This window comes from Pelophylax lessonae, assembly GCF_965119305.1.
Source record: "Pelophylax lessonae genome assembly, chromosome: 7".
NCBI lineage: Eukaryota > Metazoa > Chordata > Amphibia > Anura > Ranidae > Pelophylax > Pelophylax lessonae.
This window is the reverse complement of record NC_138774.1, coordinates 91,143,471-91,287,649: the sequence shown is the minus strand read 5'-3', so window position 1 is coordinate 91,287,649 and position 144,179 is coordinate 91,143,471. Positions and strand designations below refer to the sequence as shown.

The following is a 144,179-nucleotide window of genomic DNA, read 5'->3' as shown; positions in this document are numbered from 1 at the left end:
ATATACTTACAATACTACAAAAAAAGCCAATGACGAATACCACCAGACCTGCACCAATTGCAACGAAGATGCAGATAATGACCACTTTCCAATATGCTATACCGTTTAATTCAGGTTGTGGCTTAGGTTGTGTATCTGCTTGTGGCCCTGCCCCTGTGTGAAACATAAAAAAATTAGAAGTCTGCTTTTATTAAGGAAAAACACGTTTTTATAGTTACTGCTTGGCCTTTCAGCTGAGCTTCCTGTGTCATCCCCCATTGTAAATTCTCCATATATTTCAAGAGTCTCATTCAGGGTAAAATGACAGGTTCTCTTGTTCTTTTAAAAGAACAACCCCCACCCCACCCTGCTGATTCCCCACACTCCCCATTCCTTCCACTATGTTGGGTTTACACACATTAACCTATTCCTTCTCATCAGTGGTGGTTCTACATTAAATTGCTCCCTGAGCAAGACTCCCTCCCGGCACCCCCCCCCCTCCCAAAAAAAAAAAAAAATAACATGACAAAACTTCACATCTTGTACACACCACACATTTTATTGTACTAATACTATGTCATTCCATAACAGTCCAATTTTTGCAAACTGATCCCTGTGTCCTGTCGACACCCTATGCCCAGCCTTAAAACTGATGCCTGTGCCCTGAAGACATCCTGGGCCCAACCTTAATGCTGATCCCGGTGCCCTGTACACATCCTAGGCCAAAGCTGCAAAGTGATCCCTGTGCCCTGTACACATCCTAGACCAAACCTTCAAAGTGATCCCTGTGCCCTGTAGACATCCTAATCCCAGCCTTTAAATTGATCCCTGTTTTCCAGTAGAAATTCTAGGCCCAGAATGTACATGGCATTTATTTCCAGATCAAGTTCAAGTCCCTTTCCCTCCTGATGTTTTACCACCATTTTTCATTCACATGTCAAATGGCAAATATTTTACTGTCCACATCATTTCTGGCATTTGCAGCAAAGTGACAAGACTTAATCTTGAGTTCAGCAGCAGTTAAGGCTCTGTGTACAATCCCTGCCTGGAATCTAAGGCAGGTAGTTTCAGCCCTTTTGTTACCTTAGAAATTTTTTAGCTGGGTTAGGTGACCTTTACTTTAACGGTTACACTTACAGTAAAGCCTCACTTACAAAAACATAAATAAGGATATAAAGCAAAATATTTTATGGTAACAAGAATATATACTTTTCATGATAGTGATCTAAAGACTTCTGAAAGGGGTTCTCAGTTTCTAGCAGCATGACAAATGATTCCGACCTACCCTAACCCTGCTGCTGTGCTGTGCAGGTGCGAACATAGAGGAGAGAGTGAGAGCAACTTACCTGCAAGTATGTGTAGTGTAGTGACTACAGTAGTATACACTACCCTCCTCGGCTCCTCCTCCTCGCCTTCCCCCCTGCTAGTTCTGAGCGCGCCGCCGCCGCTGCATAACCTGTGTGTGTGTAGTGTACTCCTCGGCTCCTCCTCCTCACCTTCCCAGCTTCCCCCCGCTAGTTCTGAGCGCGCCGCCGCTGCTTAACCTTTGTGAGTGTGTGTGTAGTGTACTCTCCTCGGCTCCTCCTCCTCGCCTCCCCCCCCCCCGCTAGTTCTGAGCATGGCTGCATTATGCATAACAATCCCCGCTCCAGGCAAACTTTACCAGCTCTTCTGATCCACAGACAGGTGATCCATCCATGATCCAGCTGCCGGCTCCTTCAGCAGCAGGGGCGGCAGCGGCACCGCAGCAAAGATGATTTTCTTTTTCTCCACGACCACCAGGTTCGTGCCGAGTGCCGCCCCCCACGTGAACCGCCCTGGGCGGCTGCCCCGTTCGCCCGTGCCCGAAACCGCCACTGCTTCTCATCATGTGACAAATTCTCATCTTGGGAGAAGGCCACATGTTTTTCCATAACCAGGAGAACTAGATGTTTACTGAGGACTCTGATGGATCAACAGAGTAGTGGGGGAATTTGGCAAAGGTGGCCACAGATCAAAGGACTGTCCCTGATTTGGAACAAAGTCCCTCTGTCCCTCTTTGTCCCTCACATTGGTCAGATCTTTATAGTTGTATATAAAATGCACTATTTTTCATTCACAAAGTGTTTCCCAGTGCTAAACCTTTCATCCAATTTCTAAAGTGCTGCATTTGTAAATTTCAAAAGCCAATATAAAGGAATAGTACTGGTTAAAAAAAAGCACTCGTAGGTTTACCTAATAATTTTTTTGTATAATTCACCTTTAAGGGGCATGGAAGGAGGGGGAGTGTCCTATGCCTACATACTTTTTCTAATGGGTGTCCCTCATTCCCTTTTTAAATGGTTGGGAGGTATGGTGTTTTAAGCCTCTGGCCTTCCCTGTTCGACAGAAGTCGATCTTTAGAATGGACAAGTTGGAACACTTTTGTCAATCAGCAGCTGCAGCCACGAATAAGTGTATTCTGACAGTGGAGAGTTCCAAAGAGGAAATTATCTCATCTATATCCACCAAAACCCTGTTATACACCAATTTTGGAAGGAGTAACTTACAACATGTGTTATTGCGTACTGTGTGTGCTGTTTTTACTAAGTAATGTGCTGTTTTTTACTTCCTGCTTTGCAGAATCTTACCTCAATAAATTGTGTGAAGATTCACTTCAGTTATCAAATCGTGAAAAAGCAACTGTTTATTTAATCTACATATGAATGGGCATTTGAATTGAACACAGCTACAATTTATTAAGTAAAGATTTTCAACTCTTTTAGTAAACCAACCCCATTATAAGGGTACATTTTTAAAATTATATTTATTAACCTGTTGTTGCAGTTTCTGTGAAATAATTGCATTAAAAAAAATGTGTTAATATTAGTTTTCTAAAAACTTTATACACACGCACGTAAAGGAAAAGGGAAAGTTCAGAATATTAAATTGGCCATTTTTAAACATGATGAATGATTTACTTGTTATCCAGGTATACAATAACCTGTTATATTCGCTGTAGTTCCTGTGGAATAATTCAGTAAAAAAATCAATTAATTTATGAAAAAGTACACTGAAGAGCTTTACACCACACCTCACAGCTTGCCTACCTTGGGCATATTACTTTTGTATGCAAAAATTCTTCAAAGTATTTAGGGCATACACAGAATTCTCTCTCCCCTGCTGCTGACCCCACCATTCGTGTTGGCAATTCCCAGCTGTCAAAATGACAGCCAGTACATGCTGAGTATTACAGCAGCAGTTGCAGCAGCTGCTGCGAGGGATGGAGCTTTTAAATAGTGTTTGTAAACACAAACACGCATTCACACACTTAGGCGTGCACATGGGGTGTGCCAGTTGTGCCTGGGCACACCCTTATCATCCCGTGCACAATAGCATACAGTACTTCCCAACAGAAAGCTGCCCGTGTTGGCTTTGTCCCAGCCTTTGCCCCAATTTTCCAGCATGGGAACAGCTGCACAATCCCTGCCCTTGACATTTAATGTGTACTGTCAGAACCTGAAACCTCTCCCCCCACCTCTGTCTCCCCTGCACCAGTCAGCAGTGTTCTGCAATGCCAGATCCCGACCTTCCCCCTATGTGAATGAGTAGGGGGTACCTCTACTCATTCACTAAAAAGTGTAAAAAGCAAATAAAAACACAAAAGTTTTTGACAAGTCCTTTATTAAAAACAAAAACAAATGTCCCCCAAAGTAGATCCAACGTCAAGCATGATGCCCGCCACTACCGCTGACCTCAAAAAGAAAAAGTTCTGCACCCGACGAAAGCTCCCCCGTTTCACAGCTCCACTGTCTGACAGTTCCTAAATAACTAAGGGGCAGGGCCACCCGACAATGTCACTGGGTATCCCCTGCCTCTTGTGACATCATTAACCCAGCATGCCCCTGTCACAAGAACTGTCAGACGGTGGGGGCCTTTGTCAGGTAGAGACTCTTTTTTTTTTTTTTCTGGGTTGGCGGTAGTGGCAGGCATCATGATTGCATTAAATCTACTTTGGGGGACATTTTTTATGTTTTGAATAAAGGACTTGTCAAAAACTGTTGTTGTGTTGGTATTTCCTTTTTACACTTTTTTGGTTATTGAGTAGGGGTACTATCCCATGCTCATTCACATAGGGGAACGGGATCTGGGGGCTTCAAGACTACAATAAATCACCACCCACAAGCACCAGGCCAGGGTTGTGGGGAAGAGGAAGATAGGGACAAGGTGCTTTGGAGGGCAGAGCCCCAAAGCACCCCCCATGTTGAGGACATGTGGCCTGGTATGGTTTAGAGGGGAGGCGATCACTTCTCCTTCCCCTCTTTCCTGGCCTGCCAGGCTGCTGCTCAGATAAGGGTCTGGTATGGATTTTGGGGGAGACCCCCACACCATTTTTTTTTTAATAAATTGGCCTGGTAAAATGTGTTTTTTTTTCTGCATTTTCATTGGCGGTATTCTTTTTTTTACATTTCAGCTGTCAGCGAGGAAGCCAGCTGACAGCTGATGAGTCATTGGTTGTTCAGGAAACAGTCAACAGTCAATCAAATTTGAATCGTTCTGAAAATTTTGAATTTGTTAGAAAACTAATATACAAAACGAATTCCAACAAAATTCGTTACTATTTCTTTCAGAGTTTCGGATACAACCGAATTACCAAACATTTGTCAAAATTTAAATTGGGACCGAAACAAATTGCACATCTCTATTTACAGTATTGCTTGTTTGCGACGGGAGGGGAAACAGCAGAAATACCATAGAGATGTGGAGGGATAATAAAATCTAGAATGCTAAATCAGTTATATATATATATATTGGTCATCAATCCAGACTATAAATATCAAAAGCAAAGAAAAAGAAAAAAAAAAAAAACGGGTGTTCAATGATGACCAGGCGGTATTTATACTATGTAACACACCAAAATAATAAAAAGTACTTTGTTTCATTACAAAAATCATTTAAAAGTATTCCACAATGATTTTTCCTGAACTAGGAAAGAACATTTGTATTGAATGTATTGTAGATAATTCTATTGGTAAAAATGTATATATTCAAACCCTTACATATTAATCATGCACATAAAATCCCTTGTATCCACCTATGCAGTATATGTATGCTTATGTTATTGATTTGTAGATTACAATGTAGGCGTTTTGGGGTGTTTTTGGGGCGTTTTTCTGCTCTAGGATCAGCTCAAAAAACGCCCAACAAGACAAATCCTATTCATTTCAATGGCCCCTGTTCACATCTGGGCGTTTTGATATTTTAAGCAAAATGCCCAACGCTCAAAAAAGTACATGAGCTTCTTTTTGGGCAGATTACAGGCATTTTTATTTTTTTCCATTGGTCATTTGTCAACCTAAAAAAGCGTGCACAAAAACTCCTGTAAAAACGCCCATAAAAACGCCTAAAAAAACACCTAAAAAACGCCTATAAATAGCAACGCCAAGATGTGAACGTAGCCTAAAGGTACAGTATATATAACAAGTAGGGTTGAGCGAACACGGACTGTATTATTCGTGTTCGTACCGAATAATTGGATTTTTGTTACCTGAACACAGACCCGAAAACTTTACTGTATATTCGGGTAAAAATCCGTGTTCGGTCGTTTTATTTCCGGGTTTTGTATGCATTGGCGCGCTTTTCATGGCGGGCTTTCAACAGCCAATCAACAAGCGTTTAACTGGTGTGCCTTAAGCCATCCCATCCATGCCTACAAATGTATTAGTAGCTGTGATTGGCCATCTGAAGCATGTGACCAAGTCTTTATAAGTTCGAGCCAGCGCCGCTGCGTCATTCTGCTGTGTTAGTTCAGGGACAGATCACACATCAAACGTGCTGGCTGCTGATTAGGGACAGACAGGCAAAACTCATTTGTGTCCGCATAGAATTGAGGGACAGGTCAGAGTGTGTTAGGCAGGGCGAGTTGTAGGGCATTTTAGGGAGAGGCTGCTGATTTTTAGGGTCAGTTTTCTACAATCGATTTTGCAGTGACCGATCTTATCAATCCTTTTAGGGAGAGGCTGCTGATTTTTAGGGTCAGACAGTGTGTTCTACAATCGATATTGCTGTGTGGGGTGGGGTTTGCAGTGACCGATCTTATCAATCCTTTTAGGGAGAGGCTGCTGATTTTTAGGGTCAGACAATGTGTTCTACAATCGATATTGCTGTGTGGGGGGGGGGGTTTGCAGTGACCGATCTTATCAATCCTTTTAGGGAGAGGCTGCTGATTTTTAGGGTCAGACAGTGTGTTCTACAATCGATATTGCTGTGTGGGGGGGAGGGGGGGTTTGCAGTGACAGATCTTATCAATCCTTCTAGGGAGAGGCTGCTGATTTTTAGGGTCGGACAGTGTGTTCTACAATCGATATTGCTGTGTGGGGAGGGTTTGCAGTGACCGATCTTATCAATCCTTTTAGGGAGAGGCTGCTGATTTTTAGGGTCAGACAGTGTGTTCTACAATCGATATTGCTGTGTGGGGGGGGGGGGGGTTTGCAGTGACCGATCTTATCAATCCTTTTAGGGAGAGGCTGCTGATTTTTAGGGTCAGACAGTGTGTTCTACAATCGATATTGCTGTGTGGGGGGGGGGGGGGGTTGCAGTGACAGATCTTATCAATCCTTCTAAGGAGAGGCTGCTGATATTTAGGGTCGGACAGTGTGTTCTACAATCGATATTGCTGTGTGGGGAGGGTTTGCAGTGACCGATCTTATCAATCCTTTTAGGGAGAGGCTGCTGATTTTTAGGGTCAGACAGTGTGTTCTACAATCGATATTGCTGTGTGGGGGGGGGGGGGTTTGCAGTGACCGATCTTATCAATCCTTTTAGGGAGAGGCTGGAGATAGGCAGGTGTCAGTGGTCCACATCGATTTTGCTGTGTGTGGGGTGCAGTGAACACAATCTTTTTTGCCCACTGAGGAGGAGGGAGAAAAGTCTTTTTCTATCAGTCACTGTGTGCAGCGTTTTTCCTTCAGCTGTGCTGTGCTGACTCTGATCATACACTGCTGTGTTCAGTGTTCACATGTGCTATTATTGAGTGGTTTCAAAAATCATACACTTTTTTCTATTCCACTATTCAATATACAGCCTTGGGTTAAAAAAATTAAATTGTGGCCTGCAGCAGAGCTGAATGATATAAGACACTGCTGTTCACATGTGCTATTGATAAATCACACCAATTTTATATCATATTTTCTATTCCGCTATTCAATAAAAACCCTTGGGTATAAACAATTAAATTGCGGGATAGTCTGTGTTGGTACGTGTGAGATACACCTTTCCAATTTATGGGGTTCATCTCATACTTCTGAAGATTTGAGGGTGCTGCCTGTTCCAAACTCCTCCTACTCCTCATCCTGCCTTTTAGGGGTACAAAAAATAGTAATTGGGGCCTAGTGTGGTTGTGTACGTGTGAGATACATACACTTTTTTTGATCATATTTTCTATTCCGCTATTCAATAAAAACCTTTGGGTATAAACAATTAAATTGCGGGATAGTCTGTGTTGGTACGTGTGAGATACACCTTTCCAATTTTTGAGGTTCATCTCATACTTCTGAAGATTTGAGGGTGCTGCCTGTTCCAAACTCCTCCTACTCCTCATCCTGCCTTTTAGGGGTACAAAAAATAGTAATTGGGGCCTAGTGTGGTTGTGTACGTGTGAGATACATACACTTTTTTGATCATATTTTCTTTTTTTTTCCCATAAACAAATTTTTATTTATTTTTTTTTAAAGGCAGATTGTAACAAGAATTGTATACAATACAGTATAAAGGGAGATAAAGATCCCACATAATAACAGGATAACAAGATACATAATAGCTTGTGAAAAACTTATGAAAATATTTGGTTACAGACACAAAACGACATAATCAAAAACGTATATAAAATGGGAGCACTCTTTTGAGAGAGGGATGAGGCCGTGAATGGTGTTTAGGCAAAGAGTTGTGTTGAGTTGTCTAAGTTGTGATGAGTAAATTTTACTACAGGCAGAGAGATTGCCAAACCGATTTATGAGTGCGTTCCCTTCATGTGTCTGAAACGAGGGAGCTAGCTTCTTGGTAACCATCTGTGGGAGTGCCGAAAAATAGCTTGTAAGAGAGATAAAGAAAGATATACGGAGAAAGATTGATGAAAGGAAGGTAGAGAAGAAGATGGGGAAGAGGGAGAGGTGGGAGAGAGAGAAAAAAAAAATTAATTTAAAAAGAAAGTAAGAGGGGACGGGGGAGTTTTACAAACATGAGGATCAAGGGGGGATATCCATAAGCAGTGTAGTTAATGAAAGAGATGAGCTCAGCTTCCCTGCCCATATTCTCCCAGGGAAACCGGCTCCAAAGAAGTAATAAAGTCTACTGAATCGCATTATGGCGGGCTGATGATGGATTTATAATCGTCTGATTCCTTGTATCTGATCCAGTCCGTCCATTCTGCCGTGAACTTGGAAATTTCTTCCCTTGAAATAGCTATCAGTTCTTCTAATTCTTCGGTTCTATTTAGTCTGCGGAACCATTCTTTGAGTGAGGGTATGTCAGATGTGCGCCAGTGACATGGCACACAAAGTTTGGCAGCGTTCAACATGTGCCGTGCCAGTGTAGTTTGATAGAAGTTAGGGGTTCTAGGTGAATAGTTAAGAAGGAATTTCTCTGGGGTGAAGGGGATTTCACTAGATGTGACTGTTTTAACGGTTCTTTGTACCTTTTCCCAGAAGGGTTGCAGTATTGGGCATGTCCACCATATGTGTAGCATGGTACCTGGAGAGTCGTTGCATCTCCAGCAGGTATTGTCGACTGTTGGGGCGAATCTGTGGATTTTGTCGGGCGTCCTATACCAGCGGGTAAGGATTTTGTATCCATTTTCTTGTGCAGTGACATTAATCGAGGAGCGATGGGGTGAGCGGCAGATTGTTTCCCAGTCTTTTTCAGAAAGGGATAGTTGTAAGTCTTTCGACCAAGCAAGAGTAAAAGTAGCAGAGGATGCAGAAGGAGCATCAAGGATGTGATTATAAAGTTCTGAGATTATGTATCTTTGAGGATGGGAGCATTCACAAATGCTTTCCAAAGGTGTCCTGGGTCTCGACCACAAAGCCGGGGTGCCCTTGGAAGAGAGAAAGTGGCGTATTTGAAAAAATGTCCACAATGGTAAGCCTGGGGGGTGCAATGAGGAGTTTAGTTTTTCCCACGAGATGGGTGCTCCATCTTTGTAAAAGTGTTTGGCAAGGATGTCCTGGTGAGGCCAAAGGGAGCGCAGAAAGTCAGTAGACATGCCTGGTGGGAAGGCTGGGTTTAACCTTAGAGAAGTTAATGGACCACAGCGGGGATCAATCTTCATCTTCTTGCGCCATGCATCATGGATGCGTAGCGGAGGCCCAATGAAGGGGTGTACTTTAAGAGATTGAGGTATGTCTGACAAAGGAAGCCACGGTAGAAGATGTAGTGGAGTAGATGTCCAGACATTTTCCATCCTTACCACCTCTTTATGTTCTGCGTGTAGGGTCCAATCAACTATTCTGCCGATAAGGCATGCCTTGTAATAACTGATCACATCAGGTAGATTAAGACCTCCTCTGTGTTTAGGGGCTGTAAGACGAGAAAACTTAATTCTTGGTGGTTTATCTTGCCAGATGAAGGTCCGCCATGAAGTGCGTAGGGAAGAAAAAAAGACTGCGGGTATATGTATGGGGATTGTTTGAAAAAGGTACAACAGCTTGGGGAGAATAGACATTTTAAGGATGGCGGCCCTTCCAAACCATGACACCTGGATGTTCCTCCATGACTTTAAATCTGTATTGATTGATGTCAGGAGGGGTTGATAATTGGAAGCATAGAGATGTGACAGGTCACGGGGAATATGTATACCTAAGTATGGGAGTGAAGTGTTTGCCCAGAGAAAGGGGAAATTAGATTGACAACGATTCACCTCAGAAGTAGGCAGGGAGACGTTGAGGGCCATTGATTTTGAATGGTTAACTTTGAGGTTGGACAAAGAACCATAGTATTCTAGGTCCTTCAATAAGTTCGGAATAGATATATGCGGTTGCGACAAAAAAAGAAGCATGTCGTCCGCAAACGCAGCCACTTTATGGGCGGTATTACCGATCTGTACTCCATGGACGTTTGGGTTTTGGCGAAGCATGTTTAGGAAAGGTTCAAGGGATAAAACAAAAAGGATAGGGGAAAGTGGGCATCCCTGTCTTGTGCCGTTGGATAGGCGGAAGGCGTCCGACAGGTGGCCATTGACCCTGACTCTCGCAGTTTGATCTGTATAAAGTGCCTGGATGTTAGAGAGCATCCTAGCGCGGAAACCAATGGACTCCAGGGTCTTCATTAGGTAGTCCCAGGCCACTCTGTCGAACGCCTTCTCTGCATCCAAAGAGAGAAAGAACCCAGGGGTTTGCTGTGTTGTCAACCAATGGTGAATGTTGAGGGCTTTAGTGGTATTATCTCTCGCCTCCCTGCCGGGAACAAAGCCCACTTGGTCCAGGGAAACGAGAGATGGCAGAAAAGGGAGTATTCTGTTGGCCAAAATTTTTGCATACAGCTTGGCATCTACATTCAAGAGGGAGATTGGTCTATAACTGGTGACTAGGGAGGGATCCTTTCCTGATTTCGGAATAACCGAAATGTGTGCCTCCAGGAGGGAAGATGGGTGGTTAGGGGATGTGGCTAAGCTCCCAAATGCACGGAGAAAATGTGGAGTGAGAGTATCAGCAAAAGAACGATAGTACTGAAGTGAGAGCCCATCAGGACTCGGGCATTTCCCAGGTTTCATTTCTTTGAGGGCGCGGTGTAATTCTTCTCCAGTTATGGGGGCCTCCAGGGAGATCGCATCGGATTCGGAAATGGGATTCATACCGTGATCATGGAAAAACTTGTCCAGTTGAGCTTTCCTGGCTTCTGGAGAGGGTTTAGTGGCAATTGAGTCCGAAAGATTATATAGTTTCCTATAATAACACTCAAATTGTTTTGCAATGTCAGGGTTGGAGTGGTGGTCCTTGCCTAAAGCATCTTTTACAAGATGTACTGGGGAGGACGCATGCTGTGGGCGTATGGAACGTGCCAAAAGGCGACCACTTTTACTCCCCTGTTCGTAGAATAATTTGCGGGAGAGGACAAGTCTGCGGTGGGCTTGTAAGCCCAGCTTATCTCGCAGTTCCGTTCGTATCGCTGTCAATTCTGATAGAGTGGATTGTGCCTGTGAGCGTTTGAAGGATTTTTCAAGTGTTTCAAGTTTAGAGTATAGATCCGTAAGATCTTTCTGTCGTACTCGTTTAAGTGTTGCCGATAGTGCAAGAAATTCTCCTCTGATCACGCACTTATGCGCCTCCCATTGGGTCAGAACTGTAGTATCTGGAGTATCATTCAGACTGAAATAATCTTTCAGGGTGTTTTGGATCCTTGCAGTTACCATTGTGTCTTTTAAGAGTGACGCATTAAGTCTCCAAGTCTTACATCTTGTTTCCACTTCTGGAAACTGCAAGGATAGAGTGATAGGATTGTGGTCTGATAGCACACTAGTTTCTATTGAGGAGGAAGAGAGGTAAGGAAGGTCTGGTTGGGATAGGAAAAGGTAGTCAATTCTAGAGAATTTTTGATGAGGCGAGGAAAAAAAGGTGTAGTCTCTGGTGTCTGGATGGGTCAATCTCCAGGCGTCGTGGAGACGGAGGGATTGGAGTTGTGTAGTGATCTGTCGCAAAGCCTTGAAGGGAAGGACCGAAGTGCCTGTGGAAGAATCAAGTAAGGGGTTCAGAGGGGCATTGAAATCACCCCCAAGAATAAGAAGCCCATTTGTAAAGTCCTGAAGTTCTTGTAAGGTTGAACGAAAAAAGGCCACCTGCTTGGTGTTAGGGGCGTATACATTTGCGATTGTAATTGGGCGAGAGGCAAGAAGTCCCTTTATAAAAAGGAACCTGCCGTTAGGATCTTTTTTGATGTCGACTAGTTTAAAGTCTAGTTGACGTGCAAGTAGAATCGAGACTCCTCGAGATTTGGTGCCTTCTGTTGTGGAGTGGAATCCCGTGGGGTATCGCTTGTTAGAAAGATAGATTGGGTCACCGGTTCGAAAATGGGTTTCCTGCAATAGAATAATTTGTGCCCGTAGTCTATGGGCTTCTGATAGTGTCTGTGAACGTTTTTCTGGCACATTTAGGCCATGTGCATTCAGTGAGAGGATTTTGATTCTGTTTTGTATTTGTACCAACTTGGGGTTGGTCATGGTGGAAGGTGATTAGGGAGAAATACGCAAATTAGGGAGAGAGAAAGACAAAAAAAAAAAGAAGAGGAGGGGGGGGGAAGGGAGAAGGTGGGGGGAAGTTTAAGGGTTTAGGAAGGAAAGAAGAAGAGAAAAGTAGAGGTATGAGGGAAGAAAAAATTTATTTAGAGCAACAGAGAAAAGATATAGTAGGAAACGCCCCCAGAAAGCTTACCAAGATTTCCAGGAAAACTTTATTCTGAGGGGCGAGGAAAAGCGCACTTGGTGCTATGTTCAACGGGAGCCCTGTGAAAAGCTCAGGCACCCGTTGTGGTGCGGGGAGGGGTCTTAGAACAAAAACCAGATAACCGTGGGACTGCACGGCACTGGGGGATAGCAGGGAACTGTAGGGAAACGAAAATTTATCTTGGTGTCTCAAAAAGTAAATAAAGTTTGACTTGTGTAATGACAAAAACCGATAATGGTCTTAAGGAGCCATGGCCATCAGGGGCTCTTCTAGGAGCTTGTATGGGGTGTCAAAAGGATATACTTATCTCCTAGAGGCCTAGAGATAAGTGTAGTATAAGGTTAAGGACGCCCCTGTGTTTTTATTGGGTTCAGGTCTGGTGGAACTGTGAACAGCTCAATATGGATACAAATCAGTGAAAGGTAGATAATGCAGAGTAATAAATCCAAAGGATGGAGGTAACATCATTTAAAAACAAAAATTGCATAACAGCCGAGGTAATTAGATCAACCTAACAGTGGATAACAAAAGTACATGAACATTCAATCAATTATGTTAGACTTAGCAAAGAAGGTTTGAAGTTTTGATTAGCCTGGATGCCGAGGTGTGATTGACTGTGGGGTCTGGTAATGTTGAGTGGGTGGGAAATAGAGGGTAGGGGCAGTGAAGGGGACATGAGAGTGAGATTGGGATGGAGGGGACTTAGGGGAAGGAGGCGAGAGAGAGAGAAGGGGGATAGGGGGAAGGGGGGGGGGAGAGAGGGGAAGGGAGGGGGGGGGGTGAAGGGGGGAGAGAAGGAGAGGGGAGAGGGAAGGGGAGGAAGGGATTCATGTTGGGGGGAGGGGAGAAGGGGGTGAGGGAAGGGAGGGTGGGGGGGATGAGAGGGGAGAAAGGGTGGGAAGGGGCAGGGATGGGGGGAGGGGAAATAACCCATGGAGTCAATGTTCATTAACTCCAAACCGTATCATGGCCTCATGCCAATTAAATATTTCGGTATTGGGACTTATTGATAGTGATCCTTAGTTAAATTGGGGCATCAGGCAAATATCATATTAACGTTTATAGTACATTTTTTTCTTTTTCTTTATTCTTTTTTACCTTTTTTTTAAACCTGGAGATAGTTAGTATCAGTGTGCGTATGTTTTACAAAATACCTCTGATTTAACAATATAGTTCTGTAGAGTCTATACATATAGTTGCATATCAATGAGAAAGTAAGCGAGATTTAAACAAGAAAAAATCAAGGTCTTTTCATCTAGGGGATTATAGAGGACTACAGAAATCTCATAGACTATATGTATAATCCCCAGCTTAAGTTGTAACTTACTGCAATATAATATTACTTTCTACCGTATAGCATGATAAAGTATACATCTTCAGCCCAATAGATTATGGGAATAGGAGTTGGACAAGAAGGGGAGGATAGAATGAGAAGAAGATGGGGGGAGAAAAAAAGGGGGTGAATAGGAGAGGTAGGGACATGAGGACAGGGGGGGTAGGAGAGGGGGAGGGGGGAGGGGAAGGGATGAAGGGGAAGGAAGGGGGGCAGGACAAGGGGAGAGGAGGCGGAGAGAAAGATGGAGTGGTCGGATTAGAAAGATAGAGAAGCAACATCCGACAGTTATCTGATGAGACATATAGGATAATATTTTCTGTAGTTGGATGTTTACTCATCGTACTCCCCTCACATCTATCACCCCCCTCCCCCATCCCCGCCACATCCAGGCCACCACCCACCAACCGAACTACAGTTGAGAGGTGATTAAATCCGGCTATGTGAGCTCGCATAACCTTCTCAAGTCATACATTACATCAGATCCCGTTGTGGGAACAGCAACCTCAATCAGCGTGAGTGCAGGGGACCAGGTTCAGTTGTCTCACCGATCTATCTATGGTTGCAGATTTGGTAATCTGATCTGGAAAGATTTCTGAACATCTTCTCTGGAGTCAGACAGTTCTTGCAATAAATTCAGTTCAGCTTGGGTTGGGTCATTGACATCGGTGTTCCAGTATGTCAGGGATAATGTGTTTCGTTAAGGTGCATTAAGGTGATGACTTGCGTACAGAGAAATAAGCAGTAGGCTAGTGTACTAGTACTGTAATAGTCTCACAGTCAGATCAATGGGGGGGGGAGAGGGCTGCAAGCGAGCAGAACAAAAATTTGCTTGCAATTTCTGTTCAAGGTATTCAGGCTTCGTGATCAAGCAGGAGGGCATGGGGGTAATGTGTTCAGGAACTATAGAAAGCATGGAGTGGTTAGGAAGTCTATGAGTCAGGGTAAGGGGCTTCTTAGGAGAGAGCAGGGAAAAAGGAAAAACTTACATTAGTTGGCATCCAGGCTGAGTGAGAAAGTGAGTTTAGTGATCCATATGTTCCCTCTGCTGGGCAGGAGAGCGGCGAGGACTGTTCCGGTGGTCATCTCTTCCACGGTTGGGTGTTGAGCCAGGGTGTGATTGGCGACGTCTGTGTCGATGGCGTTGAGATTTCGGTGTGGATGAGGATGTCACAGATATCCAGGGCTCCGGAGTATAGAAAGTGCTGTACCAGTCAGGTAGGTCTATTATAGGGATTTCCATGGCTTCACAGAAGGCAGGTAGATCCTCTGGAACTCTGAGAGCCGCTGATCTGCCCCGGAAAGATGCAGATAGGCAGAAAGGAAAGCGCCATCTGTAAGTAATGCCTTTAGTACGCAGGGTTTCTAGCAGAGGGCGAAGAGCCCGTCGGTTTTGCAGGGTTATGGTGGATAAATCCTGAAAGAGCTTTACCTCAGATCCTTCGTATGAGATGTGTTCCTGGGCTCTCGCTTTTTTCAGGATAGCCTCCTTGACTTGATAGCTGACCAGACATGCCACTACATCTCTCGGGGGGTCATTGTCTGCTCCTCTCGGACGAAGGTATGACCTTTCAAATTCTACTGGAGTGTCTGCTGGGTGCTCGAGTAGGTCATTAAAGATGGCGGTCAGTGCATGCATCAGAGCGGGGGGTTCCACCGATTCAGGGAGTCCTCTCAGGCGAATATTGTGCCTCCGACCCCGATTATCGAGATCTTCCAGGTGTCTGTTGATCTCGATAAGGTGTGTTGTTTGGGCATCAGTTGATCGCTGGAGCTGTTTAATGGCGGACGCCTGGGTGACCGAGGACTTCTCTGTCTCTGTAAGGCGGGCTGTTACAGAACGCAGCTCAACTGAAAGCTCCGTAATAGCTGATCCCAGGGTATGTTTTATATTGGCAGCAACAGATTGTAGGTCCGCCAGGCTAGGCAGTGGAGTTGCCATGTTCGTCCCCAATTGGAGAGGTGAGGAGGAGACAGGCTGTACTTCTGGAGAGCGAGGTGCTGGAGCTGGTGAGGCCGCTCGTAAGCCTTCCCGCTGAGCTCTAAGGATCGCTGGAGTGTTTCCAAAGTTCTGGATCGTCTGGTTGGGTGGTACTCGGCTTGCTGAAGCGCTGCGGCTCGGTCTGACCATTTTGGGGTGATAGATGAGACACCAAGAAGCTGATTTTAATCCCCCAGTGCAGAGAGCTCCTCTACCATGCGGCCATTCAGGTCCGGTGCCAAGCCACGCCCCCTTGATCATATTTTCTATTCCGCTATTCAATAAAAACCTTTGGGTATAAACAATTAAATTGCGGGATAGTCTGTGTTGGTACGTGTGAGATACACCTTTCCAATTTTTGGGGTTCATCTCATACTTCTGAAGATTTGAGGGTGCTGCCTGTTCCAAACTCCTCCTACTCCTCATCCTGCCTTTTAGGGGTACAAAAAATAGTAATTGGGGCCTAGTGTGGTTCTGTACGTGTGAGATACATACACTTTTTTGATCATATTTTCTATTCCGCTATTTAATAAAAACCTTTGGGTATAAACAATTAAATTGCGGGATAGTCTGTGTTGGTACATGTGAGATACACCTTTCCAATTTTTGGGGTTCATCTCATACTTCTGAAGATTTGAAGGTGCTGCCTGTTCCAAACTCCTCCTACTCCTCATCCTGCCTTTTAGGGGTACAAAAAATAGTAATTGGGGCCTAGTGTGGTTGTGTACGTGTGAGATACATACACTTTTTTTGATCATATTTTCTATTCCGCTATTCAATAAAAACCTTTGGGTATAAACAATTAAATTGCGGGATAGTCTGTGTTGGTACATGTGAGATACACCTTTCCAATTTTTGGGGTTCATCTCATACTTCTGAGGATTTGAAGGTGCTGCCTGTTCCAAACTCCTCCTACTCCTCATCCGGCCTTTTAGGGGTACAAAAAATAGTAATTGGGGCCTAGTGTGGTTGTGTACGTGTGAGATACATACACTTTTTTTGATCATATTTTCTATTCCGCTATTCAATAAAAACCTTTGGGTATAAACAATTAAATTGCGGGATAGTCTGTGTTGGTACGTGTGAGATACACCTTTCCAATTTTTGGGGTTCATCTCATACTTCTGAAGATTTGAGGGTGCTGCCTGTTCCAAACTCCTCCTACTCCTCATCCTGCCTTTTAGGGGTACAAAAAATAATAATTGGGGCCTAGTGTGGTTCTGTACGTGTGAGATACATACACTTTTTTTGATCATATTTTCTATTCCGCTATTCAATAAAAACCTTTGGGTATAAACAATTAAATTGCGGGATAGTCTGTGTTGGTACATGTGAGATACACCTTTACAATTATTGGGGTTCATCTCATACGTCTGAAGATTTGAGGGTGCTGCCTGTTCCAAACTCCTCCTACTCCTCATCCTGCCTTTTAGGGGTACAAAAAATAGTAATTGGGGCCTAGTGTGGTTCTGTACGTGTGAGATACATACACTTTTTTTGATCATATTTTCTATTCCGCTATTCAATAAAAACCTTTGGGTATAAACAATTAAATTGCGAGATAGTCTGTGTTGGTACGTGTGAAATACACCTTTCCAATTTTTGGGGTTCATCTCATACTTCTGAAGATTTGAGGGTGCTGCCTGTTCCAAACTCCTCCTACTCCTCATCCTGCCTTTTAGGGGTACAAAAAATAGTAATTGGGGCCTAGTGTGGTTCTGTACGTGTGAGATACATACACTTTTTTTGATCATATTTTCTATTCCGCTATTCAATAAAAACCTTTGGGTATAAACAATTAAATTGCGGGATAGTCTGTGTTGGTACGTGTGAGATACACCTTTCCAATTTTTGGGGTTCATCTCATACTTCTGAAGATTTGAGGGTGCTGCCTGTTCCAAACTCCTCCTACTCCTCATCCTGCCTTTAGGGGTACAAAAAATAGTAATTGTGGCCTAGTCAGGTTCTGTACGTGTGAGATACATACACCTTTTTTTGATAATATTTTCTATTCCGCTATTTAATCTACACCTTTGGGTAAAAAAAATGTAATTGCGGGATAGTCGGTACGTGTGAGATACATACACCTTTTGATATCATATTTTCTATTCCGCTATTTAATCAAAACCTTTGGGTATAAACAATTAAATTGCGGGATAGTCTGTGTCGGTACGTGTGAGATGCACCTTTCCAATTTTTGGGGCGCATCTCATACTGCCGAGGATTTGAGGGTGCTTCAGTCTGCCTCCTGCCTGTTCCGAACTCCTCCTACTCCTCATCCAGCCTTTAGGGTACAAAAAATTGTAATCGGGGCCTAGTTTGTGTTTGTACGTGTGAGATACACCGTTTTGTAAAATTTGTCCTATTCCACTATTCAATATACACCCTGTTTGAGTGTAAAAAATTAAATTGCGGGATAGTCTGTATCGGTACATGTGAGATACACCTTTTTAAATTTGTTTGGCGCATCTCCTTCTACCGCCGAGGATTGCAGGGCGCTTCAGTTTTCCTCCTGTTCCCAACTCCTCCTACTCCTCTTCCTCATCCTGCCTTTAGGGTACAAAAAATTGTAATCGGGGCCTAGTCTGTGTTTGTACGTGTGAGATACACAGTATTATAAAATTTTTCCTATTCCGCTATTCAATATACACCCTTTTGGAGTGTAAAAAATTGAATTACGGCATAGTCTGTATCGGTACGTGTGAGATACACCTTTTAAATTGGTTTGGCGCATCTCCTTCCACCGCCAAGGATTGCAGGGCGCTTCAGTTTGCCTCCTGTTCCCAACTCTTCCTACTCCTCTTCCTCATCCTGCCTTTAGGGTACAAAAAAATTGTAATCGGGGCCTAGTCTGTGTTTGTACGTGTGAGATCCACCGTATTATAAAATTTTTCCTATTCCGCTATTCAATATACACCCTTTTGGAGTGTAAAAAATTAAATTACGGCATAGTCTGTATCGGTACGTGTGAGATACACCTTTTAAATTGGTTTGGCGCAGCTCCTTCCACCGCCAAGGATTGCAGGGCGCTTCAGTTTGCCTCCTGTTCCCAACTCCTCCTACTCCTCTTCCTCATCCTCCCTTTAGGGTACAAAAAATTTTAATCGGGACCTATTCTGTGTTTGTACGTGTGAGATACACCATTTTTTATCCTATTCCGCTATTCAATATACACCCTTTTGGGGTAAAAAACATTAAATTGCGGCATAGTTTGCATATTTGACTGTGAGATACACCCGTGCGATACTGTTGTTGTTTTGTTCCGCTATTCAATAAACACCTTTCTAGGGCAAGATCTTAAATTACAGGAATATGAGGAGACCATCAAATAGGGGCCGTGGCCTGGGTCGTGGTGCTGCTGGTAGAGCTCCTGTTGCAAGGAGAGGACGTGGTCGATCTGTGCCAGCTACACGCACAAGTGAAACACCTTCCTCAAGTGTTAGTAGGCGACAGAACCTGCATCAGTATTTGGTAGGGCATCATACGCCTCTAGAAGTGATGATGCCAGAACACGTAGAGGCGATAGTAGATTGGTTTGTTGCTGACAGTGCCTCCAGTTCCTTCACATTGTCTCCCACCCAGTCTACTACAGACAGGTCAGAGTTGGCACCTGCAGCCGATGTCCAACTGTCTTTCACCTCACCCCCTTGCAAATCAGGCAAGCAGTCTGAGCCCCAAGCCATACAGCAGTCTCTTTTTCTTTTTGATGACTCTGTCAGCAGGGTTTCCCAGGGCCATCCACCTAGCCCTGCCCCAGAAGTGGAAGAGATTGAGTGCAGCGATGCCCAACCACTTATTTCTCAAGATGAGTACATGCAAGGACCATCGCAGCACGTCTCCGATGATGACGAAACGCAGGTGCCAACTGCTGCGGCACTCAGAATTGTGGAGACCGACAAGGGGGGCAGGGGTGAAGACTGGGTGTAAGATGATGTGGAGGACGATGAGGTCCTCGACCCCACATGGAATGAAGGTCATGCAGGTGACCTGAGTAGTTTGGAGGAAGAGGCGGTGGTCGCACAGAGCCAACAGCACAGCAGAAGAGGGAGCAGGGTGCAGAAGCAGAGCGGCCGTGCCCTAGACACTACGCCTGCTACTGCCCAACGCAGCAAGGGAACGAGCGCACCAAAGCCAGCTCAAAGGAGTTCTCTAGCGTGGAAGTTCTTTAGAAAATGTGCTGATGACAGGATACGAGTGGTTTGCACCCTGTGCAATCAGAGCCTGAAGCGAGGCATAAACCTTCTCAACCTGAGCACAACCTGCATGATCAGGCATCTAAGTGCAAAGCACGAGCTGCAGTGGAGTAGACACCTTCAAAACCAAGAAACGTCTCTGGCTCATCCTGCTTCCTCTTCTGCTGCAGTCTCGGCCGCTCCAGCCACATCTGTAGTGATACCGGCACCTGCCACCCCGCAAACAGACGATCTGTCAGCAACACCACCACCTGGGTCACCAACCATCTCCACAATGTCCCGTGGAAGCGTTCAGCTTTCCATCTCCCAAACACTTGAGAGGAAGAGGAAGTACCCCCCTACCCACCCGCGATCCCTGGCCCTGAATGCCAGCATTTCAAAATTCTTGGCCTTTGAAATGCTGTCATTCCGTCTGGTGGAGACGCACAGTTTTAAAAACCTTATGTCGGTGGCTGTCCCACAGTACGTCGTGCCCAGCCGCCACTACTTTTCCAGGCAAGCCATCCCTTCCCTGCACAACCAAGTGGGGGAAAAAATCAGGTGTGCACTGCACAACGCCATCTGTGCCAAGGTCCACCTAACTACCGATACGTGGACCAGTAAGCACGGTCAGGGGCGTTATATCTCCCTAATGGCACACTGGGTAAATGCAGTGGCGGATGGGCCTGAGGCGGATAGCAATTTGGCGCATGTCCTTCCACCACCGAAGATTGCAGGGCGCTTCAGTTTGCCTCCTGTTCCTAACTCCTCCTACTCCGCTTCCTCATCCTCTACCGCCTCCTCATCCGGACAGCGTAACACCTTCACCACCAACTTCAGCACGGCCAGGGGTAAACGACAGCAGGCAGTTTTAAAACTTGCCTGTTTGGGGGAAAAACCACACACCGCTCAGGAGTTGTGGAGGAGCATGGAACAGCAGACAAATGAGTGGTTGCTGCCAGCGAGCCTCAAGCCCGGCCTGGTGGTATGCGATAACGGGCGAAATCTCATAGCAGCTCTGGGCCTAGCCGGTTTGACGCACATCCCTTGCCTGGCGCATGTGCTGAATTTGGTGGTGCAGAGGTTCCTTAAAAACTACCCCGATATGTCAGAGCTGCCTGTCTGTCTGTGCGCACTTTCGGCGTTCTCACCCTGCTGCTGCTCGCCTGTCAGCGCTGCAGCGTAACTTCGGCCTTCCCGCTCACCGCCTCATATGTGACGTGCCCACAAGGTGGAACTCCACCTTGCACATGCTGGAAAGGCCATAGTGGAGCTTCAGCTGCAGCACACACGCGTGAGTCGCTCTGCGGAACAGCACCACTTCACCACCAATAACTGGGCCTCCATGCGAGACCTGTGTGCCTTGTTGCGCTGTTTTGAGTACTCCACCAACATGGCCAGTGCCGATGACGCCGTTGTCAGCTTAACTATCCCACTTCTATGCCTCCTTGAAAAAACAATTCAGGCGATGATGGAAGAGGATGTGGCACAGAATGAGGAGGAGGAGGAGGATGAAGAGGTAACATTTCCAAGGCTTTCAGGGCAGTCATTCACAAGGGGCTCCGAGGGTGGGTTCCTGCACACACAAACGCCAGGGACACAATTGTCCAGCAGGGGCACAGTTCTGGAGGATGAGGAGGAGGAGATGGAACCATGTTCACAGCAGGGTGGCACCCAGGCCAGCTCATGGCCATCACTGGTGCGTGGCTGGGGGGATACAGAGGACACGGACGATACACCTCCCACAGAGGACAGCCTTTCGTTGCCTCTGGGCAGCCTGGCACACATGAGCGATTACATGCTGCAGTGTCTCCACAACAACCGCCGAGTTGCCCACACTCTAACTTGTGCTGATTACTGGGTGGCCACGCTGCTGGATCCCCGTTACAAGGACAACGTACCGTCCTTAATTCACTCACTGGAGCGTGATCGCAAGATGCGCGAGTACAAGTGCACGCTGGTAGACGCGATGCTGCTGGCATTCCCACCTGACAGCGGGGTCACAGTGGAAGCACAAGGCAGAGGAGGAGGAAGAGGTCGCCAACGCAACCAGGGCACCGCCAGCACCTCAGAAGGCAGGGTTAGCATGGCCGAATTGTGGAAAAGCTTTGTCAGCACGCCACAACAAACAGCAGCACCAGCAGCTCATATGGAACGTCTTAGCAGGAGGCAGCATTTCACCAACATGGTGGAGCAGTATATGTGCACACGCCTAGACGTACTGAATGACGGGTCTGCCCCCTTCAACTTCTGGGTCTCCAAGTTGGGCACATGGCCTGAGCTTGCCCTTTACGCCTTGGAGGTGCTGGCGTGCCCTGCAGCCAGTGTATTATCTGAACGGGTATTTAGCACGGCTGGGGGCGTTATCACAGACAAGCGCAGCCGCCTGTCCAGAGCCAATGTGGACAAGCTCACGTTCATTAAAATGAACCAGGCATGGATCCCACGGGACTTTTCCGTACCTTGTGCAGAATAGCGATGGATACCGACCTTACCCAGCCATTGTTCTATTTTTGCTCTTTCTCACTCTTTTGGGGTGTACCCTCATTTAAAATTTCTGAAAAAAAGCAGTGTTGGCTACCTCGTCCTCCTCAGGGCCAGATTAACGTAGGGGCTATTGGAGCTGCAGCTCCAGACCCCTACCTTGATATAGGCCCCGGGTTGGCCATATTCACTGTTACTGCTCTTCTGTCACTTGTAAACACAGAAGTCTGGCTTCTATGTTCGCTTCCCCAGGCAGCTCCCTCAAAACCTCCCCACACAGCACGAAGGCCGGACAAGGAGGGACAGTTGCCGATGCATGGATGTGTTTATGGGCTTCAGAGACAGCATCCCATGTTGAATTAGGCATGCATGGCTGCACCCTTCCTCCTCTGGGTGCATGCCAAGGCACGGCCCTTAAGGCCCTTCAAAATCCTCAGCACCAAGCCCATGATGCTCTTAATCCGGCCCTGGTCCTCCTCCACCGCCGCTTCCACCTACACCGCCCATAGGTGTGCGCAGCCTATTGCATTAGGGTGTGCACCCCAAAGTTTAAATACACATGCATGTGTTTGCCTACATGTACATGGCCCCAATACATTACTCTCCCTGCTGGCAAAGTGAAATAGAGCAGAGCAGGTCCGAGGGAGATCTTTCCCATCTCCTCACTGGCAAACAGAGCGATAATGCTAATGTGCACTAGGTGATTAGGGTGTGCCCAGGTACACCCGGCACACCCTGTGCGCACGCCTATGACACCACATCCACCACCGCCTCAACCTCCCTCCTACTCCATATGGGCCTCGTCCTTCAGAGATGAAGAACATTGTTTTATTTTTCTGGTTTTTTTTGTTGTTTTAAGTTATTTCCCTATCCACATTTGTTTGCAGAGCACTTGCCATGCTCTTAACTACGTTTTGCTGCCATTTGCAGCACTCTAGCCCTTTCCATTGGTGTTTTAGAGCCATTTTAGTGCCTGAAAGTTCGGGTCCCCATTGACTTCAATGGGGTTCTGTGTCCGGGAAAAGTTCGGCAAAAGTCCGGGACACGGACCCGGACTTTTTTTTAAAGTTCGGCCGAACCCGCCGAACACGGACATCCAGGTGTCCGCTCAACTCTAATAACAAGGCATTTTTCACTCAGAAATGTGAAGTCCTGAAAAAGCAGCAGTCGCTGCAAACAGTTTGGACATTAACAGTTTGAGTTATGAAAACTGTCATTGAAGTTTTATAGATATGTATTATCTTTGTATGGTGATATCACTTTGGGGTCATCCCCCTTGTAGATACTTTTAAATGATTTTTGTAAAACTGAGTACTGAGTTTTTTTTTTTGTATGTTGTATTACTTAGTATAAATACTGTCTGGTCATCTTTGAATGGCATTTTTTTCCTTTTTTTTCTTTCCTTTTAAATAAAGGGGAAACACTTCTGGGACTCCAGTCATTATATTACATCGGTAAAGATGATGATTCAACTAAATTCGAAGATTATAATGTCACAAATGTCACCGGATTTCACGGACAGGATCGGATGCGGATGGCAGCGGGTGTCAGCGGACATCCGCTGCTCCATAGGGCTGAATGGGGCATCCGATCAGATCCGCCTAAAAAACTGACAGGCGGATCTGATCGGACCGCCCGTGTGAAAGAGCCCTAAGTCTACACACAAAGTTAAATATACTGTAACAAAAAAGGCTAAGATATTATATGAGTACATTTTGAAACAAGAGTTAAGATTTACTAACTTGTTACATTCATTGTAGTTGTGGAAGAATATTTGAATGAACAAAAAAAAAAATTCACTAAGTACTACCACCATACATAAAGCAGAGTTCCACCCAAAAGTGGAAATTCCACTCATTTGCTCCCCCCCCCGGTCACACATTTGCCACCTTTCAGGGGGGTACAGGTACCTGTTTTTGACAGGTATCCTTCCCCACTTTCGGGAGACAGCGCCGCGGCACTGTCCACCGGAAGTTCCGTCCTCCTTCTCCTTCCCCTGCCACCTTGCCTATGAGAATGCCTTAGAAAGAATGGCGGCGGCAGCACCTGGCAGCCGATCTGACATTGCAGGCTCCCCGGACAGGTGTGTTTATATATTAAAAGTCAGCATCTACAGTATTTGTAGCTGCTGATTTATATTTTATTTTTTTCTCCATGCGGAACTCCTCTTTAATATAATACAAAAATTTACCATACTACATGCAGTTTCCCTCTCAGCAGCATAAGTTGTTCGGGGATGAGAAACTGAGCAGTGGGGGCATGTCAGCACAAGCTGGATCATTGGAGGTGAGCAGGCTGAGTTTACAGCATAGCTAGAGAACTGATGATGCTGTGTTCTCATGCCTAATGAGGTCAGTTTTCAATTGGAAAGCAGAGGGACTGGCAGGTACACCAGGAATTTTACACAAAGGAAGCAATACAAAGACAGCAGGATACTTTTTCAAACAAGTACATGGTACAGCAGGCACATATCAGGAATATGAAATGTTAGGTTTACATATTCTTTAAATTCCATCTCCGAGGTAAGGGTATAGAGTTTAGTAAGACTTTTCATGTCTTGTGGGATTTGTCTTAGCATAATATGGCTCTGATTAGGTTTTATACAGTGCATCTGGAAAGTATTCACATCGTTTCACTTTTTCCACATTTTGCTACAGCCTTATTACAATATGGATTAAATTCATTTACAATACCCCCTAATGATAACATGAAAGAAGATTGTTTGAAATTTTTGCACATTTATTAAAAATAGAAAACAAAAAAAATCCCATGTACATAAGTATTCACAGCCTTTGCTTAATATTTTGTTGAAGCACCTTTGGCACCAATTACAGCCTCAACTTTTTTTGAGTATGATGCTACAAGCTTGGCACACCTAATTTTGGGCAGTTTCTCTCATTCTTCTTTGCAGGACCTCTCAAGTGCCATCAGGATGGATGGGGAGCGTCAGTGCACAGCCATTTTCAGATCTCTCCAGAGATGTTCAATCAGGTTCAAGACCGGGCTCTGACTGGGCCACTCAAGGACATTCACAGAGTTTTCCTGTAGCCAATCTTTGCTATCTTGGCTGTGTGCTTAGGGTCATCACCCGGTGGAAGATGAACCTTCGTCCCCGTCTGAGATCTAGAGCGCTCTGCAGCAGGATTTCATCAAGGATGTCTCTGTACATTGCTGCATTCATCTTTCCCTTGATCCTGACTAGTCTCCCAGCTCCCGCTGCTGAAAAACATCCCTATAGCATGATGCTGCCACCACCAAGCTTCACTGTAGGGATGGTATTGGCCAGGTGATAAGCGGTGCCTGGTTTGATCCAGACATGACACTTGCCATTCAGGCCAAAGAATTCCATTTTTGTTTCATCAGACCAGAGAATTTTGTTTCTCACGGTCTGAAAATCCTTCAGGTGCCTTTTGACAAACTCCAGGAGGGCTGTCATGTGTCTTTTACTGAGAAGGGGCTTCCATTTGGCCACTCTACCATACAGGCCTGATTGGTGGAGTGCTGCAGAGATGGTTGTTCTTCTGGAAGGTTCTTCTCTCTCCACAGAGAAACTCCAGAGTCCCTTCAGAGTGACCATCAAGTTCTTGGTCACCTCCCTGACTAAGGCCCTTCTCCCCTGATCGCTCAGTTTAGCCAGACAGATCTAGGAAGAGTCCTGGTGGTTCCAAACTGCTTCCATTTATGGATGATGGAGGCCTCTGTGCTCATTGGGACCTTCAATGCTGCAGAAATGTTTTTGTAACTTTCCCCAGATCAGTGTCTCAATACAATCCTGTCTCAGAGGTCTACAGACAATTCCTTGGACTTCATGGCTTGGTTTGTGCTCTGACATGCACTGTTAACTGTGGGACCTTTCCAAATAATGTGCAATAAACTGAATTTACCACAGGTGGACTCCAATCAAGTTGTAGAAATATCTCAAGGATGACCAAAGGAAACAGGATGCACCTGTTCTCAATTTTGAGTGTCATGGCAAAAGCTGTGAATACTTATGTTCATGTGATTTTTCGTTTTTTTATTTTCATTTTTAATACATTTGCAAAGATTTCAAGCAAGCTTCTTTCACAATGTCAGTTGGGGTATTGTTTGTAGAATTTTGAGTAGATACTTGAGAATTGTGAATACTTTCCGGATGCACTGTACTCAAATCCAGAGTCTTTGTGCCATGGGACACTGCTACCATCTATGGTAGAGAGTTTCCTGCATTCATCTAATAAAAGGGAGTATTGAACGCCTATGACCTCTGAGCTGTGCAAACAGCAGAGATCAAGTCAAGAGTTAAAATAGAATACTAGGATCATACTTTTTCCAGACGTTTTTTTTTTGTATCTATTTGCGTGTATTCATGCGTATTCGTGTGTATTTGCGGGCATTGAGGCTTAAATTACTGACCAAAAATGCAGATTTTTCAATTTTGTTTTTACTGAAGAATGCACAGCGCTTGTTTACGTGGCTGTGTGCACAGGCACATTACAATTAATGGGCTGTATTTTAGCTCAGAAAAAAAAAAAGCTGTACTGAGCTTTTTCAAGCTGCGAGATGCTCAAACAGGAGTATCATGTGCAAGAGGCCAAATGAGTGCAGGGTTAAACTCAAAATAACCCCCAAATGAAAACATTTCTAGAATTTAGATAATATATTATGTGCACACATAAATAAATAGTTGAAAAGGTGCAAAAACTATACTATAAATATCACTTAATGCATATGAATTTATATATACACACTATGATGAATCAAATAAAGTAAAATTGTCAATAGGCAATTTATAAATAAACTATACTATAGATGGCACTTAGATGCATGTAAATAAATATATGTACACCTTGATGGGATTAATAAATACAATAAAAATGCCACTAGGGCCCAATAAATACGTGCAATAACCACAGAGTACTTGCAAAGGGTTAAAAAAATATAAAAAATATATTAGATGAAAATGTCCAATAACGTATAATAGTCCAAGACTTAGTGATTCAATAAGAAGAAAAGGGTGATGTGGGTCCCAGAAGAAATCCTGGACACTGAATCATGCAGGGAGTGCCATCTATAGTATAGTTTATTTATAAATTGCCTATTGACAATTTTACTTTATTTGATTCATCATAGTGTATACCGGTATATATATAATTTCATATGCATTGAGTGATATTTATAGTATAGTTTTTGCACCTTTTCAACTATTTATTTATGTGTGCACATAATATATTATCCACATTCTAGACATTTTTTCATTTGGGGGTTATTTTGAGTTTAACACTGCACTCATTCTTGTGTTTAACCACTTAAGTCCCGGAAGATTTTACCCCCTTCCTGACCAGGGCCTATTTTGCAATTCGGCACTGCGTGATTTTAATGGACAATTGCGCGGACGTGCGACGCTGTACCTAAACAAATTTGACGTCCTTTTTTTCCCACAAACAGAGCTTTCTTTTGGTGGTATTTGATCACCTGTGCGATTTTTTGATCATGCGCCATAAACAAAAAAAGAGCTTCAATTTTGCAAAAATAACAATATTTTTCACATTTTTTTATATGAAATTCCCCCCCAAAAAAATGTAAAAATCAAATTTTTTTTTACCATTTTCAGCCAATTTGTTTTATGCTACATATGTTTGGTAAAAAAATATCGCAAAAAGCGTATTTTGATTGGTTTGCGCAAAAGTTATCGCGTTTACTAACAGGGAAAGATTTTTGTCATTTTTGTTGTTTTTTTTTAACGCGTAATGGCGGCAATCTGCGATTTATTTTGCGGGACTAAGACATTGCAGCATACAGATTGGACCCTTGACTGACATTTTTGACACTTTAGGGGTTACCAGTGACATTACTACAGTAATCAGTGCTATAAATATGCACTGTTACTGTAAAATTACACTGGCAGGGAAGGGGTTAACTTTTTTTGAGAGGGAGGGTTTATGTGTGTCCCTAGGGGCGTGATTCTAACTGTGATTGGCTGTGGCTTGAGGTGTAGGAACAGTGATCAAAGGTCCTACATAGTAGAACCGTATGATCACTATTCCTACACAGGGGAGAATGACAGGCGGCTTGTTTACATTAGCCGCCTGCCTTTCTCCCTCTCCACCCGACGATCGCGAGTGACCGTTGGACCCCACCACGTGGGAGTGACCCTCCGGCGGCGCGCGCTCACTCCCTAGACCCTCACAGGCTAGGGACGTAGTACTACGTCGCTTGGCCTGTGAGGGACTGACCGCCGCAGTAAATAGTCATGCGGTGGTTGGCAAGCGGTTAAACACTTTTTTGTCTACTTTCAGCAAGCGCTGTGTTGCGGGAGTAGGTGTGCTCATTTTCTTCCCATTTTCTGTACATATTTTTTGCAGTAGCAGGTGGGGGCCGCAGCAGCTGCTTATATTCATATTTGTTTTAGAATCACATTCAAATTATTCCAATTACTTTTTATATATCACAAGATTTCATTTTTAGGATTCTATATATTTATTTGCTTCCTGGTGCGGGTGATTATGTATCTTCTTTACAATCAAAGAACAGCTGTACAAGGTCCCCACCCCTCAACTCGTCCCTCAGATGTACACAATGTAACTCCCTAAACTGGTACACTAGGGGAATGTCAACATCATAAAAATTACAATACGCTGCCGTAAGCTTTCTTCCACCTCACCCGGTGAGAAGTGGACCTGCTGTCCTCGAAGATTCCCAGAAACACTGCTACCAGTAAGGCTAACTGAGGATTTACTCCTATCATCTTACAGGACAACACACCAGAGAGGAAAATCAAGTAACACAGGCCTACCTTAGGGTGGGACCACCGCCTGCAGAACTGTTCTGCTGAAGGCCAGATCTTGTTTGTCTCTACTCGGTAATGCCTCGTGAAGGTGACTTGACTGGACCAAGTGGCTGCGCTATGAATCTGTTCCCAAGAGGCCCCAACCCTTTCAGCCCAGGATACCGCCAGGACTCTAGCTGAATGTGCCTTTAGGTTGGCTGGTGTAGGAGTTCCTGAATTTTCATATGCTAATGCAATGGCTTGCCTGATCTAGATACAGAAACCTTTGATGCCTGAAGTCCTTTCCTTAGTCTTTAATACAATATTAACAAGTGGTTTGGCCGCCTGAAACATCCTAACATCTAGACAGTGACATTTTTTTCTTTCTCATTTTTAAAAAGACGGCAAAGTTATTTCTAGCGATCCATGAAGAGGAGAGGCTACGTTCAGTAAATATAACGGCTTTGGCCTCGAGGTGACCCATCTGGTAACACCTCTCTCTTTTTTTTCTAAGACAAAATGAAAAGCAACTGGAGATCCTTTGAGTGGAGCTGAGCCCACATTATAACTGGAATGCTCGCAGACATTAGTCCCAACACCCTTATAACCTCTTGCTTGGAGCGAGAGGGCGCCTCAGCCAGATTGCCCACAGAGGCCACTGTTTTCTCCACCTTGTCCTCTGGAAGAAAGATCTCCTGGACTCTTGTTTCTAGCCGATAACCTAGAAAGGGCTTGACCTGCATGGGTTCTAGCGATTACTTTTCAATGTTCTCCATCCATCCTAGAGCCTCTAGAGTGGCTATCACCTTCTCAGTGCCTGCTTTCACCTGATTGGCTTGAGGATCAGATCAAATCAGAAGGTTATCTAGTGGCGCTTTTCCACTGCATGGAACCGAACGGTTTGGCTCGCTTTTGTGCTTTTCCACTGCTGGTACCGCATGGTATAGTGTAGGAACGGTTCGGTACGGTACGGTACTGCGGCGCTTTTCCACTGCATGGAACTGAACGGTACGGCTCTCAAAAACAGTACCTACTCGATTGTGGTTCCAACGGGTACCATACCCGGTACCATATCCCACAATCCTTTGCATGCAGTCACTACTAGCCACTGATTGGTCAGAGAATCCCACCCGCCCCGTTTTTATCCCACCCACTTAACTTTGGTATTACTTTAGTGGAAAAGCAAACCATACCATACCGTACCGAACCGTTCCAACACCGTACCATGCGGTACCAGCAGTGGAAAAGCAAACCGGGCCAAGCAGGGCCGAGTAGAGCTGAGCCGGTACTTGCAGTGGAAAAGTGCCATAGGTAAGGGATAAGGGCAATGTGAATGTGAAGGCAAGCTACCACTTCAAATAGGACCTTCATAAAGATCTGTGGGCTGTGGGCTTGGGCCTAAGGGAAGCGTCCTGAAGTGATGAACCCCTTCCTTGGTCACCACCGCAAACCTCAAGAATGCCTGATGTTTGGGGTGAATTAGAACTTGTAAGTATGCATCCTTGAAATCCAGTATTGCCTTAAAGACACCTTTCAGAAGGTTTTTGAGTATACATTTTCCATGGAAAATCTTTTGTTCTCTAGGAACTTGTTTAAAGTGTTTCTAAACCCACAACAGTAAAATCAGTCTGTATATGCAGTAAAGAATGCTTGTTATACTCTTAATCCTAAAGTGTTAATAATCTGCATTGTGTAAAAAGGCTGTTTAATCCTGTCTTCTCTGATCCTCTCCTTCTTCCACAGTCCCCAAACCATCTCCCGATGGGGGCAAGGTGCAAATGATCAGGTTGGTGTGTGACAATCAGGGGAGAATGAAACTCCTCCTACAACCTTTAACCAGTGCTCCACTGGACACTGATAGAAGTCACAAGACTGCTATAACCGCTGATGAGAAAAGGTATTTAGCAGTTTATATTTACTAAAACTATTGCATTTCCATGTTCTGTGTACTGTGGGAGACCAGATATAGTTGTAGCACCCTCTAGTGTGTGCTACTAGAATTAGAGTAGGCAAACTATAGTTTAGCCCAGGGAGTCACTGAATCTGGGTCAGGTTTATTAGAGGCCAGGGCTGTATGACTCATCCTGGCAGCTCTCTGGTGCCTCCCCCTGTTTCTAGAATGTTGAAGAACATTCTAGAAGATATTGGGCAGAAGCTAGGAGGGATTGCCTTGAATATTTAGGGGCCCATAGCCAAACCCCATGAAATGAGCCTGGCAGGAAACTAAGGAGCCATGAGCCATGCCAGAAGGAGAGTTGGGTGGAAGATGGAGAAGCAGTGCCAAGGGAGTCTGTCGGTGGCCCTTGAGGGACCCCTGCCAGGGAGGTGTTTTACCTTGGGCTGGAGCTCTGGACGCTGACCTAGAAGGATCCTACCACATGAGGCAGTTGGAGGGACTTTAACTGGAGAGGCAGCAGAGAGAGCAAGGAGAGACAGTGAGTAGATCAGCACGGTGCAGGGACAGATAAGGGGAGAGACTGCCAGCTGTAGCAGGTCTCACTTGAAAACAGTGGTGTGCCAAGTCTTCATCCAACCTTGCCCTGGGAATCCGTGTATATGTTAGTCAGGAGGACTGGGAAGAGAAAGCAGCCAGGTGGGCTTGTGCCAGCCATGTGGGCTAGCATTTCTGCAAGCAGTAGGGCTGGGACACGTGTCTACGGGGGAGAAGAAGGTGGTGCAAGATGCAGTTCACTCCACACGTGTTAGTTCTCAAGGGAGTAAACTCAGCAGAAGCTGTGCAAAGGAACCAAGTTTGTGCAGGAAGAAGGAAGAAAAGGAATCTGTAAAGAGGGAGAAAATTGTCCCTGGTTCTGTTTAATGGACATTTGCAAGTTGAGCATCCCATAATCCCTTACCCTATCCAAATTATCATCCCCTAATAAAATCAACAAAAACAAGCCAAAGGATGAATTTCTGTGTCTGATGCAAGAAGGAAATGCTGTGTGACTGGCTGTGTAGCAGTGGGGAACCCTGACGTCAACAACTCCTACGGGGGTAGAGCTACATAGTGAATGCGGGATTCTAGGTTTAGTACTACTTTATGATGAGTTGATATTTTCCTGAGGCTTTGCAGACCACAAACTCGTGGGAGTAAAACCCCTGTTACTGAAGATCTTTTGGTACTGACAACACTACCTGCTGCTCTTCCAGTTCCTGAATACCTTCCAAGAGGGCTCTCTTTCTTAATTCGACCTTTGGAGGATTTGTGATCCCCATCAGTGGGGGCCTTGATGAGAATTCTAGGTGGTAACCTTCTCCTATAACTTGATGAGTGTAGGGACTGTTTGAAATATTTTGCCACTGGGACAGACCCACTGGTAGGCCCTTTTAATACCAATGTTCATGTTTAAAAGAGCTAACTCCCTCAGAGAAAGACTTACATCAAGTAAATTCAAGGGAGGAAATAGGAAAGATCCATGCTGCATGTTGGGTACATTTACCTATGGTGGCTGCCATTATTGCAGATATATGCATACAACTCAGGTTACCCATTTAACAGGTGGCATCAAATTCACGCCAAAACATTTTGCCAATTGTCAGACAAGAGGAGTGGTTTACCTCCTTTTGTGTGACTGTTCATGTTGGAAAGACCAAAGTGGAATTTTGGCATAAGGCTTATCGCCACATAGCCAGCATGAGATCACGTGACCCAGAACTCCCATTGGGAAGACATGTTGCTCTCGTACACGATGGCCAATTTCCAAAAATTTCCTTCCTCATTTTGGATCGTATCCATCCTGGTATGCGCAGCAGAGATTGGAACAAAATTCTCCCGCAACGTGAGCAGAAATGGATATTTAGACTTGATGCCACCTCACCCCTGGTTTAAATGAGTCCATCTCCTTTAAACCTTTGTTAGAAGGTTTTTTTTTATCAGGGGGATATGAGTTGGAGTAGGATTTTTTATTTTTTTTTTAAACGTAAAAAATTATTTTTTCTGTCTTTCCCTTTCCTTTTTTTATCCATATTCATGCACTCACATACCAGCATCTAATACTATTGCATTGTACTACTTATATGTAATTGTCATTTTTGCATTTTTGTATTTACATAAGATTGTTGTTTGGGAATTTTGTATATCCTTGTCTGTAACTGCGGTTGCCTTCTTGTTGCTGTCCACTGGGGGGGGGGGGGGGGGGGACACGGTCAAATTCTTCTTTTCCACCCAGCGCAGGTGGGGGGGGGGAGACACACTGTCCCCTTTGGCTGACTGGACTAGGTTCCTGTTCCCGGTTTTTGCCCTCGGGGCAAGTGGCTCCTTGATGCCTGGTGCCGCCCCATAGGCAGTGGGTGGGGCACATTGGAGCGCTCTGCGGAAGGTATACCGCGTTGGTGCTCTCAGTGGCGTCGGCCCTTGGGACTCTCCTCTCCCCCAGTGATATCACTGGGGCGGCGCTGGGCACCGCTGGGCCAGGGGGGCATTATGGGACATCCATCAGCTGTCCATCAAGGGGAGGGAGCTTTCTGATTGGATAAAGCTCCCCCCTTGTTTGTAATAAAAGGTAAATTCTTTCCCCTAGCTCACTCAGCTGCTGACAATTCTATCATTTCTCACTGAGAGGTATGTTCCTTCACCTTATCTGGGCAGCAATCCTTTCTCCCTTTGTACATGTTCTTTATATATATATATAGATAATTATTTTATTTCTGGGACAAAGCACTAACCTTTTTTGTGGGCAGTAATGATAAAGTACTAAAATCTATACATACAGTATATGCTGACTTTTCTTGCAAATAGCTACTATACAATACTATTTGATTATACCTATACACATACAGCGATCCATTAAACTTTTTTCTCTGAAGCATGTGCAGTATTTGTTAACCCCACCTACTCAGTGGTAATATTCAATGGAACCATCTGTATGTATGTTCCTACAATACATAGAGGTAGATACATTGAATTACTTATATGTTTTGTAGAATAAAGCCATCTTATATCTCCATTCAAGCACAACAGATTTTTCTCTTCCTCTCCGTTTGGGAATTCCCCACTTCGTGAGTCTTTGATGGGATTGATCGTTTGACGTGTGCTATCAAGTGAGTCTCCAAGTGGCCCTCATAAACCCCAGATATATATTTTTTATTATATGGGACTTCCTTGTATCTATGCTTTTTTACCCCCCCCCCTTTTTTTTCCCCGTTGATACTTAAATATGAATTCCGGTAAGGCTGTTCCTCCATTTACCCCAGTGGTCTAGGAGTGGATGTCCAAACGCCCTCTTATTGGTGGATTACTATTAGTTGGCAATTGCGGTGCTTTTTTGTTTTTAAAAACATGCACTCCACTATATAGTATATAGTACGGTCATGATCCTTGGGTAATGCTATGTATTGTTCATACTGTTTTTTTATGTGCTGAGTACTTAATGATATTTCTCTTTGTTTTTGAAATATATACTCTACCAACCACATATATACCTCTTGAAGAAGATTGTAGCAAAAACTAGAGTAGCCAAAAAACTGGAGTAGCCTATCATCTCTCAGGTGTGCCGTCCAGGAAGATGATAGATAGACAGACAGACAGACAGACAGACAGACATTGCAGCTGAAAAGTTTTATAGATTACTGTGTTTACTGACCTGCTGTTGTAGAAGTATTTGTAGCTACGGAATAATAAGTTTAATAGAGATATCATTAATAGAACATAAAAATGTTAAGAAGATGCAGGATAGATAGATAGATAGATAGATAGATAGATAGATAGATAGATAGATAGATAGATAGATAGATAGATAGATAGATAGATAGATAGATAGATAGATAGATAGATAGATAGATAGATAGATAGATCAGTATGTGTACTTACAAGTAGTTGGGCTTGTTCTACCTATGTGATAATAAATCAGATATTAACCACTTGCCGACCAGCCGTTGTAGTTTTACTGCGGCAGGTCGTCTCTGTTACGCGAAACGACGTACCAGGAAAAGCACTGATTGGCCATAAGGGGAGCCAATCAGCAGTTCTGGTGAGTGCAATGTTCACCGGGCACCCGTGATAGCTCCCCATGGAGACAGAATGTCAGTCTGCTAATGTAAACACGGCATACCGCTGTTCTGTCTGAGATGAACACAAGGGATCCTGTGTTCCTCCTATTTAGGAACACAGGTCTCTGTGTTCATCCAGTGAGTACAACCCCCACACAGTTATAAAGCACTCCCTAGGAGCACACTTAACCCTTTGATCGCCCCTGGTGTTAACCCCTTCCCTGCCAGTGTCATTAGTTCAGTAACAGTGCATATTTTTTGCACTGATTACTGTAGTAATGTCACTGGTTCTCTCAAAAGTGTTAAAAGTGTCAGCTAGGTGTCCGATCTTTACACCGAAATGTCGCAGTCTGCTAGAAATTGCTGATCGCCGCCGCCGCCATTACTAATAAAAAATAAATAAATAAATCAAAATGACATAAATCTATTCCCTAGTTTGTAGATGCGATAACATTTGCCCAAACCAATCAATATACACTTAATGGGATTTTGTCTTACAAAAATATGTGGCAGAATACATATTGGCCTAAATTGATGATAAAAATAGATTTTTTCATTTTTTTTTTTATTGGGAAAGTTTTAACGCAGAAAGTAAAAAATATTGTTGTTTTTTTTTTTCAGAATTGTTGATCTTTTTGGTTTATAGCGCAAAAAATAAAAATCACAGAGGGGATCAAATACCACCAAAAGAAAGTTTTTTTTGCGGGAAATAAAGGACAATCATTTTATTTAGATACAGTGTTGCACGACTGCGCAATTGCCAGTTAATGCAATGCCGTAGCTCAAAAAATGGCCTGGTCATTAAGGGGGTAAAACCTTCCAGGCCTTAAGTGCTTAAAGTGGTTGTTAACCCACACTGCTAACTTTATATAAGGCTCTGTGTCTTGTTCTGCTAGGTTCCCATGTCTCTATGTTTTATAAAAAAAAATGCAGTTTCTACCAGTTTTCAGAGCGCCGATCGGCCGTCACGTGACCCTCTGCCTCTCCCCCCCTGACAGCTGCAGCTGGGCTGAGATTCCCCCTCTGACGTCAGTCGGGAGGGGAAGAGGAGAGAGCCGGCCGGTCATGTGACGGCTGAGCGACGCTCTGAGATCGGGTATAGCCAGCAATTTTTTTTATAAAACAGTGACAGGAACACCTAGCATTAGAAAAAAAAGAGGATTATATAAGATAATAAAAGGTTTTTCAGCAGCAGGAGGGGAGGGGACGGGCACCTGACACAGGAGCAGAAAGCAATCAGGGGAGGGGGGGAGGAGGACAGGAGAGCTGCAGATGATGGAGGCAGGTAAACTGATCACGGTGTCAGGGCTCAGCAGCCGTGATAAACCATGGTCAGTTTACAAGGGGGAGGGTAGAAACTGGCAGGATTAGCCAGTTTTTTTGTAGGTGATAAAGGGGGACAAATTACACAGCACAGGCACTGTGCTGTATACCATGCTTGAAAGGAACAGGATCTTTATTTTTATTTTTCTGGGGGTAACAAACGCTTTAAGGTTAGTGATATTGCATAATAGATTCTAAAATATGCAGAATATAGATATCTCTTGTTTCAGAAGATAGATAGATAGATAGATAGATAGATAGATAGATAGATAGATAGATAGATAGATAGATAGATAGATAGATAGATAGATAGATAGATAGATAGATAGATAGATAGATAGATAGATAGATAGATAGATAGATAGATAGATAGATAGATAGATAGATAGATAGATAGATAGATAGATAGATAGATGGATAGATAGATAGATAGATAGATAGATAGATAGATAGATAGATAGATAGATAGATAGATAGATAGATAGATAGATAGAGTATGTCTACAAGTAGTTGGGATTGTTGTACCTTTAGGATAACAAATCAGATATTGAGGTTAGTGATATTGTACAATAGATTCTAAAAGATGCAGAATATAAATTTAACAATGCTCATTGTAACTAAAATGTGCAGGTTTACTAATGCATTATCATAGGTAATCTTTATGGCAAGAAGTTCTTTTTTTCTGCCACAAGATGGAGCTTTATGAACTTGGATTATTCATCAGTTAAGAGGATTGTATTTTGGGAGTTGTGGTTCCAGACAGAAAGAACTCCAATGTTAAACCAACCCAAAAGGACTTCAAAGACCAGCCTGCTACATAGTTACATAGTTTGTAAGGTTGAAAAAAGACATCAGTCCATCCAGTTCAACCTATGATGTGTGTGTTTGCTGTTAACCGTACATTGAATACCCCTGTATGTTGTGGTCTTTAAGGTGCCCATCCAATAGTCTTTTGAAACTATCGATGCTCCCTGCTGATACGACTGCTTGTGGAAGAGAATTCCACATCCTTACTGCTCTGACAGTGAAGAACCCCCTACGTATTTTAAGGCCTGCTGTTGTATGGGAGGTGTGATATAAACTAGAAAACCAGGGAATCCAGAGGGGAGTCTGGGAAAAAAGACTGGTGTGGGAGGAAATGCAGGCCCTGTCAGGGAGGGAGACAGTGAGAAAGATCAAGGAGAAGACTTTGCTTTACAGTAGAGACAGGGCCTGTCAGTTCAGGAGAATGAATGAATCTGCTGCCATCTGCTAAGACAAGTCTGCATCCATCTCACTGTGTGCGGGAGCCAGCGATCATCCTGAGGCCTAGTGCTGGAGACCCAGATCTGCTGATTTCTGCTGTGATGCTGCTGAGTCTATGTAAATACTGTTGCTGCATCGCAGAGGTACTGTGGCCTGAATACTTCAGAGGTACACCTGAAATTGTTTCTTCTTAAAGGGGGCCCCCGGTCATCACCGGAGGAGACCTGCTTCTACAAATACTGTGCTGTACCAACTATCCTTTGATGTTCTGCAACAATCCTGCTGTTTAGAATTTTAACCCTGAACATCCGAGATACATCTCATAATATACTCCTGAAAATTAACCCCTTGCTATACACTTTGCCACCCAGTGCCCTTGGGAACTCAGTGTTCTGCAACCATTTCTTTATTACAGAAAATATTTTCTTTATTTCTAAAACTTCTTCAGGAGCTCCAACCTGGCTGGCTGAAGGTTTACTTTAAAGACTGCATTAGAGTGCTTGTTACCCTATTTAGTCAAGAGTTTATAGTTATTTTACTGTCATTGCATTGTAGCCTAGGCCCAGGCCTCCTCACTGGAAGTGACTCTAGGCGACTAAGTCCTTTTTCTATTGATACCAAATTCACTATCACCTTATGTTGTTCATTTCCAGTGGAGAAAGCTACAGTTTATGCAGTTTTATCAAAACCTAAGGAGGCACTCCTACTGCATTGATTGATATTTGAAACTGTATATGCCAAAACGTGTACTGCATTGTGATTTCCTTTTATTTTTTATATTCATATTCCTAATATAACTTGTTATCATACTCCAAGGTCTTGAGTCTCATTTCAGGGTGACCCTGAGGCATTTACCAAACATTGTCAATTTGTGTCTGTTGACGGGTATACCCAAGGTGTCAGAGTTACAGATGTCTTTGTAGAGGTCAAGGTAAAAACAGAGGACCCAATTCAACCAGCAGGTCCTGCGGGGGTAGTGCTACATAGATATATAGATCACTTTAAGGGCCAGAAAAACAGACAGACAGACAGACAGACAGACAGACAGACAGATAGACAGATAGACAGATAGACAGATAGATAGATAGATAGATAGATAGATAGATAGATAGATAGATAGATAGATAGATAGATAGATAGATAGATAGATAGATAGATAGATAGATAGATAGATAGATAGATAGATAGATAGATAGATAGATAGATAGATACCGTATATACTTGAGTATAAGCCAAGTTTTTCAGCATGTTTTTTCTTGCTGAAAATGCCCCCCTTGGCTTATACTCGAGTCACTGGCTTCAATGTCTTTTTAAAAATGGCGCCACTCGGCGCCGACGTGTCACTGCGCATGTGCTGCATGCCCGGGAATAGCCGAACGTGTTCGGGCTTTCCCAAGCATCGGCGGCGCATTTGCGGTGACATATTGGCGCCGGACGGTGCGATTTTTAAATCGAAGGTGCCTCACGGACAGGTAAGTGAGACTCCTCCGCAGCCCCTGCATTTCCTCATGCAGTGCTGTGGGCACGGTACAGGACATTCTCCTGTACCATGCCCACAGCACTGCATCTCCTGTGCCATGCCTGTACATACTGTGCCATGCCTGTACTTACTGTGCCATGCCTATACCTACTGTGCCATGCCTATACATACTGTGCCATGCCTGTACTTACTGTGCTATGCCTATACCATCACCTGTGCCATGCCTATACCATCTCCTGTACCATGACCTGTGCCATGCCTGTACCATGACCTGTGCCATGCCTGTACCATGACCTGTGACATGCCTGTACCATGACTTGTGCCATGCCTGTACCATCACCTGTGCCATGCCTGTACCATCACCTGTGCCATGCCTGTACCATCACCTGTGCCCTGACCTGTGCCATGCCTTTACCATGACCTGTGCAATGCCTATACTATGACCTGGTCATCTCCTGTATCATGCCCGCAGCCCCTGTTTTGTGTCTCGTGGTGGTCCAGTTGGGTCCAGTAGCTGCTGCATTTCCCACCCTAGGCTTATACTCGAATCAAAAGGTTTTCCTCGAGTATATATGGTAGATAGATAGATAGATAGATAGATAGATAGATAGATAGATAGATAGATAGATAGATAGATAGATAGATAGATAGATAGATAGATAGATAGATATTGCAGCTGAAAAGTTTTATAGATTACCATGCTTACTGACCTGTTGTCATAGAAGTATTTGTAGCTATGGAATAACAAATTTAATAGAGGTATCATTAATACAGCATAAAAATATTAAGAAGATGCAAAACAAATAGATAGATAGATAGATAGATAGATGATAAATAGATAGATAGATAGATAGATAGATAGATAGATAGATAGATAGATAGATAGATAGATAGATAGATAGATAGATAGATAGATAGATAGATAGATAGATAGATAGATAGATAGATAGATAGATAGATAGATAGATAGATAGATAGATAGATAGATAGATAGATAGATAGATAGATAGATAGATATGTGTACTTACAAGTAGTTTGGATTGTTGTACCTTTGGGATAACAAATCAGATATTGAGGTTAGTGATATTGTACAATAGATTCTAAAAGATGCAGAATATAGATTTAACAATGCTCATTGTAATTAAAATGGGCAGGTTTACAAAGCATTATCATAGTTAATCTTTATGGCAAGAAGTTTTTTTTTTCTGCCACAAGATGGAGCTCTATGAACTTGGATTATTCATCAGTTAAAAGGATTGTATTTTGGGAGTTGTGGTTCCAGACAGAAAGAACTCCAATGTTAAACCAACCCAAAAGGACTTCATAGACCAGCCTGCTGTTGTATGGGAGGTGTGATATAAACTAGAAAACCCGGGAATCCAGAGGGGAGTCTGGGAAAAAAGACTGGTGTGGGAGGAAATGCAGGCCCTGTCTGGGAGGGGGCAGTGAGAAAGATCAAGGAGAAGACTGTGCTTTACAGTAGAGACAGGGACTGTCAGTTCTGGAGAATGAATGAATCTGCTGCCATCTACTAAGACAAGTCTGCATCCATCTCACTGTGTGCGGGAGCCAGCGATCATCCTGAGGCCTAGTGCTGGAGACCCAGATCTGCTGATTTCTGCTGTGATGCTGCTGAGTCTATGTAAATGCTGTTGCTGCACCGCAGAGGTACTGTGGCCTGAATACTTCAGAGGTACACCTGAAATTGTTTCTTCTTAAAGGGGCCCCCATTCATCACCGAAGGAGACCTGATTCTACAAATATTGTGCTGTACCAACTATCCTTTGATGTTCTGCAACAATCCTGCTGTTTAGAATTTTAACCCTGAACATCCGAGATACATCTCATAATATAGTAAGTTTGAAATATAAAACTTTTAATATTTAAAAGGCAGATTCAACACTCACATTTTGCAAATGATAAACAGGCATCAATGAAAAAGTCCTCCAGGGGTCCTCCAGGGTTGCATTCAGGCAGATTGTGTGAATGCAGCAGCCAACAGCATCGATCCTTGAAAGGGAGACGCTGAGGAGATGTGTATAGTGCAAGCGATACTGGTCCCCTACCGGTTTCATTATACAATGACGTCTTCAGGTGTACCTCTGAAGTATTCAGGCCACAGTACCTCGGCCACGCCCCCTGATGACGTCAGTGTATGACAAAACCGGTAGGGGACCAGTATCGCTTGCACTATACACATCTCCCCAGCGTCTCCCTTTCAAGGATCGATGCTGTTGGCTGCTGCATCCACACAATCTGCCTGAATGCACCCCCGGAGGACCCCTGGAGGACTTTGTTCATTGATGCCTGTTTATCATTTGCAAAATGTGAGTGTTGAATCTGCCTTTTAAATATTAAAAGTTTTATGTTTCAAACTTACTACACTATGAGGATTTCTCCTTTCTTTGCACCCATGGCATTTCTGTGCTATTATCTATGAGGGTCTGTTGTCCTTGAGGTCATTGAGATCTGATCAGCAAGAGGGACCATCAAATCTGAAGAGAGTCCATAAATAAAAATGGGGGTTTGGTCCCACCATATGGCCATATCGTGCTCAAGCCCACTACTGCGTCAAAGTACCCCATTATCAGTGGGTCCTACACTATCCATGAAAAAGAGATGAATCCAGCCCTTCTAACCCTTGGAGATAACACTCCTTGCTGGGAAAAATGTGCAAATGCACTACAGGGGACTCCTCCTATATCCACTTGATGGTGGACACTGATTGAGTACAGGTGTATGTGGGGGGTGGGGAAGGCTGCTCAACCCCGATAGTCTGGTCAGACCGAATACATAATAAACAGCCAAAAAATTTGGGGGAGCATACCCATGTATTTCCAAAGCTGCTGCAGCTATGAACCAAAAGACATGTATATTAAAAAAGAATAGCGCGCAAATGCAAAAGAAATTACTACCAAATCTGAAGAGAGTCCATAAATAAAAATGGGGGTTTGGTCCCACCATATGGCCATATCGTGCTCAAGCCCACTACTGCGTCAAAGTACCCCATTATCAGTGGGTCCTACACTATCCATGAAAAAGAGATGAATCCAGCCCTTCTAACCCTTGGAGATAACACTCCTTGCTGGGAAAAATGTGCAAATGCACTACAGGGGACTCCTCCTATATCCACTTGATGGTGGACACTGATTGAGTACAGGTGTATGTGGGGGGTGGGGAAGGCTGCTCAACCTCGATAGTCTGGTCAGACCGAATACATAATAAACAGGCAAAAAATTTGGGGGAGCATACCCATGTATTTCCAAAGCTGCTGCAGCTATGAACCAAAAGACATGTATATTAAAAAAGAATAGCGCGCAAATGCAAAAGAAATTACTACCAAATCTGAAGAGAGTCCATAAATAAAAATGGGGGTTTGGTCCCACCATATGGCCATATCGTGCTCAAGCCAACTACTGCGTCAAAGTACCCCATTATCAGTGGGTCCTACACTATCCATGAAAAAGAGATGAATCCAGCCCTTCTAACCCTTGGAGATAACACTCCTTGCTGGGAAAAATGTGCAAATGCACTACAGGGGACTCCTCCTATATCCACTTGATGGTGGACACTGATTGAGTACAGGTGTATGTGGGGGGTGGGGAAGGCTGCTCAACCTCGATAGTCTGGTCAGACCGAATACATAATAAACAGGCAAAAAATTTTTGGGGGAGCATACCCATGTATTTCCAAAGCTGCTGCAGCTATGAACCAAAAGACATGTATATTAAAAAAGAATAGCGCGCAAATGCAAAAGAAATTACTACCAAATCTGAAGAGAGTCCATAAATAAAAATGGGGGTTTGGTCCCACCATATGGCCATATCGTGCTCAAGCCCACTACTGCGTCAAAGTACCCCATTATCAGTGGGTCCTACACTATCCATGAAAAAGAGATGAATCCAGCCCTTCTAACCCTTGGAGATAACACTCCTTGCTGGGAAAAATGTGCAAATGCACTACAGGGTACTTTGACGCAGTAGTGGGCTTGAGCACGATATGGCCATATGGTGGGACCATCCCCCATTTTTATTTATGGACTCTCTTCAGATTTGGTAGTAATTTCTTTTGCATTTGCGCGCTATTCTTTTTTAATATACATGTCTTTTGGTTCTTAGCTGCAGCAGCTTTGGAAATACATGGGTATGCTCCCCCAAATTTTTTGCCTGTTTATTATGTATTCGGTCTGACCAGACTATCGAGGTTGAGCAGCCTTCCCCACCCCCCACATACACCTGTACTCAATCAGTGTCCACCATCAAGTGGATATAGGAGGAGTCCCCTGTAGTGCATTTGCACATTTTTCCCAGCAAGGAGTGTTATCTCCAAGGGTTAGAAGGGCTGGATTCATCTCTTTTTCATGGATAGTGTAGGACCCACTGATAATGGGGTACTTTGACGCAGTAGTGGGCTTGAGCACGATATGGCCATATGGTGGGACCAAACCCCCATTTTTATTTATGGACTCTCTTCAGATTTGGTAGTAATTTCTTTTGCATTTGCGCGCTATTCTTTTTTAATATACATGTCTTTTGGTTCATAGCTGCAGCAGCTTTGGAAATACATGGGTATGCTCCCCCAAATTTTTTGCCTGTTTATTATGTATTCAGTCTGACCAGACTATCGAGGTTGAGCAGCCTTCCCCACCCCCCACATACACCTGTACTCAATCAGTGTCCACCATCAAGTGGATATAGGAGGAGTCCCCTGTAGTGCATTTGCACATTTTTCCCAGCAAGGAGTGTTATCTCCAAGGGTTAGAAGGGCTGGATTCATCTCTTTTTCATGGATAGTGTAGGACCCACTGATAATGGGGTACTTTGACGCAGTAGTGGGCTTGAGCACGATATGGCCATATGGTGGGACCAAACCCCCATTTTTATTTATGGACTCTCTTCAGATTTGGTAGTAATTTCTTTTGCATTTGCTCGCTATTCTTTTTTAATAAGAGGGACCATCCATCCACCTATCTGCAGTAGTGAGGATTACCTATAAGAAGCATTTGTGGATCCTTGTACTGGGGATCAACTTCAGCTGGTAAGAGGCCACTGTAATATTTGGTGTATGGGATGGTTTCAGAGGCCCCTCTGTCTTCGGACTTATATAATTTTAAACACATGACGCCATCTTTGTATGGAATGATTATTATCATTATTTAATTTCTGTGATTGTTTGTATCAAGTGCTACATATCCTGTTTCCCATTTTTGTTTCGGTTGAGGTTCCACAACTGTTTTCATGCTTGCTGCTGATACACTACTCTTTTAGTCATATTGATCTAGCACAGTGTAATATTGTTTTTATCTCATAATATTCTCCTGTAAATTAACCCCTTGCTATACACTTTGTCACCCAGTGCTCTTGGGAACTCAGTGTTCTGCAACCATTTCTTTATTACAGAAAACATTTTCTTTATTTCTTAAACTTCTTCAGGAGCTCCAACGTGGCTGGCTGAAGGTTTACTTTAAAGACTGCATTAGAGTGCTTGTTACCCTATTTAGTCAAGAGTTTATAGTTATTTTACTGTCATTGCATTGTAGCCTAGGACCAGGCCTCCTCACTGGAAGTGACTCTAGGCGACTAAGTCATTTTTCTATTGATACCAAATTCACTGTCCCCTTATGTTGTTCATTTCCAGTGGAGAAAGCTACAGTTTATGCAGTTTTATCCAAACCTAAGAAGGCACTTCTACTGCATTGATTGATATTTGAAACTGTATATGCCAAAACATGTACTGCATTGTGATTTCCTTTTATTTTTGATATTCATATTCCTAATATAACTTGTTATTATACTCCAAGGTCTTGAGTCTCATTTCAGGGTGACCCTGAGGCATTTACCAAACATTGTCAATTTGTGTCTGTTGACGGGTATACCCAAGGTGTCAGAGGTACAGAGGTCTTTGTAGAAGTCAAGGTAAAAACAGAGGACCCAATTCAACCAGTGGCTCCTGCGGGGGTAGTGCTACATAGATATATAGATCACTTTAAGGGCCAGACAGATAGATAGATAGATAGATAGATAGATAGATAGATAGATAGATAGATAGATAGATAGATAGATAGATAGATAGATAGATAGATAGATAGATAGATAGATAGATAGATAGATAGATAGATAGATAGATAGATAGATAGATAGATAGATAGATAGATAGATAGATAGATAGATAGATAGATAGATAAGTATGTGTACTTACAAGTAGTTGGGCTTGTTGTACCTTTGGAATAACAAATCAGATATTGAGGTTAGTGATATTGTACAATAGATTCTAAAAGATGCAGAATATAGATTTAACAATGCTCATTGTAACTAAAATGTGCAGGTTTACTAATGCATTATCATAGGTAATCTTTATGGCAAGAAGTTCTTTTTTTCTGCCACAAGATGGAGCTTTATGAACTTGGATTATTCATCAGTTAAGAGGATTGTATTTTGGGAGTTGTGGTTCCAGACAGAAAGAACTCCAATGTTAAACCAACCCAAAAGGACATCAAAGACCAGCCTGCTACATAGTTACATAGTTTGTGAGGTTGAAAAAAGACATCAGTCCATCCAGTTCAACCTATGATGTGTGTGTTTGCTGTTAACCGTACATTGAATACCCCTGTATGTTGTGGTCTTTAAGGTGCCCATCCAATAATCTTTTGAAACTATCGATTCTCCCTGCTGATACGACTGCTTGTGGAAGAGAATTCCACATCCTTACTGCTCTGACAGTGAAGAACCCCCTACGTATTTTAAGGCCTGCTGTTGTATGGGAGGTGTGATATAAACTAGAAAACCCGGGAATCCAGAGGGGAGTCTGGGAAAAAAGACTGGCGTAGGAGGAAATGCAGGCCCTGTCTGGGAGGGAGACAGTGAGAAAGATCAAGGAGAAGACTGTGCTTTACAGTAGAGACAGGGCCGGTAAGTTCAGGAGAATGAATGAATCTGCTGCCATCTTCTAAGACAAGTCTGCATCCATCTCACTGTGTGTGGGAGCCAGCGATCATCCTGAGGCCTAGTGCTGGAGACCCAGATCTGCTGATTGTTGCTGTAATGCTGCTGAGTCTGTATAAATGCTGTTGCTGCATCGCAGAGGTACTGTGGCCTGAATACTTCAGAGGTACACCTGAAATTGTTTCTTCTTAAATGGGGCCCCCGGTCATCACCGAAGGAGACCTGATTCTACAAATATTGTGCTGTACCAAATATCCTTTGATGTTCTGCAACAATCCTGCTGTTTAGAATTTTAACCCTGAACATCCGAGATACATCTCATAATATACTCCTGAAAATTAACCCCTTGCTATACACTTTGCCACCCAGTGCCCTTTGGGAACTCAGTGTTCTGCAACCATTTCTTTATTACAGAAAATATTTTCTTTATTTCTTAAACTTCTTCAGGAGCTCCAACCTGGCTGGCTGAAGATTTACTTTAAAGACTGCATTAGAGTGCTTGTTACCCTATTCAGTCAAGAGTTTATAGTTATTTTACTGTCATTGCATTGTAGTCTAGGACCAGACCTCCTCACTGGAAGTGACTCTAGGTGACTAAGTCCTTTTTCTATTGATACCAAATTCACTGTCGCCTTATGTTGTTCATTTCCAGTGGAGAAAGCTACAGTTTATGCAGTTTTATCAAAACCTAAGGAGGCACTCCTACTGCATTGATTGATATTTGAAACTGTATATGCCAAAACGTGTACTGCATTGTGATTTCCTTTTATTTTTTAGATTCATGTTCCTAATATAACTTGCTATCATACTCCAAGGTCTTAAGTCTCATTTCAGGGTGACCCTGAGGCATTTACCAAACATTGTCAATTTGTGTCTGTTGACGGGTATACCCAAGGTGTCAGAGTTACAGATGCCTTTGTAGAGGTCAAGGTAAAAACAGAGGACCCAATTCAACCAGCAGGTCCTGCGGGGGTAGTGCTACATAGATATATAGATCACTTTAAGGGCCAGAAAAACAGACAGACAGACAGACAGACAGACAGACAGACAGACAGACAGACAGACAGACAGACAGACAGATAGATAGATAGATAGATAGATAGATAGATAGATAGATAGATAGATAGATAGATAGATAGATAGATAGATAGATAGATAGATAGATAGATAGATAGCACAATATCTGGGAAAGAAGACTGGTGTGGGAGGAAATGCAGGCCCTGTCTGGGAGGGAGACAGTGAGAAAGATCAAGGAGAAGACTGTGCATTACAGTAGAGACAGGGACTGTCAGTTCAGGAGAATGAATTAATCTGCTGCCATCTGCTAAGACAAGTCTGCATCCATCTCACTGTGTGCGGGAGCCAGCGATCATCCTGAGGCCTAGTGCTGGAGACCCAGATCTGCTGATTTCTGCTGTGATGCTGCTGAGTCTATATAAATGCTTTTGCTGCATCGCAGAGGTACTGTGGCCTGAATACTTCAGAGGTACACCTGAAATTGTTTCATCTTAAAGGGGGCCCCCATTCATCACCGAAGAAGACCTGATTCTACAAATATTGTGCTATACCAACTATCCTTTGATGTTCTGCAACAATTCTGCTGTTTAGAATGTTAACCCTGAACATCCGAGATACATCTCATAATATACTCCTGAAAATTAACCCCTTGCTATACACTTTATCACTCAGTGCCCTTGGGAACTCAGTGTTCTGCAACCATTTCTTTATTACAGAAAACATTTTCTTTATTTCTTAAACTTCTTCAGGAGCTCCAACGTGGCTGGCTCAAGATTTACTTTAAAGACTGCATTAGAGTGCTTGTTACCCTATTTAGTCAAGAGTTTATAGTTATTTTACTGTCATTGCATTCTAGCCTAGGCCCAGGCCTCCTCACTGGAAGTGACTCTAGGGGACTAAGTGCCGATTTCCACTAGTGCGACTTGCTGTGCGACTTGACACATGTCAAGTCGCACAGCAAGTCAAAAGCCATTGATTTCAATTCGGCCCGTTTCCACTGCCGCGACTACAGTTGCGGCGACTTTAAAAGTAGTTCGTGCAATACTTTTGAGCCGGCATGTAAAACATGTACTGCATTGTGATTTCCTTTTATTTTTGATATTCATATTCCTAATATAACTTGTTATCATACTCCAAGGTCTTGAGTCTCATTTCAGGGTGACCCTGAGGCATTTACCAAACATTGTCAATTTGTGTCTGTTGACGGGTATACCCAAGGTGTCAGAGGTACAGAGGTCTTTGTAGAGGTCAAGGTAAAAACAGAGGACCCAATTCAACCAGCGGCTCCTGTGGGGGTAGTGCTACATAGATATATAGATCACTTTAAGGGCCAGACAGACAGACAGACAGACAGAGAGACAGACAGACAGATAGACAGATAGATAGATATTGCAGCTGAAAAGTTTTATAGATTACCATGTTACTGACCTGTTGTCATAGAAGTATTTGTAGCTACGGAATAACAAATTTAATAGAGATATCATTAATACAGCATAAAAATGTTAAGAAGATACAAAACAAACAGATTTAGATAGATAGATAGATAGATAGATAGATAGATAGATAGATAGATAGATAGATAGATAGATAGATAGATAGATAGATAGATAGATAGATAGATAGATAGATAGATAGATAGATAGATAGATAGATAGATAGATAGATAGATAGATAGATAGATAGATAGATAGATATGTGTACTTACAAGTAGTTGGGATTGTTGTACCTTTGGAATAACAAATCAGATATTGAGGTTAGTGATATTGTACAATAGATTCTAAAAGATGCAGAATATAGATTTAACAATGTTCATTGTAACTAAAATGTGCAGGTTTACTAATGCATTATCATTAGGGTTGAGCGGACACCTAGATGTCCGTGTTCGACGGGTTCGGCCGAACTTTAAAAAAAAGTCCGGGTCCGTGTCCCGGACTTTTACCGAACTTTTCCCGGACACCGAACCCCATTGAAGTCAATGGGGACCCGAACTTTAAGGCACTAAAATGGCTCTAAAACACCAAAGGAAAGGGCTAGAGTGCTGCAAATGGCAGCAAAACGTAATTAAGAGCATGGCAAGTGCTCTGCAAACAAATGTGGATAGGGAAATAACTTAAAACAACAAAAAAAAACAGAAAAATAAAACAATGTTCTTCTTCATCTCTGAAGGACGAGGCCCATATGGAGTAGGAGGGAGGTTGAGGTGGTGGTGGATGTGGCGGTGACATAGGCGTGTGCACAGGGTGTGCTGGGTGTGCCTGGGCACACCCTAATCACCTAGGGCACATAGCATTGCCAGTGAGGAGATGGGAAAGATCTCCCTGGGACCTGCTCTGCTCTATTTCTCCTTGCCTACAGGTACATGGCCCCGATACATTACTCTCCCTGCTGGCAAACACATGCATGTGTATTTCAACTTTGGGGTGCACACCTTAATGCAATAGGCTGCGCACACCTATGGGCGGTGTAGGTGGAAGCGGCGGTGGAGGAGGACCAGGGCCGGATTAACAGCATCATGGGCTTGGTGCTGAGGATTTTGAAGGGCCTTAGGGCCGTGCCTTGCCATGCACCCAGAGGAGGAAGGGTGCAGCCATGCATGCCTAATTCAACATGGGATGCTGTCTCTGAAGCCCATAAACACATCCATGCATCGCCAACTGTCCCTCCTTGTCCGGCCTTCACGCTGTGTGGGGAGGTTCTGAGGGTGCTGCCTGGGGAAGCGAGCATAGAAGCCAGACTTCTGTGTTTACAAGTGACAGAAGAGCGGTAACAGTGAATATGGCCAACCCGGGGCCTATATAAAAGGTAGGGGCCTGGAGCTGCAGCTCCAATAGACCCTACATTAATCTGGCCCTGAGGAGGAGGACGAGGTAGCCAACACTGCTTCTTTTCACAAATTTTAAATGAGGGTACACCCCAAAAGAGTGAGAAAGAGCAAAAATGGAACAATGGGTGGGTAAGGTCGGTATCCATTGCTATTCTGCATAAGGTACGGAAAAGTCCCGTGGGATCCATGCCTGGTTCATTTTAATGAACGTGAGCTTGTCCACATTGTCTCTGGACAGGCGGCTGCGCTTGTCTGTTATAACGCCCCCAGCCGTGCTAAATACCCGTTCAGATAATACACTGGCTGCAGGGCACGCCAGCACCTCCAAGGCGTAAAGGGCAAGCTCAGGCCATGTGCCCAATTTGGAGACCCAGAAGTTGAAGGGGGCAGACCCGTCATTCACTACATGTAGGCGTGTGCACACATACTGCTCCACCATGTTGGTAAAATGCTGCCTCCTGCTAAGACGTTCCATCTGAGCTGCTGGTGCTGCTGTTTGTTGTGGCGTGCTGACAAAGCTTTTCCACATTTCGGCCATGCTAACCCTGCCTTCTGAGGTGCTGGCGGTGCCCTGGTTGCGTTGGCGACCTCCTCCTCCTCCTCCTCTGCCTTGTGCTTCCACTGTGGCCCCGCTGTCAGATGGGAATGCCAGCAGCATGGCGTCTACCAGCGTGCGCTTGTACTCGCGCATCTTGCGATCGCGCTCCAGTGAGTGAATTAAGGACGGTACGTTGTCCTTGTAACGGGGATCCAGCAGCGTGGCCACCCAGTAATCAGCACAAGTTAGAATGTGGGCAACTCAGCGGTCGTTGTGGAGACACTGCAGCATGTAATCGCTCATGTGTGCCAGGCTGCCCAGAGGCAACGAAAGGCTGTCCTCTGTGGGAGGTGTATGGTCCGTGTCCTCTGTATCCCCCCAGCCACGCACCAGTGATGGCCATGAGCTGGCCTGGGTGCCACCCTGCTGTGAACATGGTTCCATCTCCTCCTCCAGCTCCTCATCCTCCTCATCCTCCAGAACTGTGCCCCTGCTGGACAATTGCGTCCCTGGCGTTTGCGTGTGCAGGAACCCACCCTCGGAGCCCCTTGCGAATGACTGCCCTGAAAGCCTTGGAAATGTTACCTCTTCATCCTCCTCCTCCTCCTCATCCTGTGCCACATCCTCTTCCATCATCGCCCGAATTGTTTTTTCAAGGAGGCATAGAAGTGGGATAGTTAAGCTGAGAACGGCGTCATTGCCACTGGCCATGTTGGTGGAGTACTCAAAACAGCGCAACAAGGCACACAGGTCTCGCATGGAGGCCCAGTTATTGGTGGTGAAGTGGTGCTGTTCCGCAGAGCGACTCACGCGTGCGTGCTGCAGCTGAAACTCCACTATGGCCTGCTGCTGCTCGCACAGTCTTTCCAGCATGTGCAAGGTGGAGTTCCACCTTGTGGGCACGTCACATATGAGGCGGTGAGCGGGAAGGCCGAAGTTACGCTGCAGCGCTGCCAGGCGAGCAGCAGCAGGGTGAGAACGCCGAAAGTGCGCACAAACGGCCCGCACTTTCTGCAGCAGCTCTGACATATCGGGGTAGTTTTTAAGGAACCTCTGCACCACCAAATTCAGCACATGCGCCAGGCAAGGGATGTGCGTCAAACCGGCTAGGCCCAGAGCTGCTATGAGATTTCGCCCGTTATCGCACACCACCAGGCCGGGCTTGAGGCTCGCTGGCAGCAACCACTCATTTGTCTGCTGTTCCATGCTCCTCCACAACTCCTGCGCGGTGTGTGGTTTGTCCCCCAAACAGGCAAGTTGTAAAACTGCCTGCTGTCGTTTACCCCTGGCCGTGCTGAAGTTGGTGGTGAAGGTGTTACGCTGTCCGGATGAGGAGGCGGTAGAGGATGAGGAAGCGGAGTAGGAGGAGTTAGGAACAGGAGGCAAACTGAAGCGCCCTGCAATCCTCGGTGGTGGAAGGACATGCGCCAAATTGCTATCCGCCTCAGGCCCATCCGCCACTGCATTTACCCAGTGTGCCGTTAGGGAGATATAACGCCCCTGACCGTGCTTACTGGTCCACGTATCCGTAGTTAGGTGGACCTTGGCACAGATGGCGTTGCGCAGTGCACACCTGATTTTTTCCCCCACTTGGTTGTGCAGGGAAGGGATGGCTTGCCTGGAAAAGTAGTGGCGGCTGGGCACGACGTACTGTGGGACAGCCACCGACATAAGGTTTTTAAAACTGTGCGTCTCCACCAGACGGAATGACAGCATTTCAAAGGCCAATAATTTTGAAATGCTGGCATTCAGGGCCAGGGATCGCGGGTGGGTAGGGGGGTACTTCCTCTTCCTCTCAAGTGTTTGGGAGATGGAAAGCTGAACGCTTCCACGGGACATTGTGGAGATGGTTGTTGGTGACCCAGGTGGTGGTGTTGCTGACAGATCGTCTGTTTGCGGGGTGGCAGGTGCCGGTATCACTACAGATGTGGCTGGAGCGGCCGAGACTGCAGCAGAAGAGGAAGCAGGATGAGCCAGAGACGTTTCTTGGTTTTGAAGGTGTGTACTCCACTGCAGCTCGTGCTTTGCACTTAGATGCCTGATCATGCAGGTTGTGCTCAGGTTGAGAAGGTTCATGCCTCGCTTCAAGCTCTGATTGCACAGGGTGCAAACCACTCGTGTCCTGTCATCAGCACATTTTCTAAAGAACTTCCACGCTAGAGAACTCCTTTGAGCTGACTTTGGTGCGCTCGTTCCCTTGCTGCGTTGGGCAGTAGCGGGCGTAGTGTCTAGGGCACGGCCGCTCCGCTTCTGCACCCTGCTCCCTCTTCTGCTGTGCTGGTGGCTCTGTGCGACCACCGCCTCTTCCTCCAAACTACTCAGTTCACCTGCATGACGTTCATTCCATGTGGGGTCGAGGACCTCATCGTCCTCCACATCATCTTCCACCCAGTCTTCACCCCTGCCCTCCTTGTCGGTCTCCACAATGCTGAACGCCGCAGCAGTTGGCACCTGCGTTTCGTCATCATCGGAGACGTGCTGCGATGATCCTTGCATGTACTCATCTTGAGGAATAAGTGGTTGGGCATCGCTGCACTCAATCTCTTCCACTTCTGGGGCAGGGCTAGGTGGATGGCCCTGGGAAACCCTGCTGACAGAGTCCTCAAAAAGAATAAGAGACTGCTGTATGGCTTGGGGCTCAGACTGCTGGCCTGATTTGCAAGGGGGTGAGGTGAAAGACGGTTGGACATTGGCTGCAGGTGCCAACTCTGACCTTTCTGCAGTAGACTGGGTGGGAGACAATGTGAAGGAACTGGAGGCACTGTCAGCAGCAAACCAATCTACTATCGCCTCAACTTGTTCTGGCCTCATCACTTCTAGGGGCGTTTGATGCCCTACCAAATACTGATGCAGGTTCTGTCGCCTACTCACACTTGAGGAAGGTGTTTCACTTGTGCGTGTAGCTGGCACAGATCGACCATGTCCTCTCCTTGCAACAGGAGCTCTACCAGCAGCACCACGACCCAGGCCACGGCCCTTATTTGACGGTCTCCTCATATTTCTGTAATTTAAGATCTTGCCCTAGAAAGGTTTTTATTGAATAGCGGAATAGAAAATATGATCCAAAAAAAGTGTATGTATATCACACGTACACAACCACACTAGGCCCCAATTACTATTGTTTGTACCCCTAAAAGGCTAGATGAGGAGTAGGGGGAGTATGGAACAGGCAGCACCCTCAAACCTTCAGAAGTATGAGATGAACCCCAACAACTTGGAAAGGTGGATCTCTCTCACACGTACCGACACAGACTATCCCGCAATTCAATTGATCCTCAAAGGTTTTTATTGAATAGCGGAATAGGAAATATGATCAAAAAAAGTGTATGTATCTCGCACGTACACAACCACACTAGGCCCCAATTACTATTGTTTGTACCCCTAAAAGGCTAGATGAGGAGTAGGGGGGGTATGGAACAGGCAGCACCCTCAAACCTTCAGAAGTATGAGATGAACCCCAACAACTTGGAAAGGTGGATCTCTCTCACACGTACCGACACAGACTATCCCGCAATTCAATTGATCCTCAAAGGTTTTTATTGAATAGCGGAATAGGAAATATGATCAAAAAAAGTGTATGTATCTCGCACGTACACAACCACACTAGGCCCCAATTACTATTGTTTGTACCCCTAAAAGGCTAGATGAGGAGTAGGGGGGGTATGGAACAGGCAGCACCCTCAAACCTTCAGAAGTATGAGATGAACCCCAACAACTTGGAAAGGTGGATCTCTCTCACACGTACCGACACAGACTATCCCGCAATTCAATTGATCCTCAAAGGTTTTTATTGAATAGCGGAATAGGAAATATGATCAAAAAAAGTGTATGTATCTCGCACGTACACAACCACACTAGGCCCCAATTACTATTGTTTGTACCCCTAAAAGGCTAGATGAGGAGTAGGGGGAGTATGGAACAGGCAGCACCCTCAAACCTTCAGAAGTATGAGATGAACCCCAACAACTTGGAAAGGTGGATCTCTCTCACACGTACCGACACAGACTATCCCGCAATTCAATTGATCCTCAAAGGTTTTTATTGAATAGCGGAATAGGAAATATGATCAAAAAAAGTGTATGTATCTCGCACGTACACAACCACACTAGGCCCCAATTACTATTGTTTGTACCCCTAAAAGGCTAGATGAGGAGTAGGGGGGGTATGGAACAGGCAGCACCCTCAAACCTTCAGAAGTATGAGATGAACCCCAACAACTTGGAAAGGTGGATCTCTCTCACACGTACCGACACAGACTATCCCGCAATTCAATTGATCCTCAAAGGTTTTTATTGAATAGCGGAATAGGAAATATGATCAAAAAAAGTGTATGTATCTCGCACGTACACAACCACACTAGGCCCCAATTACTATTGTTTGTACCCCTAAAAGGCTAGATGAGGAGTAGGGGGGGGTATGGAACAGGCAGCACCCTCAAACCTTCAGAAGTATGAGATGAACCCCAACAACTTGGAAAGGTGGATCTCTCTCACACGTACCAACACAGACTATCCCCCAATTTAACTGATCCCCAAAGGTTTTTGATTAAATAGCGGAATAGAAAATATGATCCCAAAAAAGTGTATGTATATCACACGTACACAACCACACTAGGCCCCAATTACTATTGTTTGTACCCCTAAAAGGCTAGGAGTAGGGGGAGTATGGAACAGGCAGCACCCTCAAACCTTCAGAAGTATGAGATGAACCCCAACAACTTGGAAAGGTGGATCTCTCTCACACGTACCAACACAGACTATCCCCCAATTTAACTGATCCCCAGAGGTTTTTGATTAAATAGCGGAATAGAAAATATGATCCCAAAAAAGTGTATGTATATCACACGTACACAACCACACTAGGCCCCAATTACTATTGTTTGTACCCCTAAAAGGCTAGGAGTAGGGGGAGTATGGAACAGGCAGCACCCTCAAACCTTCAGAAGTATGAGATGAACCCCAACAACTTGGAAAGGTGGATCTCTCTCACACGTACCAACACAGACTATCCCCCAATTTAACTGATCCCCAAAGGTTTTTGATTAAATAGCGGAATAGAAAATATGATCCCAAAAAAGTGTATGTATATCACACGTACACAACCACACTAGGCCCCAATTACTATTGTTTGTACCCCTAAAAGGCTAGGAGTAGGGGGAGTATGGAACAGGCAGCACCCTCAAACCTTCAGAAGTATGAGATGAACCCCAACAACTTGGAAAGGTGGATCTCTCTCACACGTACCAACACAGACTATCCCCCAATTTAACTGATCCCCAAAGGTTTTTGATTAAATAGCGGAATAGAAAATATGATCCCAAAAAAGTGTATGTATATCACATGTACACAACCACACTAGGCCCCAATTACTATTGTTTGTACCCCTAAAAGGCTAGGAGTAGGGGGAGTATGGAACAGGCAGCACCCTCAAACCTTCAGAAGTATGAGATGAACCCCAACAACTTGGAAAGGTGGATCTCTCTCACACGTACCAACACAGACTATCCCCCAATTTAACTGATCCCCAAAGGTTTTTGATTAAATAGCGGAATAGAAAATATGATCCCAAAAAAGTGTATGTATATCACACGTACACAACCACACTAGGCCCCAATTACTATTGTTTGTACCCCTAAAAGGCTAGGAGTAGGGGGAGTATGGAACAGGCAGCACCCTCAAACCTTCAGAAGTATGAGATGAACCCCAACAACTTGGAAAGGTGGATCTCTCTCACACGTACCAACACAGACTATCCCCCAATTTAACTGATCCCCAAAGGTTTTTGATTAAATAGCGGAATAGAAAATATGATCCCAAAAAAGTGTATGTATATCACACGTACACAACCACACTAGGCCCCAATTACTATTGTTTGTACCCCTAAAAGGCTAGGAGTAGGGGGAGTATGGAACAGGCAGCACCCTCAAACCTTCAGAAGTATGAGATGAACCCCAACAACTTGGAAAGGTGGATCTCTCTCACACGTACCAACACAGACTATCCCCCAATTTAACTGATCCCCAAAGGTTTTTGATTAAATAGCGGAATAGAAAATATGATCCCAAAAAAGTGTATGTATATCACACGTACACAACCACACTAGGCCCCAATTACTATTGTTTGTACCCCTAAAAGGCTAGGAGTAGGGGGAGTATGGAACAGGCAGCACCCTCAAACCTTCAGAAGTATGAGATGAACCCCAACAACTTGGAAAGGTGGATCTCTCTCACACGTACCAACACAGACTATCCCCCAATTTAACTGATCCCCAAAGGTTTTTGATTAAATAGTGGAATAGAAAATATGATCCCAAAAAAGTGTATGTATATCACACGTACACAACCACACTAGGCCCCAATTACTATTGTTTGTACCCCTAAAAGGCTAGGAGTAGGGGGAGTATGGAACAGGCAGCACCCTCAAACCTTCAGAAGTATGAGATGAACCCCAACAACTTGGAAAGGTGGATCTCTCTCACACGTACCAACACAGACTATCCCCCAATTTAACTGATCCCCAGAGGTTTTTGATTAAATAGCGGAATAGAAAATATGATCCCAAAAAAGTGTATGTATATCACACGTACACAACCACACTAGGCCCCAATTACTATTGTTTGTACCCCTAAAAGGCTAGGAGTAGGGGGAGTATGGAACAGGCAGCACCCTCAAACCTTCAGAAGTATGAGATGAACCCCAACAACTTGGAAAGGTGGATCTCTCTCACACGTACCAACACAGACTATCCCCCAATTTAACTGATCCCCAGAGGTTTTTGATTAAATAGCGGAATAGAAAATATGATCCCAAAAAAGTGTATGTATATCACACGTACACAACCACACTAGGCCCCAATTACTATTGTTTGTACCCCTAAAAGGCTAGGAGTAGGGGGAGTATGGAACAGGCAGCACCCTCAAACCTTCAGAAGTATGAGATGAACCCCAACAACTTGGAAAGGTGGATCTCTCTCACACGTACCAACACAGACTATCCCCCAATTTAACTGATCCCCAGAGGTTTTTGATTAAATAGCGGAATAGAAAATATGATCCCAAAAAAGTGTATGTATATCACACGTACACAACCACACTAGGCCCCAATTACTATTGTTTGTACCCCTAAAAGGCTAGGAGTAGGGGGAGTATGGAACAGGCAGCACCCTCAAACCTTCAGAAGTATGAGATGAACCCCAACAACTTGGAAAGGTGGATCTCTCTCACACGTACCAACACAGACTATCCCCCAATTTAACTGATCCCCAAAGGTTTTTGATTAAATAGCGGAATAGAAAATATGATCCCAAAAAAGTGTATGTATATCACACGTACACAACCACACTAGGCCCCAATTACTATTGTTTGTACCCCTAAAAGGCTAGGAGTAGGGGGAGTATGGAACAGGCAGCACCCTCAAACCTTCAGAAGTATGAGATGAACCCCAACAACTTGGAAAGGTGGATCTCTCTCACACGTACCAACACAGACTATCCCCCAATTTAACTGATCCCCAAAGGTTTTTGATTAAATAGCGGAATAGAAAATATGATCCCAAAAAAGTGTATGTATATCACACGTACACAACCACACTAGGCCCCAATTACTATTGTTTGTACCCCTAAAAGGCTAGGAGTAGGGGGAGTATGGAACAGGCAGCACCCTCAAACCTTCAGAAGTATGAGATGAACCCCAACAACTTGGAAAGGTGGATCTCTCTCACACGTACCAACACAGACTATCCCCCAATTTAACTGATCCCCAAAGGTTTTTGATTAAATAGCGGAATAGAAAATATGATCCCAAAAAAGTGTATGTATATCACACGTACACAACCACACTAGGCCCCAATTACTATTGTTTGTACCCCTAAAAGGCTAGGAGTAGGGGGAGTATGGAACAGGCAGCACCCTCAAACCTTCAGAAGTATGAGATGAACCCCAACAACTTGGAAAGGTGGATCTCTCTCACACGTACCAACACAGACTATCCCCCAATTTAACTGATCCCCAAAGGTTTTTGATTAAATAGCGGAATAGAAAATATGATCCCAAAAAAGTGTATGTATATCACACGTACACAACCACACTAGGCCCCAATTACTATTGTTTGTACCCCTAAAAGGCTAGATGAGGAGTAGGGGGAGTATGGAACAGGCAGCACCCTCAAACCTTCAGTATGAGATTGTGTTCACTGTACCCCACAAAGATTGAGTTCACTGCACCCCACAATGATTGTGTTCACTGCACCCCACAAAGATTGTGTTCACTGCACCTCACAAAGATTGTGTTCACTGTACCCCCCAAAGATTGTGTTCACTGCACCCCACAAAGATTCTGTTCACTGTACCCCACAAAGATTGTGTTCACTGCACCCCAAAAAGATTGTGTTCACTGCACCCCAAAAAGGATGTTGTTCACTGCACCCCAAAAAGGATGTTGTTCACTCCACCCCAAAAAGATTGTGTTCACTGCACCCCACAAAGATTGTGTTCACTGCACCCCAAAAAGATTGTGTTCACTGCACCCCAAAAATGATTTTGTTCACTGCACCCCAAAAAGGATTTTGTTCACTGCACCCCAAAAAGGATGTTGTTCACTCCACCCCAAAAAGATTGTGTTCACTGCACCCCAAAAAGATTGTGTTCACTGCACCCCACAAAGGATTTTGTTCACTGCACCCCAAAAAGATTGTGTTCACTGCACCCCAAAAAGGATGTTGTTCACTGCACCCCAAAAAGGATTTTGTTCACTGCACCCCAAAAAGATTGTGTTCACTGCACCCCACAAAGGATTTTGTTCACTGCACCCCACAAAGATTGTGTTCACTGCACACCAAAAAGGATTGTGTTCACTGCACCCCAAAAAGATTTTGTTCACTGCACCCCAAAAAGATTGTGTTCACTGCAGCCCAAAAAGATTGTGTTCACTGCAGCCCAAAAAGATTGTGTTCACTGCAGCCCAAAAAGATTGTGTTCACTGCAGCCCAAAAAGATTGTGTTCACTGCAGCTCACACACAGAAAAATGGATGTGGATCACTGACACCTGCCTATCTCCAATCCCACACCACACAGCAATATCGATTGTAGTTTGTAGAACACAGTTTCCCTAAAATTCAGCAGACTCTGTCCCTAACAGGATTGAGAAGAGATCGTAGATCAGGATTGAGTGCAGATTCACCCCACCCCCCACACAGCAATATCGATTGTAGTTTGTAGAACACAGTTTCCCTAAAATTCAGCAGACTCTGTCCCTAACAGGATTGAGAAGAGATCGTAGATCAGGATTGAGTGCAGATTCACCCCACCCCCCACACAGCAATATCGATTGTAGTTTGTAGAACACAGTTTCCCTAAAATTCAGCAGACTCTGTCCCTAACAGGATTGAGAAGAGATCGTAGATCAGGATTGAGTGCAGATTCACCCCACCCCCCACACAGCAATATCGATTGTAGTTTGTAGAAGACACTGACCCTATATAATTCAGCAGACTCTATCCCTAAAATGCCTACAACTCGCCCTGCCTAAACACTCCGACCTGTCCCTCAATTCTATCCGGACACAAATGGTTTTTTCCTGCCTATCTTTCCCTAATCAGCAGCCAGCACGTTGATGTGTGCTCTGTCCCTGAATCTAAGCAGCATAATGACGCCGCTGCGGCTGCCTCGAACTTATAAAGACTTGGTCACATGCTTCAGACGGCCAATCACAGCTACTGAGACATTTGCAGGCATGGCTGGGATGGCTTAAGGCACACCAGTTAAACGATTGTTGATTGGCTGTTGAAAGCCCGCCATGAAAAGAGCGCCAAAGCATGCAAAACCCGGAAATAAAACGACCGAACACGGATTTTTACCCGAACATACAGTAAAGTGTCCGTGTCCGTGTTCGGGTACAAAAAATCCAATTATTCGGTACGAACACGAATAATACAGTCCGTGTTCGCTCAACACTAATTATCATAGTTAATCTTTATGGCAAGAAGTTATTTTTTTCTACCACAAGATGGAGCTTTAGGAACTTGGATTATTCATCAGTTAAGAGGATTGTATTTTGGGAGTTGTGGTTCCAGACAGAAAGAACTCCAATGTTAAACCAACCCAAAAGCACTTTATAGACCAGCCTGCTGTTGTATGGGAGGTGTGATATAAACTAGAAAACCCAGGAATCCAAAGGGGAGTCTGGGAAGAAAGACTGGTGTGGGAGGAAATGTAGGCCCTGTCTCGGAGGGAGACAGTAAGAAAGATCAAGGAGAAGACTGTGCTTTACAGTAGAGACAGGGACTGTCAGTTCTGAAGAATGAATGAATCTGCTGCCATCTGCTAAGACAAGTCTGCATCCATCTCACTGTGTGCGGGAGCCAGCGATCATCCTGAGGCCTAGTGCTGGAGACCCAGATCTGCTGATTTCTGCTGTGATGCTGCTGAGTCTATGTAAATGCTGTTGCTACACCGCAGAGGTACTGTGGCCTGAATACTTCAGAGGTACACCTGAAATTGTTTCATCTTAAAGGGAGCCCCCATTCATCACCGAAGGAGACCTGATTCTACAAATACTGTGCTGTACCAACTATCCTTTGATGTTCTGCAACAATCCTGCTGTTTAGAATTTTAACCCTGAACATCCGAGATACATCTCATAATATAGTAAGTTTGAAACATAAAACTTTTAATATTTAAAAGGCAGATTCAACACTCACATTTTGCAAATGATAAACAGGCATCAATGAAAAAGTCCTCCAGGGGTCCTCCAGGGTTGCATTCAGGCAGATTGTGTGAATGCAGCAGCCAACAGCATCGATCCTTGAAATGGAGACGCTGGGGAGATGTGTATAGTGCAAGCGATACCGGTCCCCCATCGGTTTCATTATACACTGACGTCTTCAGGTGTACCTCTGAAGTATTCAGGCCACAGTACCTCGGCCACACCCCCTGGTGACATCAGTGTATGACAAAACCGGTAGGGGACCAGTATCGCTTGCACTATACACATCTCCCCAGCGTCTCCCTTTCAAGGATCAATGCTGTTGGCTGCTGCATCCACACAATCTGCCTGAATGCACCCCTGGAGGACCCCTGGAGGACTTTGTTCATTGATGCCTGTTTATCATTTGCAAAATGTGAGTGTTGAATCTGCCTTTTAAATATTAAAAGTTTTATGTTTCAAACTTACTACACTATGAGGATTTCTCCTTTCTTTGCACCCATGGCATTTCTGTGCTATTATCTATGAGGGTCTGTTGTCCTTGAGGTCAATGAGGTCTGATCAGCAGGAGGGACCATCCATCCATCCACCTATCTGCAGTAGTGAGGATTACCTATAAGAAGCGTTTGTGGATCCTTGTAATGGGGATCAACTTCAGCTGGTAAGAGGCCACACATACTGGTGTCTGGTGGAGGTTTCAACATCACTGTAATATTTGGTGTATGGGACGGTTTCAGAGGCCCCTCTGTCTTCGGACTTATATAATTTTAAACACATGACGCCATCTTTGTATGGAATGATTATTATCATTATTTAATTTCTGTGATTGTTTGTATCAAGTGCTGCATATCCTGTTTCCCATTTTTGTTTAGTTCGAGGTTCCACAACTGTTTTCATGCTTGCTGCTGATACACTACTCTTTTAGTCATATTGATCTAGCACAGTGTAATATTGTTTTTATCTCATAAAATACTCCTGAAAATTAACCCCTTGCTATACACTTTGTCACCCAGTGCCCTTGGGAACTCAGTGTTCTGCAACCATTTCTTTATTACAGAAAACATTTTCTTTATTTCTTAAACTTCTTCAGGAGCTCCAACGTGGCTGGCTGAAGGTTTACTTTAAAGACTGCATTAGAGTGCTTGTTACCCTATTTAGTCAAGAGTTTATAGTTATTTTACCGTCATTGCATTGTAGCCTAGGCCCAGGCCTCCTCACTGGAAGTGACTCTAGGCGACTAAGTCATTTTTCTATTGATACCAAATTCACTGTCACCTTATGTTTTTCATTTCCAGTGGAGAAAGCTACAGTTTATGCAGTTTTATCAAAACCTAAGGAGGCACTCCTACTGCATTGATTGATATTTGAAACTGTATATGCCAAAACGTGTACTGCATTGTGATTTCCTTTTATTTTTTATATTCATATTCCTAATATAACTTGTTATCATATTTCAAGGTCTTGAGTCTCATTTCAGAGTGAACCTGAGGCGTTTACCAAACATTGTCAATTTGTGTCTGTTGACGGATATACCCAAGGTGTCAGAGGTACAGAAGTCTTTGTAGAGGTCAGGGTAAAAACAGAGGACCCAATTCAACCAGCAGGTCCTGCGGGGGTAGTGCTACATAGATATATAGATCACTTTAAGGGCCAGACCAACAGACAGAAAGACAGATAGACAGACAGACAGACAGACAGACAGATAGATAGATACCGTATATACTTGAGTATAAGCCAAGTTTTTCAGCATGTTTTTTCATGCTGAAAATGCCCCCCTCGGCTTATACTTGAGTCACTGGCTTCAATGTCTTTTTAAAAATGGCGCCGCTCGGCGCCGGCGTGTCACTGCGCATGTGCGGCATGCCCGGGAATAGCCGAACGTGTTGGGGCTTTCCCAAGCATCGGCGGCGCATTTGCGCTGACGTATTGGCGCCGGACGGTGCGATTTTTAAATCGAAGGTGCCTCACCGACAGGTAAGTGAGACTCCTCCTCAGCCCCTGCATTTCCTCATGCAGTGCTGCGGGCCTGGTACAGGACATTCTCCTGTACCATGCCCACAGCACTGCATCTCCTGTGCCATGCCTGCACATACTGTGCCATGCCTTTACTTACTGTGCCATGCCTATACCTACTGTGCCATGCCTGTACATACTGTGCCATGCCTGTACTTACTGTGCTATGCCTATACCATCACCTGTGCTATGCCTATACCATCACCTGTGCCATGCCTATACCATCTCCTGTACCATGACCTGTGCCATGCTTGTACCATGACCTGTGCCATGCCTGTACTATGACCTGTGCCATGCCTGTACCATGACCTGTGACATGCCTGTACCATGACTTGTGCCATGCCTGTACCATCACCTGTGCCATGCCTGTACCATCACCTGTGCCATGCCTGTACCATCATCTGTGCCATGCCTGTACCATCACCTGTGCCCTGACCTGTGCCATGCCTTTACCATGACCTGTGCAATGCCTATACTATGACCTGCGCCATCTCCTGTATCATGCCCGCAGCCCCTGTTTTGTGTCTCGTGGTGGTCCAGTTGGGTCCAGTAGCTGCTGCATTTCCCACCCTAGGCTTATACTCGAGTCAAAAGGTTTTTGCACTTTTTTGTGGTAAAATTAGGGGATAGATAGATAGACAGACAGACAGACAGACAGACAGACAGACAGACAGACAGATAGATAGACAGACAGATAGATAGATAGATAGATAGATAGATAGATAGATAGATAGATAGATAGATAGATAGATAGATAGATAGATAGATAGATAGATAGATAGATAGATAGATAGATAGATAGATAGATAGATAGATAGATAGATAGATAGATAGATAGATAGATAGATAGATAGATATTGCTGCTGAAAAGTTTTATAGATTACCATGCTTACTGACCTGTTGTCATAGAAGTATTTGTAGCTATGGAATAACAAATTTAATAGAGGTATCATTAATACAGCATAAAAATATTAAGAAGATGCAAAACAAATAGATAGATAGATGGATAGATAGATAGATAGATAGATAGATAGATAGATAGATAGATAGATAGATAGATAGATAGATAGATAGATAGATAGATAGATAGATAGATAGATAGATAGATAGATAGATAGATAGATAGATAGATAGATAGATAGATAGATAGATAGATAGATAGATAGATTTTGCAGCTGAAAAGTTTTAGAGATTACTGTGCTTACTAACCTGTTGTCATAGAAGTATTTGTAGCTACGGAATAATGAATTTAATAGAGATATCATTAATACAGCATAAAAATGTTAAGAAGATACAAAACAATAGATAGATAGATAGATAGATAGATAGATAGATAGATAGATAGATAGATAGATAGATAGATAGATAGATAGATAGATAGATAGATAGATAGATAGATAGATAGATAGATAGATAGATAGATAGATAGATAGATAGATAGATAGATAGATAGATAGATAGATAGATAGATAGATAGATAGATAGATAGATAGATAGATCAGTATGTGTACTTACAAGTAGTTGGGCTCGTTGTACCTATGGGATAATAAATCAGGTATTGAGGTTAGTGATGTTGTACAATAGATTCTAAAAGATGCAGAAAATAGCTATATAGATCACTTTAAGGACATCTTGTTTCAAAAAAAAGATAGATAGATAAATAGATAGATTGATAGAAAAAGTTCTAGCGAACATGCAAACTCTATTAAAGTCTATGGGACACGAACATGAAAAATCAAAAGTCCTCATTTTAAAGGCTTATATGCAAGTTATTGCCATAAAAAGTGTATGGGGACCCGGTACTGCCCTGTGGGACATGTATCAATGCAAAAACATTGTTTTTATTTTTTAAACTATCGTTTTTACAGGAGCAGTGATTTTAATAATGCTTAAAGGGAAATAATAAAAATGAGAAATTCCTTTAAATATCCTGCCTTGGGGGTCCCCTTAATGTGCCTGCAAAGTTGCGCATCTGTACGATGCATGTAGCCTGTTGCAGCTATACTGACATTTCTAAAGGAAAAAATCTATTTTGCTCGTGGCTGTAATGTATTGTCGGCTCCCGGCAATAAAGATGAAAAAAAAAAATTTAAAATAAAAACAGCATAGGGTCCCCCCCCCCCCCAGTCCATACTGGGCCCTTCAGTAAAATTTAAAAGAAAAACGGCATGAGGTCCGCCCCAAAATCCACACCAGACCCTTATCCGAGCATGCAGCCAGGGCAAGCCAGGATGGGGGGGGGGGGGAGCGAGCGGCCTCCCCCTCCTGAACCATACCAGGCCGCTTTCCCTCAACATGGGGAGGGAGCTTTCGGGTCCCCCCCAAAGCTGTTGATGGGGACAAGGGCCTATTCCCAACAACCCTGGGCTGTGGGGGTCTGCGGTCTACTTATTGGAATCTGGAACCCCTCTTTAACAAGGGGGCCCCAGATCCCGATCCCCCAATGTGAATGGGTATTGGGTACATCTTACCCCTACCCATTCACCAAAAGAGTGTACAAAAAAATTAACGAAAAGCAGTGGCCACGGGAAGGGGGGCTTACCGGGGCTATAACCCCGAGTGGGCCCCCAAGAAGACCCAGATCTCATGTTTCTTATTTAAAATTATAATCCCCGAGTCCAAAGGCCTGGGGTTGGCCAGGAACTTAGCTACATACCTCAGCAGAGTAACATCTATCCAGCGCATCAAGTGATTGCTGGGCAAGCCGGGGCGGCCGCAATGAGAGTGATTTCAGCTGTCAAATTGAAGCACTGGTGAATGGGCGGGGCCAATATGCAGTACTCCGCCCCTTTGTCGCTGGCTGGGGAGGAAGGTGGCAAGGGGCGGGACCAATTGTAACTACTGTATGTGCATCCACAGTGGTGTATAATTAAAAGTTGGTGGGTAACTTGGAAAGTTAACTCTGGCAACTCCCGCTGTTTATTCAGCGCTGGTGTTTCTCTCTCCAGTTCTGCCTCTGTCCTGCTCCACTCTCCTGTGTCCCCCCTTTGCATGCCTGAATCACGTAGGAAGGGGCAGAGCTGTAGGGGGGTGGGGGGGCTGTGTAATGCAAAAGGGGTCCAGAGGTGTGTGTGTGTGGGGTGCGGTGTAACGCAAAAGGAGTCCAGAGGTGTGTGGGGGGGGGGGGCTGGATAATTCAAAAGGGTTCCAGAGGTGTGGGGGGGCTGTGTAATGCAAAAGAGGTCAAGAGGTGTGGGGGGCGGTTGGCTGTGTAATGTAAAGGGGTCCAGGGGTGTGGGAGGGGAGCTTCATAATGTAAAGGGGTCCAGAGGTGTGGGAGCTATGTAATGCAAAAGGGGTCCAGAGGTGTGGGGGCGCTGTGTAATGTACAGGGTTCAAGAGGTGGGAAGGGGCCCTGTGTATTGTAAAGGGGTCCAGAGGTGTGGGGGACTGTGTAATGTAAAGGGTCCATAGGTGTCGCCCCATCAAAATGCTGTAATTGGTGTTACACTCACCATTAATCCAGCGCCAGGCAAAGCTCCCTGGTGCACATCTTCACGCACCCTTCTGATGTCGGAAGGGGGTGTCGTGGGATCAAATTTACCTTCGGGCTGAAGCCCCTGGTCTTTTTCCTGCCTAGAAAGACCCCTGCACAAAATGGGCACATCGTACCCCTACCCATTCACCAAAAATTGCACAAAAAAATAAACACAAAAGATAGTTTTTGACAAGTCCTTTATACAAAAATAAAATTTAAAAAATAGTGTCCCCCGATGTAAATGCATCGTCAATCACGCCACTCGCCGCACCTGAAAAAATAGAAAAAATTTGAAGATGCTTCCGTCTCTTAAGAGGCGCCCTGCCGAATGATGCTCCTGATGCTTTTGACAGCTCTTTTATAGGCAAGGGGTGGGGCCACCCAGTTACATCACTCGGTGGCACCGCCCCATCTGACGTTACGTGACATCATGTGATATCAGAAGGGGCGGAGCCACCGTGTGATGTAACCGGGTGGCCCCACCCCTTACCTGTAAAAGAGCTGTCATAACTCAAGAGCATCATTCGGCGGGTAGCCTCAATATTTTCTTTTTTTCGGGTGCGGCGAGCATCGTGATTGATGATGGATTTACATCGGGGGACACTATTTTTTTATTGTTGAATAAAGTATCCTACCATATTGAGGGCAAGTGGCCTGGTATGGTTCAGGAGGGACACTCGCTCATCCCCCCCCTATCCTGTCCCCCCCACCGCGCAGTACCCGGGTCCCCATACACTTTTTATGGCAATAACTTGTTGAATATAAGCCTTTAAAATTAGGACTTTTGATTTTTAATGTTCGTGTCCCACAGACTTTAATATAGTTCACATGTTCCTTAGAACTTTTTTCCCTGTTCAGGCAACACACGAACACCCGATGTTCAAGTCAAACTTATGTTCGACACGAACATTCAGCCCATCCCTACTTACAACTAGTTGGGCTTGTTGTACCTTTGGCATAATAAATCAGATATTAAGGTTAGTGATGTTGTACAATAGATTCTAAAAGATTTAGAATATAGATATCTCTTGTTTCAGAAGATAGATAGATAGATAGATAGATAGATAGATAGATAGATAGATAGATAGATAGATAGATAGATAGATAGATAGATAGATAGATAGATAGATAGATAGATAGATAGATAGATAGATAGATAGATAGATAGATAGATAGCTCAACAACCTCTGGTGTGGGGCATAAGTTCTCCATCCTGTACCAAAGAGGTACAGGATGGAGAACAGGATGAAGGCTTGAGGAGAGGCTGTTTACAATCCTGTGTGTGGAGTGGATTGATGACAAGGCAACTCGTATGCTTGGCTAATGCAAATGGTCTCTTGAGTAGAGAACATGTAGGGACAGGGTGGCACTCCATACTAAGCTAAGCTGGCGCCACTCTTTTCTGTTGTTGTTCTCCAGAGCTCCTTCTCGCTCCAGCAGGCAGCCGCTGAACATTGCCTCCCCACCACAACCTGACCTGTTGTTGTAGAAGTATTTGTAGCTACAAAATAACAAATTGAATAGAGATATCATTAATACAGCATAAAAATTAAAAAGATGGCTAGATAGATATATAGATAGACAGACAGACAGACAGACAGACAGACAGATAGACAGATAGATAGATAGTAGTTGGGCTCTTTGTACCTTTGGGATAATAAATCAGGTATTGAGTTTAGTGATATTGTACAACAGATTCGAAAAGATGCGGAATATAGCTATATAGATCACTGTAAGGGCATCTTGTTTAGATAGATAGACAGACAGACAGACAGACAGACAGACAGACAGACAGACAGACAGATAGACAGACAGACAGACAGACAGACAGACAGACAGACAGATAGACAGATAGACAGATAGACAGATAGACAGATAGACAGATAGACAGATAGACAGATAGATAGATAGATAGATAGATAGATAGATAGATAGATAGATAGATAGATAGATAGATAGATAGATAGATAGATAGATAGATAGATAGATAGATAGATAGATAGATAGATAGATAGATAGATAGATAGATAGATAGATAGATAGATAGATAGATAGATATTGCAGCTGAAAAGTTTAATAGATTATTGTGCTTACTGACCTGTTGTTGTAGAAGTAGTTGTAGCTATGGAATAGATAGATAGATAAATAGATAGTTAGATGTAGATATATAAATAGATATTGCAGCTAAAAAGTTTTAGAGATTACTATGATTACTGACCTGTTGTTGTAGGAGTATTTGTAGCTATGGAATAATACATTTATTAGAGATATCATTATTACAGCATAAAAATGTTAAGAAGATTCAAAGATAGATAGATAGATAGATAGATAGATAGATAGATAGATAGATAGATAGATAGATAGATAGATAGATAGATAGATAGATAGATAGATAGATAGATAGATAGATAGATAGATAGATAGATAGATAGATCAGTATGTGTACTTACAAGTAGTTGGGCTCGTTGTACCTTTGGGATAATCAATCAGATATTAAGGTTAGTGATATTGTACAATAGATTCTAAAAGATGCAGAATATAGATATATAGATCACTTTAACCTCCTCCCACCCGGCCACTGCATGTAAACGGCCAGGTGGGAGCTTCCTCCTTCTGAATGGACGTTCCTGAACATCCTTCAGAAGGAGGGAGATCACTCAGCCACGTGCCCGCGCAGCTGCACGATCCCGGCGTGTCTGTGTCCCCAAGGAGAAGAGCGGATTTGTGCTGCTAGCCAGGGATCAGTGAGTTTTGAGCTGTTTTACTGCTTTTTACACACTGATCGCCCTGCTAGGATCCCCAACACAGTGAAAACACCTGTCATACATCTGTCCCAGTAAAATAATCTGTTACAGTGAACATCTGGCACATCTGTCCATGATCATCTGGCTACATCTGTCGTGATAATCTGGCACCTCTGTCCATGATAATTTGGCATATCTGTCCATGATCTGGCACATCTGTCTGTGATCATCTGGCGCACATCATCTGCCATGTCTGTCCGTGATCATCTGGCACATCTGTCCGTGATCATCTGGCCGTGATAATTTGGCACATCTGTCCCTGATCATCTGCCACATCTGTCCATAATCATCTTGCGTATATATGACACACATCATCTGCCACATCTGCCAGTGATCATCTGTCCGTAATCATCTGGCGCACATCATCTGCCACATCTGTCCGTGATCCTCTGCCACATCTGTCCATGATCCTCTGCCACATCTGTGCATGATCATCTGCCACATCTGTTCATGATCTGCCACATCTGTCCTAGTCAACATCTGTCCGTGTTTTGCCATATCTGTGCCAGTGAACATCTCCCACATCCGTACGTTACCTGCCACATCTGTCCCAGTGAACATCTGCCATATCCAAGTGATCAACATCTATTACACTTATCCACTGTGTGTAGGGTGAGATAGGAGTTAGTTAGTTAGTTAGGCAGGGAAAGTGTGTTCAACCTAAGCATACTTGACAGTGGCGTAGCTAGTAGAATGCCAGGCCTGCAATTGCGATGGTTGTGGGTTTGAATCCCTTGGCCAGCGGGTGATTTATAAGTGGAATTTTATAATTAATAATACATTGCTAGCAGGGAGAGAGATTTTTGCTTTTTACAGTTTGTTGAGATCAGATAGTGCAGTGTATACTACAAAGATATATATATATATACATACAGTGGGTACGGAAAGTATTCAGACCCCCTTACATTTTTCACTCTTTGTTATATTGCAGCCATTTGCTAAAATCATTTAAGTTCATTCTTCTTCCTCATGAATGTACACATAGCACCCCATACTGACAGAAAAACAATGAATTGTTGACATTGTTGCAGATTTATTAAAAAAGAAAAACTGAAATATCACATGGTCCTAAGTATTCAGACCCTTTGCTGTGACACTCATATATTTAACTCAGGTGCTTTCCATTTCTTCTGATCATCCTTGAGATGGTTCTACACCTTCATTTGAGTCCAGCTGTGTTTGATTATACTGATTGGACTTGATTAGGAAAGCCACACACCTGTCTATATAAGACCTCCCAGATCACAATGCATGTCAGAGCAAATGAGAATCATGAGGTCAAAGGAACTGCCTGAAGAGCTCAGAGACAGAATTGTGGCAAGGCACAGATCTGGCCAAGGTTACAAAAAGATTTCTGCTGCACTTAAGGTTCCTAAGAGCACAGTGGCCTCCATAATCCTCAAATGGAAGACGTTTGGGACAACCAGAACCCTTCCTAGAGCTGGCCGTCCGGCCAAACTGAGCTATCGGGGGAGAAGAGCCTTGATGAGAGAGGTAAAGAAGAACCCAAAGATCACTGTGGCTGAGCTCCAGAGATGCAGTCAGGAGATGGGAGAAAGTTGTAGAAAGTCAACCATCACTGCAGCCCTCCACCAGTCGGGGCTTTATGGCAGAGTGGCCCGACGGAAGCCTCTCCTCAGTGTAAGACACATGAAAGCCCGCATGGAGTTTGCTAAAAAAACACCTGAAGGACTCCAAGATGGTGAGAAATAAGATTCTCTGGTCTGATGAGACCAAAATAGAACTTTTTGGCCTTAATTCTAAGCGGTATGTGTGGAGAAAACCAGGTACTGCTCATCACCTGTCCAATATATTCCCAACAGTGAAGCATGGTGGTGGCAGCATCATGCTGTGGAGGTGTTTTTCAGCTGCAGGGACAGGACGACTGGTTGCAATTAGGGTTGAGCGGACACCTAGATGTCCGTGTTCGACGGGTTCGGCCGAACTTTAAAAAAAAGTCCGGGTCCGTGTCCCGGACTTTTACCGAACTTTTCCCGGACACCGAACCCCATTGAAGTCAATGGGGACCCGAACTTTAAGGCACTAAAATGGCTCTAAAACACCAAAGGAAAGGGCTAGAGTGCTGCAAATGGCAGCAAAACGTAATTAAGAGCATGGCAAGTGCTCTGCAAACAAATGTGGATAGGGAAATAACTTAAAACAACAAAAAAAAACAGAAAAATAAAACAATGTTCTTCTTCATCTCTGAAGGACGAGGCCCATATGGAGTAGGAGGGAGGTTGAGGTGGTGGTGGATGTGGCGGTGACATAGGCGTGCGCACAGGGTGTGCTGGGTGTGCCTGGGCACACCCTAATCACCTAGGGCACATAGCATTGCCAGTGAGGAGATGGGAAAGATCTCCCTGGGACCTGCTCTGCTCTATTTCTCCTTGCCTACAGGTACATGGCCCCGATACATTACTCTCCCTGCTGGCAAACACATGCATGTGTATTTCAACTTTGGGGTGCACACCTTAATGCAATAGGCTGCGCACACCTATGGGCGGTGTAGGTGGAAGCGGCGGTGGAGGAGGACCAGGGCCGGATTAACAGCATCATGGGCTTGGTGCTGAGGATTTTGAAGGGCCTTAAGGGCCGTGCCTTGCCATGCACCCAGAGGAGGAAGGGTGCAGCCATGCATGCCTAATTCAACATGGGATGCTGTCTCTGAAGCCCATAAACACATCCATGCATCGCCAACTGTCCCTCCTTGTCCGGCCTTCACGCTGTGTGGGGAGGTTCTGAGGGTGCTGCCTGGGGAAGCGAGCATAGAAGCCAGACTTCTGTGTTTACAAGTGACAGAAGAGCGGTAACAGTGAATATGGCCAACCCGGGGCCTATATAAAAGGTAGGGGCCTGGAGCTGCAGCTCCAATAGACCCTACATTAATCTGGCCCTGAGGAGGAGGACGAGGTAGCCAACACTGCTTCTTTTCACAAATTTTAAATGAGGGTACACCCCAAAAGAGTGAGAAAGAGCAAAAATGGAACAATGGGTGGGTAAGGTCGGTATCCATTGCTATTCTGCATAAGGTACGGAAAAGTCCCGTGGGATCCATGCCTGGTTCATTTTAATGAACGTGAGCTTGTCCACATTGTCTCTGGACAGGCGGCTGCGCTTGTCTGTTATAACGCCCCCAGCCGTGCTAAATACCCGTTCAGATAATACACTGGCTGCAGGGCACGCCAGCACCTCCAAGGCGTAAAGGGCAAGCTCAGGCCATGTGCCCAATTTGGAGACCCAGAAGTTGAAGGGGGCAGACCCGTCATTCACTACATGTAGGCGTGTGCACACATACTGCTCCACCATGTTGGTAAAATGCTGCCTCCTGCTAAGACGTTCCATCTGAGCTGCTGGTGCTGCTGTTTGTTGTGGCGTGCTGACAAAGCTTTTCCACATTTCGGCCATGCTAACCCTGCCTTCTGAGGTGCTGGCGGTGCCCTGGTTGCGTTGGCGACCTCCTCCTCCTCCTCCTCTGCCTTGTGCTTCCACTGTGGCCCCGCTGTCAGATGGGAATGCCAGCAGCATGGCGTCTACCAGCGTGCGCTTGTACTCGCGCATCTTGCGATCGCGCTCCAGTGAGTGAATTAAGGACGGTACGTTGTCCTTGTAACGGGGATCCAGCAGCGTGGCCACCCAGTAATCAGCACAAGTTAGAATGTGGGCAACTCGGCGGTCGTTGTGGAGACACTGCAGCATGTAATCGCTCATGTGTGCCAGGCTGCCCAGAGGCAACGAAAGGCTGTCCTCTGTGGGAGGTGTATGGTCCGTGTCCTCTGTATCCCCCCAGCCACGCACCAGTGATGGCCATGAGCTGGCCTGGGTGCCACCCTGCTGTGAACATGGTTCCATCTCCTCCTCCAGCTCCTCCTCCTCCTCATCCTCCTCATCCTCCAGAACTGTGCCCCTGCTGGACAATTGCGTCCCTGGCGTTTGCGTGTGCAGGAACCCACCCTCGGAGCCCCTTGCGAATGACTGCCCTGAAAGCCTTGGAAATGTTACCTCTTCATCCTCCTCCTCCTCCTCATCCTGTGCCACATCCTCTTCCATCATCGCCCGAATTGTTTTTTCAAGGAGGCATAGAAGTGGGATAGTTAAGCTGAGAACGGCGTCATTGCCACTGGCCATGTTGGTGGAGTACTCAAAACAGCGCAACAAGGCACACAGGTCTCGCATGGAGGCCCAGTTATTGGTGGTGAAGTGGTGCTGTTCCGCAGAGCGACTCACGCGTGCGTGCTGCAGCTGAAACTCCACTATGGCCTGCTGCTGCTCGCACAGTCTTTCCAGCATGTGCAAGGTGGAGTTCCACCTTGTGGGCACGTCACATATGAGGCGGTGAGCGGGAAGGCCGAAGTTACGCTGCAGCGCTGCCAGGCGAGCAGCAGCAGGGTGAGAACGCCGAAAGTGCGCACAAACGGCCCGCACTTTCTGCAGCAGCTCTGACATATCGGGGTAGTTTTTAAGGAACCTCTGCACCACCAAATTCAGCACATGCGCCAGGCAAGGGATGTGCGTCAAACCGGCTAGGCCCAGAGCTGCTATGAGATTTCGCCCGTTATCGCACACCACCAGGCCGGGCTTGAGGCTCGCTGGCAGCAACCACTCATTTGTCTGCTGTTCCATGCTCCTCCACAACTCCTGCGCGGTGTGTGGTTTGTCCCCCAAACAGGCAAGTTGTAAAACTGCCTGCTGTCGTTTACCCCTGGCCGTGCTGAAGTTGGTGGTGAAGGTGTTACGCTGTCCGGATGAGGAGGCGGTAGAGGATGAGGAAGCGGAGTAGGAGGAGTTAGGAACAGGAGGCAAACTGAAGCGCCCTGCAATCCTCGGTGGTGGAAGGACATGCGCCAAATTGCTATCCGCCTCAGGCCCATCCGCCACTGCATTTACCCAGTGTGCCGTTAGGGAGATATAACGCCCCTGACCGTGCTTACTGGTCCACGTATCCGTAGTTAGGTGGACCTTGGCACAGATGGCGTTGCGCAGTGCACACCTGATTTTTTCCCCCACTTGGTTGTGCAGGGAAGGGATGGCTTGCCTGGAAAAGTAGTGGCGGCTGGGCACGACGTACTGTGGGACAGCCACCGACATAAGGTTTTTAAAACTGTGCGTCTCCACCAGACGGAATGACAGCATTTCAAAGGCCAATAATTTTGAAATGCTGGCATTCAGGGCCAGGGATCGCGGGTGGGTAGGGGGGTACTTCCTCTTCCTCTCAAGTGTTTGGGAGATGGAAAGCTGAACGCTTCCACGGGACATTGTGGAGATGGTTGTTGGTGACCCAGGTGGTGGTGTTGCTGACAGATCGTCTGTTTGCGGGGTGGCAGGTGCCGGTATCACTACAGATGTGGCTGGAGCGGCCGAGACTGCAGCAGAAGAGGAAGCAGGATGAGCCAGAGACGTTTCTTGGTTTTGAAGGTGTGTACTCCACTGCAGCTCGTGCTTTGCACTTAGATGCCTGATCATGCAGGTTGTGCTCAGGTTGAGAAGGTTCATGCCTCGCTTCAAGCTCTGATTGCACAGGGTGCAAACCACTCGTGTCCTGTCATCAGCACATTTTCTAAAGAACTTCCACGCTAGAGAACTCCTTTGAGCTGACTTTGGTGCGCTCGTTCCCTTGCTGCGTTGGGCAGTAGCGGGCGTAGTGTCTAGGGCACGGCCGCTCCGCTTCTGCACCCTGCTCCCTCTTCTGCTGTGCTGGTGGCTCTGTGCGACCACCGCCTCTTCCTCCAAACTACTCAGTTCACCTGCATGACGTTCATTCCATGTGGGGTCGAGGACCTCATCGTCCTCCACATCATCTTCCACCCAGTCTTCACCCCTGCCCTCCTTGTCGGTCTCCACAATGCTGAACGCCGCAGCAGTTGGCACCTGCGTTTCGTCATCATCGGAGACGTGCTGCGATGATCCTTGCATGTACTCATCTTGAGGAATAAGTGGTTGGGCATCGCTGCACTCAATCTCTTCCACTTCTGGGGCAGGGCTAGGTGGATGGCCCTGGGAAACCCTGCTGACAGAGTCCTCAAAAAGAATAAGAGACTGCTGTATGGCTTGGGGCTCAGACTGCTGGCCTGATTTGCAAGGGGGTGAGGTGAAAGACGGTTGGACATTGGCTGCAGGTGCCAACTCTGACCTTTCTGCAGTAGACTGGGTGGGAGACAATGTGAAGGAACTGGAGGCACTGTCAGCAGCAAACCAATCTACTATCGCCTCAACTTGTTCTGGCCTCATCACTTCTAGGGGCGTTTGATGCCCTACCAAATACTGATGCAGGTTCTGTCGCCTACTCACACTTGAGGAAGGTGTTTCACTTGTGCGTGTAGCTGGCACAGATCGACCATGTCCTCTCCTTGCAACAGGAGCTCTACCAGCAGCACCACGACCCAGGCCACGGCCCTTATTTGACGGTCTCCTCATATTTCTGTAATTTAAGATCTTGCCCTAGAAAGGTTTTTATTGAATAGCGGAATAGAAAATATGATCCAAAAAAAGTGTATGTATATCACACGTACACAACCACACTAGGCCCCAATTACTATTGTTTGTACCCCTAAAAGGCTAGATGAGGAGTAGGGGGAGTATGGAACAGGCAGCACCCTCAAACCTTCAGAAGTATGAGATGAACCCCAACAACTTGGAAAGGTGGATCTCTCTCACACGTACCGACACAGACTATCCCGCAATTCAATTGATCCTCAAAGGTTTTTATTGAATAGCGGAATAGGAAATATGATCAAAAAAAGTGTATGTATCTCGCACGTACACAACCACACTAGGCCCCAATTACTATTGTTTGTACCCCTAAAAGGCTAGATGAGGAGTAGGGGGGGTATGGAACAGGCAGCACCCTCAAACCTTCAGAAGTATGAGATGAACCCCAACAACTTGGAAAGGTGGATCTCTCTCACACGTACCGACACAGACTATCCCGCAATTCAATTGATCCCCAAAGGTTTTTATTGAATAGCGGAATAGGAAATATGATCAAAAAAAGTGTATGTATCTCACACGTACAGAAACACACTAGGCCCCAATTACTATTGTTTGTACACCTAAAAGGATGGATGAGGAGGAGGAGGAGTATGGAACAGGCAGCACCCTCAAAGCTTCAGAAGTATGAGATGAACCCCAAAAACTTGGAAAGGTGGATCTCACACGTACCGACACAGACTATCCCGCAATTTAATTGATCCCCAAAGGTTTTTATTGAATAGCGGAATAGGAAATATGATCAAAAAATGTGTATGTATCTCACACGTACAGAAGCACACTAGGCCCCAATTACTATTGTTTGTACACCTAAAAGGATGGATGAGGAGGAGGAGGAGTATGGAACAGGCAGCACCCTCAAAGCTTCAGAAGTATGAGATGAACCCCAAAAACTTGGAAAGGTGGATCTCACACGTACCGACACAGACTATCCCGCAATTTAATTGATCCCCAAAGGTTTTTATTGAATAGCGGAATAGGAAATATGATCAAAAAAAGTGTATGTATCTCGCACGTACAGAAACACACTAGGCCCCAATTACTATTGTTTGTACACCTAAAAGGATGGATGAGGAGGAGGAGGAGTATGGAACAGGCAGCACCCTCAAAGCTTCAGAAGTATGAGATGAACCCCAAAAACTTGGAAAGGTGGATCTCACACGTACCGACACAGACTATTCCGCAATTTAATTGATCCCCAAAGGTTTTTATTGAATAGCGGAATAGGAAATATGATCAAAAAATGTGTATGTATCTCACACGTACAGAAGCACACTAGGCCCCAATTACTATTGTTTGTACACCTAAAAGGATGGATGAGGAGGAGGAGGAGTATGGAACAGGCAGCACCCTCAAAGCTTCAGAAGTATGAGATGAACCCCAAAAACTTGGAAAGGTGGATCTCACACGTACCGACACAGACTATTCCGCAATTTAATTGATCCCCAAAGGTTTTTATTGAATAGCGGAATAGGAAATATGATCAAAAAATGTGTATGTATCTCACACGTACAGAAGCACACTAGGCCCCAATTACTATTGTTTGTACACCTAAAAGGATGGATGAGGAGGAGGAGGAGTATGGAACAGGCAGCACCCTCAAAGCTTCAGAAGTATGAGATGAACCCCAAAAACTTGGAAAGGTGGATCTCACACGTACCGACACAGACTATTCCGCAATTTAATTGATCCCCAAAGGTTTTTATTGAATAGCGGAATAGGAAATATGATCAAAAAATGTGTATGTATCTCACACGTACAGAAGCACACTAGGCCCCAATTACTATTGTTTGTACACCTAAAAGGATGGATGAGGAGGAGGAGGAGTATGGAACAGGCAGCACCCTCAAAGCTTCAGAAGTATGAGATGAACCCCAAAAACTTGGAAAGGTGGATCTCACACGTACCGACACAGACTATCCCGCAATTTAATTGATCCCCAAAGGTTTTTATTGAATAGCGGAATAGGAAATATGATCAAAAAAAGTGTATGTATCTCGCACGTACACAACCACACTAGGCCCCAATTACTATTGTTTGTACCCCTAAAAGGCTAGATGAGGAGTAGGGGGGGTATGGAACAGGCAGCACCCTCAAACCTTCAGAAGTATGAGATGAACCCCAACAACTTGGAAAGGTGGATCTCTCTCACACGTACCGACACAGACTATCCCGCAATTCAATTGATCCTCAAAGGTTTTTATTGAATAGCGGAATAGGAAATATGATCAAAAAAAGTGTATGTATCTCGCACGTACACAACCACACTAGGCCCCAATTACTATTGTTTGTACCCCTAAAAGGCTAGATGAGGAGTAGGGGGGGTATGGAACAGGCAGCACCCTCAAACCTTCAGAAGTATGAGATGAACCCCAACAACTTGGAAAGGTGGATCTCTCTCACACGTACCAACACAGACTATCCCCCAATTTAACTGATCCCCAAAGGTTTTTGATTAAATAGCGGAATAGAAAATATGATCCCAAAAAAGTGTATGTATATCACACGTACACAACCACACTAGGCCCCAATTACTATTGTTTGTACCCCTAAAAGGCTAGGAGTAGGGGGGAGTATGGAACAGGCAGCACCCTCAAACCTTCAGAAGTATGAGATGAACCCCAACAACTTGGAAAGGTGGATCTCTCTCACACGTACCAACACAGACTATCCCCCAATTTAACTGATCCCCAGAGGTTTTTGATTAAATAGCGGAATAGAAAATATGATCCCAAAAAAGTGTATGTATATCACACGTACACAACCACACTAGGCCCCAATTACTATTGTTTGTACCCCTAAAAGGCTAGGAGTAGGGGGAGTATGGAACAGGCAGCACCCTCAAACCTTCAGAAGTATGAGATGAACCCCAACAACTTGGAAAGGTGGATCTCTCTCACACGTACCAACACAGACTATCCCCCAATTTAACTGATCCCCAAAGGTTTTTGATTAAATAGCGGAATAGAAAATATGATCCCAAAAAAGTGTATGTATATCACACGTACACAACCACACTAGGCCCCAATTACTATTGTTTGTACCCCTAAAAGGCTAGATGAGGAGTAGGGGGAGTATGGAACAGGCAGCACCCTCAAACCTTCAGTATGAGATTGTGTTCACTGTACCCCACAAAGATTGAGTTCACTGCACCCCACAATGATTGTGTTCACTGCACCCCACAAAGATTGTGTTCACTGCACCTCACAAAGATTGTGTTCACTGTACCCCCCAAAGATTTTGTTCACTGCACCCCACAAAGATTCTGTTCACTGTACCCCACAAAGATTGTGTTCACTGCACCCCAAAAAGATTGTGTTCACTGCACCCCAAAAAGGATGTTGTTCACTGCACCCCAAAAAGGATGTTGTTCACTCCACCCCAAAAAGATTGTGTTCACTGCACCCCACAAAGATTGTGTTCACTGCACCCCAAAAAGATTGTGTTCACTGCACCCCAAAAATGATTTTGTTCACTGCACCCCAAAAAGGATTTTGTTCACTGCACCCCAAAAAGGATGTTGTTCACTCCACCCCAAAAAGATTGTGTTCACTGCACCCCAAAAAGATTGTGTTCACTGCACCCCACAAAGGATTTTGTTCACTGCACCCCAAAAAGATTGTGTTCACTGCACCCCAAAAAGGATGTTGTTCACTGCACCCCAAAAAGGATTTTGTTCACTGCACCCCAAAAAGATTGTGTTCACTGCACCCCACAAAGGATTTTGTTCACTGCACCCCACAAAGATTGTGTTCACTGCACACCAAAAAGGATTGTGTTCACTGCACCCCAAAAAGATTTTGTTCACTGCACCCCAAAAAGATTGTGTTCACTGCAGCCCAAAAAGATTGTGTTCACTGCAGCCCAAAAAGATTGTGTTCACTGCAGCCCAAAAAGATTGTGTTCACTGCAGCCCAAAAAGATTATGTTCACTGCAGCTCACACACAGAAAAATGGATGTGGATCACTGACACCTGCCTATCTCCAATCCCACACCACACAGCAATATCGATTGTAGTTTGTAGAACACAGTTTCCCTAAAATTCAGCAGACTCTGTCCCTAACAGGATTGAGAAGAGATCGTAGATCAGGATTGAGTGCAGATTCACCCCACCCCCCACACAGCAATATCGATTGTAGTTTGTAGAACACAGTTTCCCTAAAATTCAGCAGACTCTGTCCCTAACAGGATTGAGAAGAGATCGTAGATCAGGATTGAGTGCAGATTCACCCCACCCCCCACACAGCAATATCGATTGTAGTTTGTAGAACACAGTTTCCCTAAAATTCAGCAGACTCTGTCCCTAACAGGATTGAGAAGAGATCGTAGATCAGGATTGAGTGCAGATTCACCCCACCCCCCACACAGCAATATCGATTGTAGTTTGTAGAAGACACTGACCCTATATAATTCAGCAGACTCTATCCCTAAAATGCCTACAACTCGCCCTGCCTAAACACTCCGACCTGTCCCTCAATTCTATCCGGACACAAATGGTTTTTTCCTGCCTATCTTTCCCTAATCAGCAGCCAGCACGTTGATGTGTGCTCTCTGTCCCTGAATCTAAGCAGCATAATGACGCCGCTGCGGCTGCCTCGAACTTATAAAGACTTGGTCACATGCTTCAGACGGCCAATCACAGCTACTGAGACATTTGCAGGCATGGCTGGGATGGCTTAAGGCACACCAGTTAAACGATTGTTGATTGGCTGTTGAAAGCCCGCCATGAAAAGAGCGCCAAAGCATGCAAAACCCGGAAATAAAACGACCGAACACGGATTTTTACCCGAACATACAGTAAAGTGTCCGTGTCCGTGTTCGGGTACAAAAAATCCAATTATTCGGTACGAACACGAATAATACAGTCCGTGTTCGCTCAACACTAGTTGCAATCGAGGGAAAGATGAATGCGGCCAAGTACAGGGATATCCTGGACAAAAACCTTCTTCAGAGTGCTCTGGACCTCAGACTGGGCCGAAGGTTTACCTTCCAACAAGACAATGACCCTAAGCACACAGCTAAAATAATGAAGGAGTGGCTTCACAACAACTCCGTGACTGTTCTTGAATGGCCCAGCCAGAGCCCTGACTTAAACCCAATTGAGCATCTCTGGAGAGACCTAAAAATGGCTGTCCACCAACGTTTACCATCCAACCTGACAGAACTGGAGAGGATCTGCAAGGAGGAATGGCAGAGGATCCCCAAATCCAGGTGTGAAAGACTTGTTGCATCTTTCCCAAAAAGACTCCTGGCTGTATTAGATCAAAAGGGGGCTTCTACTAAATACTGAGCAAAGGGTCTGAATACTTAGGACCATGTGATATTTCAGTTTTTCTTTTTTAATAAATCTGCAACAATGTCAACAATTCTGTGTTTTTCTGTCAGTATGGGGTGCTATGTGTACATTCATGAGGAAGAAGAATGAACTTAAATGATTTTAGCAAATGGCTGCAATATAACAAAGAGTGAAAAATTGAAGGGAGTCTGAATACTTTCCGTACCCACTGTATATATATATATATATATATATATATATATATATATATAGGCACTTCAGTTTATATCAGTTTATGTCAGTATTGCTGAAAAAAACGGCATGGGGTCCCCCCCCAGCCCATGCCAGGCCCCTAGGGTCTGGTATAGATTTTGAGGGGAACCCCGTGCCAAAATAAAAATAAAAAAATGGTGTGGGGTTCCCCCTAAAATCCATACCAGACCCTTATCCAAGCACACAGCCTGGCTGGCCAGGATGGGGGGGGGTGCTTTGGGGCAGTGGGGGCTCTTCCCCCCCACTCCAAAGCACCTTGCCCCCCTGTTGATGGGGACAGGGGTCTCTTCCCCACAACACTGGGCTGGGGTTGTGGGGGTCTGCGGGGGGAATGCTTATCGGAATCTGGAAGCCCCCTTTAACAAGGGGATCCCCAGATCCCGGCCCCCCCTTTGTGAATGGATATCGGGTACATCGTACCCCTACCCATTCACCAAAAAAGTGTACAAAAAAATAAAGACAAAAGCCAGTTTTGGAAAAGTCTTTTATTAAAAATCCCCGATGATCAGTCGCCTGTCCCCCGAAAAATAGAAACAAAAAAAAAGAAGCTCCTGCTTCTACGGACGATTCCCGCAGAATGAGCTGTTTTGATTTTGACAACTCTTTTATAGTGACCTGATGTCACAAGCCGCCCCACAATGCACTGCTCAGGTGCAGTGAATAAATTACATAATGTCATAATGGTATGGATTGTAGGGGGAACCCCACGCCGTTTTTTTTTTTTAATTTTGGAGCGGGGTTCCCCTAAAATCCATACCAGACCCGAGGGGCCTGGTATGGATTTTGAGGGGACCCCACGCCTTTTTTTTTTCATTTTTTTTTTACGAGCGCGCAAATTTAAATTACATTTTTTCCTTTAGAAATGACACTATTGCTGCAGCAGGCTAGAAACATCACACAAATGCGCCACTTTACAGGCATATTAAGGGGGCCCCCCAGGCACGATAATTAAAGCAATTTTTCATTTTTCTTGTTTCACTTTAAGCATTATTAAAATTACTGCTCCTGTAAAAATGATTGTTTTTTTTTAAAAAAAACATTTTTGCATTGATTCATGTCCCCCAGGGTCCCCATACATGTTTTTGAGCCAATAACTTTAGGCATTTAAGCCTTAAAAATTAGGACTTTTGATTTTTCATGTTCGTGTCCCATAGACTTTAATGGAGTTTGTATGTTCGCAAGAACGTTTCCCCTGTTCGAGATGTTCTGTGCGAACCGAACAGGGGGGTGTTCAGCTCATCACTAATTACCATGTTTTGACCTGCAAAATACAGTCTTTCAGTCATCTACCGCATCTTGTTGTCTGCTGTAACTGCTGCTTGCAATAAATGTCTTGTGGATGGAAAAAGACATATTTTGGTGAGTTCAAGCTATCTAATAAAGATTGTCCGCGGTGATTGTATCTGCTTATACAGGCCAGGAATAGGTCTCAGCAAGGAATAAGTCACTATTACAACAACTGGAGTCAGAATAATCAAAATATGGTAGAATTCCTACAGCCTGCTGTGTAGATGTGTATGTTTAATCTGCAATCAAGCTCAGTGCCATCGGCCATCTTGTGAAAGCACATGGTCGCACAAGCTTACTGCAAGTAATCTGTGAATATAGAATACTGTTTCTCTGCATTGGACTGTGTTATCCCACCTGTCTAAGCTGCTGTACGTCTTCTTAAAGAGACAGTAACCATCTTTTTGAAAAATGTCTACACAAGGCTCTGAGCACTCTTTTATCACTGAATCAACACACATACATCATGCCTCTGACCACACAGATGCACAAGGAGCAGATTCTGCAGACATCGCAGAGCAAAGTGTAAGACACGAACGCACAATAATACCAACAGAGAAACTTAGAGAAAACTACGAAACCACTAGAGATGAGTTCTCCTGCCAGCTGTCAGATCTGTGGGACAGAAATTCATACCGCATGTCAGTTTTGCCTCGCTTTAATGATCAAGTGGTTAAATTAGGAGACTCTATAGACCACCTATATACAGCATACCAATGCTACCAGCAGCTGTCTACTAAATACACAGGCTTCTTAAAGGACTCTAATATAGAGGGCTCTTTAGCAGAACTGACTAAGACAAATAAACTAAACCAACAAAGAGATCCCTTAGTGCAAGATGCTAAGGATAAGGCAGAACTCCGCATCTCTCAACTGCAAGAGACCAAATCTCATAAATCCACATCTAAGCTCACAGCACATTCTTCTAGATCTTCAAGCTCTAGAAGCTCAACATTAACCAGTTCCGGACCATCCACCGCCTTTTTACTGTGGCAGGGTGGCACGGACAGGGAAAGCGACGTAGGGCTACGTCGCTCTCCTGAAGGCCGCTAGGGGGCACCCCCTGATCATCAGTGGGGAAGCCGATGAGAGAGAAGGACGGGCGGCTGTTGTAAACACAGCCGACCGTCCTCCCTGCAATGATCACAGAGCTCATGTGATCCTGCTATATAGGATCGCATGTCTCTATGATCATTTCACGAGTCCAACCCCCATACAGTTAGAATCACTCCCCTAGGGTCCCATTTAACCCCTTGATCACCTATACTGTTAACCCCTTCCCTGCCAGTGTAATTATTACAGTAACAGTGCATATCTTTAGCACTGATTAGTGTAGTAATATCACTGGTACCCCCAAAAGTATCAAAAATGTCAGTTAGGCGTCCGATCAGTCCACCACAATGTCGCAGTCCCACAAAAAAATCGCAGATCGCCGCCATTACTACTAAAAAAAAAAAAAAACATTAAAAATGACATAAATCTTTTCCGTAGTTAGTATACACAATAACTTTTGCGCAAACCAATCAAAATATGCTTATTGCAAATTTTTTTTACCAAAAATATGTAGCAGAAAACAAATTGGCCTAAAATGTTAAAAAAGTTTGATTTTTAAATTTTTTTTTTTTTTTTTTGAGAATGTCGTATAGCAGAATGTGAAAACATTTTTTTTTTTTTTAAATTGTCGCTGTTTTTTTGGTTATAGCGCAAAAAATAAAAGTCGCACAGGTGATCAAATACCACCAAAAGAAAGCTCTATTTGTGGGAAAGAAAGGATGTAAATTTAATTTGGGTACAGAATCACACAACCGCACAATTGTCCATTAAATTAACACAGTGCCAAAATCGCAAAATAGGGCCTGGTCATTAAGGGGGCAAATCCTTCCAGTCCAGATGTGGTTAAGTGACAAGCTATTAGAGGCCCGTGTCTTGAAGCAAATAAAGTGTAAAGTTCATTTGCCAGAAAGGAAGCTATGATAGAAGCTCACCAAGCAGAGATAGAAGCTCAGAACAAAGCTTGCTAAGCAGAGATAGAAGCTCAGGTCAAATTTCGGCAAACAGAGATACTGTAGAACAGGGGTCTTCAAACTATGGCCCTCCAGCTGTTCAGGAACCACAATTCCCATCATACCTAGTCATATCTGTGAATTTCAGAGTTTTACAATGCCTCATGTGATGTGTAGTTCCACAACAGCTGGAGGGCCGTAGTTTGAGGATCCCTGCTGTAGAAGCTCAGAACAAAACTCTTCAAGCAGAGATGGCAGCTCGCCAAGCAAAGGCGGAATCCCAAATAAAGATTCTACAAATGGAAAGAGAGGAAGCAGCCGCCCTAGCAAGGCTAAAGGTCCTTGAACAAGCAATGGGAGATAGTACCAATTCGGACTGTTCTATTTCAGCAGAAATGGGATATCCAGTTGAAGGAACCAGTGAATAAGTGCTAAGGCATAGCGTTTACATTGATACAGAATCATCTCCTGTACCGCCTACAAACATTACTGTTCGGACTCTCAACACAGAGACCTCCAACCTACAAAAGCCTGAGCCTGTTCAAGTCCACAGCGCACCTACACAGCAAACCACATCACCTCCTGTCAAAGACAAGGTGACTCCAAGCGACAAGCCACAGTTCAAGCAACAGCCAGCAGAAGTCTTAGAGACTAAGCTAAATGCTCTTGCAACGTCATTTTATCCTGGTAAACCTCTCCCGAGCAGAGAACTTTCACACCCGAGGGGTCCCACAAGTTTCTTTGGCAACAAAGAGTGAGAGATCAGACCTGTCTGACTTCGCCAGATATATGATTCGCCGCAAGCTCATTAACATTAGCCTCTCAAAGTTTGATGACTGTCCAGAGAACTACAGGGCTTGGAGATCAACCTTCAAAGCTGCTATTGTTGATCTCAACCTTACTGCCAAGGAGGAACTTGATTTGCTTATAAAGCGGCTGGGGCCAGAATCTGCAGATCGTGTTAAAAGACTGAGATCAGTACATGTTGACTACCCGGATGCAGGTCTTGCTGCTGCATGGGCAAGACTTGAGGAAACCTATGGTAGCTCTGAAGCCATAGAAAGCGCTCTATTTAAAAAACTACATAACTTTCCAAAAATAGGTAGTAAAGAACATTGTAAGCTTCAAGAACTAAGCGACCTCCTGGTTAAGTGATACAGGTGTAATACTTACCTTACTAAGGGGAGCATTTAGGACACCTAGAAGTGTATGCACTGAAGAAACCCAAGACACGGGGAAAGAAAGGTGGAGGAAGATAGAAAGCACTATGGATCACTTTGAATTTATTTGATTTTAACGTTTTTGGACACTTATTTATTATTTAGCACTATTAGAAGCAAATTGTTATATATTTTATAGAAGCACTTTATATGTTATGGTCATTTATTGGCGCACTTGGTCACTTTCTAAATTAAGCACTTTATATATGAATTTGGCTAAAACGCACCCCATTTTATTAAGTATGTATTAGCACGAATTAATGGCAATTTATGGTATGCACATTGGCACTGGAAGCTAAGTTCACCCTCATCACCAAAACCTGAAGCACACGAGCACTTTATATATATTATATTTTAAAATAAGACTCACCAAATGATATAGGACAGTGATGGCGAACCTTGGCACCCCAGATGTTTTGGAACTACATTTCCCATGATGCTCCACTAGACTGCAGAGTGCATGAGCATCATGGGAAATATAGTTCCAAAACATCTGGGGTGCCAAGATTCGTCATCACTGATATAGGATGATACTTTTCTAGGAATTGTATTTATAAGATATAATGTATCCTTTCCTTCATTCTCATATTTTTGCAGGTTCGTCAGTGAACAAGCCTGGACGAGAAATGATCCCAGCTTTAGCTTTTGTGAGTCTAGCCTGCCTGCTTCATCATCATCAATGTATGATAAAGCTAAACATAGAGACTTTAATAGAGCTGTATCTACTAAAAAGACAGACATCTCGCCTCCTGTATCTCACCAGAGTGGTACAGGTGATAGAGAAAAAGATCCAAATCATCAGTGCCCTATTCAAAACAAACCACGCCCTCTTAAGAAATGTCATGGGCTCAGGGCAAATACTGTCCAAGAAAACAGGGAGATTCTTCAGAAACTTGGAATATGCTATAGGTGCTGTGCTTCCTATGACCATTTTGCTAAAGATTGTAAAGTTGTCATCAAGTGCACAGACTGCAGTAGTGACAAACACGTAACAGCTATGCATCCTGCACAACTTCCATACAATTCACAGCAGCCATCTACATTGAACCCTGCTTCAACTCATGGCGGGGAGCAACGAAGCCATGCTACAGCCGCAAGAAATGCCATAATAGACAAGCAGAGCAACAGATCCCTGGCTAAACCTAAATTATTTGAGATCTTTGGCATAAAGGGACATGCTACACCATATACTCTCAACACCTGTTCTGGTCATATAGAAACCTCTGGCAGAAGGGCTGATGGGTTCATGGTTTCCCATTTTAAGGCGAAGAAGGGAATACCCTTACCCACCTTAGTTGAGTGTGACCAAATACCAGACAACAGGGAAGAGATTCCTACTCCAGAAGCTGCGTATCACCATCCCCACTTAAGGCACCTGGTTACCGAGATTCCTCCAATGGACATGGATACCAAAATCTTAATCTTGCTGGGAAGAGACATTCTCAGAGTACATAAAGTACGTCAGCAGTGCAATGGATCTGACAACGCCCCATATGCACAAAGACTTGATCTAGGCTTGGTAAAAGCTATCTGAGATTAACTCCTTTAAGACTCATATGCTAAGAAATGGGAGTGCATCTTACTTCAGACAATGCCCCCATCAATATCAAGTAAAGAAGAAGCCGCTTGACATCATCCAGGTATCTGATGTTATTCCCATTCCATGTGATGACAACCTAGGTAGCATAGTGTTTTGTACTACATGTGATGACAACAGAATAGCCTTGTCAATTGAAGATAGAGAGTTCATCACAATAATGGACAGTGAATTCTTCAAGGATGACTCTAACAGCTGTGTTGCACCATTACCTCTTCGTGCTGCAAGAGACTTCCAAACAATCGTGAACAAGCTTTATCCAGATTTAACTCACTTCAGCAAACACTAAAGAACAGGCCTGAAATGAAGGACCACTTCATTGCCTTTATGAAAAGGATATTTGACAATGATCACACTGAGCCAGCTCCACCTCTTCTAGAACATGATGAGTGCTGGTATCTGCCTTTCTTTGGAGTGTATCATCCACGTAAACCAAAGCAAATCAGGGTAGTGTTTGACTCCAGTGCTAAGCATCAAGGCGTATCCCTGAATGATGTTCTTCTCACTGGTCTTAACCTAACCAACAGCCTTGTAGGAGTACTTATGAGGTTCAGAAAAGAGCCAGTTGCCATAACTGCTGACATCGAACAAATGTTCCATTGCTTCATAGTAAGGCTCCATGTACACGGGACGCTGGAAATGGCCGTTTAGGAGCAGTTGGGCGTTTTTTTTAGAAGCCCCTGAACCCATCTACATTTTATCTTACCTGTCCATGTACACTAGGTCGTTTGCGGTCGTTTGCGGGCAGTTGCTTTCAGGGACTGTTTTTAGAATGCAATTATTTGCGTTCGAACGTGTGTTTCCTGGCGTTTCAAACGCAAAAACACGACCGAACGCGTCCGAACGCGACCGAACGCGATGACCCGCGTTTGGCATTCGCGTTTTTCCATTTTAAAGGGGAATTATTTTTTTGACCTCTAGGAACGGTTCTAAACGCAAACGCCCGCTAAACGCCTGCTAAACGCGGGTACAAACGCGACCGAACGGACGTTTCAAACGTCCTAAAAATTCCAGCATTCAAATGGACTTTTAACAACGTCCCGTGTACATGGACCCTAAGAGAAGACCATAGGAACTTCCTAAGGTTTCTGTGGTACCGTGACAACAACATAAACAATGAAGTGGTTGAATACCGCATGAAAGTACATGTCTTCAAAAACAGTCCCTCTCCTGATGTTGCAACATATGGTTTACGAAGGACTGCTCTTGATGGTGAAAAGGAAAAGGGCGCAGATGCTTGACACTTTGTTGAGAGATTTCTACGTGGACGATGGACTCAAATCCTTACTCAGATGAAGAAGCCATAGACCTGCTCCAAAGGACTCAAGGTATGCTTTCTAAAGGCCAACCTAAGACTCCATAAGATTGCCTTAAACAGTGCTGCTGTGATGAAAGCCTTTCAGCCTGGCGATCAAGCCACAGGTTTTAAGGAATTAAATCTGGGAATGGACATGCCTCCCGTTCAGAGAAGTCTGGACTTACAGTGGAACTTATTAAAAGACACTTTGGGCTTTCAAGTCAGCGCTGCAAACAAGCCATTGTGTTCTGTCAGTGATGAACAGTCTATACGATCCACTGGGATTTGTGGCTCCCATCACCATACAAGGTAAATCCCTATTAAGACAGCTGTCAAAGACTATCCAAGATTGGGATGCTCCACTACCAAAGGACAAATATTCAAAGTGGGAGTCCTGGAAACAATCTCTACATGCCTTACATGGAATTTACATGCCACGCTGCTACACTTCATCTTCCCTTGCTGCAAGTCAGAGAAAAGAGATTCACATCTTCTCAGATGCATCCACTGAGGCCATAGCAGCTGTAGCCTACCTCAAGGTAAGAGATTCTCACAATCAAACCCATGTAGGGTTTCTGTTTGGTAAAACTAAGTTAGTACCTAAGTGGGACTGCGCTAGCCGTAGAAGGTGCAGAGTTTTCTGATAAATTACATCAAATTCTACACAGATAGCAAGGTTATTTTGGGCTATATATACAATCAGACAAAACACTTGTAGGTCTATGTTAGTAACCATGTAGAAAGAATCAAAAAATCCTCAAGGCCTGAACAATGGCATCATGTTCCATCAGAGTTTAATCCTGCGGATCATGCCACCACACCGATGTCTGCAAGTGCCTTTGCAAATTGTTCTTGGTTAACAGGACCTGAATTCCTGCTGAATTATACAGAAGAAGCTACAGCTGAGGTCTTCAGTCTTCTAGATCCTGACAAAGATCCAGAGTTTCCAACCATCCTTACTCCAGCTATTCTTCTTACCCAGAAGCTTGGGTCTGTTCCTGTTCCACCTGGAGACTTTAAATCGGGGAACTTATACCGTGAGCAATGGAAGCGAGTACAACACCTTGCCAACTGCTTCTGGAATCGTTGGAAGATGGAGTATCTTTCTCTTCTGCAAGGACGCAGAAAATGGCAACGTCTGAACCCTAACCTGCAAGTTGGAGATTGTGTTCTCCTCAAGGACCAGCAAGCTGAAAGAATTGAATGGCCCATGGGACTTTTTGTAAAGACCATGCCTAGTGATGATGGTATGGTACGCAAGGTAGAGGTAAAGATTGCCAGACAAGGAACCGTAAAGACTTTTCTCAGACCCATTACAGAACTTGTTCTACTCTTGCCTTTTGGAGACTGAACTTTCCTCCTTGGTTTGTTGGATCCAGTTTGTCACAAGAAGAATGTCCCTTTGACTTTGATTGACACTTCTTCATGCCTCATGCAGTTATTGTTGTTGCATATATATATATATATATATATATATATATGCGTGTTCTTTTTGTCTTTCAGGTCTGCAAGACAACTGCAAATTGCACCATTGTTTCTTTGCATTGTATAACTACGGTTATGAAGTAACATAGTGGTATTTATTTATAGTGGTATTAATTAGACGGGGAGTGTGCTGTTAAACATGTTGTGAGAATTTATATGGTTAATTTTCATAAGCCATTGTTATTTGACTTCTAAATATATGGTCATTATACTGCCATCTTGTGGTTATTTTGGTTGTTGCACTCTCCTTTCCCTTCTGTGTTCCTTCCTGTTCCCTCCCTTTTATGATGTAGTTCCTGTTCCTGCTTCTTCACGCTTGGTATAAGACATGGCCACATCTGTCTCGGCCTCCATACAATCTGCTCCAAACCATGTTTTGACCTGCAAAATACAATCTTTCAATCATCTACCGCATCTTGTTGTCTGCTGTAACTGCTGCTTGCAATAAATGTCTCATGGATGGAAAAAGACATATTTTGGTGAGTTCAAGCTATCTGATAACGATTGTCCGCAGTGATTGTATCTGCTTATACAGGCCAGGAATAGGTCTCAGCAAGGGATCAGTCACCATTACAACAATTGGAGTCAGAATATTCCTAGATGATAGGCCTGATGCTAGTAACAAGGAGTCCCATCCACAACAAGGCAGGGCCCATACTAGCCTCCCGGATGCATTATTATACCATACATGTAAAATGTATAACGGATGCACTGGCCCAGTTGATAGATGGCAGCACCTAGAACTCCCTGAACCCTGGGAATACTGTGAATAGGAAAAACTAGTGCGCTATCTGAACCAATTGGATGACATAATAAAAATTATGACAATGAAAAATGCGAAAAAACATACACAAAAAAATTGTGAAAAAATCTACACAGGTACATTAATATGTTCCATATGAAAATAATGTGAAGTGACATAAACATGCACAAATGTGAAAATGCCAATGATGAAAAAGAAAAGAAAATGAAATAAAAAAAATAAATAAAAAAAGTATATTTTTTAATTTTGAAAGTCCCTTAAACACAACATTGTAGCTGAACGAAAAACAATAATAATATTGTCCAACAAACAAACTGCTTGCCTCCTCATCGTCCCTAGGACTTTGCTGTTGACCTCCAACCTGGGACTACACCACCCCGAGGTCGAGTCTACCCTCTCTCCATCCCTGAGACTCAAGCCATGTCCAAGTACGTCCAGGAAAATCTGCAGAAAGCATTTATTCATAAAAACAATTCTCCTGCTGGGGCTGGCTTCTTCTTTGTGGATAAAAAGAATGGTACAATCCGGCACTGCATTGATTATAAAGGTTTCAATGCAATCACCATTAAGAATCAATAACCGTTACCCTTAATTTCTGAACTTTTTGACAGACTATGAGATGCTCGAATTTCGCCAAGTTAGACTTCCGTGGAGCATACAATCTGATTAGGATTTGAGAGGGAGATGAATGGAAAACTGCTTTTAACACCAGAGAGGGGCACTATGAATATCTCATAATGCCCTTTGGCTTGTGTAACGCCCCAGCTGTCTTCCAGAACTTTAATGATATTTTTTTCTGATCTCCTATAAGTTTGTGTCATTGTGTATCTGGAAGACATACTCATCTTTTCTCCAGATTTGAACACTCATCGTCAGCATATTTGTACTGTTCTTCTACGACTTCGGGACCACTGCTTGTATGCAAAGTTGGAGAAGTGCCTCTTTAAGCAAACCCAAGTTCCTTTCCTAGGCTACATAGTCACGGATAAAGGGCTGCTTATGGATCCTGCCAAACTTCAGGCCATCTCCAACTGGTCTCAGCCTTCTGGTCTAAAATCTACGCAATGGTTCTTGGGGCTCACCAATTTCTATCGATAGTTCATCCCTGATTACTCCTCTCTGGTGGCACCAATTGCCTCTTTGACCCAGAAGGGCGCTAATGCCAGAACCTGGCCTTCTTTAGCAGTCGAGGCTTTCCACAAGCTCAAAACAGCCTTCCTGTCTGTTTCTATTCTCAAACGTCCTGACATTCTTCAGCCTTTCTTCCTGGAGGTAGATGTTTCATCCTTGGGAGTGGGGGCCGTCCTTCTTCAAATGCATGACGGTAAGCTCCGTCCTTGTGCCTTCTTCTCTAAGAAGTTTTCTGATGCTGAAAAAAATTATGCAATCGGGGATCGGCAGCTTTTTGCTATCAAGCTGGCACTGCAAGAATGGCGACATCTACTGGAGAGATCTCCTCATTATATCCCGGTCTATACCGATCATAAGAACCTCCAGTATCTGCAATCCGCTCAACGTTTGAATCCCAGGCAAGCACGATAGGCTATCTTCTTTGCCAGGTTTAATTTTGATGTCACCTCTTGGCCCGGTTCCAAGAATGCTCGTGCTGATGTCTTGTCCAGATCACTTGACAGTGCTGACTCCGAGTGTCATATAGAACCTGAACCTATTATTCCTGCCAATTGTTTCCTGGCCTCCACTCGCCTTCAGTCTCCACTTATCCCACCCAGAAAGACCTTTGTGGTGCCCACCCTTCGCTCCAAGTTTCTTAAATGGGTACATGACTCTAAACTTTCTGGACATCCTGGTACGCAACGCACCTGTGCCTTCCTGCATCGTTACTACTGATGTCCCTCACTCCGGAAGGATGTTGAAGAATATGTCCAGGCTTGCTCCATTTGTGTGCAGGCTAAGTCCTCTGCGTCTGCTCCAGCAGGTCTCCTTTTACCTCTACCTGTTCCAGATGTACCTTGGCGCTGCATCTCTTTGGACTTTATCTCTGAACTACCCCCCTCAGCGGGCTCCACCGTTATCTGGATTGTGGTGGACAGGTTTTTCTAAAATGTGTCACTTAACTCCACTTTCAGGACTACCCTCTGCTGTCACTTTGGCTTCCATCTTCATTAGGAAAATCTTTTGTCTCCATGGTTTTCCCTCACTCATTGTCTCGAATAGAGGAGTTCAGTTTACAGCCCGCTTCTGGAGAGCTCTGGTCACATCCTTTGGAATCAAGTTGGACTTCTCAGCTTTTCATCCGCAGTCAAACGGACAAACGGAAAGGGTTAACCAGAATGTGGAACGGTATCTTTGTGCCTTCATTTCTGCCTATCAGGATAATTGGGTAGACCTTTTACCCTGGGCAGAATTTGTCCTCAATACCCACGCTAATGCCAGCACTGGTGAGTCTCCCTTTTTTACAGTATTTGGCTGTCATCCTTCAGTACCATTTCCTGTTCAGATCTCTGTTGCTGTGTCGGCGGCTGCAGAGATGCAACAATCTCTCAATTCTATCTGAGCAGATGTTTCCAAGAATTTACATCTGGCAGCTTCCAGGTACAAAGTAGCGGAAGATCAACATCCCTGTGTGAGTCCCAAAATTCTCCCTCGTGATAAGGTTTGGCTCTTTACCAAGAATATCCATCTCTGAGTACCTTCAATGAAATTTGACACCGTTTCATTGGTCCCTTTACAATTCTTTGCCAGGTTAACCCTGTCGCTTTTAAGCTCCATCTCCCGTCACATCTAAGAATCCCCAATGTTTTCCATGTTTCTCTCCTTACACTACATCATCAATAGATTTTCTCGCCCTATTTGTCATCCTTCTCCAACAGTCAGTACTTCGGATCAGTATGAAATCAAGCAAATCTTGGATTCCAAATTCTCCAGGGGGAGGCTCTTGTATCTAATTGACTGGAAGGGATGTGGTCCTAAGGGGAGGTGTTGGATTCCTTCAACTGATGTTTCTGCCCCTTGTTTGGTGAAGCTTTTTCATCAAAAGTTTCCTCTCAAGTCTGGCTCTAAACGAGTAGGGAGACCCCGTAATATGGGGGGTACTGTCACAAGTTAGCCTGCTAGTGTTTGCTTGTATAATCTTACCTCCTTGCTGCAGCGTTTCTAACCTTGCTTCCTTTCACATGTGTGATTTGGCTGTGCCTCCTAGTTGGCTTGTCTATATAAGACATGCTCAATGTAACCCTCATTGCCTGAGCAACTTCACAGTTCTCTGAGCTCCCATTTGCATACCCCTTGGCTACTGTGTTTGATTAACCATGTTTTGACCCTGGCTTTGTTTACCGTCTGTGTTTGTTCGCTACCTGCCCTGACCTCGGCTTGTCTCCTGGATATCCTTTCGTCTACAGCTTGTACTCTGCACACGCCAGTTGTTAACGCATCCTCAGCTGAGCCTACCTGGGGGCCACAACCTGGTTCCAGCTTGCTGCAAGTCCATCCCCACCATCAGGGGCTCTGGTGAAGAAGCAGGCTGGGGCTTAGACTCCACGCCCTGGGGAATCCTGAGCTGGCGATCTACAAGGGCTCACTACCACAGACTCCTGACAATCTCTGCCACTGGCTGGACAATATCTGGACATTTCCGTTGTGCTGGGACAGTTTTCCTGCCTGCTAAAACCACAGCAAACCGCAGCAAAATATATTTTGGGGTGTAATTCTTGTTATGTACATGCTATGTGTTAGAAGCCTGAAGGTGCTACTTGGAAGTTGGGCCTTTGTATGTGGCCAGTCTGTGGAAAAGTCTCACACATGTGGTATAGCCATACTCAGGAGAAGTAGTAGAATGTATTTTAGGGTGTTAGTCTTGGTAAAAAATACATTTTCATTTTTTTTCATATTTTCCAAAAACGTATGGAAAAAAAAAACATGTTCAAAAGAATCATTCATTATGCCTCGTAGAATATACATGTGGGTGTTTTCTTTCCAAAATGGGGTCATTTTGTGGGTAATTGTATTGTCCTGGTTCTCCAGGGCCTTCAAAAATGTGATAGGTACGCAGGAAATGAAATGTGTAATTTATGCCTTTAGAACGCCTGAAGGTGCTACTTGGATATTGGGCCTCTGTATGTGGCCAGGCTGTGGAAAAGTCTCACACATGTGGTATTGCCATACTCAGGAGGAGTAGCAGAATATATTATGGGGGCTAATTGCAAGTTTATCTATGTAATGTGTAAGAAAAAAATTGTTAATGTGACAAGTTTGTGGGGAAAAAAAAAACTTCATTACCCAAACTATTTTGGGCAAACAATTGCAATTTCAAAAAACTCACTATGCTTCTTACTAAATACCTTGCACTGTCATCTTTACAAAAAGGGGTAATTTGGGGGGTATTTGGACTGTACTGACATTTAGGGCCTCAAGAAATTAGATAGTCAGTACATCAGGATTGATCAATTTTCAATGATTTTTTTACCAAAGACATGTAGCAGAATACATTAATACTAAATTCATGACGAAATTTGATTTTATTGGATTTCTTTTGAAACAGAAAGTTATATAAATATAAAATATAAATATAAAAACAGACAATATTGGGGTTTTTTTTCAAAATTTTCGCTATTTTTTCGCTTATATCGCAAAAAATAAAAAACCCAGTGGTAAATAAATACCACCAGAAGAAAGCTCTATTTGTGTGAACAAAATGATAAAAATGTCATTTGGGTACAGTGTAGCATGATTGAGTAATTGTCATTCAAAGTGCAAGAGCACTGAAAGTTGAAAATTGGTCTCGGAAAAAAGGGGGTGAAAGTGCCCAGTATTGAGGTGGTTAAGGGCCCGACAGACAGACAGATATTGCAGCTGAAAAGTTTAATAGATTACTGTGCCTACTGACCTGTTGTTGTAGAAGCAGTTGTTGTAGCTATGGAATAGAGAGATAGATAAATAGATAGATCGATGTAGATAGATAAATAGATATTGCAGCTGAAACATTTTAGAAATTACTGTGATTACTGACCTGTTGTTGTAGGAGTAGGTGTAGCTACAGAATAAAACATTTAATAGAGATATCATTAATACAGCATAAAAATGTTAAGAAGATGCCAGATAGATAGATAGATAGATAGATAGATAGATAGATAGATAGATAGATAGACAGATAGATAGATAGATAGATAGATAGATAGATAGATAGATAGATAGATAGATAGATAGATAGATAGATAGATAGATAGATAGATAGATAGATAGATAGATAGATAGATAGATAGATAGATAGATAGATAGATAGATAGATAGATCAGTATGTGTACTTACAACTAGTTGGGCTTGTACCTATGGGATAATAAATCAGATATTGTGATGTTGTACAATAGATTCTAAAAGACGTAGAATATACAGTAGATATCACTTGTTTCAATAGATAGATAGATAGATAGATAGATAGATAGATAGATAGATAGATAGACAGACAGACAGACAGATAGATAGATAGATAGATAGATAGATAGATAGATAGATAGATAGATAGATAGATAGATAGATAGATAGATAGATAGATAGATAGATAGATAGATAGATAGATAGATAGATAGATAGATAGATAGATAGATAGATAGATAGATAGATAGATATTGCATCTGCAAAGTTTTTTTATTTGTTTTCTTCACAGATACAAATAGAAAGGGAAATAATTTTCCAAATAATATAAAATCATAATTTCTCCCCCAAATCCCAAAATCCACCCCCCCCATCCTTTTCGCATGCGCAGTAGGGAACCAGCTGTGAAGCCGCAAGGTTCACTGCCAGTTTTCCCTACGAGAAATGGCAGAGGCAGCACCTGAGAGCTGGATTCGTGGAAGGTGAGTGCCCTAATATTAAAAGTTGGCAGCGACAGTACTTGTAGCTTCTGACTTGTATTTTTTTCTAAAGGAGCCTGGAGCTCCTCTTTAATCACCCCAATCTTACAATATATACATCTCTTTAAGGGCCTCTTGTTAAACTTAAGGTAGGTATGGACCATAGGGTGAGTACCTGGATAGAGAACAGAGGGTGGTGATTAATGGGGAGTACTCGGATTGGGCGGGTGTGGAAAGTGGGGTCCCCCAAGGTTCTGTCTTGGGGCCAATCCTGTTTAATTTATTCATAAATGATCTAGAGGAGGGGATATCGAGTACAATCTCAGTATTTGTGGATGATACTAAACTAAGCTGGGCACCTAAAGACCACAACATACAGGGATATACATCATCGGTTGAACTGGATGGACTGGTGTCTTTTTTCGACCTCACAAACTATGTAACTATGTAATAGATAGATAGATAGATAGATAGATAGATAGATAGATAGATAGATAGATAGATAGATAGATAGATAGATAGATAGATAGATAGATAGATAGATAGATAGATAGATAGATAGATAGATAGATAGATAGATAGATAGATGTAGATAAATAAATAGATATTGCAGCTTAAAAGGTTTAGAGATTACTGTACTTACTGACCTGTTGTTGTAGAAGCAGTTGTAGCTACGGAATAATACATTTAATAGAGATATCATTAATACAGCATAAAAATGTTAAGAAGATGAAAACAAGCAGATAGATAGAAAGACAGATAGACAGACAGATAGATCAGTATGTAAACTTACAAGCAGGGTCAGTGCAAGGAGTTTGCCTACTCAGGCGAAGGTGCATTTTAATACCCCCTCCCCTCATCTGGACAGAGTGTAGTACACAGTGGAGGGACAGCGTGCCATACACAGTGGTGAGACAGCGTGCCGTACACAGCGGAGGGACAGCGTGCCGTATATAGTGGAGGGCAGAGGCGTCTCTAGGCTTTGTGAGGCCTAAGGCAAAACTTGGACATGAGGACCCACTACCGCCCATAATAGGAAAAATAATTCAAGCGATAAAAATTAACTGTATAAATTGCATATATTAAGAGCCTTAACCTTTGTACTGTGAATTCACAGTTTCTAGAGTTTTCTCTAACCAATTCTTCTTTAATCAAAGATCATTAAACATAGGGTATGTATGTATATATATTATGTATATATATATATTTCTGCTCTTACATCCCAGTCCCCAGCATTTCCCTATAGGTCATGATTCCCTGAGTCCCTCCTTACGTCAAAGTTCATTGTCCCCCATTACATAAGCGTTCTCCTTTAAATCAGAATTCCTCTTAACATTAGAGTGCCCCTCTTAAATCAAATTTCACAGAGCCCCCTTTACATCAGAGTCTCCAGAGTTTCCCCCTTACACTGTAAGTGGGAACTCTGAAGACTCTGATGTAAGAGGAGTTCTGGGAACCCTGATTTAGGGGGAATGTTGGGGACTCTGAAGGGGAGTTCTGTGAACCCCGATTTAAGGAGGGAATGCTGGAGACTCTGATGTAAGGAGAGTTCTGGGAATCCTGATTTGAGGGGGAGAGCTGGGAACTCTGGTGTAAAAGGGAACTCTGTGGTCACCAAAGCTCCCCCTTGCATCAGAGTTTCCAGAGACCCCCTTACACTTCCCTTCCTCAGTCCGCCACAGTCTAGGGCACGACAAGTTCCACTGCAGAAGGCTGCCCTACTGAGTCCCCACAGAGGGCACTGTAAATTCCAGTATAGTGCACTGCCATTCCTCCCTGAGGAATGGAAGCCTGCTATGCTTGGACTTGTACTGCTCTCTGTAGGGGACTGAGGAACTGCTGCCTGCTACGCTAAGACTTGTAGTGCCCTCTGTGGGGACTAAGGCATGGCAGCCTGCTATTCTGGAACTTGTAGTGCCCTCTGTGAGGGACTGAGGATTCCTCAGTCCACCACATTCTAGGGCACTAGAAGTTCCATCATAGTGGGCTGTCATTCCTCAGTCCCTCACAGCTGGGGGGAAAAACAACAGAGTTAAACATCTAAAAGAAAACTCCAACCAAAACTACCAATAATGTACAGAGTCCATATGCTATATAATGTCACAGCCCCGCTACCCCTCACCTTCCACCTCGGGTGCTGTCATTGTGTAGGGCAAAGGGCTCCAGCTCCACCATATTTGGCTTTGATGTCAGATATGCAGGACTGGCTCAGCTCCACTCTCTTCCCTGGCAACTGACTCTGGCGTCACGGGGGGGGGGGGGGCTCTCCTCCTACCCCAGCCACCCAGGGGCCCTCTCCTTCTCCCCCAGCCACCCAGGGGCCCTATCCTTTTCCTCCAGCCACCCAGGGTCCCTCTCCTTCTTCTCCTCCAATCGCCCAGGGTCCCTCTCCTTCTCCTCCAACCACCCAGGGGCCCTATCCTTTTCCTCCAGCCACCCAGGGTCCCTCTCCTTCTCCTCCTCCAGCCACCCAGGGTCCCTCTCCTTCTCCTCCAACCACCCAGGGGCCCTCTCCTTCTCCTCCAGCCACCCAGGAGCCCTCGCCTCCTCCCTCAGCCACCCAGGGGCCCTCTCCTTCTCCCTCAGCCACCCAGGGGCCCTCTCCTTCTCCTTCAGCCACCCAGGGACTCTTTCATCTTCCCCTAGCCACCCAGGGGCCCTCTCCTTTTCCCCTAGCCACCCAGGGGCCCTCTCCTTTTCCCCTAGCCTCCCAGGGGCCCTCTCCTTTTCCCCTAGCCACATGATCAGACGGCCAATCCCCAGGCAGAGAAGGCGGGGTAAGTGTCAGCGGACAACAGACACCTGGCAGCTGCAGTGAAGGGACTGCAGCACACTGCTGCAACTTTTATATCCAAGGATTTAAAACAATCTTTTACTTGGGAGATTTCCCTGACTGCGCCCTTCTAAATGTTGTCGCTCCGCCACTGGCCACGAGGCCCCTGTAGGTGCGAGGCCTTAGACGACCGCCTAATTTTCCTAATTAGAGAGCCGCCTATGGTGGAGGGACAGCGTGCCGTACACAGTGGAGGGACAGCGTGCCGTACACAGTGGAGAGACAGCGTGCCGTATACAGTGGAGGGACAGCTTGCCGTAGACAGTGGAGGGACAGGGTGCCGTACACAGTGGAGGGACAGGGTGCCGTACACAGTGGAGTGACAGAGTGCCGTACACAGTGGAGGGACAGTGTGCCGTACACAGTGGAGGGACAGTGTGCCGTATACAGTGGAGAGACAGTGTGCCGTATACAGTGGAGGGACAGCTTGCCCTATACAGTGGAGTGACAGCGGGCCGTACACAGTGGAGGGACAGTGTGCTGTACACAGTAGAGGGACAGCGGGCCGTACACAGTGGAGGGACAGCGTGCCATACACAGTGGAGGGACAGCGTGCTGTATACAGTGGAGGGACAGCGTGCCGTACACAGTAGAGGGACAGCGTGCCGTACACAGTAGAGGGACAGCGTGCCGTACACAGTAGAGGGACAGCGTGCCGTACACAGTGGAGGGACAGCGTGCCGTACACAGTAGAGGGATAGCGTGCCGTACACAGTAGAGGGATAGCGTGCCGTACACAGTAGAGTGATAGCGTGCCGTACACAGTAGAGGGACAGCGTGCCGTACACAGTAGAGAGACAGCATGCCGTATACAGTGGAGGGACATCGTGCTGTGTACAGTGGAGGGACAGAGTGCTGTGTACAGGGGGGGGGGGCGGTGTGCTGTATGCAGTGGAGGGACAGTGGCATCACCGGCAGCAGTTCCCTAGCTGTTTATGTGCAGTATAGTAACAAGAGTAGAGAGCTGAAGCATTACAGATGGAAGACCTCCTCATAAATCACTCACCACATGGCTTGAGATGAAAACTCCTGGAGTTGTCATCCCTGCTCCTCCTCCCAGACCTTCACCTTTTACAGACAGTTCAGTCATCTGAGCATGTAGGAGATGTTGGCCACACCCTCGCCCAGCCATCCAATTCTAACAGCCCGGGGAGAAGCCACATGTGGCTGAATGTGGAGGAAAGAAAGCTGCACTGCACCCGGGGGAGAAAGCCAGAGGCAGCCTGTAGCTCCCTTTGGACATCCCTGGTGGCAGATATGGGGGTGCTAGCAATATTTTTAGCACCCCCCTGGCTGAGGGAGGAGCTGTGGAGGAGAGCAAAACACCATGGGCGAGCAGGGAGAAGACTGGAGGGGGCAAATGGTGCACAGAGTCTAAAACATGCAGCGCCAGGATCTGTCTACTCTGGTGCATTTTACTGCCCCCCCATCCCCACCCTTGCACCCAAAGGCAGCTTTCTGTGCTACCTTATGGTGGCCTGGCTCTGCTTACAACTAGTTGGGCTTGTTGAACTTATGGGATAAATCAGATATAGAGGCATGGTAGTATCATAAGGGGGTCACAGGGGTTGCAACTGTAACCCACCCCTAGCTCCAGGGGGCCCGTGCGGCTCCCCTGTCATATTAGCATGCTGAATTCCTCCCCTATGAAATCCCGGTGTACAACTCTTATCCGCATTGTATCCCACAGCCAGCTTATTAGCCAGTGCCCAGCATTAGTAGTTGGTTGCTAGGGCCACCCAGCATCTTGGTGGTTGTTCCGCCCCCAGAATTTAGTAAAGGAGAACTGCACCATGCTGCATTTAAAAAAAAACACTGTGATACGGAGCCCATCAAGTACCACTCGCTAAGCCCTGCCCATAAAGTCTTGCCCACCAAGCCCTGCCTTTTAAGCCTCACCCACTGAGTCCCGTCCACTAAGTTCCACCCACTGCCATCAAGCCCTCGGTAAGCTCAGATTAAAGAAATCCAAGGTGGGGGACATTGTTTCTGTTTCCAGTTGTCAGTGTTTAGAGACACTGATGGAATTACCTCTAATGAGGGGGGAGCCACAGTGGGGGGGGACACTGATGGGGGTGTTACAGTGAGGGGGACACTAATAGTGGAGTTACAGTGAGGGGGACACTGATGGTGGAACTACAGTGAGGGGGATACTGATAAGGGAGCTACAGTGAGGGGGACATTGATAGGGGAGCTACAGTGAGGGGGACACTGATAAGGGAGCTACAGTGAGGGGGACACTGATAAGGGAGCTACAGTGAGGGGGACACTGATAGGAGAGCCACAGTGAGGGGGACACTGATAGAGGAGCCACAGTGAGGGGGACACTGGTGGGGGTGCTACAGTGAGGGGGACAATGCTGCTAGGAAACCCTTAACAGGAGACACTGATGGTGGAGAGAGCGGGGTTGGGTGTTGGGAGGTATTTTATCCTCTTCTGTACTCTTTGTTTGGGTTGGGAGGGGGGGGGGGCAGACAAACAGAAGGGAGGGCAGTGAAAGCCCTTGGAGGGGGAGAGATACCCCCAACTGACAGGAAGATGCCTCCAGACTAGTAAATATTGGAATAGGGCCGGGGAGGGGTAGGTACAGAGGTGAGTGGTGGAATGGAGGGATGCAGATGTGTGTGGCAGAATCGGTGGTACAGAGGTGACTGATGGGGGGGGGGGTGCAGAGATGAGTGATAGAAGGCTTGCCACCCACCCTGGCAGGAATGTGTTACTCATTGGAGTAGTAGACATGGACTCTGGAGGAGAACTTGGAGAAGATGACAGAGGTGGTGATGAGAGGAGTTGCCCGGAGGACCGTGCCTGACTGCCCTGCACTCAAGCCAGCAATGGAGGAGGTCAGTGACAGGCAGCTCCAGCCTTCAGTGGCCACACAAAGTCTCTGAGGGGGGTTATTGATATAAGGGGTAATAAATACACTAAGGTAAAGTGGGACACTGATATAAAAGTTCCCCCTTATATCAGTAACTCTCCCTTACATTAGTGTATTTACTCTGTGGAAGGTGGTCTGTTGCCATCATTCCCCCTTACATCAGAGTCTGCAGGATTTCCCTTACAGTGCATGGGGGAACTGTGCGGAACCTGATGTAAAGGAGAAATCTGTGGGCGTTGATGTAAGAAGAACTTTGTGGACTGTGATGTAAACGGGAACTCTGTGGAGTCTGATATTAAGGGGAGCTCTGTGAACACTTATGTAACCAGAGATTTCCCTTACATCAGAGTTTCTCTTTACACCACAGTCTGAAGCATTCCCCCTTACATCAGAGTCCTCAGAGTGCTACTGACAGCATCCACTGCCTACTGACTGACACTGTCCACTGCTCTTCTGACTTGCAGGTGTTTGGAGGCAGGTATTGACATCTGACCAAAAACGCTTGTAATCGGCCAAAAAAGAAGGTTGTGTACTTTTTTGAGCTTAAGGCGTTTTGCTTCAGGCGACAAAATGCTCATATGTGAACAGGGGCCATTGAAATTAATGAGATTTTGCTTTTTGGACGTTTAGGAACTTCAGAGAAGTGCGTTTTTTTACGAGCTGAAAAACGATCAGGTGTAAACAGGGCCTTAAGGTAGGCTAAGTTTATATTTTTACAGAGACTTTTGTTTTAATACATTTTTCCTAATTTTTATAATTTTATAAGTTTTCCTTGTAAATGAAGAGGAGGCCTCAGGTCAACTTGTGCTTCAGGCCCCACAAACTTCAAGCTACGCCTCTCTATAGAGGTTAGTGATATTGTGCAATAGATTCTAAAACATGCAGAATATAGATATATAGATCACTTGAAGGGCCTCTTGTTTCAGGAGATAGACAGACAGACAGACAGACAGACAGACAGACAGAGAGATGGATAGATAGATACTGCAGCTGAAAGGTTTTATAGATTACTGTGCTTACTAACCTGTTGTTGGAGAAGTATTTGTAGCTATGGAATAATAAATATAAAGAGATATCAATCATACAGCTTAAAAATTTTAGGAAGGTGCAAGATAGACAGACAGACAGACAGACAGACAGACAGATAGAGTATGTGTACTTACAAGTAGTTGGGCTTGTTGAACCTATAGGATAATAAATCAGATATAGAGATCAGTGATATTGTACAATATATTCTTTTTTACCAAGTGCAATAGATTCTAAAAGATGTAAAATATAGATATTGTAACAGCGTGACCCCGTGCTACTCAGTAAAAGGGTGGTTTATGCCAGCTTTTGGGAGAAGCAGGCACACTAATGGCTCAGTCGTGTGCTGGCTTCATATTGGAGCCAGAATTAGAGCTCAGGGCCCCACCTACTTGAGGAGGTCATTGTGTGAAGGGAGCCGCGAGGTGCTATTGCATCATGCTGCCCAGGTTGGGAAAGACCAAGGCCGAAGCCTGAGAGAGAGTCCAAGAGGGACAAGTGCAGCTAGGGAGCGGTCAGGATAGATGCAGAGCTAAGATACAGCATCTGCGTATAAACACTGGCATGTGGTTGATGGTCAGGAAGACCAAAAGGTGTTTGATGGTCAGGAAGGCCAAAAGATGTTTGATGGTCAGGAAGACCCTGCAGAGGTGCTCTGAGGAATAAAGAGAGCCAGGAGGAAGAATGTTATGTCTTTGCAGTGATGGTGAGAACCCCCTGAAGGGGGAAGACATATCTGTATGAACTGTAATTGCTTTTAAAATAAAAGTGGGCTGCCATGCCCTAAAAATACGTTTTGGACTCGCGCAACTCATTGTAAACGCACCTGCTGCTCGAGTTTAAAGTGGAGCTTCACCCCAAAAGGGAAGCTCCGCTTATTTGGCACCAACCCCCCTGCTGCCACATTTGGCACCTTTCAGGGGGGAGCGAGTACCTGGTTTTGATAGGTACCCACTCCCATTTTCAGCTGACTTTGCCGTGGCAAAGTCTTTCGGAGGTTTAGCCCCCCCTGCTCCCTATGGCGCCGGGCCATTCACAAAGTGCAGCGTCCTTTTCACATGCACAGTAGGGAACCGGCTGTGAAGCCGCAAGGCTTCACTGCCTGCTTTCCCTTCAAGAATGGCGGATGCAGCACCTGAGATTGATTGAAAAATCGGCTGGGATGAAGACACCGCTGGGTTCGTGGACAGATAAGTGTCCTAATATTAAAAGTCAGCATCTATAGTATTTGTAGCTGCTGACTTTTAATTTTTTTCTGAAGGAGCCTGGAGTTTCAGTTTAGTCACCTCAATCCTACAATATATACAGTATCTCACAAAAGTGAGTACACCCCTCACATTTTTGTAAATATTTTATTGTATCTTTTCACGTGACAACACTGAAGAAATGACACTTTGCTACAATGTAAAGTAGTGAGTGTACAGGTTGTATAACAATGTAAATTTGCTGTCCCCTCAAAATAACTCAACACACAGCCATTAATATCTAAACCGCTGGCAACAAAAGTGAGTACACCCCTAAGGCCCCTTTCACACAGGGGAGTCCGTCGGTGGACTCTGTTTTTCTCAGCGGGGGATCGATCCGCCGATCCACCGCTGAGCAGGCTGATGGCTGCTCTGTCTCCGCGCTGTGTGCGGAGAGAGAGCTGTCAGGTCTCCGCTGCTCTCTATGGGGGAATCGGATGGGAACGACCGTCTGTCCGTTCTCATCCGATCCCATCCAATTTGCTGGACGGATGGAAAATAGGGTTTCCATCCATCCAGATTTGACGGATTGGATGTCAGCGGACATGTCTCCGCAGGCATCCGATGCCCCATAGAGCTGCATGGGACATCCGTTCAGATCCGCCTTATCTATCTATCTTCAGTAGATAGATAAATAGATAGATATTGTAGCTGAAAAGTTTTATAAATTACTGTGATTACTGACCTGTTGTTGTAGAAGTAGTTGTAGCTACGGAACAATAAATTTAATAGAGACATCATTAATACAGCATTAACATGTTAAAACGATGCAAGATAGATGCCGTCCTGGAAGATGATAGATAGATAGATAGATAGATAGATAGATAGATAGATAGATAGATAGATAGATAGATAGATAGATAGATAGATAGATAGATAGATAGATAGATAGATAGATAGATAGATAGATAGATAGATAGATAGATAGATAGATAGATAGATAGATAGATAGATAGATAGATAGATAGATAGATAGATAGATAGATAGATAGATAGATAGATAGATAGATAGATAATTAGATCAGTATGTGTACTTACGAGTAGTTGGGCTCGTTGTACCTATGGGATAATAAATCAGATATTTAATGTTAGTGATATTCAGTGATGGACGAACATCGGACGGGGCGGTTCGCGAATGCCATCCGCAAACTTTCTCAAGTTCGCGGCGGACCCCATTTACTTTAATGGGAGGCGAACATTAAAAACCTCCAGGTCATATTTGCAGCCACAAAATACTTACTAGCTGTGCACACATAGTCATACAACATGGACACTGACATACCAGAAGTATTGCTATTGGAAAAGTTGCCATAACATTTTTTTTTTTTTTTTTTAATGCCAAAAATTATTATTATTTTTTTTTTTTTCTAAATCAGCCAGAACTGAAAGCAGCCTGTAAATACATGTCAAATACATATAGGGTCCATTCACACGTCTGTAAAATGGGTCTGCATACGTTCCACAATTTAGCGGAACGTTTACAGACCCATTGCTGAGCAGGCGGATGGCTGCTCTGTCTCCGCGCTGTGTGCGGAGACAGAGCTGTCAGGTCCCCGCTGTTCTCTATGGGGGAATCGGATGGGAACGACCGTCTGTCCGTTCTCATCCGATCCCATCCAATTTGCTGGACGGATGGAAAATAGGGTTTCCATCAATCCAGATTTGACGGATTGGATGTCAGCGGACATGTCTCCGTGGACATCCGATGCCCCATAGAGCTGCATGGGACATCCGTTCAGATCCGCCTGAAAAACGGACAGGCGGATCTGAACGGTCCACCTATGTGAAAGGGGCCTAAGTGAAAAAGTCCAAATTGGGCCCATTAGCCATTTTCCCTCCCCGATGTCATGTGTTACCTTAGTGTTACAAGGTTTCAGGTGTGAATGGGGAGTAGGAGTGTTAAATTTGGTATTATCGCTCTCACTTTCTCATACTGGTCACTGGAAGTTCAACATGGCAAAGATCTCTCTGAAAAAAAAAAGAATTGTTGCTCTTCTGTACATAAAGATGGCTTAGGCTATACAGTAAGAAGATTGCCAAGACCCTGAAACTGAGCTGCAGCACCATGGCCAAGACCATACAGCGGTTTTACAGGACAGGTTCCACTCAGAACAGGCCTCGCCATGGTCAACCAAAGAAGGTGAGTGCACATTCTCAGCATCATATCTAGAGGTTGTCTTTGGGAAATAGACATATGAGTGCTGCCAGCATTGCAGCAGAGGTTGAAGGGGTGGGGGGTCAGCCTGTCAGTGCTCACACTATACGCCGCACACTGCATCAAATTGGTCTGCATGGCTGTCGTCCCAGAAGGAAGCCTCTTCTAAAGATGATGCACAAGAAAGCTCGCAAACAGTTTGCTGAAGACACACAGACTAGGGACATGGATTACTGGAACCATGTCCTGTGGTCCGATGAGACAAACTTATTTGGTTCAGATGGTGTCAAGCGTGAGTGAGGAGTACAAAGACAAGTGTGTCTTGCCTACAGTTAAGCTTGGTGGTGGGAGTGTCATGGTCTGGGGCTGCGTGAGTGATGCCAGCACTGTGGAGCTACAGTTCATTGGGGGAACCATGAATGCCAACATGTACTGTGACATACTGAAGCAGAACATGATCCCCTCCCTTCGGAGACTGGGCCACAGGGCAGTATTCCAACATAACGACCCCAGACACACCTCAAAATGTGACCACTGCCTTCCTAAAGAAGCTGAGGGAAAAGGTGATGGACTGGCCAAGCATGTCTCCAGACCTAAACCCTATTGAGCGGCTGTGGGGCATCCTAAAATGGAAGGTGGAGGAGTGCAAGGTCTCTAACATCCACCAGCTCCGTGATGTCGTCGTGGAGGAGTAGAAGAGGACTCCAGTGGCAACCTGTAAAGCTCTGGTGAACTCCATGCCCAAGAGGGTTAAGGAAGTGCTGGAAAATAATGGTAAGTAATAATGTAAAATAATATTGACACTTTGGGCCCAATTTGGAAATTTTCACTTAGGGGTGTACTCACGTATGTTGTCAGCAGTTTAGACATAATGGCTGTGCGTTGAGGTATTTTGAGGGGACAGCAAATTTACACTGTTATACAAGCTTTACACTCACTACTTTACATTGAAGCAAAGTGTAATTTCCTCAGTGTTGTCAAATGAAAAGATACTGTACATCAAGGGCCTCTTGTTTCAGTAGATAGATAAATAGATAGACATTGTAGCTGAAAAGTTTTATAAATTACTGTGATTACTGACCTGTTGTTGTAGAAGTAGTTGTAGCTACGGAACAATAAATTTAATAGAGACATCATTAATACAGCATAAACATGTTAAAACGATGCAAGATAGATGCCGTCCTGGAAGATGATAGATAGATAGATAGATAGATAGATAGATAGATAGATAGATAGATAGATAGATAGATAGATAGATAGATAGATAGATAGATAGATAGATAGATAGATAGATAGATAGATAGATAGATAGATCAGTATGTGTACTTACGAGTAGTTGGGCTCGTTGTACCTATGGGATAATAAATCAGATATTTAGGGTTAGTGATATTCAGTGATGGACGAACATCGGACGGGGCGGTTCGCGAATGCCATCCGCAAACATTCTCAAATGTTTGCGAACCGCAAGTTCGCGGCGGACCCCATTCACTTTAATGGGAGGCAAACATTAAAAACCTCCAGGTCATATTTGCAGCCACAAAATACTTACTAGCTGTGCACACATAGTCATACAACATGGACACTGACATACCAGAAGTATTGCTATTGGAAAAGTTGCCATAACATTTTTTTTTTTTTTTATGCCAAAAATTATTATTTTTTATTTTTTTCTAAATCAGCCAGAACTGAAATACATATAGGGTCCATTCACACGTCTGTAAAATGGGTCTGCATACGTTCCACAATTTAGCGGAATGTTTACAGACCCATTGCTTTTCAATTACAGTCTGAAAAATTAGGCATTCACAGGATAAAGAAGTAAGTGTCGGCCAGTACAGGCACCAAAAATTCGCCCATAGGCGTTCACCTGACAGCAAAGAACTTGGTATTCTGTGTCTGGAGGTACATTAGGCATTTACAGGATACAGAAGTAAGTGTCGGCCAGTAAAGGCCCCAAAAATTAGCCCACAGGCGTTCACCTGACAGCAAAGAACTTGGTATTCTGTGTCTGGAGGTACATTAGGCATTTACAGGATACAGAAGTAAGTGTCGGCCAGTACAGGCCCCAAAAATTAGCCCACAGGCGTTCACCTGACAGCAAAGAACTTGGTATTCTGTGTCTGGAGGTACATTAGGCATTCACAGGATAAATAAGTGTCGGCCATTACAGGCCCCAAAAATTAGGCATTCAACTGACATAAAAGGCCTTTTATACCACTGTGTTTACCTAAGACAGGGACCATGAATTGTTATGGGTGGTGGCGGAAATTTGTGGGCTGTCATGAGGAATTTAAATGAAACATGGTCTACTGGTCAGTGGTCACATGTGCTGAATTCCTTTGAGATCCATGCCTCATTCATTTTTATAAATGTTAGGTAGTCAACACTGTCCTGAGCTAGGCGAGTGCGCTTATCGGTCACGATCCCTCCTGCTGCGCTGAACATCCTTTCGGACAGGACACTGGACGAGGGGCAAGCCAACAGTTCCATTGCAAATTCTGCAAGCTCTGGCCAGAAGTCAAGCCTGCCCACCCAGTAGTCCAGGGGTTCATCACTTCTCAGGGCATCCACATCGGCTGTTAACCCGATGTAGTCGGACACCTGTCAGTCTAGGCATTCCCTGATGCTAGATCCGGAAGATAACTGTGGATGGGTTGGATGAGAGAATGATTTCATATCAGAAGTGACCAACACATCTTCAAACCGCCCTCTTCTTGCAGGCGCTGTTGGATTGCTACCCGCAACTGTTTCTCTGTGAGTGGAAATTCCTCTGCCAGCGCACGCAAAAGCAGAATACAGCATTTCCCGAAGCAAGGCCTCTGTGATGATGGTAACATTTCCGCCATTTTTTGTTTGTACCGGGGTCTAAGTACGTTGCCACCCAGTACAGGTCCTTGCCTTTTATGCTTTTTATACGGGGTTCCCTCTTCAAACACTGGAGCATGAAGGCCCCCATTTGCACTAAACTGGAAGCGGTGTAGTGGCCTGGCTCCTGCTCATCATCCAGGATGATGTCGTCCTCGTTCTCCTCCCACCATCTACGGACAACACCAGGGATCCCAGAAAGGTTTAAAGCATGCTCTTCTTGCTCCTCCTCCGCCCCAGCACCATCCTCCTCTGACTCCTCTTCAGACTCCTGTTGTTGCCTTGTCTCTTATGGAGTAGCCCCCCCTGGGAATTCATCCAACATTGCGACTTCCTCATCTTCCTGCTCCTGCTCCTCAACGGCTTGATCAATGACATGACGCAATGCACGCTCCAGAAAGAAGGCGTAAGGTACGATGTCACTGATGGTGCCCTGGCTGAGACTGACCAGTTTGGTGATCTCATCAAATGGCCGCAGAAGTCTGCATGCGTCGCGCATGAGCAGCCACTGGCGCGGTGAAAAAAACCCAAGCTACCCAGAACCGGTCCTGCTGCAGAGTTCGTACAGGTAGTCGTTAACTGCTCGTTTCTGTTGGAGCAGCCTATCAAGCATATACAAGGCTGAGTTCCATTGCGTCGGGCAGTCACAAATAAGACGTCTGACGGGCAGGTTGTGTTGCCGCTTAATGTCAGCAAGGCGAACCATGGCTGTGTAAGATCTTCTGAAATGGGCCGAGATTTTCCTGGCCTGCCGCAAGACGTCCTGGATCCCAGGGTATTTGACAACGAATCGCTGCACAACCAAGTTCAGGACGTGTGCCATGCATGGCACGTGTGTAATTTTTCCCTGTTTCAGTGCGCTCAGCAGATTGGCACCGTTGTCGCACACCACTTTACCAACTGTCAAATTCAGCGGTGTTAGCCACTGATCTGCCTGTGAACGCAAAGCTGAAAGGAGTGCAGGACCAGTGTGGCTCCTGGCTTCCAGGCACAAAAGACACAGCACAGCATGGCAATGTCTCACCTGGCATGTCAAATAGGTTCTGGGGATCTTGGGCGGCGCAGCGGAAGAGACGGTTGCAGCGGAAAAGAAGGAGTCAGCCGGGATGGAGGAAGAGGAGGAGGAGAAGAAGAGGCAGGCCTGCATGCAATCCGTGGCGGTAAAGCCAAATCTACACGGGTGCCATGGGTTACATGCTTGACGGCCGTCAGAAGGTTCACCCAGTGGGCAGTAAAAGTTTATATACATTCCCTGCCAGTGTTTTCTAGACCACGTGTCCGTTGTCAGATGTGTCTTGGCATAGACACTGTGTGCCAGAGATACATTCACTTGCCGCTGAACATGGCCATATAGCACTGGGATGCCCTTCTGCGAGAAATATTCCTGGGACCTTCCATTGTGGTGTTCCAATGGCAACAAATTTTCTAAAGGCCTCCGAGTCCACCAGTTTATATGGCAGAGTTGGCGGGCTATCAGTTCCGACAAGCCAGCGGTCAACCGTTGGGCAAGAGGATTATCCGGCGTCATCATTTTTTTACGCTCCAACATTTGGGCCACAGAAGCCTGCCTTTTTCCAGAAAAACTTGAGGACGACATGATGGAAGGTGGAGTGGAGGACAATTGTGAGGAGAGAGGAGAAGAGGCTGGACGGTGAGAGCCTGGAGTGTGGCTTTGTGGGTTCTGACGGCGTTGCTCCCTCTGGACTCGGTGATGGGAGTCCAGGTGCCTTCTTAAGGTGGTCGTCCCTAGATGAGTAATGGGCTTACCGCGACTCATGCGTTGACTGCAAAAGCTGCAGATGGCAACACTATTGTCAGCAGCGGACAGGTTAAAAAAAGCCCACACTGCAGAGGCATGTGCCGGCGTCCTGGGAGCACCAGATGTGACCGTACATGGTTGATGGCTCGCTCCTGATACATTACCAGTCTGCTTTGTCCCTCCTTTGCAATGTAAGTTCGGCCTGCTTCTCCTCCCTATCTGCTGGTCCATCTCTCCCTCTGAACCCCCCCTCCTCTTCCTCTCTTGTGGGCACCCATGTAACGTCCATAGACACATCATCATCAACATCACCTTCCCCACCACTAACATTTGAGATCTCGGAGTAGGCAGCAACAGCGGGGACCAACCTCCTTGGGCTGATCTGGGTACTGTTGTCAGACTGCTGAGTGGCGGCTGTTGCTACTTCCTCTTCCTGATCCAATGCCAAGAATGGCTGCTCATAGTAAATGTCTTGTGATGGATCAGAAAATAATTCCTGTGACTCAAGCGGAAGGTATATGGTGGTGGTGTCTTTGCGGGTGCACACAGCAGAGAGTTAACAGGGTGCAGATAGAGAGGATGAGGAGGGTGCAGAAGAGGAAGGCTGAGTGAGCCACTTAACCAAGTTTGGTGCGTCCTTTGACGTAATCGAACGCACCTTCTTCAACTTCCCACTTCGGCTCTGGCCCCTGCGGAAGGGCCTGCCTCTTCCTCTGCCTTTTATTTTTTAGATGACCCTTTGACAAAAGTCTCTAGAGAAGTGCAGTATATGTGGAAGAAGGTATATAACACCCCGCTTCAATCTGTCGTTTTGGGGGGCCACTGGTTTATCACACCAGTTAGGAAAAATATTTTCTAGTAACTTTTGTCACTGTGCGTAGCAGAGTTAACGCAGTGAAAGAGGCAACATTTCTGCAGTACCCAAAAACACTATTATGAAAGTATAACACCCCGTTTCAATCTGTCGTTTTGGGGGGCCACTGGTCTATCACTCCAGTTATGAAAAATATTTTCTAGTAACTGTTGTCACTGTGTGTTGCAGAGTTAGCACAGCGAAGGAGGCAACATTTCTGCAGTACCCAAATACACTATAATATATACTAGAAATTATAATATAACTGCATTACACCCCTATATACTGCACACCAAACAATAGTACACCTATACCAAATACCAGTCCTTGAAAGGACTTTTGTGGACCTATAACAGAACAATCTGTGTCCCTGACAATCTGTCCCTGCTCCCCACAGCAAACCTCTCCCTACACTGACAAAAGAGACAATATAGATAGTACACCTATACCAAATACCAATCCTTAAAAGGACTTTTGTGGACCTATAACAGAGCAATCTGTGTCACTGACAATCTGTCCCTGCAAGCACACAGCAAACCTCTCTCTACACTGACAAAAAGCAGAATGTAAAATGGCTGCCAGGTCAGGTCTATTTATAAGGTAGGGGGTATGTCCATGTGCTGAAATGTCTCAATTGGCTGTCCTGTACCACCTGATCGATGTGTCATGGGTCAAAGTTCTTCACAATGTAAAATAATATGGCCGCCGCGTACATCGCCATATGTTCGCGTGATTGGCGGACATCGAACGAGCAAAGTTTGCCGCGAACCGACCGCCGGGCGAACCACAAGGCCATCTCTAGGGATATTGTGCAATAGGTTCCAAAAGATGCAGAATATAGATATATAGATGACTTTAAGGGCCTTTTGTTTCAGAAGAAAGATAGATAGATAGATAGATAGATAGATAGATAGATAGATAGATAGATAGATAGATAGATAGATAGATAGATAGATAGATAGATAGATAGATAGATAGATAGATAGATAGATAGATAGATAGATAGATAGATAGATAGATAGATAGATAGATAGATAGATAGATAGATAGATAGATAGATAGATAGATAGATAGATAGATAGATAGATAGATAGATATTGCAGCTTAAAAGGTTTAGAGATTACTGTGCTTACTGACCTGTTGTTGTAGAAGTAGTTGTAGCTATGGAATAATAAATTTAATAGAGATATCATTAATACACCATAAAAATGTTAATAACATGCTAGATAGATAGATAGATAGATAGATAGATAGATAGATAGATAGATAGATAGATAGATAGATAGATAGATAGATAGATAGATAGATAGATAGATAGATAGATAGATAGATCAGTATGTGTACTTACAAGTAGTTGGGCTTGTTGTACCTATTGCTAAATAAATCGGATATTAACCAGTTCCCTACCGGCGCATTGTAAAATGACACCTGCAGGAACACTCTCTCCCTCCGGGCGGGCGTCATATGATGTCTGCCCGTTTTCACCTCTCTTGTGCGCCCCCCGGCAATCAGGGATGAGGCGTGTCCTCGGAAAACAGCCCATCTCCGATCAGTGTAAAGAGCAGTCAATAAAAATGGCTCTTTACCACGTGACCAGCTGTGTCTAATCACAGCCGGTCACATGCACTTTCCTTCTGCATGACACGCAGAGCAGCAATCGAGAATGAAGTATGTCACTCTGACACAGCCCAACCCATGATCACGATAAAGAGTCAATGGAATTGGCTCTTTACCACATGGCCTGCTGTGTCCAACCACATCCGGTTACAGAATGTAAACAAGCCACGGTAACTAGCTGTTTCCGGGTTCTCCTTCTCACACCGATCATGTGCGAGGAGGAAATTGTGGTAACAGCTTGTTACTTCCCACAGTACAAAGAAAAACACACTGATTGCCCCCAGTAATAAAGAGGACCTGTCACGACCTCTCAGAGTACCCGAATATCTGTCACAACCCATCAGAGTACCTGAGTACCCGTCACGGCCCATCAGAGTACCTGAAGTACCTGTTACAGCCCATCAGAGTATCCAAGTACCTGTCACAATCTCTCAGAGTACCCGAGTACCTGTGACAACCCATCAGAGTACCGGAGTACATGTCTCCAGCCCAGAGTACCCGAGTACCTATCTGCAACCCATCAGAGCACCCGAGTACCAATCTCCAGCCCATCAGATTACCCAAGTATCTATCTGCAGCCCATTAGAGTACCCCAGTACCTGTCTCCAGCCCAGAGTACCCGAGCACCTATCTGCAGACCATTAGCGTACCCACGTACCTTTCTCCAGCCCAGAGTACCAGAGTACTTATCTGTAGTGCATTAGAGTACCGAAGTACCTGTCTCCAGCCCATTTGAGTACCTGAGTACCTATATCAGAGTACTCAAGTACCTTTCTGCAGCCCATGCCTCAAAGATTATGTGTGGGGGTGTTTGCTTTCCAAATTGGGGTCATTTTGTGGAAGTTTCCATTGTCCCGGTTCTCCAGGGCCTTCAAAAGTGTGATGGGTAGGAATGAAATTAGATATGCAATTTATGCTCCTAGAATGTCTGAAGGTGCTACTAGGATAAAGGGCCTCTGTATGTGGCCAGGCTTTATAAAAGTCTCACACAATCCCCATACAGAGGAGAAGAAGCAGAATGTGTTTTGGGTGTAATTTTTGCTATGTACATGCTATGTGTTAGAAATATCTTTTGAATAGAGTTGAGCGGACACCTGGATGTCCGTGCTCGGCGGGTTCGGCCGAACTTGAAAAAAAAAGTCCGGGTCCGTGTCCCGGATTTTTTCCGAACTTTACCCAGACACCGAACCCCATTGAAGTCAATGGGGACCCGAACTTTCAGGCACTAAAATGGCTCTAAAAAAACAATGGAAAGGGCTAGAGTGCTGCAAATGGCAGCAAAATGTAGTTAAGAGCATGGCAAGTGCTCTGCAAACAAATATGGATAGGGAAATAACTTAAAACAACAAAAATAACTGAAAAATAAAACAATTTTCTTCATCTGTGAAGGACAAGGCCCATATGGAGTAGGAGGGAGGTTGAGGTGGCGGTGGATGTGGCGGTGTAGGTGGAAGCGGCAGTGGAGAGGGATGAGGTAGCCAACACTGCTTTTTTTTGTCATTTTAAATTAGGGTACACCCCAAAAGAGTGAGAAAGATCAAAAATATAACAATGGCTGGGTAAGGTCCATCCATCTCTATTCTGCACAAGGTACGGAAAAGTCCTGTGGGATCCATGGCTGGTTCATTTTAATGAATGTGAGCTTGTCCACATTGTCTCTGGACAGGCGACTGCGCTTGTCTGTGATAACGTCCCCAGCCGTGCTAAATACACGTTCAGATAATACACTGGCTGCAGGGCACGCCAGCACCTCCAAGGCATAAAGGGCAAGCTCAGGCCATGTGCCCAATTTGGAGACCCAGAAGTTGAAGGGGGCAGACCCGTCATTCACTACATGTAGGTGTGTGCACACATACTGCTCCACCATGTTGGTGAAATGCTGCCTCCTGTTCCATATGAGCTACTGGTGCTGCTGTTTGTTGTAGCGTGCTGACAAAGCTTTTCCACATTTCGGCCATGCTAACCCTGCCTTCTGAGGTGCTGGCGGTGCCCTGGTTGCGTTGGCGACCTCTTCCTCCTCCTCCTCCTCCTCTGCCTTGGCCTTGTGCTTCCACTGTGGCCCCGCTGTCAGGTGGGAATGCCAGCAGCATCGCGTCTACCAGCGTGCGCTTGTACTCGCGCATCTTGCGATCACGCTCCAGTGAGTGAATTAAGGACGGTACGTTGTCCTTTTAACGGGGATCCAGCAGCGTGGCCACCCAGTAATCAGCACAAGTTAGAATGTGGGCAACTCGGCGGTCGTTGTGGAGACACTGCAGCATGTAATCGCTCATGTGTGCCAGGCTGCCCAGAGGCAACGAAAGGCTGTCCTCTGTGGGAGGTGTATCGTCTGTGTCCTCTGTATCCCCCCAGCCATGCACCAGTGATGGCCATGAGCTGGCCTGGGTGCCACCCTGCTGTGAACATGGTTCCATCTCCTCCTCCATCTCCTCCTCCTCATCCTCCTCATCCTCCAGAACTGTGCCCCTGCTGGACAATTGTGTCCCTGGCGTTTGTGTGTGCAGGAACCCACCCTCGGAGCCACTTGCGAATGACTGCCCTGAAAGCCTTGGAAATGTTACCTCTTCATCCTTCTCCTCCTCATCCTGTGCCACATCCTCTTCCATCATCGCCCAAATCGTTTTTTGAAGGAGGCATAGAAGTGGGATAGTTAAGCTGACAACGGCGTCATCGGCACTGGCCATGTTGGTGGAGTACTCAAAACAGCGCAACAAGGCACACAGGTCTTGCATGGAGGCCCAGTTATTGGTGGTGAAGTGGTGCTGTTCCGCAGAGCGACTCACGTGTGCGTGCTGCAGCTGAAACTCCACTATGGCCTGCTGCTGCTTGCACAGTCTTTCCAGCATGTACAAGGTGGAGTTCCGCCTTGTGGGCACGTCACATATGAGGCGGTGAGCGGGAAGGCCAAAGTTACGCTGCAGCGCTGACAGGCGAGCAGCAGCAGGGTGAGAATGCCGAAAGTGCGCACAGACGGCACGCAATTTCTGCAGCAGCTCTGACCTATCGGGGTAATTTTTAAGGAACCTCTGCACCACCAAATTCAGCACATGCGCCAGGCAAGGGATGTGCGTCAAACCGGCTAGGCCCAGAGCTGCTATGAGATTTCGCCCGTTATCGCACACCACCAGGCTGGGCTTGAGGCTCGCTGGCAGCAACCACTCATTTGTCTGCTGTTCCATGCTCCTCCACAACTCCTGCGCGGTGTGTGGTTTTTCCCCTAAACAGGCAAGTTTTAAAACAGCCTGCTGTCGTTTACCCCTGGCTGTGCTGAAGTTGGTGGTGAAGGTGTTACACTGACCGGATGAGGAGGCGGTAGAGGATGAGGAAGCGGAGTAGGAGGAGTTAGGAACAGGAGGCAAACTGAAGCGCCCTGCAATCCTCGGTGGTGGAAGGACATGCGCCAAATTGCTATCCGCCTCAGGCCTATCCGCCACTGCATTTACCCAGTGTGCCGTTAGGGAGATATAACGCCCCTGACCGTGCTTACTGGTCCACGTATCGGTAGTTAGGTGGACCTTGGCAGAGATGGCGTTGCGCAGTGCACACCTGATTTTTTCCCCCACTTGGTTGTGCAGGGAAGGGATTGCTTGCCTGGAAAAGTAGTGGCGGCTGGGCACGACGTACTGTGGGACAGCCACCGACATAAGGTTTTTAAAACTGTGCGTCTCCACCAGACGAAATGACAGCATTTCAAAGGGCAAGAATTTTGAAATGCTGGCATTCAGGGCCAGGGATCGCGGGTGGGTAGGGGGGTACTTCCTCTTCCTCTGAAGTGTTTGGGAGATGGAAAGCTGAATGCTTCCACGGGACATTGTGGAGATGGTTGGTGACCCAGGTTGTGGTGTTGCTGACAGATCGTCTGTTTGCGGTGTGGCAGGTGCCGGTATCACTACAGAGGTGGATGAAGAGGCCGAGACTGCAGCAGAAGAGGAAGCAGGAGGAGCCAGAGACCATTCTTGGTTTTGAAGGTGTCTACTCCACTGCAGCTTGTGCTTTGCACTTAGATGCCTGATCATGCAGGTTGTGCTCAGGTTGAGAAGGTTTATGCCTCGCTTCAGGCTCTGATTGCACAGGGTGCAAACCACTCGTGTCCTGTCATCAGCACATTGTCTGAAGAACTTCCACGCTAGAGAACTCCTTTAAGCTGCCTCAGGCGTTGTGTCTAGGGCACGGCCGCTCCGCTTCTTCACCCTGCTCCCTCTTCTGCTGTGTTGGTGGCTCTGTGCGACCACCGCCTCTTCCTCCAAACTACTCAGGTCACCTGCATGACCTTCATTCCATGTGGGGTCGAGGACCTCATCATCCTCCACATCATCTTCCACCCAGTCTTTATCCCTGCCCTCCTTGTCGGTCTCCACAATTCTAAGTGCCGCAGCAGTTGGCACCTGCGTTTCGTCATCATCGGAGACGTGCTGCGATGGTCCTTCCATGTACTCATCTTGAGAAATAAGTGGTTGGGCATCGCTGCACTCAATCTCTTCCAGTTCTGGGGCAGGGCTAGGTGGATGGCCCTGGGAAACCCTGCTGACAGAGTCATCAAAAAGAAGAAGAGACTGCTGCATGACTTGGGGCTCAGACGGCTTGCCTGATTTGCAAGGGGGTGAGGTGAAAGATGGTTGGACATCGGCTGCAGGTGCCAACTCTGACCTTTCTGCAGTAGACTGGGTGGGAGACAATGTGAAGGAACTGGAGGCACTGTCAGCAACCCAATCTACTAAAGCCTGTACTTGTTCTTGCCTCAACACTTGTAGAGGCACATGATGCCCTACCAAATACTGCTGCAGGTTCTGTCGCCTACTCACACTTGAGGAAGGTGTTTCACTTGTGCGTGTAGCTGGCACAGATTGACCACGTCCTCTCCTTGCAACAGGAGCTCTACCAGCAGCACCACGACCCAGGCCACAGCCCCTATTTGACGTTCTCCTCATATTTCTGTAATTTATGATCTTGCCCTAGAAAGGTGTTTATTGAATAGCGGAACAAAACAACAACAGTATCCCACGGGTGTATCTCACAGTCAAAAATGCAAACTATGCCGCAATTATTTATTTTTTTACCCCAAAAGGGTGTTTATTAAATAGCGGAATAGAAAAACAGTATACAAATACAACGGGTGTATCTCACAGTCAAATATGCAAAGTATGCCGCAATTTAATTTTTTTCACACCAAAAGGGTGTATATTGAATAGCGGAATAGAAAAAAGTATATAAAAAGGTGTATATCAGACGTACAAACACAGACTATGCCGCAATTTAATTTTTTTTTACCCCAAAAGGGTGTATATTGAATAGCGGAATAGAAAAAAGTATATAAAAAGGTGTATCTCACGCGTACAAACACAGACTAGGCCCCGATTAGAATTTTTTGTACCCCAAAAGGGTTTAGATTGAATAGCGGAATAGAAAAAAGTATATAAAAAGGTGTATCTCACACGTTCAAACCCAGACTAGGCCCGATTACAATTTTTTGTACCCTAAAGGCAGGATGAGGATGAGGAAGAGGAGTAGGAGAAGTTCGGAACAGGAGGTAAACTGAAGCGCCCTGCAATCCTCGGCGGTGGAAGATGCGCCAAACAAATTTGAAAGGTGTATCTCACACGTACCGATACAGACTATGCCGCAATTTTATTTTTTTTACCCCAAAAGGGTGTATATTGAATAGCGGAATAGAAAAAAAATGATAAAACGGTGTATCTCACACGTACAAACACAGACAAGGCCCCGATTAAATTTTTTTGTACCCTAAAGGGAGGATGAGGAAGAGGAGTAGGAGGAGTTCGGAACAGGAGGCAAACTGAAGCGCCCTGCAATCCTCGGTGGTGGAAGGAGATGCGCCAAACAAATTTAAAAAGTGTATCTCAAACGTACCGATACAGACTATGCCGCAATTTAATTTTTTTCATCCCAAAAGGGTGTATATTGAATAGCGGAATAGAAAAAATGTTATAAAATGGTGTATCTCACACGTACAAACACAGACTAGGCCCCGATTACAATTTTTTGTACCCTAAAGGCAGGATGAGGATGAGGAAGAGGAGTAGGAGGAGTTCGGAACAGGAGGCAAACTGAAGCGCCCTGCAATCCTTGGCGGTGGAAGATGCGCCCAAAAAATTTGAAAGGTGTATCTCACACATATCGATACAGACTATGCCGCAATTTAATTTTTTTCATCCCAAAAGGGTGTATATTGAATAGCGGAATAGAAAAAAGTATATAAAATTGGTGATTTTTTAATAGCACATGTGAACACAGCAGTGTCTTATGTTTTATGTCACGGTCAGCAGCAGGCTATGAAGGGAAAAAAAAAATTCCCCTTTAAATTTTTAATTTTTAAATAGCAGATTAGTACAGACTATGCCGCAATTTAATTTTTTTTTTACCACAAAAGGGTGTATATTGAATAGCGGAATAGAAAAAAGTATATAAAATTGGTGATTTTTCAATAGCACATGTGAACACAGCAGTGTCTTATGTTTTATGTCACGGTCAGCAGTAGGCTATGAAGGGGAAAAAAAAAAACTTCCCCTTTAAATTTGTAATTTTTAAATAGCAGATTAGTACAGACTATGCCACAATTTAATTTTTTTTACCCCAAAAGGGTGTATATTGAATAGCAGAATAGAAAAAAGTATATAAATATGGTGATTTCTCAATAGCACATGTGAACACAGCAGTGTCTTATGTTTTATGTCACGGTCAGCAGCAGGCTATGAAGGGAAAAAAAAAATATTCCCCTTTAACTTTGTAATTTTTAAATAGCAGATTAGAACAGCAATCTGTAGTAAAATATAGCTGAACGCTGCACACAACAGACATAATATAAAATATATAGATATATAGATAAAAATATATTTTTTTCTCCCTCCTCCTCAGTGGGCTCAAGTGAGGGCAAAAAGATTGTTCACTGCACCACCCCCCACACAGCAAAATCGATGTAGATCGCTAACGGACGATTGTTCTGTCCTGTGTCTCCTATCTGTCCCTGCCTACTCTCTCCAGCCTGTCCCTAAAATGCTCAAATATCTTTCCCTGCCTACACTCCGACCTGTCCCTGCATTCTTTTCGAGCACAATGTTGTTTTTCCCTGTCTGTCCCTAATCAGCAGCAGCCAGCACCGTTATGATGTGTGTTCTCTTCCTACACTACAGCAGACTGACGCACTGCACGCTGTGTCTCTCGAGCTTATAAAGACCTGGGTCACATGCTTCAGCTGGCCAATCACAGCCATGCCATTAGTAGGCATGGCTGGGATGGCTTCTAAGGCACACCAGTTAAACGCTTGTTGATTGGCTGTTGAAAGCCCGCCATTAAAAGCGCGCCATTACATACAAAACAGGAAATAAAATTACCGAACACGGATTTTAAACCCGAACATACAGTAAAGTTTTTGGGTCCGTGTCCGGGTAGCAAAAATCCAATTATCCGGTACGGACCCAAATAATACAGTCCGTGTTCGCTCAACACTACTTATGAATTGACAGCTTTGTGTAAAAAAAAAAAAAAAATACATTTTCATTTTCTTTCTACATTTTTCAAAAACTTGTGGAAAAATATGACATGTTCAAAAGACTCATAATGCCACACAAAATATACGAAAATAGGGTCATTTTGTGGGTAGTTCCATTGTCCTGGTGCTCCGGGGGTACTCAAAATGTGATAGGTCGTTAGGAAATTAGATGTGTATTTTATTCTCCTTGAACACCAGATGGTGCTCCCTGCATGTTGGGCCTCTACATGTGGCCAGGCTGTGTAAAAGTCTCACACATATCGTATCCCCATACTCAGGAGGAGTAGCAGAATGTATTTTGGGGTGTAATTGCAAGTATGCATATGCTGCTCGTGAGAAATAACTTGTTATTATAACAATTTTGTGTAAAACAAAAAAAAAAAGTGAAATCCAGATGGATGGAAACCCTATTTTCCATTGGTCTGGAGGATCGATTCGGATAGGATCGGATGAAAACAGATAGGCGGTCTATTTTCATTCAATCTCCCATAGAGGAGAGCGGGGATCTGACAGGTCCGTCTCTGCACAGTGAGCGGAGACGGACCTGTCATCCACCCGCTCTGTGAGGATCGGCAAGCAAAACGGAGTCCGCCGGGCGGAAAGACCATGTGAAGAGGCCCTAACTAAATACCTTAGACTGTCTACTTTCCAAAAAGGGGTAATTTGGGGGGTAATTGTACTGTCCTGACATTTCAGGGCCCCAGGAAATGAGATAAGCTGTCAGTACCTCAGGTGTGATTAATTTTTAATGATTGGCACCATAGCTTGTAGACTTTATAACTTTCACACAGACTAAATAATATCCACTTATTTGGATTATTTTTTACCAAAGATATTTAGCAGTACAAATTTTGGCCCAAATTTGTTAACAAAAATTACTCATTTGCAAAATTGATGTGGTTACATTGTAACTCCACTTTTGTTGAGAAAAAAACATTACCCTCTGGGTGATCTGTGTCTATTGCTGGGATTTTAACAACCTTTGTTGAAGATTCCTACCTTCTGTTCTAAAGAAATCATTGTTTGTTCCTCTGTGCCCCTGTGCCGAGTGCATCTAATGGGAATAATTATCAATCAGCTGTGGCAGCTGCAGGGCCCTAATGAGAAAACCTGTAGGGTCTGCATCCCTTTAGACGTGTTCCTCTTTGGGAGTGTCCCAACAAAAATTAGATTTTTGCTGCAGGGAATGCCTGAGATCTGACTTGTATGTTAGGCAGACTTCTAGGAATATCAGTGAGCCAATCACACAAGCAGGAAATGATGCTCCTGGGGGGTGTTCAGTACACATTCTGTATACAGAACAACTTCAGGTAGCCATATTGCATTGCATTTTCAGAAAATTACTATGGCTGCAGATTGAAAAGGAAACGTAGATTCTAATAACATTCAAATACAATATGACTTGTGTCGCAATTGTATATGCTATATTGTTTTTTCTTTATTTGCTATTTTTTTTCCCCCACCGTGGAGTTACCCTTTAAGGTTAGTGATATTGTACTATAGATTCTAAAAGATGCAGAATATATATATAGATAACTTTAAGGGCCTCTTGTTTTGATAGATAGGTATTTGCAGCTGAAACAATTTATAGATTACTGTGCTTACTGACCTGTTGTAGAAGTAGTTGTAGCTACGGAATAATACATTTAATAGAGATATCATTAATACAGCATAAAAATGTTAAGAAGATGCAAGATAGATAGATAGATAGATAGATTACAAATGGGCATTCTTGTCAAACCAATCTCTTAACATTCTATGAGGAGGTGAGCTGTGAGCTAGATAGGGGGAGACCAGTGGATGTGGTGTACCTGGATTTCGCTAAGGCGTTTGATACAGTTTCCCACAAGCGCTTAATTTATAAAATAAGGTCTGCAGGCATCAGGGGCAGACTGGCAACTTTCAGCCCAGGGGGCAAGTACAAACCAGAGGCCCATGGTGCAGCAACTCGGCCCCCCCTCCCACGCTCCCTCCTCCCATCCTCCTCCTGACTCCTATTCCAGACTGAAGCCCTGCTTCAGGTACTCTCTACTCAACAGCTGAATCCGGGTTCCCAACCTGGCCAGAGGGGAGCTGGGACAGCTCGGTTGGGACTGGCCAGGGGAGGAGAGTCTCAAGTGGGGCATGGAACCGGCCTCTGTTCAGACACAGTTTACACCATCCCTGCTGGGGAGGGAGGCCTGCGCTCTGTCCTTGTCTTCATCCGGCACTCAGTAGGTCAGTGGCAGAGACTTTTTAGTTCTCTTTATTAAAGGTTCCTTTAGGTATGTCTGTGGCAGAAGCAGTGCAGCCTTTTTACAGGACATCAGAGCGGCCCAGGGTGCACTTGCCCCCCTGCCCCCTGGTCCAGTCCTCCCCTGGCAGGCATCGACTGCAAGGTTTGCTCTTGTATACGGAACTGGCTAAAGGGGCATGTCCAAAGGGTGGTAATAAATAGCGCATTATTTATAGACTGGTCTGAGGTGGTAAGCGGGGTCCCCCAAGGCTCAGTCCTGGGACCAACCTTGTTCAATTTATTCATAAACAGCATTGAGGACGGGATCAGTAGTTCTATATCAGTTTTTGCAGATGACACAAAATTGGGCAGGGCAATAACTGCACAGCATGAAGCAGATATCCTACAGAATGACCTGGACAAAATAACAGAGTGGGCAACGACATGGCAAATGAGGTTTAATGTGGAGAAGTGTAAGGTTTTGCACTTGGGGACTAAAAACATAAAAGCACAATACACGTTAGGGGGGGAACCTTTGGCGGAATCAATAATGGAGAAAGATCTGGGAGTCTTGGTAGAGGATAGACTAAGCAATAGCATGCAATGTCAAGCGGCAGCTGCCAAAGCCGGCAGAATATTAGCATGCATAAAGAAAGGGATGTATTCCAGAGATAAAACTATAATATTTCCACTTTATAAAACTCTGGTCCAACTGCATCTGGAGTACTCTGTCCAGTTCTGGTCGCCGGTCCTCAGGAGGGATGTGTTGGAGCTGGAGAGAGTCCAGAGAAGGGCAACTAAACTAATTAGGGGATTGGAGGACCTTAATTATGAAGAGCGTCTGCAATCGCTTGATTTATTCTCCCTGGAGAAGAGACGCTTGAGAGGGGACATGATAGCAATTTATAAATACCTCAATGGTGATCTCAGCATAGAAAAAAAGCTATTCAGTCGAAAGGATTGCATGAGGACTCGAGGGCATACAATGTGATTAGAGGAGAAGCGTTTTAACCTCAGGCAATGCAGGGGGGTTCTTTACTGTTAGGGCTACAGGATTGTTGAATTCTCTACCACAAGAAGTGGTTTCTGCGGGAAGTATGGTGGCTTTCAAAAGACTCTTAGATGTACATCTCAAGGATTAGAACATTCAGGGGTATGAGAGATAATTACGGCCACACACACCAACACAGGTTGAACTGGATGGACTATTGTCTTTATTCAACCTCAACCGCTATGTAATTATGTAAGGATAGATAGATAGATAGATAGATAGATAGATAGATAGATAGATAGATAGATAGATAGATAGATAGATAGATAGATAGATAGATAGATAGATAGATAGATAGATAGATAGATAGATAGATAGATAGATAGATATTGCAGCTGAAACAAGTGTTCGGCCGCAGGCCGGTATTTGTGGGAGGAGCTAGCGGGCTATATAGCGCCGCCCCTCCGCTATGCCGGCCTGCTGCTGCGCTGTACGTCATTCGGCTGGTCAGGTGTGTTTTGGTGGTCACCTGACGTCGGCCGGATATCGCGGTATCGTGGACCGGACTTCCGGGCAGGACGCGAGAGTCACCGCTGCTGGCTCCGAGCCCCGCTGGTCCTGCGGCATCCCAGTTATTCCTTGCCTGTACTGGGGCAGCCTTCTCGGGCATCCGCCCCATCTTCTCTGCTTCCGGCCGCCGCCTGCTCGTCCAGCCGCCAGCCCTGCGTGGCTGCTTCTCCCCGCTGTTCAGCAGGGGATCAGGTACCTGTAGGGCATGGGGGGGGAAAGGGGGGGGGAAGTCTTCTGCACACACTGCCTGCCTCCTGTAGGCCACGGCTAATTCACAGGCTCTCTTGCACACACTGCCTGCCTCCTGTAGGCCACGGCTAATTCACAGGCTCTCTTGCACACACTGCCTGCCTCCCTGTAGGCCACGGCTGAACCACGCAGACTCTCTTGCACACACTGCCTGCCTCCCTGTAGGCCACGGCTAAACCACACAGGCTCTTTGCACACACTGCCTGCCTCCATGTAGGCCACGGCTATTCCACCTTCTGGCTCACGCACACGCTGCCTGCCTCCCTGTCAAGCCACGGCTACCCCCTTTTTAAGTATTTATGTCTGTGCACTCACTGCCTCCTGCCAGCTTCGGTACCTCTGCCCACGTCCTCCTGCATTTTCGGTGCCCACCTTGTCACTTAGGTACCCTGCGTGGGGGGGGGGGGGTTGGTGCTCGGGGGTTGGGGGGGGCCTCCTTGGCATGGCAGGGTTGTGTTGTTCCTGGTTCCATGTCATGTTCCGGTGGGGGGTATGGGTGACCCCCCCTTGACCGTTGCCTTTTCTCCTGCAGGTTCTCATCATGTCCTTCAATGCCGGCATCAGGTACTATGTCAGGTCCAGGTTCCTTTGTGTACCACACGGTTCCGGTTATCTAGTCTTCACAGACGCCGCTGGCGTCACCCATAGACACCGTTAGGCTACTTCTTCCCTTTCCTCCACTCACTTAGTCTTCGGTCTGGCTTGCGCCCGGTGGTTAGGCCCCCGCCGGTTGCTCTTCAGGCTCATTCCACTCTTCTGTGATCCACCTGGTGATGCATCGGTGCCTGGGCACCGTCACGGCTTCATCACCACTGTGCTACCGCACTTCATGTCGTTGTCCTCTTTGTTAGCACTGTCGTTGTTGCACTCCAACTGTGTTGTTCTTGTCTCGTGTTGTCCCCCCCCCCCCCTCCCCCGCAGGGCGAGTTCATACTGGCTGTCAGGGTTCAGGTGCTGGCCCCTAGCCCCCCCCTTCATAGCCGGTCCCGCGAGGCCAACTCCCCATCTCGTCGGAGATTCCCCGCCCCTTGGGCCAAATCAAAGCTAGCGCCTCGCTCCACCCTTCTCATGGGTTTATAGCTAGGGCCTCACCTGTCACGGCCACTCGTTTTGATTCTGTACTGTCACCGAGAGGCCAACGTTCCCGCCACCACGTCAGTGGCTCATGCCCCTCGGCCAGAATCATAGGTAGAGCCTCTCATCAGCCGCTTGGCATCTAGCAGGGCCTCACCTGTCACGGGGTAGTTAAGTTCTTCGCCTTTGGGCTTTAGCTAGCCAGCCAGTGATTCTTCCAGCACGTCACGGTATTAATCGGACTTGGGCTTTTTGTTCTTTGTTTTCTTCAACAGCGGGCCTCAAGGAGCCATCCTGGAAGAAGGATCTTCATCCCCCTCCACGCCAGCCAGGCCCTGCACCCCCGCCAGATCTGGTACCCCCAGGGGTCGTCGGGTTCCATCCTCGCTGGGTTCATATGGGTCTTGGACTATTCCGAGAATTTCGGCGGTGCTACGCCAGAAGGGGATCCCGTTCCCAGCCACGGCAAGGAAAGCGGAACTTTTTAGGCTGATGACGGAACATCCAGAAGATCCGGGATTGGGCACAAGCTCTCAGGGTTGTACGTTAGCTATGCAAGGGACCTTGGACTCTATCCTGTCTTCCCTGCAGTCCATCGGAGACAGGCTGACTAAGCTGGAAGACGCCAGTCCAGCTCAGAGGGGTCCTCCTCCTCCCTTGCCGGTGTTGTCCCCAGTTCCCGCCAGTGATCAGGGTAGGCCCCCAGTTTCCCTTTTCCCCTCTTCTACGGTTTCTCCTATAATCACCCCGGCCCACATGGTCCCCCCAGCTCTCCGCAAGGATATCTTGGAAGGGAAGGATGTAAACTTGGTGGCTCTCCTTATCGCCTCCCAGGATATGGTGGAGAATAAAATCTATAATTACGGGGATTTGTCCGTTGTTATGAAGGCCAGGGACCCCAGGCTCAATAAGAAACTCACGATCCCAGAGTTTGTCCTGGCCTTCGGTATCTACAGGGACGTATTGTGTTCCGTATACCCACAGCGGCGGGAGGAGTTAGATCTTTACCTGCATAAAATCGTGGATCTAGGGCACAAGTACGGAGGTTTCACCTTCTTTGACTTTCACAAGTCAGTCTCGGCCAAGGCGGCAGCGGCCTTGGCTCAATTTAACGTACGGGTCGATTGGAGTCTTTTGGACACCGAGCTGTTCTGCAGGCACTTTGCAGGCTTGGCACCTCCCTCCTGTGCCACATGCTCCTCCACTTCACACTCTGCCAGCCTGTGTCCCGTGGAGGCGGAATCCTCCCCGGCCGGGGTTCCGGGGGCGGGGGGAGCTGGCAGGTCAGAACAGCGTGGCCTTAGGGATAAGCTGGGTCGTCCTATCGTTTTCCTAGGTAAGGCCCAGGTTTGTAACAATTTTAACGGGGGTGCATGCAGCTTCAGTGCCTGCAGGCTGCTCCACGTTTGTTCCATTTGTTTTAGGGCCCACACCAAATCCATGTGCCCGTCCAGGATCAACCCTAAACAATGACTAGCCGGGGTCAAGGTTGAGGTGTTGGAATTTTACCTGCAGGCTCATCCTTCTCCTCACCTGGTGGAGTATCTGGTTCAGGGGTTCTCGGGAGGGTTCCACACGGGGCTGGTGTCTCTTCCTTCTGGGACATTGGAATGTCCCAACTTGCTGTCGGCCAGGGAGGACCCGCAGTCGGTGGACCTTTTGCTCGAGAAGGAAGTGCAGGAGGGGTTCATGTTAGGTCCCTTCCCGGCCCCCCCCTTCTCCTCCTGGCGTACCAACCCCATCGGGATCTCTACGAGCAAATATACTAATAAAAAACGTTTGATAATCGATATGTCGGCTCCTCATTCTTCCACCAACCCTAGCCTTAATTCCCTTATTCCATCAGCCGAGTTCTCTCTCCACTATACCACCGTGGACAACGCCATCCAGGCCATTCTAGGGGCAGGTAGGGCCGCTTGGCTTAGCAAGACGGATATCGCCAATGCCTTCAAGCTCCTGCCCATTCACCCCTCCTTATGGCATGTCCACGGTGTTAAGTGGAGGGAGAAATATTATTTTGCCATCAGGTTGACTTTTGGGTCCAAAAGCAGCCCGAGGATTTTCGATACATTCGCAGAGACTCTCTGCTGGCTCCTTCTGAACATATCCAGGTGCCCCACGGTGTTGCATTACTTGGACGATTTCCTATTGGTCGAGCGAAGTCAATGCACGCCGGTCAGTTTGAGGAGCACCATGGCCTTGTTTTCCACCTTGGGGGTCCCTCTGTCACCAGGCAAGACGGTCGGTCCTGTCACCAGGTTGGATTTCTTGGGGATTACCCTGGATTCCGTGTCCATGCAGTCTAGCCTCCCTCAGGACAAACTTAATCGCATTCGCGAGGTAGTTGGCAGGTTTTTGGAACTAGGGTCGTTTTCGAGGAAAGAGTTGCAGTCCTTGATCGGGTCATTGAACTTTGCCATGCGCATCATCCCCCAGGGCAGGTCCTTCATCTCCCGGTTGCTGCGGCTGTTGCCAGGTCTTCCGGAGGGCGTCATTTCCCACCTGGATCCTCCTGCCAGGGCGGACCTGGGTATGTGGGTTGAGTTCCTGGAAAGCTGGAACGGCATCTCCATGTTCATCCCGCCCATCTCCTCCCAGTCCCCCGTGTTTTGGACGGATGCGGCTGCCAATTCCGGGTTCGCGGCCATCTTTGGGGACTCATGGTTCAGGGCTAGTTGGCCGGCTGAATCACTTGCCTTACCAGCTTTCCAGGAAACCTCAGCTTTGTTTGAGTTATACCCTATTGTGGCGGCTGCTGTCACCTGGGGTAGGTGCTGGTCAGGGATGGCAGTCAAATGTTTTAGTGACAACATGGCGGCCTGTGACATTGTCAATAGGGGCCGGTCATCATCCCTGACCATCATGAGGCTGGTTCGCAGGCTGACCTCGATTGCTGCCACTCACCAGTTTTTTCTGTACTGTGAACATATCCCGGGCCACTCTAACTCAGCCGCTGATGCGCTTTCCCGGTCCAAATTGCAGGTGTTTTTCGCCCTTCACCCGACGGCCGACAGATGCCCCACGCGGACCCCAGAGTTCGAGGAACTGGTCCTGGACTAGCCCGGATCGTGGCGCATGGACGGGAGCTGGCCCGCATGGCTCTGTCAGCCAACACCAGGAAGGCCTACGACCGGGCCTGGTCAATCTTCCAAAGGTTCTTAGGGGAATTCGGGTTGGACGACCATTCGGTACAGACGATGGTCGCCTTTGCTGCCTTTTGCCACCTCCAGCTCAAATTGTCCGCCAGTACTGTCAAACTGTATCTGGCGGGTGTCCAACACTTTGTCCTAACGCACCAGCCAAACTCCTTACCTTTTCTCAGGGCATATCCCCTTAAGAGCCTCCTGAAGGGTATTGGCAAGGTGGATCGCCATACCTCGGTCAGGCGGTTGCCGATTGATGGGGAGAAATTCCGGGCTCTCTCCAACTTGCTGGACTCGGCCCCTTTTGAGCCACTTACTAATACGGTTGTGAAAGCTGCCATGTACCTAGCCTTCTACGGCTTTCTCAGGCCCGGGGAGTTTACGGTTACTTCCTCAGCAGAGGGGCGCTCTTGTCTCCACAAACGAGATCTGGTCAAGCGGGGGGATCATTATGTTTTGACGCTCCAGTGTACTAAGACCAGGCAGGTGGGCTGCCCCGTTACCATCCCGCTTTACCCATTAGGGAATCTTTGGTGTCCGGTCAAAGTGTTGGATGAGTTCATGGCCCAGTCCCGGCGCTCTCCCAGCCATGCTCCACTTTTTACGTTACTGGGCGTTCCCCTCACCACGTCCAAGTTCATTTTCTACATCCGAACTCTTTGTATCAGACTGGGTTGGGACCCTGCAGCGCACTCTGGTCACTCCTTCCGGATAGGTGCGGCTTCGGCTGCCTCCGGGAATAACACGCCAGGCCATATCATTAAAAGGCTTGGTCGGTGGGAGTCAGACGCCTTCCAGGTCTATATTCCTCACCCAGAGAAGGAGTTGAGACTGGCATTTCATAGGCTTGTGACTTAAGTTGTATTGAATAAAGTGTGTTGTTTTGCTTCCTCTTTTGCCCTCTTTATTTACAGGCTACCCCCCTTACGTCGGTTCAGGCACACCACACCGACTTTCCACACTAGGGACTCGACTTTAAGTGTTGACCACAAGTGTTCGGCCGCAGGCCGGTATTTGTGGGAGGAGCTAGCGGGCTATATAGCGCCGCCCCTCCGCTATGCCGGCCTGCTGCTGCGCTGTACGTCATCCCACCCTCCTTCACCCCTTTTTTTCTCTCAACCTCTTACCTTTGGGGTGCCCTCTTTATTTACAGGCTACCCCCCTTACGTCGGTTCAGGCACACCACACCGACTTTCCACACTAGGGACTCGACTTTAAGTGTTGACCACAATTTATATTACTGTGATTACTGTGATTACTGACCTGTTGTTATAGAAGTGTTTATAACTATGAAATAAAAAATGTAATAGAGATATCATTAATACAGCATAAAAATGTTAAGGAGATGCAAAACAAACATATACTGTAGCATATACTGTAGATAGATAGATAGACAGAAAGACAGATAGCACCCCCCTAGGGGCCTATCCAGCTACAAGCCCTTGAGGGGCTAAAGAGGATTTGCCACTGGAGACCTGCGGTTTTGTGCAGCTATAAACCTAGTTTCACATATGCATGTGCACATTTATGTGTGCAAGGTGGCTGGTACAGCAGCCCATTCATTTGAGGAAACCCATTTTAAAGTGGAACTAGATACAACTTGATAAAAGAAGTAATGTTATTTAGGAAGGAACATACATTCCACATCAATAACTATTCTACAAATATAAGTGTTTACTGTAAATTTTACTCCAGCATTGTTCCTTTTTCTTCTTGCTGGAGGCTGCCATTTTGCTGAAGCCCAGAGCCCCTGAACAGCAGTAAATCATAAAGCGAAACCAAACCCATCGATTTAACGGTTTCAAAAAAACTGTTACATTCCTTGGATGCTAACTGTCATATTTGCTTGTGTCATCAGCCGAGCTGTCAAACCATCAAATGGTGTCATAACTGATCACATGTGCAGCACCATGGCAGTTGCAGATGAAAAAGAAGCAGCTTTCTTGGCTGTAAAAAATAGGAGGGTTTAATTCTACTTTTAGACTGTCAGCAGATCGGCCTCTACAAACTCAACAGTGTCTAAAAATGGAGAAGAACTGAGCATGTGCAGAGCAGGGTAAGACCATTTATTACTGGAAGTTAAACAGTATACACACTTATTTTTAATATTTTACATATCTATACCTGCAAAGGGGCCAGCCTGAAGTGATCTAGAAGGACATAATTTTCTAACTAAATTTCCACTTTAAATTGTGCCACACAGAAGCATGAGAAAACATGGGCATTTAACTGATGCATGTGGGTCCCTTTAAGAATTTATAGCCCCCCCATGTGTTTCTAGTAGGTCAGGAATGCATGTATTATGCGCTCATTCCTGACCCGCACTTATCAGAACCCAGCCTCAGCCTTGGTGTCAGTTTTTATACAAAGGCAAGCAGTAAATTGGCAAATGGAACGTGTTTTAGCCACCAAAAGCCTTAAAGCAGAACTTCACTCTCTCAATCAACATTAACTATTTTTAAACCTTTTGCTACTAGCATTAGCAAATAGATAGGAAAGTATATCATATTTACTTGTTTTAAACTTTTTTTTTTTACATTTCTTCAGGTACTTCCTGCTTTCTTGCCTAGGCAAATTATGTCAAACATCCCAGGAGCCTTCAGAAGGGGAGGAGGGATTTTTCAGCTAGACACACCCTCCTGCTTGCATGCCTGAACTAAGGGCAGATGGATTCCAGGAAATAAATGCTACATGAGTCATCTGTCCTTACTTATGATGGCCATGGCCAGAAATGCTACCATGGTGTTTTTCATTGTGATTTCTCAGCACAATAAAGCATAGAGACATGGATGGATGGGGGCGTTTGCTTTATATATGAAAAAAGAATGTTATAGAGTTTTTGGTTGGTGATTCTCAGATGCAGAGTAGTTCTGCTTTAATCATAGCATGGCACAAAGAAGTCTTCCTATGCACCAGTATTTCCCTGGAATGCAAGCGTAATTAAGGTACACCAGGAGGTATACAGTACATTTGATTCATACACTCATACTCACTGGTTCCTCCCTCTGTCCAGCATTCAACTATTGTGTGCTGTCTGATGTGTTGATCAGTGGGAGGAACCAATGAGCACTTTGGGTACAAAGGAGATTGACACTCCTGGAAGTGTCAGTTTCTGTAAGGATTATGGTGGTCTTGAATGGAGCAGCTCTCTTTCAGACACATTGCTGAGCACAAGCAGTAAAATCAGATAATATATAAACTCAGTTATAGGTATTCTTACCTGCCGGAGCAGAAATTTCTGCAAAATAAAGAAATAAATACAATTATAACAGAATACAAGTTAAAATATTGAGGGGTCTATTTATAAAACGTTTGTAGCTCAAATGACAGAAACATGTATGGAAACTGACTAAAATGTCACAGAATCATCAACTCCATCTAGTGGCCAAAATGTGGTATAGTTTTCTGAAATATCTCAATTCAAAAAGTGTACTGCATTTTGGCCACTAGATGGATGATACAGGAATTCGTCTCTTACAAAAATCATGGTGATATTTCATTTATCTTGCACAATGGCTACTGACATTTGTGCTACTAATGTTTTTTGTTTTTTTAAATAGACCCCTTATTCATTTAAAAGTTAGGTTTTATAAGCTAAAAAATCTCTCCAATAGGATTCACGCAGCAACAAAAAATTTGGTAGAAGTAATGACTTTTTCACAGCTGTCCATAGCTCAAAAAAAACAGGTTTTGTCTGCAGTTGGAATCTAATGCAAGCTACAGGTTTAAAAATAATGAGAATGAAGTTTATACTAAAATTAACATGTTAAAGCTTACATGAGATTTTAGTGATTGGGGTTACATTTACATGATTGGGGTATAACCGATGCCCACTCTCGATCTTACGTGTACCCACACCCCTTCTCTTAATTCTAAACAAAACACTACTGACAACCGACTTGGAGAAAATTGTGGCCTTGTAGGCCATTTTATTAACAAAACCAAAATACCAAAATAAACATTTTAAACATGAACCATAAATACTCCAGTATCATATCAAGAAAAGGGGTTGTTGGTCTTGGGAGGCACCAAAAATTCCAATTCAAAAACGGTATCAGTATCCAAAAATCCAACGGTCCCCAGCCGCAAAACACCAGCACGGGAACAAACACACTTTACCCCTGATACCACTTCTTTACCACTTCCCGGTTAATCCCCTACTAACCGGGATCCACTAGAGGGCTCCATACCTTGGATGGGTCACCCTATGCACTGACCAAAATCTATTAACGCCTCCAAAGACCCCCAACCGCCAGCACAACAAACACTGCACAACCCACATGCCCACTTGCATCTTCCAGCTCCATGGTCCACCTCGAAGCTCAAGGGCGGGAGGGCGGGGATTCTTCTTCCTTCCAGCGATCCCACGAGGCACTGCTGCAGATTCCAAGCCCCCCCCCAGTGATACCAGGCCATTGCCCCACCCCACCTTTGCTAGCCAATGGCCACCCTTGACCACCGGCCACAGCCCCACCATTAACCCCTTCCATGCCGTGTCCCCTGTTCACCCCCTCATGAGGCCCTACGCCTATTTTTTTTTTTGCTCCGGGCCTGTCTTGATTGGGGTATAACCGATGCCCACTCTCGATCTTACGTGTACCCACACCCCTTCTCTTAATTCTAAACAAAACACTACTGACAACCGACTTGGAGAAAATTGTGGCCTTGTAGGCCATTTTATTAACAAAACCAAAATACCAAAATAAACATTTTAAACATGAACCATAAATACTCCAGAATCATATCAAGAAAAGGGGTTGTTGGTCTTGGGAGGCACCAAAAATTCCAATCCAAAAACGGTATCAGTATCCAAAAATCCAACGGTCCCCAGCCGCAAAACACCAGCACGGGAACAAACACACTTTACCCCTGATACCACTTCTTTACCACTTCCCGGTTAATCCCCTACTAACCGGGATCCACTAGAGGGCTCCATACCTTGGATGGGTCACCCTATGCACTGACCAAAATCTATTAACGCCTCCAAAGACCCCCAACCGCCACAGCACACAGGTGTGACACCTTACACCTGTGAGCGCCGCCACACTCGCAGAGCCCGTTGAACACCGTCTTGGATGCCGAGGGCCCACAAGTCGGTGCCCACAGCATTCAGGTGCACCCCATCGCTCCGCAGGTAACGCCACGTGTCAACCTCCAGCTCCCGGTGTCTAACCACCAAACCCCCATTACGGCAAACAAAACGGCCAACAGCCTTGTTCACCTTAATACGGGCCCTATTCAGACTCGCAGCCGACCTCGCAAAACGCCACGAGGTCCGGCCAACGATTTCCGACCACACAACGATCATATCAGGAAAAGAGGTGCGCAGCCGCAGAAAATCAAACTTGATATCGCGGATCAGGTGGCGCATGGAACGGACACCCAAATCGTTGCCCCCAGCGTGCAGCACCAAGACGCCCGGTGCCCTGTCCAGCCGAGCAAAACGGTGCACTTCCGGCAGGACCTTGCACCAGATCAATCCCGGAACACCAATCCAACGAACAATGGCTTCCCCCCTGGAAAAACCCAATTGACGCCCGTTTGGACGAACCTCCGCCCGCCTAGCCCCCCAGAACACATAAGAATGCCCCAGGATCCATATAAGGCAGGCAGGTCCCTCTGTAAGGAAAACAGCAAGAAACATGACAAACAAAGTCACAGCACACAACACAAGGTCAACACTCACAACAAATGAGGACGAACGTACAGCCTAAAACGGTTAGACTTCCACCTACCAATACGTTTCAGAACAGAGTCATCCACTCCCCACCTGGCGGCCTCAGTAGCCGCCCCGATGCGGAAGGAGTGCGACGAGTATTCGCCAGGACTGTAACCCAAAGTAGACAAACACCCCCGGAGCACCGCCCGGAACTGAAACCTGGACAAGGACGTCCCGTCCAAATGCACCAGGAAGGAACCCCCAAACGGGGGGCGCGCCCCCAGAAACTCACGCACCACCGACACGGGGCAAAGGGCAGACCCCTCCACCCGATACAGGCGAATATACTTACCCTTGCCCAACTGGTCGGTCTTGGACTTCCTCAGAAAAATCGCCACCGAAGAGCCATAGCAACTCACCTCACCTGCCAAAAGGCCCCCAGGAACCCTCCGGTTGCAACTTACCAGCTCGCCTATACGAAACGCCCCAAAAAAGGCCAAAACAAAAGCCGTTTTGAACAGCAAAGCCTCATACGTGGACGAGCACGTGCAGCCCACCTGCCGCACCAACTCACCCAGCATGCCAAACGAGATCGGGCGACGGCCATCCGGCCGACACGAACCCCTCCTATAACCTTTCAAGGCCTGTCGAATCACGAAACCCTTCGTAAAGTCGGGGAGACCCCCCACCTTGAACATAAAAGCTAAGCCCGCCAGCTTGCGGCCGATGGCCGAGGGCGACACCCCGTTTTCAAAATTCAGACACAAGAAATACAGTACCAGAGACGGATAGACCATACTCACCGCACCTGCTCCAACCCGCTCCAGAAGTTCCGCCCATTCCCGCCATACCTTCGAATAGGCCGTCCACGTAGCAGCACTCAGCGACCTTTTGAGCAGACTCGAGGCGATCCCAACGCAATGCGCCACAGTCCCGGCGGACAAGGCTCCCCCCGCCGCTCCGCCTCCGGCGCCAGCTCCCGGAATCGGTCCAGCTGAAACCGAGACAAAGCATCAGCCACCGAGTTGTCCACACCGGGCAAGTGAACAGCATACAAGAAAATATTCAACTGTAAACAACGTAAAACCAAATGACGTAACAATCCGATCACCGGTGGAGACGAACCGGAGAGCCGATTGATAACGTGCACCACACCCATGTTGTCACAGTGCAGTCGCACCTTCTTGTCCCTGAACTCCGCCCCCCACAGTTCCACCGCAACCACCACAGGAAAAAGTTCTAACAGAACCAAATTCCGCAAGAATCCCGCCGCATGCCATGCCGCTGGCCAACGCTCCGCACACCACCGACCTCCGAGGAAGGCGCCAAAGCCCGTCGAGCCAGCCGCATCCGTGTACAACTCCAGATCGCGGCTGCTGACCGGGCCCCCTTGCCAGAGCGACCGACCGTTAAAGGACGACAGAAACACATGCCAGACCCGCAAATCCTCCACGTGATCCGCCGTCAGCGTAACAAAATGATGCGGCGACCGGACACCGGCCGTAGCAGCCGACAAACGCCGGCTGAAAACCCTACCCATGGGCAGGATACGACACGCGAAAGCGAGCTTGCCCAACAGAGACTGTAACCGCCGAAGCTGCACTTTCCTCCTCCCGACCAGCCAGCAGATTTCCGCCTGAATGTCCAGCAGCTTGTCCTCCGGCAAGCGACATTCCATGGCCACCGAGTCAATAATGATCCCTAAAAACCCAATCGCAGTCTTCGGGCCCTCAGTCTTGTCCGCCGCCAACGGAATGCCAAAGCGTTCCGCGACATGCTGAACAGTGGCCAACAGCGTGCCGCACAGAGTGGACGAAGGAGGGCCCACACACAGGAAATCATCCAAGTAGTGGATGACCGAATTCACCCCGGCCACTTCCCGCACGACCCACTCCACGAAGGAGCTGAACTGCTCAAAGAATGCGCACGAGATGGAACACCCCATGGGAAAACACAGATCCACATAGAAGGAGCCCAGCCACTGGCAGCCCAACAGCCGAAAACTCTGCGGATGGACGGGAAGCAACCGAAAGGCCGCCTCAATGTCCGTCTTCGCCAGCAGCGCACCCTGCCCGTACTGACGCACCCAAAATATGGCCGCATCAAAGGAAGTATAGGACACCACACAGGCCTCAGGGTCAATGCCGTCATTGACCGACCCCCCTTTGGGAAAGGACAAGTGATGAATCAGCCGAAACTTACCCGATTCCTTCTTGGGCACCAATCCCAAAGGGGATACCACCAGGTCGACCAAAGGCGGCAGGGCGAAAGGCCCTGCCATGCGGCCCAATGCCACCTCCTTTGCCAACTTGTCCGACACCACCCCCGGATTCAGACGCGTCGACCGCAAGTTGTCCGCCACCGGGGGGACAGCGGTCATAACACACGGAATGACAAACCCCACCGAAAACCCAGATTCCAGCAAACGAGCAGCCGCCCGATCCGGATACCTACTTAGAAAAGGACGCATCCTTTCCACCATCACCGGCGTCTTCCCTCTTCTGCTGAGCGTCTCCGAAACGCGACTTACCTTGTTTAAAACACCGGGAGAGGGGGTGTGCGCCACCGTATCCGGGGCACTCATGCTTGAAACGGCACGCAGACCCGAACTTACACGCCCCTTCGTTAAACTGCCAGCAGAAACCCCTACGTTTTGTGGCCGGCTGTCCAGGGGAGGTCTGACCACCGGCCGTCCCAGGAAAAGGGGATGGCGAGGCCCTCGCCGACGTCATGAGGCGCATCCACAGGCTAATGTCCTTATGATCCCAGCGCAACGCAGGGCGAACCGCCTTACGTTGGCGGAACTGCTCGTCATACCGAAGCCAAGCAACCCCACCATACACCCTGTACGCCTCCCCAATCGCATCCAAGTAACAAAACAAGGCGGAGCAATGCTCCGGCCGTTTCTCCCCCACCACACTCGCAAAAATGGCGAAGGCCTGCAGCCAGTTACCAAAAGTGCGCGGAATCAACCTATAGCGCCGACGCTCCTCGTCCTCCTTCTTGGTCTCCTCCGGCTTCACCCGATCCAAATTGAACTTCTCCAAAGGAAGCAAGGTGAATATTTCGACATATTCATCCTTCCAAATCTTCTCCCTGACCTCGGGCTTAAGGTGCGCCCCCAAGGGGCCCTCAAAGCACACGTAAACCTCACACTTGGCCGCATCCGCGAGCCGAACAGAATCCACATCCTTACCTGCAGTCTTGGGGTCCGCGGCCTTGTCCCCCGCCGTCTGCGCCGGCGGCGCCACCACTGCCACCGGAACAGCCGTCCCAGGAGCGGCAGCCACCGATCCAGTCCCAGCCGCTGCCACACTGTCCGCCGCCAGGCCGGGGGGCGGCACCTGGCCCCACGCCGCAGTAGGCGCACCGCCACCCGAGCCATCGAAGCGTTGCACCAAAGAGCGCAGCCCCGCCAGCAGATCCCCCAGTCCAGCCCCCACTCCAGAAGCAGCGGGGCCACGTTCCCCCACGGGCGCGGCAGCCGGAGCCCCCGACTCCCGAGGCACCCCCCCAGCCCCCCCGAGCCCATGTCCCGCCAGAGGAGGGGCAGCAGGAGCCCCCGACTCACAAGGCACCCCCACCGCTCCCCCGAACCCCCCCCCGGCTAGGCCCCGCCCCCAACCCTCCAGACAGAGCCTGCAACACTGACAAAACAGAGGAAGTGACATGTAAAGACTCACCAAGCCAAGCGGGGCCAGGCCCCGCCGCCGCCGATCCGGCATCTCCCGCTGGCAAAGGATCAAGGACCGCATCGTCTTCAGAGCCCGACAGCTCCCCCTCAGAACGCTCCTCCAGCACCGCAGGCTCTTCCTCCGGACCGCTCCTGGAAGGCATCACGGGGTCAGGCCGACTGCCCTCCCCCCCCTGCCGCCGACCGGCCGCCGCTCCACCGTCTCCTCGTCTGGGCCTCTTCCGGCTAGGCCCCGCACAGCCATCCACCGCCGCTCCCTCCGACCGCTCCAACGCACCGGGCGTGCGCCGACCGGAGCCTCCGGCCGCTCCCTCCGATAGGCCGGTGCCCGCTGGAAGCCGCCTCCCACGCTGAGCCGTCCCGGCCGCACGATCCACACCGGCCGGGACGGCCGAAGATCCGGAAGTCATCCGACGAGCAGGCGGGGTCTGCAAGGATGAGCGAGCGGGACCCCGCCCGGCCGAGCTCCGCCGCTGCCGGGGATTCCTCCCAGGGGCCCCGCCGGCCCCAGCAGGAGAACGCTGGACCGGCGAGCCTGGAGGGTCCACGTGTGGGCTCCCAAGATGGCGCACAGCTCGGGGGGACACAGGAGGGCTGAAACGCTTCTTCCTTCCAGCGATCCCACGAGGCACTGCTGCAGATTCCAAGCCCCCCCCCCAGTGATACCAGGCCATTGCCCCACCCCACCTTTGCTAGCCAATGGCCACCCTTGACCACCGGCCACAGCCCCACCATTAACCCCTTCCATGCCGTGTCCCCTGTTCACCCCCTCATGAGGCCCTACGCCTATTTTTTTTTTTTTTTTTGCTCCGGGCCTGTCTTTCAAGTGTATTTACACCTTTGCAATTCCATTTGGAAAATCCCCCCTATATGCTTTATATGAGTTTCCTTTTAAAGAACGTGGTGTGGGAAAGGTTTTTTTCTGTTTAATTTGTAATGGCACCTTAAACAAATTGAGCAAATGAAGGCAACCACAGTACCATGAAAAAATAGGGGGGTGATAAATGCGCTGTCAAGTATGTATCCGAGTGGGAGGATTCCTCTAATATGCCGCAGCTCGTTATAAATGAATAAATAAATAAATAAATAATGACTCTGAGATTCGGATTCAATCCGATTCTATATGTAACCAACTCTAGTATTAATCACTAAATACCAATACAATAAGGAAGACACAATAGGTCGGCGCACGACAGAAGAGATCTCAGAAAAGACTCTGACCAAGTCTACCAATGTCAGAATCGCAGCGAGACGTCTTAAGATATAGGAAGATGCTGAAGAAAAAAGGGGGTCTCACTACTTATAATATATAGACAGACCAGATAATTAAATCAGAAGTCAGCAGGTATACGAAACATATATGATCCAACTCTTGCAAACTAATCCGATTCCTTTAAAATCCTTAAAAAATCCCTATATCTGTCTGAGGTGTATGAAGGTGGGGAGTAAATCCTATTTGTAGACAACTTTCATCAGGTCCCTTGAGAAAGTCACGTAATCTGTGACGCAACCGGTCGGGAGGCTTTGGGTGACATCAGCTTTCGGTTAGACGGCCGTAACCGGAAGTACCCGGGAATCAACACCGCAAGAGTGTGGCAACATTATATCGTCTCTGCCTATACCATTCGTTTTAAATGTGAGTGTATTTCTTTGCTTTACATAATAAAGACAGTTTTTACATGCTTCACGATTGGGGATTATTCTCTTTTTCTGGGACACACTGGTACCATTTGGAGATAATCTGGAACCGATAACTGTGGAGTACAGAGTGGAGGTTGGAGTATCTCTTGCTGAAGAACCCAGCAGTACACCCCTAGGGGAGAGACCAGCTTAAAGCGCCTATTAAGGCGCAGTGAGGTGAGCGGCCACTGCGCCTATACTATCCCGGCTCACTCTGGATCACAGCGCGGGATATTCACAATAGTGCCTTAGAAAGTCACTAATTGTCACCTATTAATTGTGCACGGATGAACTTTATTTTTATTACTGCACCAACTGTATTCACCGGACACGGATCATCATTTGCACAAAGATTTGTTTATATATATATATATACCTTTTATGTACATGGACTGTTGAGTGCACATAGAATTATTGATATATTTTTGATCACTGCACCAGATTGATATATGCACTTTAAATTATTTATCAGGATTACACACGTATTTGTTATACACCTTTTAGATACTTATTTGATATTTGATTATTTTACATTATTTATTGATTCATCATAGCACTTTATATATATATATATATTTATTTGGTCACACATGCACCATTTGTGAATTAGCCAACTATTACTGCGATTCAGTTGGCCGTTGCAATTATCAAGGTCATTTTATCTTTATGTGTCGTTTTTAGAAAAGGAGGCTTTTTATTCTACTGGGAATTAATATTTTAGAATTTTTAATTAGTGTCAAGGAATCAGATTTGGATGTTTTTAAAGATTCGCATTATATATGTCGTCTTATACCTCCTTTGTTTATAGATTGACCTGATGAAAGTTGTCTACATGTAGGATTTACTCCCCACCTTCATACACCTTAGACAGATATAGGGATTTTTTAAGGATTTTAAAGAAATCGGATTAGTTTGCAAGAGTTGGATCATATATGTTTCGTATACCTGCTGACTTTGTTTATAGATTGACCTGATGAAAGTTGTCTACAAATAGGATTTACTCCCCACCTTCATACACCTCAGACAGATATAGGGATTTTTTAAGGATTTTAAAGGAATCGGATTAGTTTGCAAGAGTTGGATCATATATGTTTCGTATACCTGCTGACTTCTGATTTAATTATCTGGTCTGTCTATATATTATAAGTAGTGAGACCCCCTTTTTTCTTCAGCATCTTCCTATATCTTAAGACGTCTCGCTGCGATTCTGACATTGGTAGACTTGGTCAGAGTCTTTTCTGAGATCTCTTCTGTCGTGCGCCGACCTATTGTGTCTTCCTTAACCACAGTACCATGTAGTTTGGTGCGGCACAATTTTTAAAAGCAGTGCATGCCTTACTTTTTGCGTGTTCCTGTGCATTTGGCAGCTGTCAAAAACAGAATTCTTAGGAGAATGCAAAGGTGTGCACATTTTAGTGTGAACCTGCCCTTAAAGCGTAACTCCACTTTTGTTGAGAAAAAAAAATTCCCCTCTGGGTGATCTCTGTACATTGCAAGGATTTCAACAAACTTTTTTGCAGATTCCTACATTTTGTTATTCTGAAATCATTATTTGTTCCTCTGTGCCTCTGTGCTGATTGGGTCAAATAGGAGTGGTTTCATAATTATCTGTCAGCTGTGGAAGCTGCAGGGCTCTAATGAGGAAATCTGCTGGGCCTGCATCCCTTTAGACGTATTGGGAGTATCTCACCAAAAATGACATTTTTGTGGCAGAGGATGCCAGAAATCTGACTTGTATCTTAGGCAGACTTCTGGGAAAATTGGTGAGCCAATCACACAAGCACGAAATTATGTTTCTGGGGTGTGGTCAGTATGCATTCTGTGTACAGAACAGCTCCAGGTACCCATATTGCATTGCATTTTCGGAAAATTACAACAGCTACAGATTGAAAAGGACATTTTTAATACCGTTCAATTACAATGTGATTTGTGTTGAAATTTTATATGCTACATTGTTTTTTCTTTATTTGCTAACTTTTTCTCCCCGGAAAGTGGAGTTACCCTTTAAGCTGGATACACACTATACAACTTTTGTTGTTCGATTTCCTTTATATTTACTTTCAACTAAGTAGTGCAAGGGCCTGCCTGATCATAGTTACATAGTAAGTCAGGTTGAAAAAAGACACAAGTCCATCTGATCGCATGCAAATTTAAAGTGTTTAGGTTTAACCTCACATTATTTGGTTTTGGCAAATCTAAAGGAAAAAACCGAAAGAAAATTGTTTAGCTTTCACACTGTAGAGTCCATCGGTGGACTCCGTTTTTCTCAGCGGGGGATCGATCCGCTGATCCCCCACTGAGCAGGCGGGTGGCAGCTCTGTCTCCGCGCTGTGTGCGGAGAGGGAGCTGTCAGGTCCCCGCTGTTCTCTATGGGGGAATCGGACGAGAACAGACCGTCTGTCCACTCTCACCCGATCCCATCCGATCCGCTGGACGGATGGAAAATAGGGCTTCCATCTGTCCAGATTTGAAGGATCGGATGTCAGCGGACATGTCTCCGCAGACATCCGATGCCCCATAGAGATGCATGGGGCATCCGTTCAGATCCGCCTGAAAAACTGACAGGTGGATCTGAACGGTCCGCTAGTGTGAAAGGGGCCTTAGAGTTATACTTTGTAGGAAGCTTGGAAAGTGGAGAATAGCTTGCAATGTGTAATTGGAGACAGATTTGTTTAAAAGTGCATTGACATGCAATGTACTACCCAAGCCATGAGAGAGACCTTTGTTAGGATGGACTGTGTGCACATCTAGCCTACAAGTGATAATGAAAATCCACCACTACAATACAGAGTGGGTTTAATATAGTAAAGATTAACTCCCCAGCCCTTCACATTACATAGAAGGGGAAATCTAGGTGGGAGTTTTCAGGAAGTAAAAAAAGCACATAAAAGGTAGGCATCAATTTTTCTATATACATATATTATACTACATGAATGGGAACATGTATTAAATATAAAGTAGGTGTTACCCCAATTTGGATGCAAAAGTGGAAATACACTCTACCATTGCTTCCCACCCAGGGTGTAACTATTGAAGTATCTGCCTGTATGACTGCTCTGGGATACAAGAGCCCAGAGGTCTGGCACGCCCCAAACCATCAAATTTTGCAGGACACCGCTCTTTACATCTGGCTGTACGAAGATTCATCCACACAGCTGCACCATCTGGCAGACACATAGATTGTATATAGAGGGGTGGACCAGTGCAAAATGACTTTAAAGGATACTACTGCATATAAAAA

General features: G+C 45.6%; 1 long non-coding RNA gene across 1 annotated transcript; it reads right to left on the bottom strand.

Moving 5' to 3' along the window:
* Positions 1–45,317: 45,317 nt before the first annotated feature.
* Positions 45,318–113,914, bottom strand: LOC309560852. The gene is made up of 5 exons (XR_014225528.1): positions 113,888–113,914; positions 113,677–113,700; positions 103,801–103,821; positions 68,727–68,750; positions 45,318–45,338 (listed from the first exon to the last, which is right to left on the bottom strand). It is a non-coding gene; the product is annotated as an uncharacterized lncRNA (long non-coding RNA).
* Positions 113,915–144,179: the final 30,265 nt, after the last annotated feature.